The sequence below is a fragment of the Engystomops pustulosus genome, chromosome 5 (genome assembly GCF_040894005.1).
Source record: "Engystomops pustulosus chromosome 5, aEngPut4.maternal, whole genome shotgun sequence".
NCBI lineage: Eukaryota > Metazoa > Chordata > Amphibia > Anura > Leptodactylidae > Engystomops > Engystomops pustulosus.
In genome coordinates this window covers 58,337,317-58,466,737 of record NC_092415.1, presented here as the reverse complement: position 1 = coordinate 58,466,737, position 129,421 = coordinate 58,337,317, and the positions used below count along the sequence as shown (strand labels likewise).

Sequence of the window (129,421 nt, the reverse complement as noted above, 5' to 3'; positions counted from 1 at the left end):
TATTTAAGAAACTTATCTTCGTGGGAATACCCCTTTAAGGGGTTAAAACTTTTAAATGTACCCACTGCAAAATGGCAGTGGAATTTATCCAGTGATAATTCACTAGCCGTTTCACAAGCAAAAGAAATCAGCGGATTAGGCCAGTTTCTGAGGCGCTTTTAGGCCTTGTGCACACTGCCGTATTCATTTGTATGCGCGGCCCTATTCATTTGTATGCCCTGTTTAGGAACCAACTGTCTGGAACACCATATTCCTAACCATTTTTGAGGTTCGAGCATTCATTTTGCAATGATGACAGACGAGCCACAAACAAGGGACTAAAGAGGATCTGTCACCCCGAAAAACTGCACTAGGAGCTGCTTACTAAGCCCTCCCTATAATCCAGCCCTGGGATATACTAAATGTCACGGGTGCTTCTGCGACCCATCTCCCGGGTTGCAGGTGCACCCATGACCCTCTCTGTGCCCCACGCTCCCCCCGACTTCACTCACCTCTCCGCGTTCCTGCTCCCGACCTGGCTGCTTGGCACGTGTGCCTGCCTCCTAGGCCGTGCGCACCAGCGTTCGTAGATTTAAAGGGCCAGCGCACCGCATTTCCAGCATATGAATAAAAGCCGGCCTCTCCCAGCATTCCCCTCCGGATCTTTGTGCCTAGTGCCTCAAAGAAAGCAATTTACTGAGGCTTATTTACTAATGGGATTGTGTCGCACACGATCGGATTTTGGCGCTATCGCGTCGGCCTTCAGGCAACAGAAATCAGGGGGGCGGGCCGGTGGACGATCCGACGGATTCGGACTGAGCACGGGATTTAACTTTAAAATTGTGTCACAAGACAATGAACTTACATGCACCAGGAAGAAGAAGGTGAACTCCGAGGAACCTGAGCGGGGAAGCGACACATGCAGAAAATCGGGCGCATGATCTTAGTGAATCGCGCTGGAGTGCATGATCGTCGGACACTCTGTATTGCGGGAACTCTGTCAGCCGGGTAATTGATTCTCCGTTATTGATTCTGATCCCCTGCTGCCTGTCCTGGACCTTCCGCTATGTCCCTGACTCCGATCCTGTGCTGCCTTTCTTTTTTTTTTTCCTATTACATTTTTATTTAGTTTTCAGATAAAATTTTTACAAACAGTGCTCTACAGGAGTGTCTAGAAAACAAAAATAATCTAACAGTTACTACTGAGTTGAAACCCAGTAGCAGATATTTAACAGTAATAACAATGTCTTGGCTACCTCACAAATACAGGGTGAGGCGCACTCGTAACAATCGGTTTAACAAGATTGTGTAAGAAGAGGAAGAGAAGAATTAAAAAAAAAAAAGGGGTGGGGAGATAGAGAGAGGGAAGAGGGTTAGGTAAGACTAAAGAAAGAAAGGAGAGGCATGGGTCAGAGGGGGGGGGGGGGGAAGGCTAGGTCCCCCCATTCTCCCCAGCTCCGCAACCTTTTACGATCAGATCTCCTCAGACACCTCCGGGGCACCACGCATTAGAGCATTGTAGGCCGATGAGGATTTAAAGACAAACCAGTGTTGCCAAGTCTTCTGGTACCGTGTCGCGCCCTTAGGATCTGAGTTCAGCAGACTCTCCATCCGACTGATCTCCTCCACCCTCCCTAACCACTGGCAGACTGTAGGTGGTTCAGTAGATAACCAGCAGGCTGGTATACATGATTTAGTCGCGTTCAATAAATGTCGAACCAGCGAACGCCTATATGTGGCAAGGGAGACCTCGTTATGATGTAACAAGACCCAGGCGGGGTTGTTTTGTAATGCCTAGGACACTCCCAGAAAATATGTAGGAGTGTTCCCTCTTCCCCTCCACATCGCCAGCAACATAAGGGGGCCTCTGGATACATTTTGTCTGTGCTGCCTGTCTTGACTAGTTTGCCTTACGATTCTGTACTTCACCTTGGCCGCCACTGTGGACAAAGACGCGCCTGTGGAACAACCTCGTGGTACCACGCCGCAACAAGTCCAACCTGCTTTGCGGTGGGCTCTGGTGAAAACCGGGTACCAATTACACTCTGGTCTTGGTATTGGCCTACGTCATCGTCTGCGGTGGTACAGAGGATCCACAATCTCAGAATCCTGACACATAATTAGATAATTAGGACATGTTCACTCTTATATGTTGGCTATACTTCTTTAACATTAAATAATTAGAAATGCATGTGTCATTGCAGTCCTTGTGAATGATTATTAGATGTTGCAGTAATCTGTTTATGAGAATAAAACTTCATTTACAACAATATTACTGCTGTCCCTTTGATAAGGAATATTTAAGCATAACAAGCAGGTTTGCTCAATGCATTGCAAACTTCAAAAGAATTTACAATAAAGTAAGTAACCTCGTAAGACAAAATTAAGGCTTTGCTGGTCGCATTTCATGGAACGAACACTAGTTACATAGGATGCAGGGAGCTCTTGTATTCCAGTGGTATGGGTGGTGGGGGGCAACTGGGTCTTGGTCCCTGCTGGTGCTGTGTTGCAGCGGCAGCGGATACCATGTGATGCCGCACCTAATATCGCAAGGACTCACTGCAACACGGTCGCCATGAAGTGGTTAGTGGGATTATACAATTTTATCAAAATGTAACTAAGTACCTCAAGTTCATTTTGTAAATGTGGCCTAGCGGCAGTAGATCATTGTGTGATGTGTGGATGTGCGGTCCAGTTTGTTTCTCTCCCAATGTTGGTTTAGTACTAGAATAGGTATTTTTCAATTGTTGCTTAATTATTTTTTTTAAGTTCTGCCTTGTAGGGCCCATACTATTAGAAATCTTCAAACCTGAATTATTGAGAGTGTTATTATTGGATGCACATAAATCTCATGAAACACAGAATCTGAGAACTCCAGCATTTTTCATCTTTTATTCATTGCATGTACAGAAAGAGCTTTGTATGCGCTACACAGTGGGCATGAGAACCCAAGGGTCAATGAGACAAGTGGGTGTAACAGCAAGGTCAGTGCATTTAACAGTGCTTAAAATACATGGAATTTCTTAATAATACAAAAAACCTGTAAAATACGAACAAGCACATAATGAACGATGTTTAATGTCTGCTACGTGGAACTTAAATAAGTAGAACAGAATGTTATAAAGTATAAACCTTTCAAACTATTTTGTTAAAATTAAAAAATGATTGTATTTTTATTTGTCTATGATTCTGTCTATCCATGTAAAAATTAAAGGTATAAAATAGTTAAGATAAATGAGGAAGAGGTCATCCCAGGATCTTGTACGGTGCAGTAAAAAATGTTTTTTTGACCTGTAGATTGGGTTTTTCTCCTCCACATCTAACCCCCTTCTATTAACTAGATGCTAGATAGTGTCTTCTCCTTTGGTGAACCCTGTAAGACCATGAAAAAAAAAGATTTACATATTATAGAGTCCATTACCAAGGAAAAGCGAAAGTTCATATTAAACCAAAATTTTATTGATTTGCTTCTCCTAGTAGGTTTGTTTTTTGTGTAGCAGTAGTATACTGTATTTGGAAGGCAACGGGACCAAATGCAGTGACTGGAGTTATCCCTCTGGTTGGGAGACTTTGCCAATAAAGGTCACCTTGCAGGCCTGTGAAGACTTATAGCCCTTAACACACCACTTCAGGATTCCGGCAAATATGAAAATACATTTTCCAGGATGGAAAAAGAAAAACATTTCCTCTTTTGGCTAGTTGGGAATCTGTTCCAGATATATTTTTTTTTATATGTGTTCTAGGGAAAAGGGGCTGATTTGAATTTTTTGTTTTTTCTATATATTATTTAATTTATTTCATTTATAAAATATACTGCAATACAACTGTTACATGCTGCTTTTATATTACAGTCTCAGACAGACTGTAATACAGAAATAATATTGACAGCTACAGGAGCCTTTAATATCTTCCAAGCTATCACGGCACTGACTTCATGGAGGGCAAAGACTGGCATTTAAGGATGGCCGCATCCAGCAGCAAACTCTCTAGTTGCTCTGTTCGGGGTTGACCATGGCACCTAACAGGTTAACTGCTGCGAGCGGTGCAAGCACCTTGGGCAGCAGTTCCTGGTAGGTGTCAGCTGTGTAATACATGGACCGGGCCCTCTCCATACTCCATACCCCTTCACAACCAGCCAAAGGATTTTTATGTTGTGCGGTCGTGAAGTGGATAAAGGATGGGCACCTAAACTCCAAGACCCTGATGTATCTAATATTATCTTGAAGGAGTTGTGAGTTGCCTGACAGGTAGGCATTGACGAGAGGTTGAGGGAGACTTACTGTAATCTATGGGTCAAACATCCAACCCACTTCATCACCACCAGATTACTTGACAATGTACCCAAAGTGTGGAGAGAGCCTCCCAGATTTATGGCATGGAATTTGGACTTGCCTAAGTATCCATATAAACAGACACTGGCAGATGGATTTATCTGATCACCTGGAGGAATTCCTATTCCACTACATAGGCAGGAGAAACTTGATGACATTGAAGGGGAGGGGGAAGGGGTGGACAGTAAGGTTCCTCAGCGATTTAGACTTCCTCATGTATTCTTACTGCACCTCCTGAAAATATGTATTCTTTCCCATTGGTTGCAACCTCTTCCCCCGACCCAAACAGAACTAATAAACCAGTTAAAAAGTCTTCTCAACATTTCCAGGATTGACAGAGGGAGACACGAGGAGCGAAGACTTTTTCCAAAAGTTTTAGATTATTATTATAAAGCACCTAACTAGATAGGAAATTGTGAGCCGAATAACCCCATTTCTATTATATGACCCTATGGATTTACTCTAAACCTGGGGGTCATGGGCGTAGTCTTTTGGAAGTGTGATATAAGGGCCAACACACAGGCACGGGAGGAGGGGGGGAGTTTAAGAGTAAGTTTTTGCACTATTATTTGGTAAATTGTTGTGATGGGTATGGGAGGCATTCATACCCATTTCCTATATTCTAGAATTGGGATTGATGTTGTCCTCCTCTGTGATGTCATTGTTATGTCAAGATCAGGGGTAGTTGACCCACTGTACCACCGCGTACGATCGCGTAAGCCGACGCCTGGGAGCGGAGTCTAAGTGGTATCCGGTTTTCACCAGAGCCTGCTGCAAAGCGGGTTGGACTTTCTGTGGCGTGGTACCACCTTGTCGCTCCACAGGCGCAACTTTGTCCATGGTGGAGGCCAAGGCAAGGTGCAGAATCATAAGGCAGAGACGGAGTCGGGAACAGGCTGGTGGTCAGGAAGGGCAGCAGAGGAGCAAAGTCAGGAACGGAACCCAGGGTTCAGGATAAACGCACAGGGCATTTCTCAATGGGATGGAAGCACAAAGATCCGACAGGGGACACAGGAAGGGGCTGAGAATTTAACAGGAAGGGCAACCAGCCAGCGCCAATTTTCAGCGCACTGGCCCTTTAAATATCAGTATATCAATGAGGAGTCTGCCGGTGGAATGTGGACAGGTGTGTCAGGCTGCTGGGGAGAGGGAGCACAGGGAGACCCATGGGTGCGCCTGTGACCCGGGAGAGAGGTCGCAGGAGCACCTGTGACATGTTATCTATATTGACACATGCGTTGTTTTCCTGTTGTTCTCCAGTATGGAGCAGGATTCATAAATGTAAATAAATACATGCTCCCTGAGGCTGACCTAATGGGTTGTGATTAGAGATGAGCGAACATACTCGTCCGAGCTTGATGCTCGTTCGAGCATTAACGTACTCGAAACTGCTCGTTGCTCGGACGAATACTTCGCCCGCTCGAGAAAATGGCATCTCCCGCCGTTTTGCTTTTTGGCGGCCAGAAACAGAGCCAATCACAAGCCAGGAGACTCTGCACTCCACCCAGCATGACGTGGTACCCTTACACGTCGATAGCAGTGGTTGGCTGGCCAGATCAGGTGACCCTGGAATAGACTAGCCCCTGCCTGCGCTGCTCGGATCATTCTGTGTCTGGATGCCGCTAGGGAGAGAGCTGCTGCTGGTCAGGGAAAGCGCTAGGCTGTTCTATTAGAATAGTGTTAGGCAGGAGTGATTCAACAAGAACCCAACAGCCCTTCTTAGGGCTACAATAACGTTATACATTTTTTTTTTTATTTGCAGCTAGTACCATATTGTGAGGAATTTGCAGGGGGACTTGCTACCGTTGTGTTTAGCGCTTAGTGACACACATATCCACCTCAAACACCAAAGTGGGACAATTTATTAGGGGTTTGATTTCAATTAGGCACAGTCTGCCAGTTTCTTTTTATTTTACGTTTATTTTTTGATAACTCAGCGTCATCTCATCTGGCATAGCAGTGTGCTTTCATAGTTGGCTAGAAAATAGCCATAGGAGAATCCAAACGGCTTACTTAGGCCTACAATAGCGTTATATATTTTATTTCTGGTTGATCTGCTGGTGGCTGGCCTTGCTGTAGTGCATCTACTACCATATTGTGAGGAATTTGCAGTGAGACTTGCGACCGTTGTGTTTAGCGCTTAGTGACGCACATATCCATCGCAAAGACCGAAGTGGGACAATTTATTAGGGGTTGGATTTCAATTAGGCACAGTCTGCCATTTACTTTTTATTTTACGTTTATTTTTTCATAACTCAGCGTCATCTCATCAGTGTGCTTTCATACTTGGCTAGAAAATAGCCATAGGAGAATCCAAACGGCTTACTTAGGCCTACAATAGCGCTATATATTTTATTTCTGGTTGATCTGCTGGTGGCTGGCCTTGCTGTAGTGCATCTACTACCATATTGTGAGGAATTTGCAGTGAGACTTGCGACCGTTGTGTTTAGCGCTTAGTGACGCACATATCCATCGCAAAGACCGAAGTGGGACAATTTATTAGGGGTTGGATTTCAATTAGGCACAGTCTGCGATTTACTTTTTATTTTACGTTTATTTTTTCATAACTCAGCGTCATCTCATCTGGCATAGCAGTGTGCTTTCATACTTGGCTAAAAAATAGCCATAGGAGAATCCAAACGGCTTACTTAGGCCTACAATAGCGTTATATATTTTATTTCTGGTTGATCTGCTGGTGGCTGGCCTTGCTGTAGTGCATCTACTACCATATTGTGAGGAATTTGCAGTGAGACTTGCGACCGTTGTGTTTAGCGCTTAGTGACGCACATATCCATCGCAAAGACCGAAGTGGGACAATTTATTAGGGGTTGGATTTCAATTAGGCACATTCTGCCATTTACTTTTTATTTTACGTTTATTTTTTCATAACTTAGCGTCATCTCATCTGGCATAGCAGTGTGCTTTCATAGTTGGCTAGAAAATAGCCATAGCAATAGGATAGCATCGTTTGGTTTTAAAAACTAAAAAACACAAAAAAAAAAAACACAAAAAAAAAGTTAAAAAAAAATTAAAGTTATAACTTTCATTTTCAAAATGTTTAACCCGAGGGCTAGGGGTAGAGGACGAGGGCGGGGACGTGGGCGTCCAACTACTGCAGGGGTCAGAGGCCGTGGTCCTGGGCGGGGTGAGACACCACCTGCTGATGAGGGAGCAGGGGAACGCCGCAGAGCTACACTCCCTAGGTTCATGTCTGAAGTTACTGGGACTCGTGGTAGAGCACTGTTGAGGCCAGAACAGTGCGAACAGGTGATGTCGTGGATTACCGACAATGCTTCGAGCAATTTGTCCACCAGTCAGTCTTCCACGCAGTCCACCCATGTCACCGAAATCGGCACTCCTCCAGCTCCTGCACCTCAGCCTCCTCCCCCCCAGTCTGCCCCCTCCCAGGAAAATTTGGCATTTGAACCGGCATACTCTGAGGAACTGTTTTCTGGACCCTTCCCACAGTCACAAACCACTTGTCCAGTTGCTGCTGAGCAATTTTCCGATGCCCAGGTTTTCCACCAGTCGCAGTCTGTGGGTGATGATGACCTTCTTGACGTAGTGGAAGAAGTGTGTAAAGAGGTGTCCGACGATGAGGAGACACGGTTGTCAGACAGTGGTGAAGTTGTTGTCAGGGCAGGAAGTCCGAGGGGGGAGCAGACTGAGGGATCGGAGGATGATGAGGTGACAGACCCAAGCTGGGTTGAGAGGCCGGGTGAACACAGTGCTTCTGAGACGGAGGAGAGTCCTCGACCAGAACAGGTTGGAAGAGGCAGTGGTGGGGCCAGACGGAGAGGCAGGGCCAGAGCTGGTGCATCAGCGCCAAATGTGTCACGTAGTGAAGTTCCCGTGGTGAGGGCTCCCGCGGCGAGGGCTAGATTTTCAGAAGTCTGGAGGTTCTTTAAGGAAACACTGGATGACCGACGGACTGTGGTGTGCAACATTTGCCAAACCAGGATCAGCAGGGGTTCCACCACTACAAGCTTAACTACCACCAGTATGCGCAGGCATATGAATGCTAAACACCCCACTCAGTGGCACCAAGCCCGTTCACCTCCGGCCGTGCACACCACTGCTCCTTCCCCTGTGTCAGCTGATAGTCAGCCCCCTGCCCAGGACCCTGGCCCAAAAACCCCATCGTCGCCTCCACAGCATCCACCAGCGTTCAGCTCTCCATACCCCAGACGCTGGAGCGGAAAAGGAAATATAGTGCAACCCACCCGCACGCCCAAGCCCTTAATGTCCACATCTCCAGATTGCTTAGCCTGGAGATGCTGCCCTATAGGCTGGTAGAGACCGAGGCCTTTCGCAACCTCATGGCGGCGGCCGCCCCTCGGTATTCGGTCCCCAGCCGCCACTACTTTTCCCGATGTGCCGTCCCAGCCCTGCACCAGCATGTGTCAGACAACATCATCCGTGCCCTGACCAATGCCGTTTCTGACAAGGTCCACCTGACCACGGACACGTGGATGAGTGCTGCCGGGCAGGGCCACTATATATCGCTGACGGCCCATTGGGTTAACTTGGTGGAGGCTGGGACCGAGTCTGACCCAGCGGCTGGTCATATACTGCCGACGCCGAGGATTGCGGGGCCTACCTCGGTCCAGGTCTTTCAGGCCTACTATGCCTCCTCCTCCTCCCACCCCTCCTCCACCTCCTCCTCCGAACTACCATCCGTGGGCATGGCGCCATGAGTCGCTTGCTCTAGGCACAGCAGCAGTGCCGTCGCTAAGCGACAGCAGGCGGTGCTCAAACTGCTGAGCCTAGGCGATAAAAGGCACACCGCCCAAGAACTATTACAGGGCATCACGCAGACTGATCTGTGGCTGGCACCGCTGAACCTGAAGCCAGGCATGGTTGTGTGTGACAACGGCCGTAACCTGGTGGCGGCTCTGCAACTCGGCAGACTGACACATGTGCCATGCCTGGCCCATGTGTTAAATCTGATAGTTCAGCGTTTCCTCAAGACATACCCCAATCTGTCTGATTTGCTCACGAAGGTGCGCCGCATCTGTGCGCATTTCAGGAAGTCCAGCACAGATGCTGCCACTCTCAGGGCAGCGCAGCGCCGCCTCCAACTGCCCGCTCACCGACTGTTGTGCGACGTGCCCACGAGGTGGAATTCAACATTAACCATGTTATCCAGAGTTTACCAGCAGCGCAGAGTGATTGTAGACTGCCAGATGTCAACTTCCACCAGAACTGGTAGTCAGGTCAGTCAGCTTCCTCAAGTCTACAATGAGGAGTGGACATGGATGTCTGATATCTGTCAGGTGCTGAGTAACTTCGAGGAGTCAACACAGATGGTCAGTGGCGATGCCGCCATCATCAGCCTCACCATCCCGCTGCTTGGCCTGTTGAAAAACTCTCTGATCAGCATGAAGTCGGAAGCTTTGCGCTCGTCACAAGAGACGGGGGAAGAAGATTCCCTTGTTGATAGCCAAAGAACCCTCAGGTCTGTTTCTCAGCGCATATCGGAGGAGGTGGAGGAGGATGAGGAGGAAGAGGAGGAGAATGTTGGCGAGACACAAGAGGGGACCATTGTTGAGTCCTTCACTGTTCAGCGTGTATGGGCAGAAGAAGAGGAGTTGGAGGAGTTGGAGGAGGAGGAAATGGACAGTCAGGCCAGTGAGGGGAGTGAATTCTTGCGCGTTGGTACTCTGGCGCATATGGCAGATTTCATGCTAGGCTGCCTATCCCGTGACCCTCGCGTTCAAAGAATTTATTCCAGCACCGATTACTGGGTATTCACTCTCCTGGACCACGGTACAAGCAAAATCTTTCCACTCTCATCCCTGGAGAGGAAAGGAGTGTGAGAATGCATGAATACCAGCAGGCCCTGGTGCACAAGCTGAAACAGTATTTCCCTTCTGACAGCGCTAGCGGCAGAGTGCGTAGTTCTGCGGGACAAGTAGCGAGGGAGAGTAGGCGAGCAGGCATCTTGTCCAGCACTGGCAAGGGTACGCTTTACAAGGCTTTTGCCAGCTTTATGTCACCCCAGCAAGACACTGTCACCTGTCCCCAGTCTCGGCAGAGTAGGGCTGATCTTTACAGAAAGATGGTGAGGGAGTACGTAGCTGACCATACCATCGTCCTAAATGATCACACAACTCCCTACAACTACTGGGTTTCAAAGCTGGACATGTGGCACGAACTGGCGCTGTACGCCTTGGAGGTTCTTGCCTGCCCTACCGCTAGCGTGTTGTCCGAGCGGGTTTTCAGTGCAGCTGGTGGCATCATCACCGATAAGCGTATACGCCTGTCGACTGACAGCGCTGACAGGCTGACGCTATGCATTTAATTTTTCTGGAGGGCCAGCTACCTGCTCCTCTGGTTTGAAAACTTTTTTGGACTGCCACATACAGGCACTATCCAAATTAAATTGTCTCCATAGCAGCCTCCACACGTTGTCTCCATTGCTACCTCCAAAAGTCGTCCATATAGCTGCCTCCATACATCGTCCCCTTATCAAACGAGGTGTGTCAGGCAGAAATTTGGGTTGTTTTCATGGATTCCACATCAAAGTTGTTAACTTTGTCGCCACCCTGCTGTGTTATCCACAAAATATACTGGCAAACTTTTACGATTAACCGATATTATTTCAGCGCTTCTTGCGCATCTGTTGATTACACTGCTGTGTAATCCACAAAATATACTGCCAAACTTTTACCATTTACGGATATTATTTCAGCGCTTCTTGCGCATCTGTTTACATTCCCCTCACCCGCCATATCCCAAACTTATAAGAACGCTACTACACTTAACTTGGTGGAGGCTGGGACCGAGTCTGACCCTGGGGCTGGTCATATACTGCCAACGCCGAGGATTGCGGGGCCTACCTCGGTCCAGGTCTCAAAGGCCTACTATACCTCCTCCTCCTCCCACCCCTCCTCCACCTCCTCCTCCTCCGAATTACCATCCGTGGGCATGGTGCCATCAGTCGGTAGCTCTAGGCACAGCAGCAGTGCCATCGCTAAGCGACAGCAGTCGGTGCTCAAACTGCTGAGCCTAGGCGATAAAAGGCACACCGCCCAAGAGCTATTACAGGGCATTCCACATCAAACTTGTTAACTTTGTCGCCACCCTGCTGTGTAATCCACAAAATATACTGGCAAACTTTTATCATTTACCGATATTATTTCAGCGCTTCTTGCGCATCTGTTTACATTCCCCTCACCCGCCATATCCCAAACTTATAAGAACGCTACTACACTTGATCTTATACAAAAGGTTCTTAGAAGTGCTGTTTGGGGAGTAGCCTAGAGACAGGGGCTTGGATTGGCGAAAGCTCGCCTGGCAGCGGAGCGCCAGCTCCATTCCAAGATCCAACTAACATAGTTTTAACTGCAGCACCTTTAATCTACTACTAGTTCACTGCCCCAATACATCGTCCCCTTATCAAACGAGCTGTGTCAGGCAGAATTTTCAGGTGTTTCACCAGATACATAGTGGAACTCAGCGCGTCTGTCGCCGCCATGCTGGAGACCTGCAGTTGCAATCATAGAAGCGCAATATGGATGCCCCATACTGTCGCTCTTAATCATGGAAGTCCTCTCCATGGCTGCCTCCAAATGTCGTCCCCTTATCAAACGAGCTGTGTCAGGCTCATTTTTCGGGTGTTTCACCAGATACGTTATGGAACTTGGTCACTATGTCGCCACCATGCTGTGTTATCGACTAAATATACCGTCAACCTTTTGTTCACAGAGGAAATCATTTCAGCGTTTCTTGCTCACCTCCTTTGGTTCCTCTCTGCCACCCATTGGTTTGAAGCCTGAGTCCATTTAGGGTATGTCGCCATGCCACTCTCTAGCCTGCCGCTGCTGCCGCTGCCTCTGCTTGCCGTCCCCTATAGTGTCAGGGTCAATTATTGGATGTTTTAGATGCTATCTAGCTTCATTCTGTCACTCTGTCATGGCCATGCTGTTGCCCATAATTTTGGCATAATGGTGCGTTTAAGCAGCCTCAGAGGCATCCATGCATGCTGCCCCTGCTGTTTCCTGTCCATTTCCGTGGTGTTTCCATCCTTTTCTGAGGTTTCCAGTTGTTTGGCCAAGCTTCCCTGTGCAGAGCCTTGGTCCCCTTGAAAAATGCTCGAGTCTCCCATTGACTTCAGTGGGGCTCGTTATTCGAGACAAGCACTCGAGCATCGGGAAAAGTTTGTCTCGAATAACGAGTACCCGAGCATTTTAGTGCTCGCTCATCTCTAGTTGTGATTGTTCACAAATGTCTATGAAAAATCTTATGGCTGGACCGCTTAGAATTGTTGAGTTGTCTTACTGGGTTTTCAATGTAGATTTTCTCTGATTTCTCAGGAACAATGTTGTAGAAATGTAGAAATGTTTTTCCACTAACGAAAAGTAAATAGAAAAAGCAGGGCGGGGATTAATGACCATTACATATAAAAACTGGTCAGTGCCAGTATGTAGGGCATGTTAAAAAATAAAGCAGTGTTCTCAATGGTTACTACAATATATAATTAAAAAGAAATATAAATATATAAATATATAAAAACAGTCACTAATGGCGGTTAATCCTGTAACGGAAAAATGTGTCCAAATGTCCAAATCTCCACTTTCTTGCCTGTTTTGCAACATAAAAATTTTTATAAAAAGTGATCAAACGGTTGCACAGTTCCCAAAATGTATACACTAACCAAATATTGCAAAACTAGAGGAAAACACATATACCCTATCTCATAAAAAATAAATGTTTTATTTGGAAAGGTTAAAAATTACAATTCATAAAAAACCAAGATGACTGACCACATAAATAGACGCTCACAGTGATATTGTAAAATTTAAGCAAGTCAGTCACTATGCTTAGACTAAATATATATAGAACTAAAATATCAAAACTTACATATGTTGTATCAAAGCTAAATAGCAAATGTGCTATCAATACATCCCGTAGGTCTCACAAAGTTCATGAATCACAGTCTAAAGTATGCACCCACATCTTCATAACAATATGAGATAAGACAATGGGGTCTGCATACCACACCATCACTACAATTTACCACTTAATAATAGATATTACAATATATCACAATGCACTGTGAAATGATGTTTACCAGTTCTGTGGATACATGGGGAGGGATCACTTCTGAAGCCCCCGTTTTCGGTTCTATAGTAACTAGAAACATGCCACACAGATCACATCAGGCTTATGAGCTACAGCACCGGATATACAGGCAGCTAAAACATAGTTGAAAATACAAGCTGAGATCTAAACAAAGAGGGCAAATTCTTGACATTCCACATCTTGACAGTCACCAGAGTACACCTAGCTAAAAAATGGAAATCTATCTCCCCCTTTTACTTAGGGAGATTGTGCAGGGTATACAATTCAGCGCAACTATGGAAAAACTTATTGCAACCAGAACGAGCTCATTACCTACATACACTGGTACATGGGCCGAATGGCATGCATACTACACATCCAACCCTCCTAGGTAGATGAGACTTTAAGCTTCACAAACCTCACTTAACGTGTTCTCTTATGTACTTTGGTGCTACACATATGCTATTTATTGAATCATACCCCATGACAGACTCATCAATGAGTCCAACAGCGGCATAGCTAATGGGTGGAAGCATACAGGAACATGTTACTGTTATGGTTATTGTTAACTGTTAATATTGTGGTTATTGCTATTGTTACCCCCTCTTCTGATATGTACACTCTTCTCCTACCTCTTCCTGTCCCCCTTTTCCCTCCCTTTTCCTTCCCTCCCCTTCCACTTGAGATTTGTATTACTGCATTATTATTTGCACCGATGCAATCCGGTTACCCCGTGGGTTCACTGGGATTTTTTACTCCCTGTACTGTATAATTGTGTTTAAAAAAAAACAATAAAAACATTATTTTAATGCGTGACGTCACCTCGTTCTCCCATGTTTCTAGCATGGAAGAGGGAGGTGCAGGCAGGGCAGATTCCAGCCTTTTTGTTGCCTGAGGTGAAAAATGTAATGCTGCCCCCCCGCCCGCACTCTATACCCTGATCCCCTTAATATTCAGCCCATTTAATTTATAGACACAAAAGGAAAATGCTTCTCTGCAGTCCCATAGAGTTTGTAGAAAAATGTTTTTATAAAAATTGGCTGGACCATTATACCAGGTCTTATACCTCTTTTGTCACCCCCACCCCATCTTTATAGACTGTAAGCTCTTGCGAGCAATCCTATTGTATTATATGACTGTTGTTACTCTGTAATGTCTTATTTTATTTGTATATGTTCACAGCAATTTGTAAAGCGCTACGAAACCTGATAACGCTATATAAATAAAGATTATTATTATCTACAAACTTATCAGAATATGTGGATAACCCACACAGTGCCAGGGGCTCACTGATGCTGACGCTGTCTCACACACTCTGAGTAGTCACTTATAGTATAGTGTCACATGGATAACAACTGACCACCACATATAACGTCCCGTATATGTGACATATATAGTCCCATGATCAAATTATGGTACATATATAGGAACCCCAGTTTATTAAATATATTGGACTACCCTTAACTGATTACATGCAGCAACCCTAATTAACCCCTAATTAATTATAAAAGAGGCTTTTATATTCTGTTTTAAAACCCAGTGCAAATGCATCAGGAGAAACGCATCACCAAATGCATACATATGTAAGTTCTTTATATAAATTTCAACATGTGTCTTGGCCTTCAACATTAGTAATAATTATTAACAATGCAAGACACATTACCATACTTTTTACAAAACTAATATGCATTTGGTAATGTGTTTTGTCTGATGTGTTCGCAATGTATTTTAAAACACATGGTGGCAGATTTATCAATTGTCTGAAAGTCAGAATATTTCCAGTTGCCCATGGAAACCAATCACAGCTCAGCTTTCATTTCACCAGTGCTCATGAATATTTTAAAGGGGAGCTGTGATTGGTTGCCATGGGCAACTGGAAATATTCTGACTTTCAGATACCTGATAAATCTGCCCCACGATGTGAGCAGCCTCATTAATATACTGGGGCAGATTTACTTACCTGGTCCTGTCGCGATCCAGCGGCGCGTTCTCCGTCGAGGATTCGGTTTCAGCCGGGATTCACTAAGATAGTGCGCCCGATGTCCACCAGGTGTCACTGCTGCGCTGGAGTTCACCAAGCTATCCTGGGTGCCGGTAAGCGCGTGTCAAGCGACACTTTTTTAAAAAAATATGGCGTTTTTTCCGAATCCATCGGGTTTTTCCGACGGCCAAGCCCCCGATGCATGCATGCCGGCGCCGATGCGACACAATCCGATCGCGTGCACCTAAAACCCGGGGCAATTCAGGGAAAAACGGCACGAATAGGTAACATTCGCGAGACCCGATGAAAAATAGCAACTCGGGCCCTTAGTAAATGACCCCCATTGTGTCTTCTTATTATTTTATACCACCCCTTTTATATACAGTTCCACTATTTTATATATACAGCCCCCTTAAAATATATATATATGTATTTACAGCCCCTCTAATTTATTTATATACTACCCCCTCTAGTTGACTTATTGTCCACCATAGCAGTAATAGAAATAGCCCCCACACTAGTAATATATATATATATATATATATATATATATATATATATACACTCACCGGCCACTTTATTAGGTACACCATGCTAGTAACGGGTTGGACCCCCTTTTGCCTTCAGAACTGCCTCAATTCTTAGTGGCATAGATTTAACAAGGTGCTAGAAGCATTCCTCAGAGATTTTGGTCCATATTGACATTGCAACACCCTCGCCGATGCAATGGCGAAGGAGTGTTTGCGAATACGTCCCACCTGCATGTAACCACATTACACTACATGGGCCTGATAGGACATAGGGGATATTGCAGTGGTGAATCCTGCCTGGCAAGGCAGAAGTTAAGTATTTTGTATGATGCAAGATGCTATTATCCAATGATCTGTGTTACATCCTGTCCTCTGTAAGCTGAGATGTGATTGGAGGAGCAGCCACCACCTGACCAGAGGGGAAGTAATAAAACCCCTGGCCAGGAATGTTCTAGAGAGAATTCTCTCAAGAGGGAGAGAAGAGAGAATTCTAGTATGTCTTTCTAGGAGCTTAGAAGCCAGGAAGAGCTTAGAATCCTAGAGATTCAGTAAGTGAGTGAGTGAGCAATTTCTGTCTAGCCCATACCAGAGCAGGAGGAGCCTAGCCCCTGCCTCTGAAGAGTGGAGCAAGAAGACTAGAGTTAGTATAGTGAGGAAAGGGGTATCATCTTACCTTTAAAGGTGATACCTGAAGCCCTACAGGACAAGCTGAAGCTTCCTACCAGGACACAGCTGCCTCCCAGCCTGCCCTCTACATCCAGGCTGGTGAACTATCTCCTGAGGCTCCCTCCAAAAGCATCTCAGCACTCCATCTACCTGTTAAAGGCACGTTGCTGCGGTTCCTGTCGGTTCAAATAAAGAACTGTAATTTGTTTTCTTCAACTTCTGTCTCCGTCTGGTCCCTGCTAATACAGCTGCCATCATCACAGGCACCCTGTCCACCACACAGAGACTAATACTCTAGACACCAAAGGGTTGTCCCAGGGAGATCCGCTATAGCAGCCTCTCCCTCATCATTTCTTGCCAACACCACCCTGCTGGAGACCTGCCAGGCTGTAGGACAGCCCTCCGGTTCCCCCATAACAAGCACCGTGACACAAGCGTGCTTAGGCCGCAACCGCCAGCCACTCAGGTACTGCGGGCCCCGGCTGACTCCAGGCCCCGAGAACAGGCTAGGCCCCGGTGGGGATGTTGCAAGTGGCGTCACGAACAGGATTGATACTTCTGTGCCTTATTACGGCATTAAAGACTTTCCTTTATTAAAAAGACTGTGCTGCCTAACCCTGCTGCCATTCGGGTTTAGGCCCAAACATTGAACTGTGTTACTGCTGCCACGTGCTGTCGAGCACCGCTCCAGCACTCAGGAGGTTAATCTCTGCAAAGACTGTGTCCGCTCTGCTACATCCGGCGCAGCCGCGCCTGAAGATTTACCTCGGAGGCATGTGGCGCAGCAAGTATTTCCAGCCCGCCAAATCCTCACTGGCGGGAACTCCAGAGGCGTCATTAGGCTCCTCCCCCTGCGCGAGTGGCGCGAAGCACCGTGGAGGAGGAGCTGGAGCGTGTGCGGCCGGCAACGAAGAGGGTTAATCGGCCATCTTGGATTTTGGCGCAGGCCGCGCCTGAAGCCTGCCAGCAGTGTGCGCCTCATCCGGAGTTCCGGCGCATGTGTCCTGCGACTGGAGAACACCGCTGAGCATCACTGAGCCCTGCTGCCTGCCGGACATCGGGAACGGAGACCTTCGTGCACCGGAGCTGTCCTGTCACCGCGGCTGATCCTGAGTGAGTACCACTGGGGAAGTTAAAGGGGGGTAGAAATTGTTTCCGACGCTAGGTTATCGGCTCACCTCCCAGGGAATAGTGACTGTGTCTTAAAGTGCCCACGTCCCATTCTAGCCATCGCCCATAGCAACGGACATTGTGTAACCCTGCAGACTTCCCTCAGCTAGGCCAGTCATGTCCGCCCAGGACGAAGATACGGGACTGGAGCAAGTCCCGTCTCCTGGTCCCTCTTCAGGGTACCGGAGCATGTTAAGTCCTCCAGAGAGTCCCTTCAACCCTGCTACAGCTAGTGTCCCTGGGACTCCCACCATGATGCCTCTGACTATGCCCTACTATCTGGGGGCCCCCTGGTTACCCTACTACGAGGGAGAATCACATACTCTCCCTGAATTCAGGGACAAGTTGTTAGCCTTGCTCCCGTTCACAGAGGAACAGAAAGTGGGCATCCTCATCGGGCAGTTGAAAGGACCCGCTCTCCGGGAAGTCAAGTCTTGGCCCCGAGAACAGTGTCAGAATGTGGTCCAAATTCTTGATAGGCTACGCAACACCTTTGACAAGTGTACCGTCTCCGAGTTGAAGCAGAAATTCTTCGGGAAAAGACAGAAGCCCCAAGAGTCCCTCCGAGACTTTGCCCTCTCCCTACAGGAGACATGGAAGGCCATCACCTGCCTTGAGCCCAAAGACGCTGAAACCTCTGATCAAACCTTAAGGGAACAATTTATTAATGGACTTGTTGATAGAAATCAAAGGTGTCAACTAAAGATCATCTCTTCTCAACATGCCCAGGCCTCTTTCCTTGAGTTTAAGGAAATTGCCATTGACATATTAGGAGACCGACCACCTACTGGACCGCAGAAAGAGCCTGAATCCGTGGAAATGGAAGAATCTGCTCTCGCTTGCCATCCCACGCAGTCAGCATCACCTACTCCTGCGGCTACGGAAGTTACTGGCATAACAGGACCGGTCCCTAATCTGGCGGACGCCCTGCATCAAATCCTCGATCGGTTGACCCAGTTGGAAGTAACTGTCTCCGCTATGAGGAGGAAACCTCCAGAGAACCCGGTACGGTCAGCTACTTCTCGTGAATCTCCGACTAAACAACGCCCAAAAGAAGCGAAGTCGTTAAGCACCTGGAGTCAGAAGAAACCCCGCCAGCGGTGCAGCTACTGCCATAAATATGGGCATGAAGAGAATGGTTGTCGTCAGTTAAACGACAAACCCTTGGAGCTAAGGGACGACCTCCAAGGGAAGAACTTGTAAGTCCCCGAGATGCTAACTGGATGCCCAGGTTCGTGGGGACTCGCCCCATGGTTCATGTAACCATCAATGGAGTTACCCTACCAGCCTTAATTGATACCGGCTCTCAAGTGACCACCCTCCGGAGTGCTGCCTTCGAGAAATGCCGAGGAGGAGCATCCTTAGTCCAGCCTCCAAAGGCTTACTTGAACATTATTGCTACGAACGGGAAACCCGTACCCATCCGCGGCTACTAGGAGCCCACGCTAACCATTGGAGACACTGAGTTAACCAGACAGGGCGTAGTGGTGACACGAGTGCCCGAAAACGGTAACTTCTCCCTGGTACTGGGTACCAATGTCCTCCGCAACTGCTACCCTGAAGTGCTGAAGGCTCTCCACGACTCCCTGCCAACAGTGCCCAACGGTTCCCGGAAGGTAATTCAGGAGACTATGCAGGTTCTAGCGGCGCAACAGAAGTTTGCTGGCCCTAATGGTGAAATCTGCAGAGCCCGGATCAAGGATCCCCAACCTGTCCGCCTTCAACCTGGGACTGAGACGCTAGTATGGTGTCGAGCCTGCATGGGCATCCAAGGTCAAGACTACCAGACGATAGTAGAACCTCTACCAGCTGATGAAGACCTGCCCATTCTAGCCGCCAGGAGCCTAGTCACTGTATCCCGAGGACAAGTACCCATTCGATTACTAAATGTGGGAGACTCCCCAGTGGATCTGAGAAAGTACCAAGCCGTAGCCACTCTCTTCAGTGTCCATCCTGAAGACTTGGTGGAAACCTCTCTGTCTGCCTCCCAACAGTTGGAACTGAAGCAAAGTGCTGAAGGTGAGCCTGCCGAGCAATCCTGGTGGCTTGAGCTCAATATTGGAGACGACGATTTTACTCCTGCAGACCAAGTACAAGGTGTCCTGGATGTCGTCATGAAGCACCACCGGGCCTTCAGCAAACACCCACTGGATTTTGGGCAGACTACTCTGATCCAACACACCATCCCTACTGGCTCTCATCCTCCTATCAAGGAACGATACCGGCCCATACCTCCAGCCCGCTACCAAGAGGTGAAGAAGCTGGTACAAGAGATGAAGACAGCCAAGGTTATCCGGGAGAGTCACAGCCCATGGGCTGCCCCGCTGGTCCTTGTGAAGAAGAAGGATGGAACCCTTCGATTCTGTGTTGACTATAGGAAGATCAACAATATCACCCACAAGGACGCCTATCCTCTGCCTCGAATCGAGGAATCCCTCGCAGCCCTATGGTCAGCTGCCTACTTCTCTACCCTGGACCTGACCAGTGGCTACTGGCAAGTGGCCATGGCACCAGAAGACAGAGAGAAGATGGCCTTCACCACCCCAATGGGCCTGTTCGAGTTCAACAACATGCCATTCGGGCTATGCAATGCCCCAGGCACATTTCAATGGCTGATGGAGAGATGTTTGGGTCATCGCAACTTCGAGACCGTCCTGCTATATTTGGACGACATCATCATCTACTCCAAGACTTATGAAGACCACCTCCACCATCTGGCTGAAGTCTTCCAAATCCTGACCCAACATGGGTTGAAGGTCAAGCCATCCAAGTGCCACCTGCTACAACCTAGCATCAAGTACCTGGGACATGTGGTGAGCGCTCATGGAATTGAGCCAGATCCAGAGAAGATTGCAGCTGTCCACGACTGGCCTACCCCATCAACCGTACGGGACATCAAAAGCTTCCTGGGATTTGCCAGTTACTACAGGCGTTTCATCCCGAAGTTTGCCCAGCTGGCGGCTCCCCTGCAAGAACTCCTAAGGGGCCTGCCAAAAGAGAGCCAACGTTCCCGAGTATCCATTGAGTGGACGGCCGAACGAGAAGCTGCCTTCCAGATGCTCAAGCAACGGTTGACTGAGCCTCCGGTGTTGGGATATCCAGACTATAGTCTGCCTTTCACCCTATACACTGATGCCAGCAAGCAAGGTCTAGGGGCGGTATTATCCCAGCTCCAAAACGGAACTGAAAGGGTCATAGCCAGCCGTTCCCTCCGAGAACCGGAGCAAAACGACCAGAACTATAGTTCCTTCAAGTTGGAGTTTCTGGCGTTAGTCTGGGCTGTGACCGAAAAGTTCAAGGACTACCTGGCTGCATCATTCTTCACTGTCTTCACAGACAATAATCCCTTGGCGCATCTGAACACCGCTCGTCTTGGAGCATTGGAACAACGGTGGGCCTCCAGACTTGCCAACTTCAACTTTACCATCAAGTACCGGGCTGGTAAGACCAATGACAACGCCGACGCTCTGTCACGTCTCCCTGACCAGTGGGAGGGACCCTCCACGGATGCTCAGTGGGAAGATGTGGAGATGCCAGCGTTCTATGCCCGGTTTGTGCGTCAAGATGCCCAGAGAGTTTATTCCCTACCGACAGAGGCAGCGCCAGCTACTCCTCAAGAAGAGTCAGAGCCCCCTGCGGAAAAGGACCTCTGGATGAGTCTTCAGGCTGATAGCCGTGCCATAGGAGAAGTAACGGACTATCTCTCTAGTGGGCGAGTGCCTGAAAGAATCCGGCGCAGAAGAGCTGATGGAGAACTGTCTCAATTGTGGCGCCAGAGAAAGACTCTGAGCATGCACCAGGGTCTGCTAAAGAGAAGAACTCTGGACCCTATCACTTATGATCGGATATACCAGATTCTGATTCCCAGGAGGGACGCCAAGATAGTACTGGAAATGTACCATGACCAGTCCGGACACTTTGGCGCTCAGAAAACTGAAGCCACCCTCCGAAGGCGATTCTACTGGGTCAATATGAAGTCCGACATTGAAGCCTGGTGTCGAGAATGCCCAGCCTGCGCCATCGCTCGAGGAGAGCGACACAATCAAAGGGCCCCTCTACGTCCCATTGTGAGCCAACGGCCCTTGGAGATCCTGGCATTGGACCACGTGAAGTTGGAGCCCAGCAGATCCGGGCACAGTTATGCTCTTACGATCATCGACCACTATACCAAATTTGTGGTTGCAGTACCTGTCAGAGATCTGTCTGCAAGGACCACCGCAGCGGCCCTGTGGAAGAGCTTCATCCTCCCCTATGGCTGTCCGGACCAGATCCTTACAGACCAAGGAACAGCATTTGAGTTCCAAGTCTTCCAGGAGCTGTGCACTCTATATGGCTGCAAAAAGCTGAGGACCACAGCCTATCACCCCAAGGCAACGGGCTTTGCGAAAAGATGAATCAGACTCTAATCAACATGCTGAGGACTCTGACCCCTGCAAAAAGGGCTGACTGGCCAAAACTGTTGCCCGAATTAGTGTACCTGTACAACAATACCACTCATTGCTCCACAGGATACACCCCGTATTATCTGATGTTCGAGAGACACGGCCATCTCCCTGCTGATATGACCTGGGACATGGAGTCCCCTGATTCCCAGTCTTTACTCCCCCAGACTGACTGGGTTCACGAACACCAGAGGCGCCTGGCGGATGCCAGAGAAGTGGTGGATCTGCGGTTGGAAGAGGCCCGAGAGAAACAAAAAAGGGACTTCGATCGTAATGCCTGTGCTGAGCCTCTTGCCCCAGGAGGTCGAGTGTGGCTGCGCAACAACCATCCTACCAGTAAGCTAGATGGGCGTTGGGAGCGTGAGCCATACTTAGGGACAGTCTCTCCCCTGAAGTCTACGAGATTTCAAGAGGAGACCGTCCACCACTCCGGGTACATAGGAACCGGCTGAAGAGATGTCTTCGTCCTTTTGCCCCTATGTCCACACCTCTCACCTCGACCCCCAACTTACAGACCTCCTTGTGTTCGCCTACCCCCAGTTTCTTGGAACTTGTGACTGTGCCTCAATTCTGTTTTGTTTCCACTCCAGTAAGAGGTACCTCGGAGAGACCATCATCCCCACCGCAGTCTCCAATACTGCTGCCTGTGGAGGATGATCCGGCTCCACGGTCTGCAACCCCTGAAACATCAGAGCCAGCTGAGACTCCGACTCCAGCGCCTGAATCAGAGGAGGACGATGAGGAGATTGTTATCTTCTCCCAGCCGGAACTGCGGAGGTCTCAAAGGGAGACCAAAGGTAAAGCTCCTGCGTACCTGCAGGAGTATCAGCTGGTGTCACACAGAAGGAGGAGGCAGGTACGTTTTTCTGACACCGAAGTACTTACCACCGAAGAAGATACTGAGTAACCCCTGAAGGGCTGTAGCCCACTTAAGGTACTGTACCATGTGTATATATGTGTATCTATTCCTCTTTTCCCTAAAGAGCCAGAGACTTTCCTGAGACTCTCACCCTTATTTATCTCAGTCAAGAGACATACCTTGAACTGATTATTGTCCTGTGCTATGATAGCACCCCTTCCTCTGCCACAGCAGAGAATTTCTTCAAAGGACTCTGTCCCTCTACACTAGAGGAGACCCTTTGCTTCTTAGTGCACTTTTCCCCACCTCAAGGGCTGTACCCAGAAGATGGACTTTGTCATTAAAGACCTTCTGTGAGACTTTTGCCAACTCCAAGGAAAAGTTGCTACTTCATTGACTTATTATCATTTTGCACTTAATGCCTTCCTTCTAGGTATGGACATTCTGCTTGCACTCTTTATGCCTTTTCTTTGCAGGAAAAGAGACATTTACTATCTTGCTACTCTGAGTAGCCTATCTACCTCTGTAACGTTTGTAACGTTTTAAGATGTGTACCCATTGGGCTCCTAAGCCAATGTGATTTTACCAAATGTTTGCACACTGTCATATATGCCAGTAGTTTGCATTAACCCTTTCATAGGCTTTTCAGGTTGTAGTGTGGCTGTGTCGGACCGTCTTTTTTGTAAAACACTGACCGCTACCTGATCCCTCAAACCGAGGTTTGCACGTGGGGGTAGTCCGTAAACTGCGGGTCCTTAGGGGACCGGGGGTGTTACACAGTTCGCACCTGGATGCCACCCATACATGGGTAAGGATGCCAGTCTGCTGAAAGTAGCCATCAGATGTTGGGTACATTGTGGTCATAAAGGGATGGACATGGTCAGCAACAATGCAGGTAGGCTGTGGCGTTGCAACAATGCTCCATTGGTACCAAGGGGCCCAAAGAGTGCCAAGAAAATATTCCCCACACCATGACACCACCACCACCAGCCTGAACCGTTGATACAAGGCAGGATGGATCCATGCTTTCATATTGTTGACGCCAAATTCTGACCCTACCATCCGAATGTCGCAGCAGAAATTGAGACTCATCAGACCAGGCAATGTTTTTCCAATCTTGTACTGTCCAATTTTGATGAGCTTGTGCAAATTGTAGCCTCAGTTTCCTGTTCTTAGCTGAAAGGAGTGGCACCCGGTGTGGTCTTCTGCTGCTGTAGCCCATCTGCCTCAAAGTTCGACGTACTGTGCGTTCAGAGATGCTCTTCTGCCTACTTTGGTTGTAACGGGTGGTGATTTGAGTCACTGTTTCCTTTCTATCAGCTCGAACCAGTTTGCCCATTCTCCTCTGACCCCTGGCATCAACAAGGCATTTCCGCCCACAGAACTGCCGCTCACTGGATGTTTTTTCTTTTTCGGACCATTCTCTGTAAACCCTTAGAGATGGTTGTGCGTGAAAATCCCAGTAGATCAGCAGTTTCTGAAATACTCAGACCAGCCCTTCTGGCACCAACAACCATGCCACGTTCAAAGGCACTCAAATCACCTTTCTTCCCCATACTGATGCTCGGTTTGAACTTCAGGTGATTGTCTTGACCATGTCTACATGCCTAAATGCACTGAGTTGCCGCCATGTGATTGGCTGATTACAAATTAAGTGTTAACGAGCAGTTGGACAGGTGTACCTAATAAAGTGGCCGGTGAGTGTGTATATATATATATATATATATATATATATATATATATATATATATATATAGTCCCCATAGCAGTTATGTATAATCCCCTATAGCATTAATATTTATTAGCAGTAATAAAGTCCCCTATAGCAGTAATATATATAGTCCTCCATAGCAGTTATATATAGTCCTTAAAAGCAGTAATATATTTAGTCGCCCATAGCAGTAATATACTGCCTCCATAGTCTAATCTATAGCCTGAGTTTTATGAATATATATCCCCCCAGGGTTTAACAAATATACTGCCTCCTCCATGATTTTAGTACTGTATATAGTAAGCCACATTGAAAATAATAAAAGTAATACTCACGTCTGCTCTCCCTCGCCTCTGCTCTCCTCTTCTCCCGGCAGCCGCACAGCATCTTGATTGCAGAGACGCTCCGTCGCTTTGTATGACGTCACGACGAGTTAGTTATACAGAGTGACAGATCGGCGCTGACTGAAGCACGGGCTTCATGTACTTCAGGCAATCCACCGCTCTCTCAGGTGTGCATAATTAGCAGCACGGAGCACCGGACATCATGTCCCCGTACTTTGTGCTTGTAGTTATAACTTTCATTTCTAGGGGATCCTAGAGTGTCAAGACTAATGAAGGACAGCGCCAGGATCAAGAAGAGAATTTTTAAGGTTTTTTTCCTTTAACCCTAAACAGTTCTGCAGTCAATCCTCAGGTCATGATGGCCCTGGAATCAGGCTTTGCACTAACAGTAGCTGCAAATGCTGCATTCAGTGAACATACAGTATGTGTATAGATAAGCTATCATGAACCTCTGCACAGAAGTCAATATATTTTGTCCCGTTGGACTTCAAAGGTTGATTTGTATTGCTTGTCAGCAACATTATATGCATTTATGTCTGCCCTGCTAAGGTCATTTCATACTTACATCATGACCAAAGTACATCTGTACAGTACATTTTTAACAAGCAAAGAGAAAGATGGCACCTAGCAACATAAAGTCTTCTTCATCATAGGACAAGACAGCGGATTGACAGGAGCACTCTGTATATTTTTGTTTATGTTCTTTATGTATAGCATGTTATAATTTAATGTCAATAAATCCTATGAACATATTATGGCTTTTTTGTAACTTTAGTGATTTTACCAAATTATTAAGTGTGATTCTTTATGCTACTTTATGCCTACTTTATGCTGCTCACCCTTTTCTTTCCAAAGTTATGGCATTTTCTGTTCTGAAAGTGTTTGACAGAAATCTTTCTCACCAGAGGTAAAGTGGGTGGTGACTAATGTCTGTCAGTCTATGCCCTCAGGCTGAGGCCAGTAAGTTGTTTTACATCCCAAGAGCTATTTACAGTTACTCTTTATTTCTGCTGCCCTCTTCCATTTCTGCTATCACATTATTTTACTTCTTGTGGTCCAAAAGCTGTAACTTTATTTTCTTTTAGATGAATTTTACTTTCTAGGGGCGCACTGTTATATAATCTGTATAATGTACAGGAAGTCCCCCGGTTACATACAATATAGCTTCTGTAGGTTTGTTCTTAAGTTGAATTTGTATGTAAGTCGGAACTGTATATTTTATAATTGTAGCTCCAGAGAAATTTTTTTGGTCTCTGTGACAATTGGATTTTAAAAATGTTGGATTGTCATAAGAACCAGGATTATCAAAAGAGCTTAACTGCAGACACCTTTATAACTGTTACAGCTGTTTATTGTAGCCTAGTGCTAAAGTACAGTAAATTACCAACATCCAAAGGTCCGTTTGTAACTAGGGGTCGTCTGTAAGTCGGGTGTTCTTAAGTAGGAGACCGCCTGTACTAGGAAGTAGGAAAAGACTCTAAATGCCTTGGAATTAGGGATGAAATGGAGTTGTGTTTTAAGAGGAGTAGTGGTCAAAGTTTTTTTAACCCCTTAACGACTTTTTGCACCTTCCATTTTTTGAAATCTGCCATGTGTCACTGGTTATAACTTTGGAATACGTTCTCATATCCTGATAATTTCGAGACTGTTTTCTCGCGACAATGAGTGCACTTGGTGTTAGTTTAAAAAACTTGGTGATGGGTTTTGGGTTTATTTATGAAAAAACGTGGATACAATACTTGGTGAAAATTTGGAAAATTTTTCAAAATTCTAAATTCTATACCTTTCCCACACTAGGTCATTACACCAAAATAACTTGATAAATAACATCTGTTTGCTTTATGATATTTTTGAGCGTCCTCTTATTTTTGCAGGATGTTAGGAGGCTTAGACGTTTAGGTGCGATTTTTCACATTTTCGTTTAAAACACAAAATCATACTTTTGAGGGACCGTGGCATTAACCTTAGTACCTTAGCATTAATAGTAGAAGCTTCTGGGCCTCACAGACATCTTTTGTGGTGCTGAGTGCCAAAGCAATAATGTATGAGCTTGTAGCAATCCAAAAGAAACAGCTTTATTCAACTTTAAAACAATTATAGGAATAAAAATTACAAACAGCTTAGCCCCTACTTAAGGCACTCCTTCACTTCTTGAACCTAAGCTGCCTTCTGTGGTCAAGAAACACTGCTAAGGTTCCTCCTCAGCTCTCTGGATCTCAGTGATCAATCAATGTCCTTATAGGATTCCAATCCTCTTGGGATAGACCACCTGTCTGTTTACAACTGGTCCAAGTCCTTCTGCAGACTGCAGGACACACAGCATTGCCTTGTAGTGAGATCTCCCTCTGGAGTTGGCCAGGGATGGGAGTTGTCAAGGTCTTTTTCAACCATGGTTTTAGGTAGCTCTCTAGCGCCATCTAGGTTCACACTCTTACGTGACCAACTTGGGTTCCAAGTAACTTGAAACAACACCCCTCAACATATGTAAAACAACTTTTATTAACCATTTAAGTGTTTCATAGGGGTTAAAATAAAATGGAGAAACACAGCAAAGTAATAAATATGTCCTCGATCAAGAAACCTCCAATAATCAATAAATGCAGCATGTATAGGGGACAATAATAGAGGATTAAAGTGCTAAAATATAACTTTTATTTGGAAAAACGATAAGAATTTAACACTCCGGTGCAAAAGTCAATATATATGTACACAAAAAGAGAACCAAAAAAGTCTATGGATTGGTTACTTAGCAGAAATGTATGTCTACAGTAACAAAAAGAGCATAGACGTCAATCAAAACTGGATATAAGACATCAAAATGAATGGTCATCTCCTACCATGATTCAGGCGTCTCCAGCTCAATAGGGTGGGTTACAGGGGCACCCGGAACTATCCTGTCCCTAAGAGAACCCCTTTGACTCCCACCCTCACAAGGGCAGTCCACATCTGTCCTTATCACAAAACTGTCGCATGCCCCCTGTCAGCGCCACCTTCCCTGACGCGTTTCGTAACCTGACTCTTCAGAAAGACAAATGCTGATAATCGCCGTCCTTTGACCTGGATTGGCGTTCATAGGGCATAAAATGGCATGCAGTGGTTGTGAAGCATGTTGTGTACAATGCTTCCGAGGTAACTGCACATCTCATGTCCTGGTGGTGGACTCGGAGATTCGGTGTGCAGGCTGGCAAGTGTTAGCGCCAAGAGACAGGCACTTCCACCATAAAAGATCACTGGCCCCGCTTCCGTTATACCGTGATTGGGTGCACCTCCAAGGGCTCGACGTTCCTATAGGTGGATGCTGCGGTTCGCCACAGGAGTGCGACGGACCGCGGTGTAACTATCTGTTGGGGCAGACCTGAGTGAAAGCGGTCGGCCAGGAACTGAGCAGAGGCGCGCATGTGCGGATAAAGCGGGGATGATCACGTGGACGCGTCTCCATGGAGATGCATGATGCGTCCAGCCCCTAGTGGACGCAATGTACCATTGTGTAATATAGCAGTGTCAGAGCGGCAGGTAAAAAGCTAGACAAACAGACACATTACCGTTTAAGGAGTGCCGGTAAACGCGTGTCAAAACTTGGGAAATAGGTGTATCAGCCATGGTCAAAAGGACGCTAGAATGCGTGGTGGGAGGCACTAGGATAAATAAGTGAATGACATGGCCAGCGTCAGCGCAATAGCGTTGTGTAGCATATGTGTGAAAACACTACAATATAATGCACCTAAGAAAATCTAAGTATCAGTAACATAATAGGCCCACAAGTGATAATCATAAGTATTATGTACGACCATAATGGAACCTAATCAACGGTAATCATTAGAAGTGTCAGCTCCTTTCTATAACACTCTCAATCAGGCGATGACTCAACCGGTTTTTGTGGCACTCTCTGTGTTAATCTACCTGACACTTCTAATGATTACCGTTATGGTCGTACATAATACTTATCATTATCACTTGTGGGCCTATTATGTTACTGATACTTAGATTTTTGCTTGATCCTACTATATACTGCCATACTACAATGTGGCAGTATTGTGATTTTACTGATAATTTATTACAATGTGCCACTGGGACATTATAACAAATGAGCAGAAACATACAGGCTCATGTCTTACAAAGATATATTGCGACAGATCATCACTCCCTGATGCTGCCGGAAAAGCTGCAAAGATGAAAGGGTTAACATCCATGATTGCTGCTAGCACCAACCACGGGTGTTACAAGTGGCTGTTTGTTGCAGGGGGAACCTTATTGAATCTTGCTTTTCTGAAAAGATTTTCGGGGGGTTAAAAAGTTGTCTTATACACCAGAAAGTTTGGAACCTCTTAATTCCCCTATAGAGACTTAAAAGTGAAATCATACACAGAGCACTTCACAAATATACAGAATTTTACTTTAAAACAATAGGCTTTATTTCCTGATTCTGGAAAGTCAGCCTAACCACCATGATACTTTCTTTGCAGCTAGTTAGTATGAATATTTCTGCAGTACTCTACTGTCACCTACTGACATCCAGTGGAAGTACAAGCTATTAATTTTTAAAATTTTAAAGAGAACTGTTCAGGCAAATTAACCCTCTAAACTAAATATATTTTCATAAACTGCCATTAGAGAGCATTGCCTCTATCCCTTTATTGTCCCTCCACATGCCTGTAAACTTAAGCAATCAAGCAGAACATGTCAGCAGATAAAGCACAGACACTAGCAATGCTTTACTATACATTACAATGCAAAAACGAGAGGACCTTATGTGTCGGCAGGGATTCAAAACTCAATAATATTTACAAATTTGCCACTGGCAAACTAGATTACCCATATCCAGACACACTATTGTGTATTTAAAACGTAACTTTTATTTTTGTATCTTTTAATATGGCCAAAATTGTTGGCAAATCAAAATGCTTGGTGCTCAAACTACTGTGATTATTAAAAACACAGTGTCAAACATACTCCTAGTTAGATATAGCCAGGCTGAGTTAGCTAATATTATGTCCATTGAAGTACAGTCAAGAGTTATGTCTGAGTAAGTTGTGTGCTGATTGTACTTATGGCCGTACAGAATGAATCAACACAGAGTATCCCTTTGCGATTATTGTCACTCACTGCTGTGTCAGTATAAGTACCATATAGGTATCCACAGTCAGAGTCGGACTGGCCCACCGGAGGACCGGTGGATCCTCCTGTGGGCCCCGTTACCTCCTCTATGGCAGGGGCCTCCATCCCGATCTGAGGGCCCTGCCAGCAAGGTCGCACGGGTCCAAAGTGGGCTCCCGATATCTCCGCTATGGCAGGGGCCTCCATCCGGGGCCCCTGCCAGTGAGTGACAGCACTGGTACTCGATGCGGCCGTAAGTGGCCACTCGAGTACCATCTCTGCTGTAATGGCCGTTTTTATTCCCGGCACGCGTCGCACAGTGACCCCTGTTGCGCGGCAGCGTGATGATGCGCTTACGCGCATCGGGGGTCACAGTGTGACTGGTGCCGGGAATAGAAACGGCCGCGTCGCACGAACACTCTGCAATGCCATTACATTGTGAGTTCCACTATCGCAGGGAGAAGAGAAGCGGAGGACGCGGGAGCGCTGCGACAGGTACGTGAGGTTTATTATTTTCATCTAATAGTCTAACTAGTAAGGGGCTACATCAAATAAGGGACTCCATTGCAGGGATAAATGTTAAAGGGGCCACTACAAGACTAAATGTAATAATGGGACCGGTTGCAAGAATATATAATTAATGGCCACTAGAGTAGCAGTACTGTGCCCATGTATACAGGATAGGGGGTAGTAGTACTGTGCTGTGCCCATATATACAGGATAGGAGTAGTAGTACTGTGCTGTGCCCATATATACAGGATAGGAGTAGTAGTACTGTGCTGTGCCCATATATACAGGATAGGGGTAATTGTACTGTGCTGTGCCCATGTATACAGGATAGGAGTAGTAGTACTGTGCTGTGCCCATATATACAGGATAGGGGTAGTAGTACTGTGCTGTGCCCATATATACAGGATAGGGGTACTTGTACTGTGCTCTGCCCATGTATACTGGATAGGAGTAGTAGTACTGTGCTGTGCCCATATATACAGGATAGGAGTAGTAGTACTGTGCTGTGCCCATATATACAGGATAGTAGTAGTAGTACTGTGCAGTGCCCATATATAAAGAATAGGAGTAGTAGTACTGTGCTGTGCCCATATATACAGGATAGGAGTACTAGTACTGTGCTGTGCTCATTTATACAGGATAGGAGTAGTAGTACTGTGCTGTTCCCATATATACAGGATAGGGGTAGTAGTACTGTGCTGTGCCCATATATATAGGATAGGGGTAGTAGTACTGTGCTGTGCCCATATATACCGAATAGGAGTATTTATTAGGACTTTTATATAAAATATTTGATAAGAGGAGCGGTAAATATAAGAATAATAATTAAGGAGAGCATTATATATATAGAAAACATAATTTATTAGTAGTATCACTGCAAGACTTTATAGATGAAATGATTAATTGGAAATGATATATTATGAAATTAAAGGGAACAATGTAAAATTTTGTGTGGTCAGTTGTGTGGTGAGTGGTAAATATTATTTAGGAGCACAGTGTGGGACATTATTATCCAGGTGACAAGATACTGTAGTGACTGTGATATTTTTAGTTGCACAGTGTGGAGATGTGCCTCACAGATATGAAGGTATCAGGTGAAAATTCTCCAGTGATAAGAAAAAAAAAAGGGAGAAGTCGTCCTGCAGTTGAGTATCCAAAGGAGAAGACGTGTAACATGTAAGGTACTGAATCCCACTTCTGAGTCTGATAACTGTAATTACTGACCAACTATCTAGACTATAATGTAATTGCCTAGTCTTCTGATGTGGTGCAGAGAACATACGAAGGAGGTGAAGGGTTATAGTTAGTTATTCTTATTGTTAAGTTAGTGCTAAACATAATGCAGCCGCCGTGAACTCCTGTGAAATAACGAATATTTCTAGGCAGCGGTATGGTGGGCCCCCAGAATCAATTTCTCTGGTGGGCCCTAGGCACCCCAGTCCGACCCTGTCCACAGTCACATGGATTTAGTTAAAACACTGGCTGACAAGAGAGCGATGCACTGCTAGTTAAAATACTGAATTAGCCCCCCTAATTCAGTTTAACTAGCAGTGCATTGCTCTCTAGTCAGCCAGTGCTCTAACTAAATCCATTGATCCTAATCGGGACCTGTGTGTGAATGTGTGCAACAGAGTTAGTGATATCTAATAATGTGAGCTGTGATAGGGGCTGCAAAGTGTGCTACACCTGAGATCTGGGATCAGACAGTGCTATCCTGACCTTCCTATTTTAGGACTACCGTGTGAATGATGTGACATCTAGAAACAGTCTGCAGCTGTGATTCTAAGCACGATAGTAGCATAGCACCAGGAGTAGCCCTTAGGCCGGCGCCACACGTAGCGCTTTGTCTGCCCTTGCAAATGCAAATGCAGACAAAGTCGCGCCCACCGGTGTTTTGCGTTAATTTAACGCGAAACACCGGCGCCTCGTTCCCGAACGCAGGCGTTTCCATAGAAACGCCGATGCGATCGGGCCGAGGCCCGCCCCGGTGGGCGCGACTTTGTCTGCATTTGCATTTGCAAGGGCAGACAAAGCGCTACGTGTGGCGCCGGCCTTAGGGTGAAGACGCATGCGTTTTTGTCCGGTTTTCAGAATTTGTGCAATTAAAAACGGACAAAAACGCACGCGTTTTAAAAAACCGCATGCGTTTCTAAAAACGGATGCGTTTTTTAACGATCTGAAAAACTAAAACTAAAGCCTCCCCCAGCAGTACACATTCTCCCCCAGCAGTACACAGCCTCCCCCAGTAGTATATATACAACCTCCCCCAGTAGTACATAACCTCCCCAGTAGTATATATAAAACCTCCCCCAGTAGTACACAAGCTCCTCCAGTAGTATATATACAGCCTCCCCCTAGTAGTACGCAACCTCCCCCAGTAGAACACAGCCTTCCACAGTAGTACACAGCCTCCTACAGTAGTACACTAGTAGTGCATATTAAACCTCCCCCAGTAGTATATATAGCCTCCCCCAGTAGTAAATATACACTCACCGGCCACTTTATTAGGTACACCATGCTAGTAACGGGTTGGACCCCCTTTTGCCTTCAGAACTGCCTCAATTCTTCGTGGCATAGATTCAACAAGGTGCTGGAAGCATTCCTCAGAGATTTTGGTCCATATTGACATGATGGCATCACACAGTTGCCGCAGATTTGTTGGCTGCACATCCATGATGCGAATCTCCCGTTCCACCACATCCCAAAGATGCTCTATTGCAGTGATGGCGAAGCTTTTAGAGCCCAAGTGCCCAAACTTCAACCAAAAGCCACTTATTTATTGCAAAGTGCCAGCGCAGCACTTTAAGCAGTAATGTATTTCTCCTTATTCAATGACAACTTTCAATCCTTCAGCCTCCCAAGGACACCAACGCAGTTGAAAGGAGGAGGGCAAATTCATCTATCATTGTAGGAAGGTTCTCCAGGCAGATTCTTTGAGTTCTATCTGGTGAACTTCATTCTGGGGTGATGGTCTGAGTGCCCACAGAAAGGGCTCAGAGTACCGCCTCTGGCACCAGTGCCATAGGTTCGCCACCACTGCTCTATTGGATTGAGATCTGGTGACTGTGGAGGCCATTTGAGTACAATGAACTCATTGTCATGTTCAAGAAACCAGTCTGAGATGATTCCAGCTTTATGACATGGCGCATTATCCTGCTGAAAGTAGCCATCAGATGTTGGGTACATTGTGGTCATAAAGGGGCCCAAGGGGCCCAAAGAGTGCCAAGAAAATATTCTCCACACCATGACACCACCACCACCCGCCTGAACCGTTGATACAAGGCAGGATGGATCCATGCTTTCATGTTGTTGACGCCAAATTCTGACCCTACCATCCGAATGTCGCAGCAGAAATCGAGACTCATCAGACCAGGCAACATTTTTCCAGTCTTCTACTGTCCAATTTCGATGAGCTTGTGCAAATTGTAGCCTCAGTTTTCTGTTCTTAGCTGAAAGGAGTGGCACCCAGTGTGGTCTTCTGCTGCTGTAGCCCATCTGCCTCAAAGTTCGACCTACTGTGCGTTCAGAGATGCTCTTCTGCCTACCTTGGTTGTAACGGGTGGCGATTTGAGTCACAGTTGCCTTTCTATCAGCTCGAACCAGTCTGCCCATTCTCCTCTGACCTCTGGCATCAAAAAGGCATTTCCGCCCACAGAACTGCCGCTCACTGGATGTTTTTTCTTTTTCGGACCATTCTCTGTAAACCCTAGAGATGGTTGTGCATGAAAATCCCAGTAGATCAGCAGTTTCTGAAATACTCAGACCAGCCCTTCTGGCACCAACAACCATGCCACATTCAAAGGCACTCAAATCACCTTTCTTCCCCATACTGATGCTCGGTTTGAACTGCAGGAGATTGTCTTGACCATGTCTACATGCCCCAGTAGTACACAAACTCCTCAAGTAGTATATATACAGCCTTCTCCCAGTAGTGCGCAGTCTCCCTAGTAATAGACAGCCTCCCGCAGTTGTACATATATCGCCTCCACCAGAAGTATATACACAGCCTTCACCCCAAAGAAATAATAAACCTTGCAGCCCACTGGCGCCGGCAACCACGTTCTGTGTAGTGACGGCGTACCCAGGCACGCTTTGCTGCACCGCTCTGTCTATCAATTACAATGTAATTGATTTTTCAGGGAGTATGTACTACAGGCGCCGATTTTCTGCCCCTAAAAGAGTCTGCAATCTGCCGCCTAAGGTGTGAACTTCATCCTTCCTCAGAGCACATGTGGCCCTGCTTTGAAGTAGGACTGAGCCCTCTTCATACAGAGGTGGGTTTGCAGCATATTCCAGTGCTAGCACCAAGCACAGGTATTAACCCTGCCAATGCCGGCAACATTTAAAAGATGGCAGGGCGTGGACGCCGCTATTTTTTTCCAATCGTCGCTGATGACTTAAGGGGGTGGCAATCGGTTGCCGTGACAGCCTCAGGTCTTCATCAGATCTAGGCTGTCTGGTTTCTGCAGTTTCGTAACAAAGAGCCAGTGGCTCATTGTAATTAATACTGTGTAAAAATGCCACCGTAGTATTGAAGTATGTGGTAGGAACGATCTGACCTTCTAGGGTTAATGTACCCTGGAGGGTCTAGAAATAGTAAAAAGAAAAAGTTTCATAATTTAAAAAAAAAATAATTAAAAAATGTAAAAAACCTAAAAATTCAATTCACCCCATTTTCCCTAAAAGGTAATAAACAGTAAAAATCACCAACACATTAGGAATCACCACGTCCCAAAATGCCCGATCTATCAAAATATAAAAATGGTTAGAAAATTTCCGAAACGCTATTTTTACACCATTTTACATCACATAAAAAATGTAATTAAAATGATCAAAAGGTCGCACAATCCTAAAAATGGAAGCAATGAAAACTTCAGCTCATTTTGCAAAACAATGACATATCACACAGCTCCGTACACCATAGTATGAAAAAAGTATTTGCGCGAGAAAATGGCAAAAATTTTTTTTAACACATTCATTGATTTTTATAATTGTATTAAAACGGCATAAAACCTATGGAAATGTGGTCTTCCCGTGATCGTAACTGAACCAAAGAATAAAATAGAGGTGTTATTTCGAGCGCCAGGTGAAAGTCGTGAAAACTGAGCCCACAAGAAAGTGCCACAAATGCCTTTTTTTTGCCAATTTCACCGCATTTGGAATTTTTTTCCAACTTCCCCGTACACGGCATGGAATGATAAATAATGTCACTTAAAAGTAAAAAATCTGAAAATAAGCCACAAGTGAGCTCTGTACACAGAAAAATGAAAAAGTTATGGATTTTTGAAGGTGGAGAGCGAGAAATAAGCCAAAAAACAGCGTCCTTAAATGGGTTAAACTAAAGGGATTTAAAAAAATGTAATCATTGTTATCATTAGGCTGCATGTGGTACAGTGCGGCCCGGGCACTGGGGGGCGCTATTGTACGGACAGGAGCCACTGTGAGGAAGCGCTGCTCCCGGGGATGGAGCGTCACAGTGATGCGCGCCCCCGCCGACCCTCCTCTCTCTCGCGCGCGCCCCCGCCCCTCCGCGCAGCCTCCGTAGGGCTCGGGTGCAGCTCTGGCCTTGTCCTAATTCAGTGTCTGAGGGAAACTTTCCTCCGGTGTCTCCGCCGCCTGCTGCAGGGACCCCGCGCTTTCTGCCTGCAGCTCCGGTGCCTGCTGGGTGCGGGGCCGGCCACAGACTAGAAGGAAAGTGAGGCAGCCGGGCCCCGGGTGTCTGAATCCCTCCCGGGGGATGAGCGGCTCCCGCAATAACCGGGTGATGGTGGAGGGGGTCGGGGCCCGTGTGGCGAGAGGCCCGGACTGGAAATGGGGGAAGCAGGACGGAGGAGAGGGCCATGTGGGCACCGTGCGTAGCTTCGAGAGCCCGGAAGAGGTGGTGGTGGTCTGGGACAACGGAACCGCCGCCAACTACCGCTGCTCCGGGGCCTACGACCTGCGGATCCTGGACAGTGCCCCCACAGGTAAGAGGGGCACATGCACACTATATGCGTGTCATCATACGTGTATCATGCGTGTGCTGTGCACAGACTGTCATGTGTTTATGTTATGTAGGCGCTCATCATATGTGTCCTGTAAACAGTGACCCTGTGTATTGTGTGTCATGTATGCAGTGACTCTGTGTATTGTGTGTCATGTAAGCAGTTACCCTATGTAGTGTGTGTGTGTGTGTCATGTATGCAGTGATCATATGTTTACAGCATTGATCATGCATGTACATAACCTTGTGTGTGTCATGTAAGCAGTAACCCTGTGTATTGTGTGTCATGTAAACACTGATCATGTGACCTGTAAAAAGTGATGATATTCTTATAACATTGGTCCTGCATGTCCACAGTCCTGTGTGAGCCATAGTAGCAATGCCCCATGTATGCCTCATGTAAAAGGTGAACATCTGTGTATAGGAAGTGGTATGTAAACAGCAGCTGTGTGGCCTGTAAGCAGTGATCTTATTTCATGTGTATGTCTTGCAAGTAGTCAATTTGTCATTAATATCACGTGTACATCATGTAGTGCTGAAGTGGGTCTAATGCGTATTCAGTTTCCTACGGGGATTACATGTTACATGTGTATCTGCATGTAAACAGCATTATGTGCAGCACATGTGCAGTGATTTTATGAGTTCTTTGTTGTGTAAATGATACGTATGATCTACAGTCTTTTACTAATACTGCTACTAGATTGTGACTTCATTCACAGATCTTTTCATAAGTCTGGACTGTGTGATATATTGTGACAATCCTCTTATATAGGTGAATGCACCGTCTGCAATAGTATTGCTATAAGACATCCTTCACGTGGAATATCCATACACAAGGTCATTTATACCATCACAAAGCAATAGGGATAGTTGTACTGGACGTGGGCTGTGTATGTATGACCCTGGAAGTAATGGTGGCCTGGACTAGACACTGATGTCATTATAGGTGACATGACTGACCAGCCTCACATGTACTTCAGTAGTTATCATGTGGGTCTCTCATGGCTCGTGCCCCTGAATAATACTTGTGTTTTTTGAGGGAGAATGTGAACAGGAGAAATGTCACAACAGAGAAGTTACTGGTCTGCCAATATGTGGGGCTTATACACATGAATGTATTCAGCCTGTGAAATATGGACCGTGTCATTTTGTATTTTCCAGATGAAACATAGTGCAGGAAGCAGGACTTCCACCATCATAAGTATCTATAGTCATTGACTAGCTGCAGGACTACTCTTGATGCTGAAGTCGTGTTCCCTGCACTGTGTTTGGTCCAGGATATACGTCTTGCACGTGGTCCGTATTTCAGACTGAATATGTTCCTGTACATAAGAGGTAATCCATTTAAAGTGCACTTTCTGGTGTGTAAACTAAGAACCCCTAAACCGCAGAGACTTGCTTGGTGATCAGAATAACCTAGTAGCGAGGAGATAACTATTGTGGGCGCATAATTCACTACTCTATGGTTACTGTATTAGATTCTGTGTTGTATCTAGTTTGTCTTCTCTGTAGATTTCCCCTTTAGAAATGATTGAGAATCTAATTAATCCTGGGCCTGGCCTATAGTTCTCATTCACTGTACAAATCCCCAGGATTAATGACGTTTATGGATGCAGTCTTGTGGCTTTTCCCTCCATGCTGTGGATATTAACAGCTGGCCGCTACTTTATAGGGAACAATGGCTTCAGTTTGAATTGTAATGACCAATCGCGTGTCAGAAGCTGGGGACGCCAGCGAGGAGGTCACCTTTTGTCCTGCTAATAGCAAGGTTTTGGGGGGGAGGGGTCTGCCAGAACGGGGGCTGAATATATCATGATTATGGGTTAAAATAGGTATGAATGGAGATGTGGTGTTAGAGACAGTGAGACACATGGATGGCTTATGTGGAGGGGGAAATTATACACATGAATGGCAATGAAGATAGTTGTGTGTAGGAAACATGTTATGGCTGTGTATAGCAGTCAAGATCACTACTGCACAAATTGCACAATAACCTAATAAATATTTTTATTCCTAAGGGTGGACTCACATTGGCATTTTCTTCACATCAGTGATTTTTCCCTGTACCCATTTTGGCTTATGGACACCTACAAATTGGTTTTCTCTTCCTGGCTTCAGTAATTTTTTTTTCTTTTTTTAAATGGACTTTTTACACTTTTTTACAGTTTTTGTCCGTAAACACAAGAAGAATAGGTTCTAAATTGACCACTGATTGTGCAAACTGAAAGCCCATTGAAAATAATGGTGTAGTACTCCCTGTAGTCTGCAATTGTTTTCCATATAATGTGCCAATGATGTTTGTGTACATCACTGGTGATGGGTTGGTCAGAGCCTCAGGAGTGTGGCTGTAGCTGCATTAAAGGCCAGGATCAGGGTAAAATCACATCCCGTTTTTTTTTAAGCCTTAGGGCCACGTTCACATGTTGCATTGGGGAGAAGTTGCTCCCAAATGTAGACACATTGAGACCTAAACGCTTGTGTTCTTGAACTATCAACACCTACTTTGTCTTGTCGACCGTTCAAATGTGTTGCTCATTCCCAAAAGCTGGTGTTTACATCGTTACGTTTGGGAGCAAATCCTCCTCCTCCGCATTTCAAAACTAAATTCAAGCACAGTGTGTGAACACAGCCTGAAGGTTAACAATCACTGCTGATCGTGGGTTGCTAGGCATTAACATCTACAAGATACAATCGTGTAGTGTGTGCAATGCATAACTGGTGATCAATGTTGATGATGAATTTACTTGGCATGCATATTAATAATTGTCATTTATAATAAACTTGTCTGTTATTACTGCTGGTCTCATCAATATGTAAAACCTGTTTTGACATGCGCTGCTATTGTTTATTCTCACTTGCAAGGTGTCAAACATGATGGGACCATGTGCGATACTTGTCGACAGCAGCCCATTATTGGAATCCGCTGGAAGTGTGCCGAGTGCACCAACTATGACCTGTGCACTGTCTGCTATCACGGGGATAAGCATCACTTAAGGCATCGCTTTTACAGAATTACTACTCCAGGAAGTGAGCGGTAAGATCCCTTCATGTCTCTGATAGTTGTTATTGTGACTTGTAAGTTATGCATACATATGTTGGTGCATTTACAGTGATGTCCTTAAATTTAATGTAAATATTGACTGTCAGTCAGTGTTTCATGGAGATGGGGGGGGGGGGGGGGGGTTATCCTCAGAGACCAATATCTGGGCTTCAACAGGGTTCCTATTGATGTCCTATCCTGAGGATAAACGTTCATTATATTACTCCAGTATAAACCTTACATTTTATTACAGGCAGTCCCCGACTTACGGCGACTGCATGCGCAGTCCACTTCCTGGTTTCTTAGCGCTGCTTGCCATGCTGCGCGTCCTCATTGGGTGGGCGGGTCCACCTCCTGGTTTTGTAGCGCTGCTTGACGTGCTGCGCGTTCTCATTGGGCGGGCGGGTGATGACGGGGTTCCTTGGGCGGAGCTAAAGACTGGCGCCGCCATGGAGGTGACGGGGAGCACAATGGAGGTGACGGGAATCCGCTGCCGATGTATGCAGTAAGTAATTGCCGGCAGTATCGCGGGGTACAGGTAACTAAGGAAGCATTAGCTGGTGCGATCTCACGCTTCCTTAGTTACCAGCCGGTGCACTTAAAGAACTGAAAGCCGGAGATTGCAGGTAACTAAGGAAGCGTGAGATCGCACCAGCTAATGCTTCCTTAGTTACCAGCCATCTGTGGGCTGTACTAAATTGTCCGGAGTTAGTGTACATCTACAAAATATACCAGTTCCGACTTACATACAAATTCAACTTAAGTACAACCCTCCAGTCCCTATCTTGTACGTAACCCGGGGACTGCCTGTATTGTTGTAAAGTGTTTATTTTCATGCTAAATGTAGCGCATTCATCCTACAAGTTTTTTTTTATTGTCAGGAGATGCATTATAATAATAAGAGGAGGATAAAAGGATCACCAGGATGAAGGATTGTAAACTAAGCACACTGACATACTGGTGTGTGCACCCTCTGGCAGGATCTTCTCTTCTTTTAGCTTCTCTTGGCCTGGTGTTTTTTTTTTTAATTTTAAGATGTAAATGTTTATTTAAAAAAATGCGTAAAAATTGACTTTGATGGGAAAAAATGTGCACAATTGTTTCACACATGCTAAATATAATAGATATACATGTGTAGAGTTCACAGATACCTCATAGTCATAATTTCATGCACATAAATCATTATAAAATCAGTTGAACTGAAATAAGCAAAAATCAGATTTTTTTTATGCAAGAAATAGTGAGACAGTCACAATCTGCAAAATATATAGCGATTTCATACATTTTTTTTTCTTTATTCAAATTTTCCATAAATGTTACAAAAATCAATAATCAAAAGCGAGGGATAGTTTTAACAATCACAAGATATCAACACAGTATTAATTATCAATAACTTTTTAGTACATTTGAAATATGCTATGTGTCTCCAATAATTCACTATATATTATTAATATCTGAGCATCTCAAGAATCTGAAATAACCATAACACTTTCACTTATACAGCTCACCTTAACTACAACAATAAATATTTGATGTCATAGTACTTTTCTTTATCCTCAGATTCCCTCTTACTTTTCCTTTCTTCCTAATCTATTCATTTCCCTCCCCACCCCACTCCTCCCAGTCAGCAGGAAAAGAGAAAATAAAAAAAATAATAATAATTCATCCTCACAATTAGTTCTCTGTATTATCATCTAGCCATCTTTTTTGCCACCTTTTCTCCTTTCCTAATTCTATATATTTAATTTTTTTCAAAAATTTTTATTCTATCTAGTCTCATATGCCATTCTACCATGGATGGTCTTTTAGGGGATATCCAATTGTAAATCAGTATACAGCGAGCCACCTGTAGTGCCATTCCCAACCATCTAACCTGATGTGAGGTACCCGCAATATCACACTCTTTGCTTGGTGTTTACAAAAAAATGCTATGTGTTAATGGAGCCTGGAGACCCCCAGGCTCATTTGCATGATTTTTTAAACTTATTTTTTTTCTTAAAAACAGGGGCATAGTAAGCTTAAAGATGAGCAGATGCTGCCAGAGGGGGCACACACCAGTATATTGGTGTGCTTAATTTACAATACTTCATCCTGGTGGTAGATGTTCTTTAAAAATGAGGCAAACTTTGTCCTTAAAGGGGTTGTCCGAGTTAAAAAAAAAATATATATATATATATATATGTGACCGGGAGGGCGCTGACTAAAATAATAAAGCTGTACTTATCTTCCGGTGCCCTCCCGTATCCAGCGCTGCATTCAGCTTCTGGCCGGCGGTGGCCGGGTACGCCTATCCGTCCCTATACACAGCATTGTGTATGGGGGCCGGAAGGTTGTCGTGTCCGGCCGGAAGCTGAATGCAGCGCTGCTCCGGCGGCCATGTTTGTTTACATGGCGCCCGGACCGGAGCGACTGCAGCACTGGATATGGGAGGGCACCGGGAGGTAAGTACTGCTTTATTGTTTTAGTCAGCCCGCTCCCGGCCACATATATTTTTTTATCAAAACTTGGACAACCCCTTTAAAGAAAGATGCACCATGTGAGTCCTGTTTCTTGATATTTGCCTGTTTTCAGGAACAAGGGAATGTTGCAACCCACACATAGTCAATACCTGTCAGATAAAAGCTTTTCATTTAGAATTTTGTAATCTTTAAATAAATGCTATTTTACGTGTTGTTTATAAGGGGATTTTTTGAAAAATAATAATCATTTATATAACGCCATCAAATTCTGTACACCATTTTAATACTGTTGGTGCTGTTTGAGAAATTTTTGCCACCTGATACATGCTACTAGCTCTGATAAACTGTTTGGCTTTTTCAGTGGCAGAGGTCTAGTAGTTACAAGTGCAGCAGCCATTTGGGTATCTGTTGTTAATCCTGCGTTTTACAGGTTTTATTTATGTAAGGCTGCGTAAGGAGATTTGCCTATTTACATTGTAACATTTGCATTTACAAAACATTCTGTTAACATTTCCTTTACAAACCGCTAATGTCAACATGTTAACACATATGTTGACATTACATTTTGTAAACACAAATGTTAACAAATTAATTAGGAAAATCTCCTCTCAGCTGTTGTATTGTGTTTCAAAGTGAACGTAGCCTAAGAGTTAAGAGCAGCATGCAGCCCAGACCTGTCTACATGGTGCACATACAGCGGGCACAATTGCCGTATTACTAACCATGTTGAATTACAATAGCATCTTTTGGGGAGTGAATTGTTCCCCCCCCCCCCCACGTTATCCATTGTTCTTGGCTTCAAAGTTATTAGAAATGCATGAATGTAGCATAAAAACTTTTGGGGGGTTTGTACAAAGAGGGGATTGTTTGTAAATTTTTGAGTTCTAGAAAAAAGAATTTGTGAGCAAAAAATAATTTAGTATTGTTTATTAAATCTTAGTGTCCTTTTGGAATCCCGACGGAAGTCAAAGAAGATAACAGCCCGAGGAATCTTTGCTGGCGCTAGAGTGGTGCGAGGAGTGGATTGGCAGTGGGAGGATCAAGATGGTGGCAATGGCAGAAGAGGCAAGGTAACCCTCATCCTGTTCATTCTTTCCCTGGGCATTAAAGGAAACCTACCACTTGTAGTGGCAGGTTTCCGATGGAAATACCGGGCACCAGCTCAGGGTGAGCTGGTGCCGGAGCTTATTTTAGTTAGTGTTTTAAACCGCGGTATCGCGGTTTAAAACACTTTTTAAACGTTATAGCCGGCGCAGGCAGGTACGCGCTCGGCGCTTACCATGCGTGCGACCGTGCACGCGGCTCTCATTCACTTCCTATGTAGCCGCGCGCACGGTAAGCGCCGAGCGCGTACCTGCCTGCGCCGGCTATAGAGTTTAAAAAGTGTTTTAAACCGCAATACCGCGGTTTAAAACACTAACTAAAATAAGCTCCGGCACCAGCTCACCCTGAGCTGGTGCCAGTATTGCCATCGGAAACCTGCCACTACAAGTGGTAGGTTTCCTTTAAAGGGTTTTTTTCTGGGATTGAAGAACTTTACTACTCTCTACATCTCACCTGGTTTGGGGGGGATGGGATCATACAGTTTCTGTGTGACTGCATTCACACCTGTTAGGTACAACTCGCTCTGTGACATTTGTTATTCAAATCTTGTTCAGATCAAGTATTGTAGAGTCTTGCTGAGAAGGGGAATTGCTCATGTGCTAGGAAATGGAATATCTTATGTGGATACTGTGACCAAAACCAAATTCTAGGGCAGGAGCTTTTTTTCAGGTTTTATAACAAATTTTCCAAGCAAGAATAATACTTGAGTTGTGTGTTTTAGAACTTGGCAGGACATTCTCATGTACTTATGTACTTTCTATCCCCAGACTTAATTGGAAACATTTGTTCATGTGCTTGGATAAGTCATTTCATTGATAACCATAAGGATATACTGCTGTCTTGTTACATTTCACTGCTTTTTGTGGTAGCCCAGAGAAAAAAGATGGGTGAACACAAAGGTTCAGCGTGGTCAACAATTGTACATGCCCTTAATGCAGCTCTGTCCCATTCAAGTGAATTCTGCACAACAGTGTCCTTGGACCAAAGGGAAGAGAATACAGCATTATGGCACTTTCAGACCACCGCGGTTAGTCTGTGAAACACGGACAGTTCAGTTGCCTGTTTCACAGACCGACCACAGTGCTCAGGAGGGAACTCCAAGCATTATAATGGCATGTGATCCAAGGAGTCCTGATTACCGTTCCTGATTGCTGTTTTGTGATGATACGTGACCATGGCCACACAAAAGACCTAAAGCAGACGATCACAGCCTTCACTGAATACTGTAGTGTCGTCTTTTTGGAAATCTTGCACGTCCCTTTTGATAGAATATATATTTTCTAGCCATGGCCCGGCACATGAAACCTTGATTAAAAAGTTTTTCCTCTGTTTCTGGTTTCCCGCTTTTTTAGATCCAGGTATATATAATAATTTCTTACTAGTTACGTGGCTTCTTCTAATCCTACAGTCAGTGCACTACATAATACAACTTTATCTGAAAGATTAGTAGATCAGGCTGATGTCAAACCGTGATGGACATGTCAATCACACCATAAGTAGATGGTGATGCTTCCCGTGATCAGTTTCATAGTTTATACCAGGGGTAGGGAACCTATGGCTCGGGAGCCAGATATGGCTCTTTTGTTGGCTGCATCTGGCTCTTAGACATCTTTAATAAATAGTGATGGCTGCTGTGTGTCTCTTAGACTGATCACTGGACACAGGCAGCAATGTCTATGTCCTTTGTACGACCCAGGCGTCTAAGCCTGGGTCAAAGATAAGAGTGTGGGAGCTATGAGGAGCTGGCTGCAGGGAGTGCAAGTAAGGGAATTTTTTTTTTGCTGTGACTACCTATCTACTGGGAGTATGTGCTGTGGCTACTTATCTACTGGAAGTATGTGCTGTGGCTACCTATCTACTGGAAGTATGTGCTGTGGCTACCTATCTACTGGAAGTATGTGCTGTGGTTACCTATGTACCTGGGGGCATGTGCTGTGGTTACCTATCTACCTGGGGGCATGTGCTGTGGCTACCTATCTACTGGAAGTATGTGCTGTGGCTACCTATATACTGGGAGTATATGCTGTGGCTACCTATGTACCTGGGGGAATGTGCTGTGGTTACCTATCTAACTGGGGGCATGTGCTGTGGCTACTTATCTACTGGAAGTATGTGCTGTAGCTACCTATATACTGGGAGTATTTGCTGGGGCTGCCTATCTACTGGGAGTATATGCTGTGGCTACCTATGTACCTGGGGGCATGTGCTGTGGTTACCTATCTACCTGGGGGCTTGTGCTGTGGCTACCTATCTACTGGGAGTATTTGCTGGGGCTACCTATCTACTGGAAGTATGTGCTGTGGCTACCTATCTACCTGGGGGGCATGTGCTGTGGTTACCTATGTACCTGGGGGCATGTGCTGTGGTTACCTATCTACCTGGGGGCATGTGCTGTGGCTACCTATCTACTGGGAGTATTTGCTGGGGCTACCTATCTACTGGAAGTATGTGCTGTGGCTACCTATCTACCTGGGGCATGTGCTGTGGCTACCTATCTACCTGGGGGGCATGTGCTGTGGCTACCTATCTACCTGGGGGGCATGTGCTGTGGCTACCTATCTACCTGGGGGGCATGTGCTGTGGCTACCTATCTACCTGGGGGGCATGTGCTGTGGCTACCTATCTACCTGGGGGGCATGTGCTGTGGCTACCTATCTACCTGGGGGCATGTGCTGTGGCTACCTATCTACTGGAAGTATGTGCTGTAGCTACCTATATACTGGGAGTATGTGCTGTGGCTACCTATCTACTTGGGGGCATGTGCTGTGGCTACCTATATACTGGGGGATATGTGCTACGGCTACCTATCTGGTAGCCGCCGGTCTTTATAGGAACCCGGGAAGTGGACAGTGCCAATCAACTGGCGAGTGCTGGTGCTCGCGCTGGCCAGCCGGGACGGGAGCCGGAAAGTGGTGGGTTGAGTGAGCTCAGAAAGGGGCGCCGCCAAGGAGAGGGGCATGGGTGTGCCTGTGATCCGAGACCTAGATCGCAGGGGCACCCGTGACACTGGGACTACCTATCTACTGGGGGGCATGTGCATATGGTACGGCCCTTACGGAATAACATTTTAAAATATGTGGCATTCATGGCTCTCTCAGCCAAAAAGGTTCCTGACCCCTGGTTTATACGGTTGAAAAAGACACTTGTCCATTAAGTTCAACCAAGGAAGGGTAGGGATTGGATGAGGAATGGAATTAGGGGAAACAATCCTATATAGCATAACAATCAATGTTATTTAGTTAAAATACATTTTGTTATTGTGATCTATTGTTTTATGAGGGTTAAGTTTTTTAGCAATGGGAACCATAGGAAGGGTCATTACTTGATGATGCATATGCAAGGACTTGTATTGGGTGGAGAAACTGGACATTAGTATGGATACTATATATGGATGGAAACTGGATATTAGTATATTAGTATGTACTTGAGATACACCAGGGATTTGTAAGCTCCCTCTGCATTAATTTCCAAGTGCTGAATCTGAACATAATAGAGCCACATCTCTTCCTATTCTATTTTTATTCATGAATTCTTCTTTTTTTTTTTTTTTTTTTATCTTGCTTCAGGTAACAGAGATCCAGGACTGGAGTGCTTCAAGCCCACATAGTGCGGCCTATGTCCTCTGGGACAATGGAGCTAAAAACCTTTACAGAGTTGGATTTGAAGGCATGGTGAGTAGCTAAGAAAAGGCGAATCCTAGAAAAACTGGGGCAGGGGTGGCAAGGTCAGGAGAGGGCCTTCTTTTTGGGAACTTTCTTTTCATTCTTTTGTTGCAGGCATGTGCAAGCCTGGGTGATTTAGTAAAGCTCTTTTGTGAGATGTCTGCACTCACAATAGGGAGGGATGAGTACACATTGGGGTATTCTGACCCCTCCAGCTGTTCCAGTGTTACTTTTGATCTAATTACAGCCGTCTCTTGTTTCTGCTGCATATTATATTTGCAGGAAAGCACGCTTCCTTTTAACGCTTCAGACCATCAATAGACTCTTCATTGTTACAGAGTTTTTTTTTCTGCTAGTTGTCGCCTGGTTGTATCTGATTGAGACTACAGTGACATGAAAGGGAATTTGCTTCCTTTTGTGGATTGCTGCATAATTGCATGTGTGTTTTTTAATAGTTAAAAATACTCTGTATGTATGTGTACATGTAATATCCCCAAGGGGAATTCAGCACCCACATCAATAATTTCTGTCTCATACTTAAATGGGTATTCCCACCAGGACAACATTCTTAAATCTACTGAGGATGGCAATATACCATTTTCTCTAATTCAATGTTATTAACACATGCACAGCATTTCACACATGTAATTCCACAGAAGAATCAAGAAGTGTCTGTTCAGTCTGTCAGTTCACACACACACACAATGTGGAATCTGACATTGAGCGGCTAATGCTGTGACAGGAGCAAAAGCTGCAAACAAAACTTTGCAAAGTAAGGGGTAAAAAGTTATCTTTATCATGTTAGCATCACTAGGGGGATTAAGATATGAGAACTTTTTTCATAGGCAAACCCCCCTTTATTTACTGGGTCCTACAACTCCATCATAGCCATCCGAAAGGGGAGGGTACTGGTTCCCCATGCTAGCAAATGGCGAAAGCTATAATGATTCATCTGTTGAATAAGTTAACCCCTTCACACACCTGGGCATAATAGTACATCTCCCCGGGAAGATACTTCCTGCATTAGGGCGTTCTATTACGCCCAGCTTCCGGGACTGGCTCACGAACGGAGCCGGTACCAGAAGCAGCGGGTGTCAGCTGTATATATTACAGCTGACACAGTGCTCTTCTCCTGCAATTGGAGCCGCCTCTGAGTGTGTTAAAGGGGTATTCCCACGAAGACAAGTTTCTTAAATGTACTCAGGATAACAAAATAATGAATTTTCTAATTCACTGTTATTAACAAAAATGCAGCATTTCAGTTATAAGTACAACCTGTCTCTATCAGTCCTGCTGTACACAATTTCAGTTACCCCTAGACACGACCCAGTAATTTCTGATTTGGGGTCGGGTGGCTGCCATCTTGGGTGATATTGTGGAGCTGAGATTACTGTCTGTCTCTGCTGTGTGTACTGTAGCCCCGCCCCCTGCACGGAGCTCAAACTGCTGCACACCGAGCAGAGAGAGAGGCTGCAAACAACAGACTACAAGGAGATAAGTGGCCTGGGGGAAGAAAGAGGTAGCAGTGTAATGGTCTATCAGCCTTTGTGTAATCATCTTATGCATCTGATCTGTCTCATCACTTTCTATGTGTCTGTGTACAATGTCAGAAGCCAGATGAAAGTGTATATACACCTGTACCCTGATAATCTAACCACATTGTCACCTCACAGAACTAGTTGGATAATACAGTACAGGTGGTCCCCTACTTAAGGACACCCGACTTACAGACAACCCATAGTTACAGACGGACCCCTCTGCCCACTGTGACCTCTGGTGAAGCTCTCTGGAAACTTTACTATAGTCCCAGACTGCAATGATCAGCTGTAAGGTGTCTGTAATGAAGCTTTATTGATAATTCTTGGTCCAATTACAGCAAAAATTTTGAAACTCCAATTGTCACTGGGGCAAAAGAAAAATTTTTGTCTAGAACTTCAATTATAAAATATACAGTTTCGACTTACATACAAATTCAACTTAAGAACAAACCTCCGGACCCCATCTTGTATGTAACCCGGGGACTGCCTGTAATGTGTCTGCTTAGAGAGTCCTCGCTCACAACCTGGGATTTTGCATTGAGCAGCCTAGTGAGTTATAGGAGCTAAAACGGCAATAACACAGAGTAATATTTTAAAGTAAGGAGTTAAAATGATCTTTAACATCACTAGGGAAATGTGTGAATTTTCTTTCGGGCGAAACCCCCCTTTAACTCCTTACACACCGCAGTCATGCTTGACAGTGGAGTGTTGGGGTGTTCCCCATAAGGATCAAATCTCCTGTGCCGCTTATCAGGGGATCATATCCTCTTCTGGGCAACCCAAGGTCTGCCAAGAGACCCGGGGCTGCCAAGCAGTCCTAAAGTCAGAACTTTGGGGTTTGAAATAAAAATTATGATTTTTTTTTTTTGCGCTTCTAACCAAACAAAAAAAAACATAAAAAGTGATCAAAAAGTCATACTTACTTCTGCACTATGCCAATAAAAAGTACAACCTCAACACGTAAAAAAAATAAGGCCTAAACCAGCTCTGTCAACCAAAAAATATTAAAGTTATATCTCTGAAAAGATGGTGATGCAAAAACAAATTAGATTTTCTTTTATATTAGTTTTTTCCAGTAAAATTGTAAAAATATAGAAAATACTATATAAATGAGGTATCACCGTAATCGTAGTGATCTGTAGAATAAAGATAATATAGTATTTTTAGTGTACAGTGAACAGCCCCAAAAAAATACAAAAAAGGGAAACCAAAATTGACAATTTCTTTTCCTCCATACATTCAAGAGTTAATAAAATCTCAACAAAAAGCTAATGACCTACTTTAATGAAGTATTTGTAAAGTGCATCTCGTGTCGCAAAAAATAAGCCCTTATATGTCCAAATTGCCAAAAAATAAAGATTGTATAGCCATTATAAAGTGACAATACATAATCTGCTCTGAATGGCGCAGCTCCCCCCTCAATGCCCTTGTGGTCTGCCCATACAGCAGGTTACCACCACATATGGGGTATTGTTATACACGGGAGGGATTGGGTATCAAATCTTGTGGAGCGTTTTGGTATTTTATCCACTTAGAACTTATACATTTTATGAAAAATATACGGTATTCTTTTAGCCAAAAAAATGTAAATTTCAAAATTGCATCTGATTTTGTTTTAACCGCTGTAAAACAATTAAAGGTTAACAAACTTCATAAAAGTTGTTTTACGTACGTTTATGGGGTTTTGCTTTTATTTAGGCCTCTCAAAGTGACTTAAAACCAGAAATAGCAGGATTTTGCGTTTTTAATGAAAATGTGGAAAATCGCACCTAACATTCAAAGCCCCAAAACATCCTACAAAAATGAGAGAATGCATAAAAAACCACTGAGGCATAAAGTAGACATTCGGTGACTGTTAGTTATTACGTTTTTTTGGTGTTATGACTATGTATGGAACATTTTGTATTTCGAAAATAGAGAATTTTTTCCAAATTTTCACCAAATATCTGATTTTCTCATAAATGCAAAACATAACACCAAAATTTTTCAACTATCATGAAATACAAAGTGCCACGAGAAAACAATTTCAAAATCGCTTGGATATGTTAAAGCGTTCCAAAGTTATAACCATTTATAGTCACACAGGGCAGATTTGAAAAAATGGACTGTGTCAGGAAGGTGAAAAGTGGCTTTGGTGTTAAGGGGTTAATGTGAAGTACAACATGTCATAAAAACAGTCTGGAACGGTTTATCTTACCAAAGTTATTTTCATAGTTATAACTGCATATCCTGACACAGAAAGATTTGAAAAATCGGGCTGTGTGCAAAGGGTGAAAATGAGCTTAGTCCTTAAAGGGTTAAAGGAACGCTCTGATGATGAGTTAGGCCCACAAACTGCTACCAACCTGTTACACAGGACAGTTACAGGACAATGATGATATGTATTCTGGGAGACCCAACTTTAGGCAAAGGAATGACTTGAATGTCTTTATTCAAATGACCCATAAGGAATATCAGCGTCCGAGAAGAGTCTTTCTAGGATGCCCTCTCCTGGCTTGTTTGCTGTCCCACCATCCAGGTACATCAACAACTGCTATAGATGTTTTAAGATTGTTCCTTTCCTATTGGGTATTATTCAATCAGGGAGAGGTCAGGCCAGGGTAACTCTTCTTCGCCCCTGTGACTCCTTCCAGGTCATTTCCTGCTGTCTGACCTTAGAGTATAAAAGGACATCATTGTGATCCTGTTATTCTCATACATTACTGTTTGGCCTAAATCCTCATGGCAGGTTCCCTTTAAATAATACAATTTATTCTGAATTTCTATTTGACATTTTTCTTAAATGCAGAAATGCTTGAATACTCTACAACTAGTGGTTGTAAGACACACTGGAGCAGATTTATCAAGCTGTCTAAAAGTCAGAATATTTCTAGTGGCCAATGGCAACCAATCACAGCTAAGCTTTCATTTTACCAGTGCTCATGAATATTTGAAAGGGGAGCTGTGATTGGTTGCCATGGGCAACTAGAAATATTCTGACTTTCAGACAGCTTGATAAATCTGCCCCGCTATATAGGGTCCTGTTCATTCAGATTTTCCCACAAGCTTGCATTTAGTAAGCAACCTTCATTTAGGACTGGGTTGTCTGTGCCTCTGCTGTTACACTGTCTGTATTGTTCTACTTTGCTTGTGTTTATACACAATACACCCTTGTTCTGTTGAGATGGGACAAATCCTTTGGAGGAACTGAAGATTCCTCTGTGTATGGTTTTTATGTCCGTATGTTTGGCGATGCTCACATCACTGACACTACATGTCTGTATGAAGTTGATTCCCTCTTGTTATCTCTGTTATGTAGTATATAAAAAAAATTACTTGGATGCAAATAAACTGAACATTTTATTGTTGTATTTTAGACTTTACAGGTGTTTACCTCTAGTATTCTATTTATTTTAGTCTGACCTGAAATGTGTGCAAGATGCCAAAGGAGGTTCCTTTTACAGAGACCATTGTCCTGTCCTGGGTGAGTTTTGTGACCCTTTGCCCTCACTTTTTTCCAGATATATTGCTGGTAATATTTATGAAATATTTAGGAAATTTGCAATGCCACTTTCCTTTGGATAAGATGTGCAGCTTTCTCTGCTGCCTGTAAATCAGAGAGAGGACTGGTTGATGCAGTTGCAGGCTCCATTACAGACTGTTACTATAGTTAGAAGCTATTCACATGCACAACCCAATAAGGACTGGCACAGGTTTACTTGTGACCTTGTATTTCAATATGACATAATGATACTTGCAATTTTGAATAGATTATCATCAAACATCCCGTGTTTACATGCTATTAATAGCCATTTTTCATGGCATTGGTATACAGCAATATAATTTAGCAGCCTTAATCTTTCTCCATCAAATTGTATTCAAATTAACATTGTATTGTGGTTGTTATACCTGTATCTCCATGGTAGAATGGATGGAGAAAATGCCAGTGCTCTCCTTCCACTTATGTGTAAGTCATGAAAACGGCGTGTGACCACATTGTCATGTACTGGATGCAGTACCCAGAGGCTGCCATATTAGTTGTGACGTGTCAAGGTGTCCCTGTTATACAGAGTGCTAACTAAATAAGTATTAAACATGTCACCGATGTAACGGTTTCTAACGGTGCTTTTGACATAAAATTCTCAAAAGATAACAAGCAATCCAAGCCACGCTGGCAAAGAAATCAAGCCATAGATGTCCATAAATTAAGTTATGTGCAACAATGATAAATGATGACACCACATTGAACGCATGAAGGAAAAGAGGTGGAAATCCATGAAATCTGTCAGTAATTAGAAAACGCTCTCACTGCTTTGTGAAATTGTTATCCGGTTTAACTGATGGCCTATAAAAAGGTGTATCATTACCAACGTGCCACACAAAACGCCTAAGGTCCCAAGACCTTTGCACGCTTATTGTTGTAAAACATGCTGATGCTCTGGGTTGCAGAAGAATTTTTAACCCCTTAACGACCTGGCCCTTTTTTTTGTTTTTTTTTTTCTTCATTACCATTTTTCACTCCCCATCTTCAAAAACCTATAACTTTTTTATTTTTCCATGTACAGAGCTTTGTGATGGCTTATTTTCTGCGTTACAAATTGCACTTCATAGTGATGGTATTGAATATTCCATGCCGTGTACTGGGAAGCGAGAAAAAAAATTCCAAATGTTGTGAAAATGGTGAAAACCGCATTTGCACCGTTTTCTTGTGGGCTTGGATTTTACGGCTTTCACCAGACGCGCACCGTACTATTGCGACGCACATTGGTAAGATGTTAAACTACTGAAGCTTACATTGAGCACACTTGCGGCCATGATTCAGAAGCGGAAAGAACATGCATAAACCATCCTCAACCATGTGCTCCATGCAAGATTTCAGACCGATGATTGAAAACAATTATCAGTAGAGTTGAGCAGGCACCAAGGACAACCTGTGGATACCTACAGAAAGACCTGCAATCATGTACAAGCGTGTTTGAAGTTTGCTCAATAACAGTCAACAAGCCTGTGACATACCTGAGAATATAGTCTAGAATTCACCACTTTGGATGAAACAGGAAGCCAGAAAGCACTGGATATCACCTCGTGCACACGACCGTATAAAAGTGGCTTTATATACGGCCGGAACACGACCCCATCCATGTACATGGCCCTTTTGGCCACCGTACCGTAAGCAAGCCATATAAAAATATAGAGCATGTCCTATTTTCCATCGTATCTCCGTTCCGTGTGGTTCATAGAAGTCAATGGGAATGTATAAAATATGGGCTAAATACGTGCTGCATCCGGCTGTGCACCATATGCTGCCGTATATAAGTGCAGTATCCAGAACCAGTGGGAGGTGCATTCTGTCAGCCAGCCAATAGTTAGCCATCAATCATCTGCCAGCCCACCTATTTTATACAGATACGGTGCAAAACATTGCCATACTGTTGCAATACTTCCTGTATTTATGGCCAGAATACAGCCTTATATACAGAGCAGAAAAGACCATACGGTTGTGTGCATAAGGCCTAACAGTGAAATTTGGAGGTGGGAACATCATGGTGTTGGGCTATTTTCCAGCATACGGCACTGGCAAACTTCATGTAATTGAAGGAAGGATGAATGGTCAAATGTATCAAGACATTCCTGACAATAATCCCAAACACACAGTCAATGAAACTGGCTAGACTATTTTATTTTCTTTCTCTAAAACCAATCTCCTGACATAAATCCTATAGAAAAATCTGCTGAAGAAACTAAAGCTAGAGTTCATAGAAGGAGCCCACCTTTAGGATTTGCATGGAATAATGGGCCCAAATCCCACCTGAGGAATGTATACAACTATTTTTCCAGGAGGTGTCTTGAAGGTGCCATCACCCACAAAGGCTTTTGTACAAAGTGTGGTCAATACTTACCCTTGTCTTATTTCTTATTATGGACGCCTTTGGTGTGATTTCTTTACCAGTGTGGATTGCATGGGTTGTTACCAGCATCTGGTGAGAATTGCATTACAGTAGCACCTTTAGAAATCGATTTACCTGGCATCAATTAAAGACAATGTGTTCAATAATATTCTGTATATATGTACAGATTTCAATAGTTCAACCTAATCCATTCTTTACTATACCATGATGGACCATTGTAAGAATTGTGTTAATATTTTTATTTAGGAGAGCAAAATGGTAACCGTAACCCTGGAGGGCTGCTTATTGGAGACCTGGTAAATATAGATTTGGAATTGGAGATTGTCCAGTCATTGCAGCATGGCCATGGTGGATGGACAGACGGCATGTTCGAAACACTAACAACCACAGGCACCGTCTGTGGCATTGATGAAGACCACGATATTGTTGTGCAGTATCCGAGTGGAAACAGGTGAGCGCAGCCATATTGAAACATCCTTGCTATAATGTCAGTAGCTGACTAACATCAAATTGGAAACTGGAGGAAATTGGACCTTACAGTAAAAAATAGGGCTTGCGTTTTATATATAGTATGTTAATTGACTCCTGTTGGGGCTTGTTTTTATTCCTGTCTGTATAGTTTATCCTTTATCAACAGTATTTACTTAACAATTCTGGGTTATATTACGTGCTATGCTGTGGTATTTTAAGCTAGAGCTTTGAGTTCCGGTGCAACCGCTTGTCTACATTATGCTTTGAGCACTGGACAGTCGGGCCCGAATGTTTAGTATAAAAGATTATTTGGATGCTGTGAATTCAGTTTAGTCAATCCAGAAAATGTGGATGTTATGACAGTCGTCAGTATTACTCTTTTATAAGGAATTTGCCAACATCATTCACTACCTGGTAACAGTCTGTCCTGAGAATGCAGTTTTTATACTGCAGTACCACAGTGGGGAACATTTTACTAAGGGTGATGACACACGTAGCGATCGGGCCGAGGCCCGGTGGGTGCGGCATTGTTTGTGTTTGCAAGCGCAGACAAAGCGCTACGTGTGACACCAGCCTAAGGGCCGTGCGCCAGTTTTCTGTCAGACTTTGCACATTCTTTTAGGTGCAAACTGCTTGCACAGGTATTTAAGAAGTGCCCGCACCACATTTGTGTCACACATGACCATTTTGTGTCATGCTTGCACTATTCTTCGTGCGACTCAAATTTTTGCACTGAAGGGGGCGTTCCATTGCTCAGTTGAACCGTGCGCCACATTTAACACACAAAGTCCGACAGAAATATTTTGCACGCCCTATGTTAAAGGTGCACCAAAAAAAGTAGAAAAAAAAATCATGAATCTGGCGCACCCTGCACTATACAAAGGCAAACAGTTTGCACTGATCTTAATAAACGTGCCCCAGTATTTTGTCCACTAGGTAGTCAGTCTGACCATTATAAACAGATTTCTCCAATTAGAGTTTAATCAACATTATTTTTTACAGGTAGGTCTATTCACAGTTCTCAATAAAAGGTACAGCGTGGTGCTTCTAGAGACCATTGTTATTCATCACCTGAGTTAACACGGTTTCTAGTCTCAGATTTTCCAACATTTCTTAAAGAGAATCCGTCAGGCAAATTAACCCCCACAAAACTAAATATATTTTAATAAACTGGCAGAAGGCATTAGAAGGCATTGCCCCTCTACATGCCAGCAAAGCTGCCGGCGGCTTCAAAAAGATGGGGCGCCCCGCTGTAGTATGGCAGTATATGATGGGATCGTACAGACACCCTTGGGTTAATGTACCGTAGGGAGTCTGAAAAATAGTAAAAATAAAAAAAAAAGTTAAAAAAAAATCATAATAAAAAACCCTGAACAGTAAAAATCATAAACACATTAGGCATCGCCGCGTCCGAAAATGCCCGATCTTTAAAATTATGATAACGGTTTTTCACTGCGTTTAACCCCTTAAATGAAAATTGCGCCCAAAGTCGAAAATGGGACTTTTTTGCCATTTAACAGCCTGTATAATAATGCGACACTCCGGGTTCTGACTGCTGCTATGTGCATCCTAGTGCTGGCAGGTGTAACAGCCTGACATCCTGGTACTCCTATACACTACTTGTGTGGCTGCTGTCTCTCTCAAAGGCAGCAGATAAATCACAGACACTAGCAATGCTCACACAGACATGAGCAGGGGGAGGAGAGGGGAGGGGTAACAGGGGTGACATCACTGCCTCTGACCATGTGACCAGCCTCATTTACATAATAAAGAAGAGATTTATTTTAAAATGATTAATGTATGATTTGGCTAGATAAAGGCTGGGATGGAATCTTTGTGAGCTGTGTAGGTGCTGGTGCAGAATAAGACTGTCTAGTCTAGCTTTGCACCGTCAAACCTTGGGACACTTTTTATAAATCTGCCCCATTATTTGCAAAATATGTACTTAAAGGACACCTATCACTAGTCCTGTCACCTCTACCTGTTGGAGCAGCTCACAAGGATCCATCCCAGCCTTTATCTAGTCAATTCATACATTAATCATTGTAAAATAATGTCTTCCTTAATATGTAAATGAGGCTGGTCACATGGTCAGAGGCAGTGATGTCACCGCTGTTACCCCTCCCCTCTGCTCCCCTTGCTCTTGTCTGTGTGTAATGTATAGTAAAGCATTGCTAATGTCTGCTTTATCTGTTGACATACTCCATTCTGCTATACACATGTGTGAGGCACAGACATCAGCTACACAAGTACCTGACATGTTCTACTATACAACTTCTCCAGGATGCAGCTATGTGTATCTCGTACACACACAGGCTGCAGGGGAAGAGGCCGCCAGGGCCAGAAGTGTCACCTCATTATACAGGCTGTCAGTCAAGCACTGTGGGTGTGGCTGTACCTCCTACTCCTGAATAAGCTGTACATCTGAATATGATAATAATTCATTGGACCTCTCTCAGGTCATTTGCATACAGCTTTATGGTGCATCCACACACACACGCAGTTTTTCAGATGCGGTTTTTGATGTTGCATCTGAAAAACTAAACGTGTGGCTGCACCCTCAGGGCCTGACTGTTTGAGTTTACAGGCATGTAGAGGGACAGTGTTCTCTAATGGCAGTGTATGAAAATATATTTAGTTGTGGCGGTAAATTTGCCTGACGGGTTCTCTTTAATGTGTTTCAGAATGAGTTTAATGTTGATTCTGAATTTCTTATTGCCACAAATTAATACCAACTTCTAAAAATGTATGAATCATTCCTTAGATGGACATTCAATCCGGCTGTTCTTACTAAAGCCAATGTGGTCCGTAGTGGAGATGCTGCCCAAGGTGCTGAAGGAGGAACGTCGCAGTTTCAAGTGGGGGATCTTGTACAGATTTGTTATGATCTAGAAAGAATAAAACTACTTCAAAGAGGTCATGGAGAATGGGCAGAGGCCATGCTTCCTGTAAGTTGTTTTACTAGTCAGTTTTGTCTTTTGTTTGTTATGTTTTTGCTTTTGTTCTAATTAGAAATCTAAAGGATAAAACTTTGCTGCCGAAAAACTTGTAGAGACTTGTAGCGTTAATGGTAATCCTCCAAGACCCATTACAGAAATATCGGTCCAGTGTGGATTTTGTTTCTGGTGTCTGGACTAATAAAAGTCATTGAGGTAGTTTTATTAATTCTCTTAGGTTAAACAGTGTACAAATAGTCTACATGGTATCATAGTGTGCCAGACTTATTACAGTGTTTTGTGTTGGGGTATAAATCTGTGCAAGTTTAAGGGAGTTTACCAGGAATTCCAGAAAACCCTGCATAGGCCTCCCACAATCGGCTATAGATGGCCTATTAGAAAGACAAGCATTGTTAATTCCTTAATTGGCCCCAAGCTGTGGTGCATTTGTGACATATCCAGGGAATATCCCTGTTTTGTGTATGTTTTATGTATTGCATGTAATATTCTGGTAGATAAGGCAGCTTGACATAAAAGGGAAGTAGTGTCTGCCATTGGTGAGGTGATGTCTCTATTACATGAAAACACAGCTTGGGACTATGTAAATAAATATGGTATTATTTACTGTATCATTCATTTAGTATCCTTTATGCTTCGTATTAAGACTCTAGGTAAAGTTGGAAGAGTTCAGCAGATTTATTCAGACAGTGACTTAAAAGTAGAAGTTTGTGGAACATCCTGGACATACAACCCTACAGCTGTTTCAAAGGTGGCTTCTGTAGGATCAGCAATAAGCAGCGCAACTGGAGGTAGGTTTTTGTGCTATCTTTATTCTAATGTTAGCGGTTTCCACCGTCAGATAAACAATTTACGGGGCTGTTTTTCTGAATTTGTGCTTGTTCGTTTTTATTTCTTCAAACTTCCACAAAACATAGAGGGAATAACACAAATAGGGGCACACAAAGAGAGCATTGAAAACCTATATCTCCCACGCGGAGCACAGGATTGGATTTAAAGTACATCTACCACTAGTTTACTGGTGGTAGGGTGTCCTAATTACACTGCTCGTTCAGTCTAGGGGATGGGGGGGCCAATTTTTAAATTTTTTTGTGGCATCCTAATTAATGAAATATGAACTGTGTAAAACGTCCGTATGCGCTCAGACTGAGCGCCGCTCGGCTTCGCCAGCTTTTAAATTATGCACGTCCCTGCTGCAAGCCTCCTCCTGCTCCCGGCCGGGGAATTACAATCCCGCCGGTAATATCAGAGCTGGGGCGTGTGCTCCCTCTTAGTTCCCTCGCCTGGGAGCAGGAGGCGACTTGCAGAGGGGACGTGCATAAATTAAAAACTGGGGAAGCTGAGAGGCGCTTTGGTGCCATCAGTCTGAGTGCATACGGCCGTTTTGCACAGTTCATATTTCATTAATTAAGATGCCACAAAACATGTTAAAATGGTATCCTGTTCCCCTAGAATGAATGAACAGTGTAATTAGGGGAAACTACCACCAGTAAACTAGTGGTAGATGTTCTTTAACCCCTTAACGCTCTGCGCCGTAGCTCTACGGCTCAGAGGTATAAGGGATGTATGAAGAGGGCTCACGGGCTGAGTCCTCTTCATACAAAGGTGGGGGTTTTTGCATTTTGCACAAAACCCCCACCGCTAATAACCGCGGTCGGTGCTTGCACCGATCGCGGCTATTAACCCTCTCAACGCGTGGGCGCCGCCATCTTTATTACGATCGCCGCACCCCCGAATCGGTTACCATGGTAGCCTTGGGTCTTCTTTTGACACGAGACTACATGGCTTATGCAGGTTCGTTACAATGAGCCAGTGGCTCATTGTAATGTATGACCTGCAAAAATGCCATATATTGCAATACTGTAGTATTACAGTATATGGTAGGAGCGATCTGACCATCTAGGGTACATTAACCCTAAAAAATAGTGAAAAAAAAAAGTTTAAAAAATAAAAAAAATTTATAAAATATTAAAAGTTCAAATCACCCCCCTTTCCCTAGAACGGATATAAAACATAATAAACAGTAAAAATCACGAACATATTAGGTATCGCCGCGTCCCAAAATGCCCGATCTATCAAAATATAAAAACGGTTACGGGGGCGGTGACCTCCGAGGCGGGAAATGGCGCCCAAATGTCCGAAATGCGACTTTTACACCTTTTTACATAACATAAAAAATGATCAAAATGTCGCACAGACTTCAAAATGGTAGCAATGAAACCGTCGCCTCATTTTGCAAAAAATGACCCCTCACACATCTCTGTGCGCCAAAGTATGAAAAAGTTATTAGCGTCAGAAGATGGCAAAAAATGTTTTTTCTTTTTTGTACACATTCGTTTAATTTTTGAAAATGTATTAAAACACAATAAAACCTATATAAATTTGGTATCACCGCGATCGCACTGAACCAAAGAATAAAGTAGGCGTGTTATTTGCCCTCACACAGGTCTGTACACGTAAAAATGAAAGTTATGGATTTTTGAAGTTGGAGAGCGAGAAATGAGCCGAAAAACCCTGCGTCCTTAAGGGGTTAATAAGATCCAGGCATATTATTTACAATCTATAGTGTTTCACAGGTCCACTGTGAGACCTGTTTATATTCATCTGGACCTAATTCTTATCATTTATTCCTTAAAGAGAGACTGTCACAACTCTTAAAGAAACTGTTTGAAACACAAGAGTCTGGAGATCTAAATGAGGAGCTAGTGAAAGCAGCTGCAAATGGAGACGTTGCTAAAGTAGAGGACTTGCTGAAGAGACCAGATGTTGATGTAAGAAAGCTCATTGTGAATGTTATACGCATGTTAAAATAATTCAAATTGTGATGGCAAGTTTATCAAGTGTTTCTGGCTCCTACAAGTTGATGCTTATGGGTGTATATCACTTAATTAAATTTGGTGTTCTAGAACAAAGTTGACAACACCGCAAACGGCTTAGATTTCTCGACTTTCCTTGGTTCTTTCCAACTTTTATACACAAAATCCCCATGTCTGCATTGTTGTTATAAATATAAGTGCGTGACCCCCTTTAACCCCTTACCGACATATGATGGGCTGAGCCCTCTCTATACAAGGTGATGAAGACGTGTCATTTGGGGCTCACAGTGAAAGTCGTATAATCTATACCCACAAGAAAATGGTGCAAATGCATTTTTTCACCATTTTCACTGCTTTTGGAATTTTCCTGAGCCGCCTCCAATAGCAGTAATGGCCTTGTTTATTTAAAAGTAACTAGCATAATAGATCATGATCTTGTCCAGCAGTATGATTACAATTACTGACCATCTACTTGATTTCTGTTGTTTTAGGTGAATGGACAGTGTGCTGGACACACAGCCATGCAAGCAGCCAGTCAGAATGGACATGTGGACATTTTGAAATTACTTCTAAAACACAATGTGGATGTAGAAGCAGAGGTAATTACTTATATGTATCTCCTAGTATCCATAATTAAATACAGGTCCTACAACCTTTTTGTGACCAGTAGGCATTGATGTCTGCATGTCCAGGTCAATTTTTGCTGTTCTGCACTTCTTTAAATGACGAAATGTTGTAACTCTTTACTAATGAAAACTATTTTTACTTAGTTTTTTCTAAAAACATTTGAGACTTCAACTTGATATGATGACTTTTTTTTTAAAATAAAAATAGCGGATAATTGTAAAAAAAATGTAAAAAAAATTAAGCTTTGTTTTAAATAAGTAGTAAAACAGAATACATTTTTTTCCAAAATGTGTTAAAAATATATACAGCCCCATTCTATAACTCTTACCCCAAGTTCAGCTACAGATGCAGAGGGTGCATGAACTTCTCCTATTCTGCAAACTGTTAGCTAATTATGTTCTGCAGCTCCTTCTACATTCTGCCTTCAGCTAACGGGCTGCAGGGGGGGGGGGCACAGTTGGCTATATTTCGTAAAGCACCTAGAAATGCAATTCTGGTGTCATTTTAAAGGACACCTGTCATCAGGTCTCTGCCACTAGTCCTGTCACCTCTACCTGTTGGAGCAGCTCACAAGGATCCCATCCCAGCCTTTATCTAGTTATTTCATACATTAATCATTGTAAAATCATCTATTTTTTATCATGTAAATGAGGCTGGTCACATGGTCAGAGGCAGTGATGTCACCCCTGTTACCCCTCCCCTCTCCTCCCCCTGCTCATGTCTGTGTGTGATGTATAGTAATGTATAGTTAGTGTGTGTGCTGCATCTGCTGACATGCTGCATCCTCCTAATATACAGAGACACAGACATCAGCTACACATGAATCTGACATGTTCTGCTGTAACATGGCTGCCTGGAGCTGTTGTATCTCTCCTATACACACACACACACACAGGCTGCAGGGGGCGTGGCCACCAGCACCAGGAAGCACATCATTATACAGCCTCACATCATTATACAGGCTGTCAGTCAAGCACTGGGGGTGTGGATGTGCCTCCCACTCATGAATAGAGTGGACAGCTTGAATATGCTAATGCTTCATTGGACATTTCACAGGTCATTTGCATACAGCTTTAGGACCTTATTGCTTAGGTTTACAGGCATGTAGAGGGAAAATAAAGGGATAGAGGCAATGCTCTCTAATGGCAGTGTATGAAAATATATTTAGTTTAGGGGGGTTATTTTGCATGACGGGTTCTCTTTAAACAGGAAAATAGATTGTTTATGGATGCTTCACAGAACCGAAGATCTCTACTCTTAAAGTTGTATTAAAAAAAAAAAAGATTTTTTTTTTATTATACAGCTTTCTATTTCTGAGATTTTTAATTGTAACTTTAAGATTGAATATCTCTGGTTCCATGAAGCATCCACACACATCCTGTTTAACATGTGTATGGATTGTGTTTGTAGGTGCCAGGGTTCTGGAGATATAGCCATTTGGAGTTGGCCACTGTCAAAGGATAAACATCCTTTATGAACGGAGCACGTGCAAATAGGACGTATATAATCGTATCTCAGGCGTGAAAACCACATATTACACTGCCTGAATGGAACACAAACAAGTGGGTACTGAGTTTGATGACAACAGAAGGCATATAGTTTGGAGATGTAATGAGAGTTGTGACAATCGCAAGAAAAGCATACAGGTGGGATATTTGTTTCCCCCCAAGACATGCACCATATATTTTATCAGTTTTTTTTTTTAAGGCTCCTTGCACACGACAAGCGCAGAATTACATGACTAAAACAACGTCCCTGTGAAACAATCAGTTTGACACATGAGGACTTGCTTACTAAGGGTCCGCGGATCGCATTTCCACCGAGGTTTCCGACATTTTCGGAGATCGCGCTGCTGGGACAGGTATTTAGAAGCGGCTCCGGCCTTCATGGACATAAATCGGGGGGCGGGCCATCGGACGTTCCGACTGATTCGGACTAAGCGCGGGATTTAACTTTAAAATTGTGTCGCAAGACATGCCCTTACATACACAAGGGAGGAAAATGGTGAACTACGGTGGACTTGATGGGGGAAGCAACACGTTCAGGAAATTGGACAATGCACTTTTGGGAACTCCGGGTAAGTAAATGTAATACCGGGTAAGTAAATGTGCCCCATGGTATGCTAAGAAGGGCAGGAGTAGAACCTCCAATATAATTTGCAGTTCGGCAGTCGGCTCATGCACAGATATATGGACTTGTGCGTGAGCCCATAGAGGTGACTGTGGACACGTGCTAGCTGTTGCCATTAGGGTTAGCACATTTCCCAAATTATGAAAATACCACGGTTAGCACGGAGAAGTCTCTCTCATATATGTATGTACGGTGGCTGTGTCTGATCACTAAAAAAAAAAATCTGCCTTTTAATTTTCTTAATTTGAATTTTTTTAAGTAATTAACTTTGTTTAAGAAAACATTCTATTTATTTTGTAGGACAAAGATGGAGACCGTGCAGTCCATCATGCAGCCTTTGGTGATGAAGGAGCTGTGATCGAGGTGTTACATAGAGGGGGTGCAGATTTAAATGCCCGAAATAAACGCAGACAGACACCACTACATATTGCGGTGAACAAAGGTCACCTGCAGGTTGTGAAAACGCTTCTGGATTTCGGTTGCCATCCAAGCCTGCAGGTAAATTCTTCATTATTTAATATTTTTAAGCACAAATTTTAAGCACAAGTAGATCAGTGTTTCAAACCCTGAACAAGTGAGAATTCTTAATAATTGTTTCTGGATTACGTGAAATCTTGTCAGACATTTGGGAATTTTTTTCTTTCTCCATATTGTATGGAAAATGATATGCATAAGTGGAGAGGCATGATAATACAAATCCTTGTCTCCTTCCACTTTACCGTGTGGCATCTATTCTATGTTATTAGTAATCAGTACTTCTGCACCATTTACATCCATGACAATTTTATGTTTCTATAATTTGGTCCGTGTATTCCGTGAGTGGTTGTGATCCAAAACCAAGAGATTTCCACTCAGTTGGTGTTTCCAATCCACTTCTAGTTTGGCTTTAAATTCGCTAAAAACTTTTAAAAGTTAGGCAGAAAAAAACTTCACTGACCAAGCACTTCCGTGGGCGGTAATTCTTGTATCATTTATCACTATGACGCCCATAGTACTGTGCTAAGCACTGGGAATAGTTTGAGAAATCTAGCCAGCGCAAGGTCTGTGATTGCCACACTGGCCACGGTCCTACCTATTACTTATCATTTCATATGTCTAAAAGTTGAACAGCCTGGCCTGTTGGAAAATTTGTCCCATAATGCGACCAGCTGAAAAAAACTTTATACTATGTTCACATGGTCAGTTTTGTTGTAGTATTTATTGTGGCTAATAATCGGTTCTTTTTTAACATTCAGGGTTCGGTCACACGTTGCGTTTAAAAACGCATTGCAGCAGCAGCTGAATTAAACAGCTTTTAATGCATGTGTTTGTAAACGCAACTGTTAATGTGATGTTAAACGTTAGTGTTAACAAACGCATTAATTAACGTGATGTTAAATGTTAGTGTTATGTAAACGTTATGATGTTTTGTAAAAGGAAGTGTTAACAGCTGTTTAATTGGGCAAATCTCTCCAGCTGTTGCAATGTGTTTTTATGCGCATGCATTAAACGCTACGTGTGACCGCACCCTGAATGTTTCCTTTGTATTTTTCTCTTAAATTTGTTAGTCATTGAATAGTTTTGAAGTTCTGCATTTTATTTTCTAGTACTATTTTCTTGTCACTTTTGAAATAATATGAGATAATTTAGTCTATGATCTATCTAGTTCATGTAATAAAAGAATGTTGTTTGATTAAAAGGATTCGGAAGGTGATACTCCTCTACATGATGCCATCAGCAAGAAACGTGATGATATTTTGGCTGTGTTGTTAGAAGCTGCTGCTGATGTCACCATTACAAACAACAATGGATTTAATGCCCTCCATCATGCGGCCTTGAGAGGAAATCCCAGGTAATGTACCATTTATTTTTTTTTTCAGTAGAATTCTTGAAAGGTAATCCACTTATGTTGAGATTTAATTTATACGCTGAAAAGGTGATTAACTGCAAGAAAAGTAACATACCTTGTTATAAGTATTGTGATATTGTTTGTAGTGATCTTATGTCATCTTCTATGTCTGAACAGAAGATATGTTAAATCAATTTACAAACTGCTGACACTGTTTGTATAATGTAATTGAGCTGTTGACATTTAGAAAGTTTTGCTGGTTTACTATTCAGTATAGTGGCTCATTGAGGATGCCTTAGGATGTATGAAGTTAATGGATTGTCCATTTCAATAGGGGTCCCAGAAGGGCAGGAATATTAGTTATCACTGTCTACCCCAAGCCCTGTACAGACTACTAACTCACATGTCTGACCAGGCTGGGGTTCATTCTGGCCCTGGAACCCCCCAGAGCAGGGCGACCCAGAACCCACAAGGTGAGTCTGGGTTTGCGCTCTGGGTTTTTTATTTAATTTATTTTTGGGGGTTGGCGGCATAATGCTTCAATTTTTTTTTTTTTTTTACTTTTTCTTTTTAATTATGACTTTTTTTTTTGCATTCCCTGCTTTTGTTATATATAGATCACAAATAACAGTGATCTATTGGTAACACCTTTTTGGATCACTGTTATCAGTGATCTGTAAACAAAGACCTTCAGGGAGGATGCACATATCGTCTTCCCAGCATGCCTCACTGTATGCAGGAGGTGGTGTGACAGGTGACTGATAATATTCGCTCCCTGTCATAGTAAAAGATTGGGCTGTTACATATACGGCTCGCTCCTGTTAATGGCTCTGTGTGCACACTGCCATGGGGATGGGCAGAGCTCCTCACCGCTCCAGCCTGTGGCTGCTGTAGAACATCATGTGACCTGTGCTCCGGTCACATGACCTTCTGTCGGAGCCAGACGCTGGCCTGGCGGAAGGAGGAGGGGTGGCTTTACATTACATGGCCGGGTGACGGCGCGCAGCAATCAGGATCACAGTGAGCATCGGCAGTGCTTGGAGCTGGCAGCCAGTTTTATAGGGTAGTAAATTAGCCTCTGCATTGTGCATAGACACTTGTAGAGGCATTCTCTGCTCGGGATGGGATTAAAAGTGAAGTCTGCAACACAGTTTTGTTACGGGGGGGTCAATCCTGCATGCATCTCATTTCTCCCCAATGCATTCCACACCAGGTCCTTCCTAGTGTAGAATTATGTTACTAGAATCTGTGCACTGATTATCCAGGAAACTTTATTTCCAGCAAGCCCCTCCATGCCCACTTTTAAAATAAGTGTCATGGAGGTGGCGAGAGCGGGAAAGAGAATTTCTGGAGAGGTTTTTGGTGCCCTATGTCACCGACTGGTGGTAAGTGCAATTGTTCAGGCTCATCCAGGTTCTCTGGCATCTCTGTGCCAATGATTTTATGCTGTGTAAGCAATTCGGTCATCCTACATTGTGTTTGTCTGCTGATCACTGATTGGGGATTGAGTATGTGAATGCACATGAACAGGGACTTTTACATTTTCAGCCATCAAGACTTGTGCCATGCAGTCTATGCCTCCAGCATGCATAGTCCTGAGTAGATGTGCTCTTGGGCCTATACAGCTATAGCCCACATCATTAATTCTGTGGTTTTTGTGTGTGGGATATCACAATCCATGTGCATGACGTTTCCATTACATTATAAAAACCTGCAATGTGGTCATTGTTCTGCTACATAAAATACCACTGATCAACTACAAATTTTCTGAGAATAGGGATTTATGCAGAGAAAGGTAAAATAATGAACAAATGCGAACATATCCAAATGCTCGATAGTCTGCAGGTGTCCAGTGAAGGTAGTAAGCAAGTGCTTTTGTTGCTCTCTTGATTTTTATATACATTTCTTCCTATAGGCTAGGTGTAACTTGCTTATAAATGTGATGAACCCTTTCTTTGTGGATTTGTAATGTATAGTTGTTTAGCATGGAGGTTGGCGAATCTAAAGTCTATGAACAATCAAGCAATCCAAGCAGAGATGAGATACGCACACTTCTGCTAGCAATGCTATAGAGCATTACGATATTTGTATATTATCACTTGTGATTCCCATTCTCCTATCTGACCTATGGCATTCTTGGGGAGGTAGTGATTTACTTTGTGCCCACAGACTACACGCAAGATGAATTGGTTTGTGTGTTTTTTAGTGCATTAGAATGACTTTAAATAATAACCTTCATTTCTGAAAGTCTGATGGCTGCAAGTGCCATTGGGTGCCACAGCCTGGCCTCATTTTACATGTCTAGTGAAAATCTGTGCTTATAGGCTCGTGCTTATTACGTGCTTATTATGCAACCTTTAGTTGCATTGTTTTTCATGACAGTGACATAACAGCACACTGAGGGAGATTTACTATGGTGTAGAAGGGATGTAACAAGCCCCTTTTAGACAGGTTTGTCAGAATTCTGCACGCCACTTTGGAAGTGTCATTCGGCGGGTGGTGGTGTAAACGTCCAGGCCTGCGCTATTTCAGGCAGACCTGGTCTAAAGTCATCTGATCTGGCATCAATTTATTCCAGAGCCTCTAAATAGATTCGGGCTGCTTGATCCATTTGTCTATTGATCTTTTCCTTCAGTTGTGACATCTGATTTGTATGACCAAGAGAAATGCTTAAAGAGAATGTATTGTCACTTTTTTCTGATCTGTTTATTCTTGTAAAATATTTTCTTTCTTTTTTCTGTCCATGAATATGGCGGCTGTGTCTTGCCCTGAGCTCCAGTGACTTCATTTGGTCGTATGCTTTACAGCTGTCACATGGCCATAGGCATCAATAGTTTGGAGCTGACTCATTGAGGTCTATGGGGAGTTTTCGGGGAATGATCTGTGTAGATAGGAGGCCTAAATATTAAGTGACATTGTACATAGTGGAAGCAGTGATTGCATTTTCTATAGCACAGTTATTTTCTTTTGTAATCCATTTAGTGGCCCTAGTGAAAAATGCAGGATATATTACTTTTTATCAAATGTAGATATTGCCATGGTGTGTTTTTCTATTAAAAAAAAATCAAAAATGTGATAGTGGACACCTAAAGTATTCAGGAGAGGAACACTGTGATAGACCAAATTGATAATTGTAGAATTGCACAGTCCATATGTATGTCCTGAATGTTACCGGAGCCACTCTCCACCCTTGTTGTTTTTAAGTAAGCATGTAATAATGGATGTCTAATGGGAGTACTTATTGCTTTATGGTGTTCAGCATTCAGTCTAGTGCACACACACACACACGATAAGGAGGTTATCAATTCATCTCATTTACTGTATTGTGGTAGTCACATGTTTTGTAATAACTTGGAATTTGATATTTCCAGTTGTTTTCTATGGCATTGTATTTTTTATTTTATATTTTCCTGTAACTTTTGTTTCATTCGGTGAATTGAATTGAATTCACTTGTATGGAATAGTGCTATGTATATCCGCAAAATATCTCCATATTTCAATTTATTGTGGTCAGACAGATGCTTAAAGGATGCTAGCCTGGTTAATGGCGACCGGCATAGCTATTTAACATATGCCCTGGGGGTTTCCCAGTGTAGGCAGTAAAGGTAATCTGCAGACACCATGTGAATAGAGCCTAAGTACATATGTGTTGCAAAGATAGTTTCATCCAGGAAATGTTTAGACCCAAGAAATGTCATTGTTTTACATTATTACTAACTATATAACCTATAAGCATTATATATTGTTCATTAATGTATGCAGAGATCAGAATTATAAGCACTAGAAATGAATGCACATAAGGTAAAATACACCAGTATTAATGCCTAGTGGCCCAGTTAAAATGCTGCTTACACCAGTTATACACACAAGTCCTCTCGTAGAAAAAATTTTTATCGATATCAAACCTTGTTAATAAATTGAAAAACATGGCTGCTGTATCATATTATTTATTTCAAGAATTTATTGCAAAAATCAGGCACCAGACATAATCCACACAGAAGTCAGACATTGCATTTAGATGGTAATAATAAGTCAAAAATAGCAAAACATAGCTCCACTGCAGCAATTTTTTCTAGGTGACAGCGTTTCTTGGTAGTTGTAGTTCTCAATGCAATCCTACAGCTGGTTGAAGGGGACCAAATCCATTGAAGAGGTGATTTGGTTCCATTTTACCAGCTTTAGCAAAGCATTGCAGCGGCGTGTGAGAGAAGCTACACGAGGCTTCATCTGGAGATGTACTGTACGTGCAGACACATATAGGCTTTGATGGTCGCGGCAGGGAAAAGAGAGAGACTCTATATATGCAGACTGCAGTATCCAGACGTAAAATGTATGTGCTGCGAGCCATCTCTGTAATAGAGCCGCGCTTGCTCCATCAGTAATAATACATAGACATAAGATACATCTATATTATACATATAGGCTTGAAGTACTGTATGCAGTATAATGGGTATAGTGCATGGGGTGTTACAGGCACTAGGTGTCTATATTACATAAAATGAGAATAGTGCATAAAGACTTGGCTTAAGGCATGGCATGTCTTCTGTAATAGGTGATATTGGATATCCCATCTATTTAGCATATGAAGCTGTGACTGTGACAATGTAAATGTCTATTTCATACTAGTCCTAATAGAAACACAGCAGGTGCTGCCTCTCCCCAAACTGAGCAATAAAGTCCCCACTAAAACCGGCAGCTATTTATACCAGTTATATGTGAACTCTTCTGCAGATCCAGCTGCTCAAGTGAGCTCTTGGATGGCAATTCATGTTCACGCATTTGCCATATCAGGGCAAGAAAGGGCCATGGAAAAAAAGCACTGCAGCATTTGATAATGTCAGCATCTGTTCTGCGTGTCAGTCAGGCGTCTGAAATGTTTGAGTTACGACCATGTCAGCACATGCTCCCGGTTCACACTGTACTGGGTATAAAAGGGAACAGCTGATGTCAGTGATGGATGTGACATTCTAGAATGACTCTCTGCTCCTCCAGCCCCAGGTCCTGTCAGTTCACTGGGCCGGACGTCTACATGCGGCACCTCATTGCCTGGACACGCATGTTACTCTCTGCCACCCCAATGTCTGCACTTTGTCCATTAACCCCACATTATGTAAAGACCCTGGTAGAAATACTATTCATTACACTTTTCAACATGTTTCTTTAAGAAACCTCGGCAAGGACTATTGAGAAGCTTTTATACCCCTTTTAAGGGAAACTTGAGTTTAATTTGTTTTACTCTAAGCTTAACAAAATAATTCTTTGTCAGACGTGCCCATCTGCGTTTCATCAAAGGTACATAATGTCCATTTATAGTTTTGCTTGTCTGAATACTATTGTTTTGATCTGTTTAACTCTCTGACTGCTGGATTAGGCCTGATATGTGTAGCTTACTGCTAGGATTGTAGTGTGAATTGTGCTGGTGGGTGTGATGCAGGCCTTCTAGTTTGTGTCACTGCTGCAGTTTACTGGGCTGGTCATATGCAGAGAGTATGTGTATATGAGAGTATCTGTATATACAAAATCTAAAGTGTATGTGCACATATATGAATGTATAGATAATATATTATGCAGCTGTGTAGTAGGTTTCTGTCTGTCTGTATTGCTTTGTATTTCTTACAATTCACATTTACACATATCTATAACTATATAGAAACATATATACACAATCTTTTTGATCATTCAACTATAATACAAATCTTAAAAATAATAATACAATCTTAAAATAAATATGTAAATATAAAAGCCGAAATATCAGACTGGTAAAGTACACTGTTGTAGATCAAATTGAATAATACTGATACATTTCACAAAACATAAACTTTTCCTTTCTGGAGTTATAAAATCAATTGTGACAGTAATGGAAGCTGGAAACATTACTAGATATTGTGATGGGATTTACCTGGCTGCAATGCTGTGAGTCGGATAAATATTGCAGCATAAGGAAGTCACTTTGTTGCTAGAGGAGTTTGCACCTGCTGAAAATACATACTTCTTTACATTCCATAGCATTGTACGTCCATATGGGTACATAAAGAAGTATGTACTCTGCACAGGCTTGTCACCAGAAGACACTGGAAAGGAAAAAGAACTTTTGCACAACTATACATTTACAGAAGAGTTACATGGGGCCTAATAGTGCTGCATTGCCATGTAATATCTGGCCTATGACACAATGCAGATTAGTATTGCTTAGTAAATAGTTAAAATGGGCACCTCATCTATGTAAAAATATCACATACTAAAATCTCTTTCAAAGACGCAATATTTAAGCATGCATTCAAAGCTATGGGGTTTACACCACAAGGACATTGCTTCTAAACTTCTATGTGTTAGTGATACAGTACAATACAAGGCCGGGTCCACACATGCAGCTGCTGATGCCAGCCCCGGCTCCTGGCATGATTATTAATTAGCCTTGTGACTCACCTCCACCTGCCTCCTCATAGCCGTCAGCAGTCCTTGCCATCTTTATTGATGGCTGCAATTGTTGTATGTTGTCACGCTCACCTAGACCCCCGGCTCGCATTCAGTAATCTCAGAGGCAATGAAATGACCGGAGTGATGTCACACTGCTGGTGAGCTCTCCTTTCATCTGGGTTTCGTGGAATTAGTGTATTTGCAATGCAGAGAAGAGGCTCCTATTTCTAAAGGGTTCTTGCTATTAGCAGCACTATTGGTTAAGGTGTCCCGAGAAAAGGAAAGATGAGCCAAAGTAAAATTCCTGCAGAGCCCTGACAAAGCTAGTGCATGCAGCTGATAGAGAGCAAATCAGAGAGTAGCTGGTGATATAGCACAGTAATACAAGGAAAAACAGCATTGCAGCATTACTATTACAGCATCCACGGTCAGGGTCTAAATAGTTAGCAAACTACACAGACTGCATGCTCTGCAGACACCATCCTGGCCATAAGTTAGCTCATTGTGGAAAAGGGAATTTATTCAGGATCATTGCTCTTTATGGGGGAAAGTCTGCATGCAGAACCTGACATTAGGGGGGGATGTAAAGGTTTGTGAATTGCATATATCACTTTTGTTAATTTCTGCTATAGCTACACATCACTTAAAGTGTTAATATTCCAGCATGCATTATGGTGTTAGTAATGATTAACTATCATTGCCATCTATGTCTAGAACGCCTGAAGCACAGGAGAAGCGTTAGCACATTTACATTAATAGCATAATATGTTATTACTCTGAGAAGTAGGTGGATGGCTGACACTTATTCAGTAGCAGGTTAAAAAGGGCATCGCACAAAAACTCACCTTCTTTAATTACCTATATATATAGCGGGTGCACTGCTGCATTAATTGCAAATGCTTTGCATTAAAACCAGACTATATGCAGGGTTTTCCCATGTGACAAAAAATACATGGGAAGCATAAATTAAAAAGGGGGAAAAAAAACAAGACATATCTTTCCTTGTGTGAAACAATGCGTCTGTCCTTGAGGATTTCTCTTTGTCGAGGATTCCAGATTGGACTGCAAAACACCTCTATTTCTCCTTCCTTAGGGTCAATAAAGCCCAATACGAGGTCTGGACTCCCACTTGCAATTATAGAGCCGAGTCATATCCCCCACTCAAAGGGCACAAGCTAAACTGTAAGAGCTTTATAGGCAGCTAAGCATTTGAAACATGCAATCCCAGGCAAGCGTTCCCTCTAGTGCCTCTCTCTTCCCTGACCATATTTAGTCAACCATAGCAAAAAATAGTCTCTCAGCTGTCGATGGTCGATCCCAGAGCTCTGGGAGCTCCTATCATGCTTTCTGCTTATTGATTGTTCATCCTGCGAGCCCCAACACTGCTTTGCCATTTGTTCGGCTATTTTTAGCCATGCCAAATAAAGCGGTCTCTCATGTTTCCACTTATATTAGCCATATTTTCACAGAACTAGCACTCCTGCTCCTGGAGGCTGTTGTGGCTGTCACTATACTTACACATTTTATAGAGAAACGTATAAGCCGGCACTTCTATGAAACCAAATAATCTGACACCAATAGCATTGTGTAATCTGCTTTATTTTTGTGTTGCAAGTCATTACTTTTATGTTACTCGTACTGTTAAAACATAGAAAATCTCTACCAATTTCTTTCTTTTATTTGCTAAATTGCTTGACCCTATTTTGTAGTCCTTGTAAAAAAAACAAAAACCTGTTTGCTCTGCCCCTCTCACCTCCCCCAGTGGTTGTTAATCATTATCTGATACTTTGTATGCTGGGGTGGAACAGATGGGATTCTTGTATAGTTATAGTAGTTTTCCTCTGTCCTTAAATTGTTCAATTAAAAAAAGCCATTTAAAAGGACAGCACCACCAAAATAAATATTTCTCTTTACACTTCCGTTACTTTTTTTTTTGGTAATTTGCGACTTAAATTGGTTGAGGTGTTCCTCTTATTAAAATAGCTATTTGAGACCCTGAGTAGTTGAAAGCTGCCCCCTTACTATTCCTGAGCATTTTATATTGTGAGCTGAAATGAAGGTGTAATAAGGACACTTTTTCTGAATGACTACAAGGAAATCCTTTTATATGGTTGTCTGGCATGTATGTCCTGTCTAATCTCCTGCCAGTATTGTGGCACATACCGGGTACTCGCTTCACTCTCCTGCCTTATCCTAATTTGACACACCGCAATATCCCATTAGACCAACCAATGGTTGAGGTAGGTCACCACTCAAGGCGGGAAGTGGCTGTTCATTTCCTTTATTGCCAGTGTAATATGGAAGTTAAGATTGGGGGAAGGTTGGGAATAAGTGTTAGAACAGGAGTGGAGGGTTTCCAACCCTTTCTGAGCCTCTTGTTGTCTCTGCTAGACAACCCCTATTAAAGGATAACTACAAGTAAGATGTAATCTGGTGCTGCAGCCATCTATTTAACCAATCAAGTTTGGCCCATACAGAAACTTCTATCCGCGCTACAGAAGATTGCCTTATTCCAGCCAGTGTTGGAAATGACCGCAGTAACTTGTGGCCTGCAGGCAGCTGCTTCTGTGACTTCACAGTTTTGCTGAAGTTAAACTAGTTACACATAATAAAATGCTTATATACCAAGATTTTCTAAGAGTAATATCTGCTGCTAGTTTTATTACTCCATCAGTAAGGCCTTATTCACACACACAATTTTTTTTTTTTATTATGCGTTCTGTTATTTACAAAGACAAAGAGTGACACGGAAGACGTGCCGCGTTCTGTGCTTAAAGCTGGATGCTGCACGGCTTCCGTGCCCCTGTTTATTTGCGTGGGGTACGGCACCGGAGAGATCGCAGCGCTGGACTCCGGGAGGGAACGCGGAGTTAAGTATATGTTAATTTTTTCAACTCACCCCATCCCGGGCTTCCAAGAGGTTTTTATGCCATTGGACAACCCCTTTAAGTCGGACTTATAGACTTCTGTTGTCGTCTGTGATCTACAAATGTGAAAAAATAAGGACAAGCTGCGACTCCAGACAAACGTATTCAAACGTTTTTCTGGGATTGCACAGCATGGTGACGTGTGTGCTCAATGTGCCCTGCACAATGCACTTATATGGAGGCCGTATGCTAGCGGCCATTTGTATGGCTAGCATGGGGTCGCCATATACTTTTGTGTGAAAGGGGCCTTATGGAATATCAAATCTGTGTCTTTACTCAGTACAAATAATATCAATACATGTAAATACTAATGCATCAGTCCTGATCTAATGCTCCTATATCCCCCCCCCCCCCACACTCCTATGGGCTATAAGAATATGTGATTCCACAGCTTTTCCACAACCCTCTGGTTTCTGACGTGTTTTATGCTGTGATTTAGCAGCTGCTGGGCTGCAGCTCATTCTTAGCTTTACAATGGTTGAGTTACGTGCAGGGATAAGGATTTCCTCTGCAGTTTTTTTTCCTGCAGTGTGAATAAGGGGCTTGTATAATTGCCATATTCCTACACTGCTACTGTATTGCACTGCAGACTTTCCACACGTAACCTATGTGGATGCCCTAATGGAAAAACTGGACAACACATACACATGTTAAAAGGAACAGATATGTGAATAGCACAGTGGATTATTATCATTGTAATAATAAGCGCTGTAATACAGAGGGGGAATTTTCTTGTCTTTAACTAGTAGAGATCTGACAGACTCACAAGTTCATTTTTTCTGTTTTCCCCTTTTTTATGGTTGTACATTTTTATGCTCCCCCCCCCCCCCCTAACAAAATTTCCCTGAAAAGCCTATGTTTCTGTAATATCCCAGCCTGCTGTGCTGCACACTAGCAAGGAGGGGGTTAATGGGCACATGGGTGAGATAACTTGTGTATATTTGTCCCTGTCTCATTAGTGTAGGACATGGTGCAGCAGACTGGGGGCTATAAATAGGTTTTAAGCAACTCCTCTTTTCATTGCACTTAATGTGAACGCTTTAGTTAGCAAGGTCCTGGTGTCACTCTGAACATCTGTCATGCGCTATATAAGTGTATTCTAGGTTGTGGGGTTTTTCTACATACTGTATTGTAATGAGAGCTATAGGCATAGTTGCAAGATGTGCACATGACTTCTCTCCTATGTGAATTTATTGCATTTGTGGAATCATTTTTCTAAAAGGTTTTGTACACATGTATGCTCAAGAATTAGCCCTAGGTTACTACTTAACCCCTTTGTGTCTAAGCCATTTTAGACCTTTAGGACCAGGCCTGAGTTTTAAAATTTGCCCTGTGTTCATTATAGGTGGTTATAACTTTGTGATGCTTTAACTTAACCAGGGGATTTTGAGATTGTTTTACCATCACACATTGTACTTCAAAGTAATAGAAAAATTTTGATGAAATCTTTTGTGTTTAGTTATGAACAAAATTTAAATTTGGCAAAAATTTCTTAAAATTATTCATTTTCAAAGTTAAAAATTTTCTGCTTTTCAGCCAGATAGTCCTAGCACCGAACTAACATTTCCCAAATGTCTGCTTTATATCGGCGCAGGGTTTTATGCATCCTCTCTCTTTTCTAGGTTGTTAGGAGGTTCAAAATTTTGGGTGCAATTTTTCTCATTTTTATGAAAATTGCCAAAACCCTTATTTAGAGGCACCTGCTCAGCTTTAAGTGACTTTAAGAGGCCTAAATAGCAGTAAAACCCCATATATCATGCCATTTTAGAAACTACACCCCTCAATGTGTAAAAAATCTACTTTAAGAAGTGTGTTAACCCTTTAGATGCTTCACAGGGGTTAAAACAATATGGAGGTGTAATTTACAAGCTGTAATTTTTTTTAGACAATATATTAATTTTGGCCAAAAATTAAATAGTTACAAAGTATTAAATGACAAAAACTCCACAAAGTTTGATACCCAATTTCTCCCGGGTATAAGGATGCCCCATATGTGGTGGTGACTGCTATATGGGCGCACGGCCGGGCATAGAAGGGAAGGAGCCATTCAGAGCAGATCTGCAATGTCACATTTTACAGGCTATAAAATGTTTATTTTTTGTAATTTGGACATATGGGAGATTATTTTTTTTGTGGATGAGATCCACTTTTCAGGTACATAATTTACGGGGGGGGGGATGCTCAATAGCTAATAATCAGATTTTATTAACTCTTTCTTGGTGGTGGTTAAAAAAATCATTAACTCTTGTTTATGGTCTTTAGCATTTTTTCCGCCGGATGTTCACCATACCATAAAAATAACGTGTTATCTTTATTCTATGGGTCATCACGATTACGGCGATACCCCATTTATATGGCTTTTTTATGGTTAACTTGATTTGCTGAATATAGAGATACCGTATATACTCATGTATAAGCCGACCCGAGTATAAGCCGAGACCCCTAATTTTACCACCAAAAACTGGGAAAACATATTGACTCGAGTATAAGCCGAGTGTGGGAAATGCATTGGTCACAGACCCCCCCCCCCCCAGTATATAGCCAACCAGCCCCCTATAGTATACAGCCAGTCCAGCCTGCCCCCAGTAGTATACAGCCAGCCCAGCCTGCCCCCAGTAGTATACAGCCAGCCCAGCCTGCCCCCAGTAGTATACAGCCAGCCCAGCCTGCCCCCAGTAGTATACAGCCAGCCCAGCCTGCCCCCAGTAGTATACAGCCAGCCCAGCCTGCCCCCAGTAGTATACAGCCAGCCCAGCCTGCCCCCAGTAGTATACAGCCAGCCCAGCCTGCCCCCAGTAGTATACAGCCAGCCCAGCCTGCCCCCAGTAGTATACAGCCAGCCCAGCCTGCCCCCAGTAGTATACAGCCAGCCCAGCCTGCCCCCAGTAGTATACAGCCAGCCCAGCCTGCCCCCAGTAGTATACAGCCAGCCCAGCCTGCCCCCAGTAGTATACAGCCAGCCCAGCCTGCCCCCAGTAGTATACAGCCAGCCCAGCCTGCCCCCAGTAGTATACAGCCAGCCCAGCCTGCCCCCAGTAGTATACAGCCAGCCCAGCCTGCCCCCAGTAGTATACAGCCAGCCCAGCCTGCCCCCAGTAGTATACAGCCAGCCCAGCCTGCCCCCAGTAGTATACAGCCAGCCCAGCCTGCCCCCAGTAGTATACAGCCAGCCCAGCCTGCCCCCAGTAGTATACAGCCAGCCCAGCCTGCCCCCAGTAGTATACAGCCAGCCCAGCCTGCCCCCAGTAGTATACAGCCAGCCCAGCCTGCCCCCAGTAGTATACAGCCAGCGCAGCACTGCCCCCAGTAGTATGCAGCACTGCCCCCAGTAGTATGCAGCACTGCCCCCAGTAGTATGCAGCACTGCCCCCAGTAGTATGCAGCACTGCCCCCAGTAGTATGCAGCACTGCCCCCAGTAGTATGCAGCACTGCCCCCAGTAGTATGCAGCACTGCCCCCAGTAGTATGCAGCACTGCCCCCAGTAGTATGCAGCACTGCCCCCAGTAGTATGCAGCACTGCCCCCAGTAGTATGCAGCACTGCCCCCAGTAGTATGCAGCACTGCCCCCAGTAGTATGCAGCCTAGCCCAGCCTTCCCCCGGTATTATACGCCTGCCCCCAGTAGTATGCAGCACCCTAGCCTGCCCCGTGTGGTATACAGCCCAGCCTTCCCCCGGTATTATAGGCCTGCCCCCAGTAGTATACAGCTTGCCCCAGCATTAAAAAAAAATAATAAACGTATATACTCACCCTCCGGTGGCCCCGATGTGCAGCGCTGCTCCCCCGATGTCCGCACGGCTCGTCTTCAGGCTTCCGCGCCCATCTTCTTTCTTCTGCCGGACGCCGCCATTGCTCACTCTCTCGGCCGGCGCCTAGTATGACGCGCCGCTGCTGACGTCATACTAGGCGCCGCCCGGAGAAGAACAATGGCGGCGCCCTGCAGAAGAAAGAAGACGGGCGCAGAAGCCTGAAGACGGGCCGTGCGGACATCGGGGGAGCAGCGCTGCACATCGGGGCCACCGGAGGGTGAGTATATACGTTTATTATTTTTTAAGTATTGTTAAGTTCCTATATGACTCGTGTATAAGCCGAGGGGACGTTTTTCAGCACATTTTTTGTGCTGAAAAACTCGGCTTATACACGAGTATATACGGTATATTGTGAGAAATGTGCTTGTTTTTGTATCGCCATGTAACAATGGGCAGAACATTTTATATTTTTTTGTTTACAGAGCTGGTTTAGAGCTTATTTTTTGCGGGACAAGCTGCACTTTTTCTTGATATCATGTCGTGGTAAATGTTACTTTTTGATTACTTTTTATGCACTTTTTATGAGGTCAGATGTGAACATTTCATAATATTTGCAAGTTTTGTTTTTGTTTTGTGTTTTTTTTACGCCGTTCACCGTACGGGTTCAGTGACAATTTTATTTTATTGTACGGGTTGTAACGGATGTTGTGATGCCCAGTTTTATTGTATTATTTCATGGGATGGGACTTCAAGGGATTTTTATTCTTGTTTAATCTTTTTTTTTTTTACTTTTTTTTTACTGTTTTATTTTGTCCCAGGGTGGGACATGAACAAGTGATCATTTGATCACTTGTTCATTTTAATATTAGCTTAGCATTAGCATAATAATAGCATATTACATAGTCAGCCTATGCATTTTGAATAGGCTGACATCAGCACTGTTAGATTGTGCTGTAAGCACGATCCTAACAGGCTTCTAGTGAAGGCAACCCTGGGGTTCTTATCGGGCTTCAGGGTTGCCATGGCAACGATCGGAGGGTGCCAATCGTTGCGGCGATTCACCATAGACGCTGCGGTCACAATGACCGCGGCGTCTATAGGGTTAAACAGTCGGGATCTCGATAGTTGCTTCTGAGCCCGGGCGATCGCCTTGTCGTGATACTACGTCAAGGTGTGGGAGCGACCCGAATCCTATGACGTAGTATCACGTCAAGGTGCAGAAAGGGGTTAAGAGTCAACTGGACTCCAAACTTGTAGTTGTTGTATTTACCCAATTTAAAAAAAAAAAAAAAAAAAACCCTAATCTACCAGTAGCTTCAGTGTATATAGGAGTGGTAACTGCTCTTTCCTATTGTATTTGGGAGTAATGGACTAATCAAAACCAATGGATACATTGCCACTTATCTACCTGTGGACATATTGCCAAATTTATGTAAATGGTAAAACTCTGGGCTTTTCTAGAAAATGATGTCCTCCATAGCAAACCTAAGAACAAGTCCTCAGTCTAGAAATGTACATGCAGAGACCTGCACCTGCAGGGATGGGACGATGGGTAATGGGCACGTGCAAATGTTCTTGTTTAATTATTCACAACAACATTACTTTACACTGTAAACTAGGAGATATTCACAAAAATAAAAAATATTTTGTTTTGAATTTTCAAGTGCCATGCGAGTGTTACTTTCAAAGTTGCCCCGACCATGGATCGTGGATGAGAAGAAGGATGATGGGTACACAGCATTGCATCTGGCAGCTCTGAACAATCATGTGGAAGTTGCAGAACTGCTTGTTCACCAGGTATGGCTTCATAATGGCTGGATCACATCTGTTTTATTCCACATTGTCAAACCTCTCTTGGGTGATGCATTATGATTTAATTACCTTTTCTCTTGTGGAAAGGAACACAAATTATTCAGTGGGTGGTATTTGTCATGCCTTTTTACACCAGATTTCCACTGTGCAAGACATGAAAAAGTCAGAATATTGCGTGAGGAACAGGAGGCAAATTTACTATAGCGCTATAGAGTTATAGCTTATTTCTACGTCAAGAAGGACCTGACCATCATGTGCAGGATTCTAAGGGGTTGGGACCAGGTTTGGTAAATTCCCCCCATTATTTATTTTGACTATACAAGCTTTTGATTTTTAGCTACACAGCAGCTTTTTTTTTTTTCCGCCTGTCTCAAATTTTGTGGTTGTTTCTGTAACCAGTTGTTAATGGAGCTCCGAATTTTAGTGAGATTGTGACAACTGCTCTGACACCTTACTGTTACCTTTCAGGGCAGCGCAAACTTGGACATCCAAAATGTAAACCAGCAGACCGCACTGCATCTGGCTGTGGAGCGTCAACATACACAGATTGTTAGGGTAAGCTAATATTGATGTTTCCCCGTTTCATACCTTTACTTAAAGAGAATATATTACCAGGTTTTACCCCACTAAACTACCATCCCCCTTGGGAAGGGTAATAAATGCCTTTAGTATTCCGTCTTGTGCAAAATCTCACCTATTTACCTATAAAAAGAAATCTTCCCCAGAGTAATGACTCTCCTTGCCACATTTTTACATGAGATGAGTTTAGTTTATTGGTTGTAGCCTCTTTTCAGAAGCCACTGTCTTCTCTTCTATAGTACCTAAATGCTTTATGTGTAATATTAAAAATATTGATCTTCTCTTTCAGATCATATAAGGTGTATGGCTTTGGGAGCAATAGAACCAGAGATACAGGCAGTGAAAGACATATTGGAAATGGAAGCTGCAAATGTAGATCCTGTTCCCAGCTATTTTTTGACTGCCTGTATTTCCAGTTCTGTAGCTCACAGAGCCATTCGCTTGATTGGATGGATCTGAATGATGAGATTCTTATCTTTAAATATGACACAAAGCATGTTTCTATTTACTTTAGAATAGAACACAGGAGGGTCTGGAGTGACACTATGCCTGCAACCACTAAACTTGACTCATCTCATGTGAAATGGGAAGAGAAGAGTCACAGTTGCTGACAAGTGAGATTTCAAATAAAAGAGGGAATTTAGTAAGGACGTTTTGTATTTAAGTCGTGTAAAACCTGGTGACGGGTTCCCATTTAAATGCTTTTTGTGACACCGCAGCAAAGCTTTTACTTTTTACTTCTGTGCTCCTTGGATGTCTGAGAAAATGATCACTGCCTGTTGTATGGCCAGCCATAATCCCAGGTGGTCAATTGTCCAAGTAGTTAAAGGATTAAAGGTATATCATTTTATTATCAGGGCAGAGCATTATCTTTGTAGTTAACTTGTGTATTAGTGGGAATTTTTTTAAATTTTAACTTGCAACAGCGGAGAAGGTAGAAATGTTTTTTACTGTGAACTATGTGACCTTTCTTATGTAATGTCACTTAATTTGCATAGACCTAGATCAAAGACCTCTTGCCTAGCCAGCCAGGATAAGAATCCCCAAATCTTCTGGTTTGGCTAAGATATGTCCATGTCCATAAGCCATGTTACGATGCCTGTTAAAAGGTCGGACATGGACTTACATGGTATCCGCAGATAATGTGATATCCTAAAGGTCAGCTTTCTTTCTCCTTTATTGATAGTTGTGTGTACAGAGAGTAACTTCCAGATTAAAATCGTGTGTGTATTTCTGAAATTTTCTGCACTTCCGTGATTCTGTGTCAAGATCCTTTTCAGTGAGGGTAATGAAACAAAATTATATTTATTTCTCCATAGTTGTTAGTCCGTGCCGAGGCCAAGCTGGATATTCAAGACAAAGACGGTGACACCCCTCTTCATGAAGCACTCAGGCACCATACGTTGTCTCAGCTGCGCCAGCTACAAGACATGCAGGACGTAGGCAAAGTCGACACTACATGGGAACCATCAAAGAACACTGTAAGTATCTCTAGAATAGACTATTTCTCTCTGGAACTAGTAGTACAATTATTTTACTTCTATGCTTCAGTCACATCACTGTGGACGTGTGTTGCTTAGATGTTGTGTATCGTAGAAACATGAATGTGCTTTTTGGGTGTAGTGCTTCACTCTTAACTTTAACCCTCTTGGAGCTAAAACAACGGTCCAGGACTGATCCAGAAGTCCCAATGTTAAAATATAAAGAGATAGAAATAAAAATATATAGATTTCTTATCTGACCGGAGCTCCAGACGTTCACAGAGGTTTTCACTCCAAACCTTCACAATAATTGTTGTCGTTTGTCCTCCGTTCTGCTCACAGCACAAATCCACAGATTCCCCAGATAAGAGCAGCCCACTGTTCAGACCCGCGTGGATGCAGTTTTCGTTGCTCCTATTGTTACCACCGTTCACCACAGCGAACCACTAGAAGAAACACGCACTCCAATCGTGTAGAATGTCTTCATAAAATGCTTTAATAAAATTAAATACTACTCACAAACGTTTAGTAAAAATGCACATATCTATAGAAAGGACACCAACCTCACACGACTGCAATGTGCTTTATTTAATTCTTTTAAACCAAGTCAATTCTTATTCTTAAAGGACATCTACCACCAGGATCAGGGATTGTAAACCTCTGTCAGGATCTGCTCTTCTTTTAGGTTCTTAAGCCCTTGCTTTAAAAAAAAAAAAAAAAAGTTTTAAATTTATGCAAATGAGCGTGTGGGGCTCCAGACTTAATACATGTCAGTGGCGCCTGGAGCCCCTCAAGCTTTTTTTCATAATTTAAGATATTAAAAAAAAATAAATAAAAAAAAACCAGGGGCTTAAGAAGATAAAAGAGCAGATCCCGCCACATGTAAATGTGCTGGGTTTACAATCCTTCATCCTGGTGGTAGATGTTCTTTAACGATTCTTCAAATAATGTTTATATTATATTTCAGCTTATCATGGGACTTGGAACTCAGGGTGGAGAGAAGAAGAGTGCAGCTTCCATCGCTTGCTTCCTTGCTGCTAATGGAGCTGATCTCACCATTCGCAATAAGAAAGGCCAGTCTCCCCTCGATCTGTGTCCTGATCCCAGCCTGTGCAAAGCCCTCGCTAAATGCCACAAAGAGAAATCCAGGTAAATGCCAGTTTATTGAGCGTTGGATGACTTAATGCAATCAATGAATGTAATATGATTTTACATTCTTTCAAACAATTCTATAAACATTGTTCTCCTAGATGAGTGTCTGCAGTGTGTACTTTGCACTGTTCATATTTTAGACAAAGTAAGGAAATTGCTGCATCTCCATAGAGAAGACAACTTGCTTTAAAGGGGTTATGAAGCTCAAGCTTAGCTAACCTCTCTATTCCAAGGATGGTGGCCCATGCCCAGCTCCTGCCGCTTCACTTACACTATCCACTTGGGAAATAGATCTAATAAACGACACACATGTAGGCTTGCTGAAACGCAAAAGGATTATTAGTAAATACAGTAGATTTTGTAAAGGGCTATTTCCTATCTTTTTCTCTTGTCTAGTGGTCAAGTAGGATCTCACAGTCCATCTATGATTAATAATGACTCTGAGACTTTGGAAGAATGCATGGTGTGTTCAGATTTGAAGAGAGATACACTATTTGGTCCATGTGGCCATGTAGCAACCTGTTCATTGTGTTCTCCTCGTGTGAAGAAATGTCTCATTTGTAAAGAGCAAGTACAGTCCAGAACAAAGGTAAGAAGGGGGGGGGGGGGAAGGAAAATGCCTCTATTATTTTATAATGCTGTGTCCCTATGTCATGAAAACCTCACTAGTCTCTGGTTCATTGGTTACATGAACTCACATGTTCCTTCTGTTACCATAAAAGCAGCTGCTATGTATTCATAGGCTATTTATGTTCTCATGATCAATAGGAATCTCAATACAAGAATGTATTTAGCCCAATGTTATCCTTATACGTTCATCATTATATTACAGGATCTAAATATTTATGGGTATATAACATTTTGGGGTTTTCCATGATACTTTTCACAATATTTTTGTGTTGCTGCTTTGAAATTTATATAGATTTTTTAACTGTATAAATGAAGTTGACACATTTTAGAATCTTTGTTTTTAAAAATGTATCTTGTGTATCTGGTTTTCATATCTCTGGTCCCCCTCCCCTTTGCTGATCCTGACTTTGTTTTCCAAGACACACTGTAAGCTGACTTAATTTCAAATTACAAGTGCTCTTAGCAGTCTATGAAGAGGGGATGGGGGAAATAGAGGTGGATCCCCAATACTTCAGACCTATCATTGCTGTTCCCTTTTTCTCTAGAATGGCCACAATGCGCATTCTGAGTGAGTCTGAATTGGGCAGTAAATATTTTGTGTTGTCTCTGGCATACAAGATTGCAGCTAACCTCCACCCCCTAACTCAGGAAAAACAAAGATCTATAGCTGTTATTATTCATGGCAGCGTGTGCTGAAAAGTCACCAGAAAGAATCGTGATGCCATAAGTGATTTTCTATTACCTAGAATAAAAATAAATAAATATATATATCTTTTCTATTTTCCTTCTATATGTAATTCATTTTATGGTTTTCTATATCTTATATCTATATATGCCATTTTATTTCACAATTCTACAGATAGAAGAATGTGTTGTGTGCTCCGACAAAAAAGCTGCTGTACTCTTCCAGCCGTGTGGACATATGTGTGCCTGTGAAAGTAAGTCTGATAATTGTGCAGATGGTAATATTGCTTAATTTAAAGTGGTATTCTCAGTTCGGCTCTTTACAGCAGAGATGGGAATACTTGTTACTCTGCTGCAGACAGAGGTTGGATTACGGAAACAGCCGGGCTGTCTGCAACTCCCATGGAAGTGAAGGAAAGAATATAGCAAAGTGTTTGCATATTTACATTGTTCTCTAAAGTTATGGAAAGATGATGACTGTATTGTATCTTTAATTCCCATACATAAACAATTTACAGAACCAATTTACTATTCCAGACCACCTTCAGCCTTCTGTAATCCAGACAGTCTATTGTTAGTCATAAAAGGGAAAACCGGGATATGCCTTTTATGAATACTTTTATTTGTGTCTCATTGCAATTAACAGATTTCCTGATTGAATTGTAGCTATATTTATTATGATGTAATAAATAACAGGCTTCCTGAAAGCTGGATATGCATTAAGCTAATGTTTATACCAGCAGTGGATGTACTTGCATATCCAATTTTAGGTTGCTGACATATGTGTTCACACTAGTCAAGTTCTCTGTGACCTTGGTAATGCATTACTAAAATACTACCCGCTCCACAACATAAACCCTTTCCCCAAATGACACATGAAACTGCTGTGTAGTAAGGGTGAGCCATAAACAATAAAACCACCACCAACCCATCATCTCCTTACAGTGGCACTTGTGAAAAGGCAGGAAATATTACACAAGGAATGAATAAGATATGTCACAAGAGGAGGCACTATGGGAAGAGTAAGAACTGTTCTGCCTAATCCCTGATGCTATTGCTGTCGTGTAGATGTAGCACATGCCTACACATTGGTGTGGACCCGTACTATTCTTCCTGGCAATTGTATTCCTTGGTATTAAAAGTTCAGTCCCCTGGTTTTCCTCTGTTTATTTCTTCTTTTCAGGAAAACTTTGCTTGGTTAGTATTAAAGGGAATTCATCTCTGCGATTTACCTACCCTAATGTCTACATTACATAGGGATATGGCCATAAAGGCCAAACAGGCCGTTGTTTCTATTGTCCAGTTCATCCTTTCATGCCAAAACATTACCTTAGAAATATCCTATGGCTATGGGTGGCATGTGTGGGCAAAGCAGTACATAACATAGCTACTAGTTCAGGAAGGTAAATAATGTTGCCGCATTCCCTATAATGTGCAGTAGTTTTAAGTGTGCAGTTGTATGTGGCGTTTAACGCATGCTTTTTACAACTCCATGCCACAGCTTAATAAAGATTTGCCTAATTAACATTTGTGTTTACAAAACACAGTTAACAGGATGTTAACACATGGTTGTGTTTTGTAAATGCAAATGTTAACAGCAAGTTATTTAAATTTCTCTTCAGCTGTGGCATTGCATTTTAAGTTTTTCATTAGCTGCAGCTGTCACCAACCTATAATGGTCCTTCCGGTGTGAAGTAAAAATATAGAACAGCCAGTGTTTGTTGGGCTGGAAGAGATTAGTTTTCTTGTTTCTGGTTTATATTATTGCAGCATTGGGCTTTGACCGCCCCTTTAACGTCTTGGCGGGAGGCTGTATATTGAATCACACATCACAATTTTAACTGTGCTATTGTAGCAATGCTTGTTCATTTAACAGAGGTGTAATCTAATTATCTTTTCTTTTCTAGACTGTGCAAGTCTTATGAAGAAGTGTGTCCAGTGTCGAGCTCTGGTTGAAAGAAGAGTGCCGTTTGTCATATGTTGCAGCGGGAAGGGAGCAGAAGATGTCACAGATGACATTGGTAAGAAGAAGGGGTACACAAGCACCATTTTGTTTATTCAGATTTACATACTAAAATATTGATTTCTGATACAGAGTTTAATAACTGTAGTTAAGATTGGGGCTCTTTTCAATCTGTTCCAGCTTTTATGTTGATGGTATTTGCCAGGAATGTATCCAGACTTTTCCCTCATGGAGGGCTCTTATCTTACCTGGTTAAAAACAATAACTAATGATGTCATTACAGCTTTCCAGACTAAAACACATTAGTGATGTCACACACGTACCTGCCTGATACACTCCTGTGATGCTACAGCAGCTTACCTGCCTGATGCATGCTTGTGGTGCCACAGCAGCTTACCTGCCTGATGCACGCTTGTGGTGCCACAGCAGCTTACCTGCCTGATGCACGCTTGTGGTGCCACAGCAGCTTACCTGCCTGATGCACGCTTGTGGTGCCACAGCAGCTTACCTGCCTGATGCACGCTTGTGGTGCCACAGCAGCTTACCTGCCTGATGCACGCTTGTGGTGCCACAGCAGCTTACCTGCCTGATGCACGCTTGTGGTGCCACAGCAGCTTACCTGCCTGATGCACGCTTGTGGTGCCACAGCAGCTTACCTGCCTGATGCACGCTTGTGGTGCCACAGCAGCTTACCTGCCCGATGCACGCTTGTGGTGCCACAGCAGCTTACCTGCCCGATGCACGCTTGTGGTGCCACAGCAGCTTACCTGCCCGATGCACGCTTGTGGTGCCACAGCAGCTTACCTGCCCGATGCACGCTTGTGGTGCCACAGCAGCTTACCTGCCCGATGCACGCTTGTGGTGCCACAGCAGCTTACCTGCCCGATGCACGCTTGTGGTGCCACAGCAGCTTACCTGCCCGATGCACGCTTGTGGTGCCACAGCAGCTTACCTGCCCGATGCACGCTTGTGGTGCCACAGCAGCTTACCTGCCCGATGCACGCTTGTGGTGCCACAGCAGCTTACCTGCCCGATGCACGCTTGTGGTGCCACAGCAGCTTACCTGCCCGATGCACGCTTGTGGTGCCACAGCAGCTTACCTGCCCGATGCACGCTTGTGGTGCCACAGCAGCTTACCTGCCCGATGCACGCTTGTGGTGCCACAGCAGCTTACCTGCCCGATGCACGCTTGTGGTGCCACAGCAGCTTACCTGCCCGATGCACGCTTGTGGTGCCACAGCAGCTTACCTGCCCGATGCACGCTTGTGGTGCCACAGCAGCTTACCTGCCCGATGCACGCTTGTGGTGCCACAGCAGCTTACCTGCCCCGATGCACGCTTGTGGTGCCACAGCAGCTTACCTGCCCCGATGCACGCATGTGGTGCCACAGCAGCTTACCTGCCCGATGCACGCTTGTGGTGCCACAGCAGCTTACCTGCCCGATGCACGCTTGTGGTGCCACAGCAGCTTACCTGCCCGATGCACGCTTGTGGTGCCACAGCAGCTTACCTGCCCGATGCACGCTTGTGGTGCCACAGCAGCTTACCTGCCCGATGCACGCTTGTGGTGCCACAGCAGCTTACCTGCCCGATGCACGCTTGTGGTGCCACAGCAGCTTACCTGCCCGATGCACGCTTGTGGTGCCACAGCAGCTTACCTGCCCGATGCACGCTTGTGGTGCCACAGCAGCTTACCTACCCGATGCACGCTTGTGGTGCCACAGCAATTTAACTGACTGAAACTCATACACATATGATGTCATAGAAGCTTTATTATGATTCTGTGTGGTTCTTAGTACATGAATAATCTGGCAAGTGTTGCATTATGATATTTACACAGTAGTTTTCTGTTTTATTTTGCAGCAGGGGGGAACATTCCAGCTCTACAAAAGGATAAGGACAATACCAATGTCAATGCCGACGTCCAGAAACTGCAGCAACAGTTACAGGATATAAAAGAACAGGTAAAGAATGAGAATCAACCTCTTTAAAACATGTTCAGTACTAATGTTAGTCCTTCAATGCACAAATGTACGGGGTAGAAAGTGTTTATAGGAGTAACATAGTTGTTTTGTCCTGCGCTTTAATAAAAACATATACACAGATCAACTAAGAGGACAGTAGGTATAAGTGGCTCTTCACCTTTTGAGCAACTAGTGTTATAGAGGTAAATTTACTTGAATCAAACCCTGTTTCCCTTATTGATGGACATAACGGGATCTTGAAATAGGAAATATTGGCATGAAATCTGGTTCATTACACCTAATAAATGTCTCTAGTTTTACTCTATCTTATGAGTAAATCTAGCCACAAGTGCTTACAGCCTCTATATATGAAGAGAACTCAATTTTGCATATTGCACTGCATTTTTTGTATATAGAAGAACTTCTCGATAAATACATATAATAATATATAGTAAATGATCCATTTATCCAGTAGACATTTGAGATTTTAGCTTGCAGGATTTGCTTTGGGTAGATACTAAAAGAAAATGCAAACACATTGTTAGTGTAGACATTCACATTGTTGAAACTATTTTTAAGGTGTCAAATACTTCTACCGCACGTATTAGGCTTTATTATATGATAAGAATATAGGCATATCAATAATGTATAAAACTAGACTGCTTGTGACTAGCCATGAAAAAATTAGTTGGCTGAGCATCATCATCTAACAATCACTCAACGTATGGGATTCTAGTGTCAGACTTACTACATAGCAGGATTCCAGCTCTTCCCGTAGTAAAGGGGAGAGTGTACAGAAACACATAAGACTGTATTTCGCTATGCAGCAGGAGCGATCGAGCCTTTTAGCTACTCAGCTACCCTTACCAATTATGTGTCACCGCCTCTTCCTGGATGCCACTACTTAGCTCTTTCAATCCAATTCCCATCCATTTTATTGTTGCTTTTCCTCAATCTACACTGGCTTGTGAGCTGTGCACTTAATTTATTATGTATTTAAGACAATCTTGCCTCCCCCCACTAAGGTTTATTGGGGAAGAAAAGGAGAGGTGCAGCTTAAAGGGAACCTGTTGACAGATTTTTTTCTTTCTTTCATCCAATTAATGCCATTTTCTTTAACTGTCACAGAACCAATAGCCTTATATGATAAGATGAGATTAATTAAGGGGGGTAGTAGTTTAATGGGTTAAATTTGGTAAATCTTTAAGACAGTATGCAGCAAAACTTTGGTGCTAGATAAGCCAGCTGGTAGTATAAACTTAGGTTCTGTGCATGCAACTGTATGGGGGCCAGTGATACGGCCGCATTATTTGTGGCCACATCACAGCCCCTGTAGGGGTCAGTGGCACCTGGTCATGATGCAGTGACCCCAACTTTCTTTGGAGAGGAGCACTCCTTTCTCCACTTGCCGTATGCTATGCCCGGGTAAGCATACAGCCATGTGTAAGGGGCCTTATACTGGAAAGCCCCAGGGGGAGATACTCAGGTCAGTAGATATCACATGATGTATCCTCCTCATCCTGCAGCACGTAGGCATGGCAGCTTTCAATAACAGGGGCAAGAAAGCGAGGAAGCTGCAGTGGCATAAGTCTATCCCAATGTGATAAAACGGACTACCTTGAGCTTCCAGATAGGTTCATAAACTAATTGTTACTTATGAAATCCTTTATTTTTATTTTTTTTACTTTAGACCATGTGTCCTGTTTGCCTGGATAGGCTGAAGAACATGATCTTCATGTGTGGACATGGAACCTGTCAGCTCTGCGGTGATCGGATGAGCGAATGCCCTATTTGTCGGAAGGCCATTGAACGAAGAATCCTATTGTACTAGTCTCACAATTGCTTGTTTTTGTAGTATTTGCTTTCTGTACATATATATATTTTTTAAATACTCTGGGTCTATTAGTGCACATTAGGCTCTCGATTGAATGAATTGCTGGAAAATTGTATGCTTGATCTTGCCACGCTAAATCCTTTGCAGTTTTAATGTACTGTGTTCTATCTGCACTATTTAATACTGGAAAGAGTCTCTAAAACCACACTGCTGTAGTGTGCTTAATAGAAAAGCGGTGGCCGGAGCAGTTATACATGTTGAAATTCAAAGAATTCAGAAATATTTTTTGGTCACTTGTGTGCACAATTGTCGGACACTGTCCCTCACATGCCTGAGAAGTGATCTGCTTAGTAGTAGGCCTGCTGGTAGTCCTTGGACTGGAGATTGTATTTGCTGCATTAGAGCTTTATTTTCATGAAACGAAGTAATAGAATTTCTTTTATTCATTTACAGATTCAGTATGTCATGTTAGGAGAGAAAATCTAAGAGATTGTGCTCCCAAAGGCAGAACAAAGAAGCTAACTTGATGTCTTTTCTGATTCTGAGTAATGAATGTAAGCCTTACAAGTGCCCAAAACTACAGTGCTCAGTTTTCTGATCATCCCTACACTGCCAGTGCTGGATTGTGGTCACTGGACATTTCGTTCTGACACCATTTCTCCATTCATCATTTTGTTTTTAGATTTGTTAAAATGTATTTATGTTAAATTATCCATAAAAATCATCTGCATTCAGGAGGAGAAAAAAAATAGATACATCTCCACAACTTTCTTTATATGCACTTTGTGTATGTATTGTGAAGATTTGCCTGTGCGGGTACCTGGGTCATCCATTATACAGAGCCAAGCATATCTAATGGTGCTACCTCCGCATTCTGTGGATGAGACACATACTGGTCAGCACAAGACAAACTGGACTGTTCTGTCTCATTGTTTGTTTCTTCATAGGCTTTAATCATCACTCTGGACCAATACTTCTAATGGTGTATGTATGTTTAGCAGAGGAGAGAGCTAATGCTGTTGGAGAAGTACATTGTGATGTATTGTCATTAAAATCAATTCTGGGTAGTTCAGTTATCACTTGGAGTGATTGGATCATCCTACCAAAATCGGTGGCTTTATCCAACATTAGTCTTGCGTATATCAGCTTAAGTCTTCACTGCAGAAATATCACTTAGGGAGTAGACCCCACTCCAGGGTCTCCCCCGGGATTTAATCTTTTCCCTGTATGGGCACTCCACATGCTTAACCCTGGGCGCCACGCGTGGACGAAGTTTACGGCACAATAAAAACCTTGCTCTTTTTATCTTATTTGTCTTCTGAACCTAGTATGACATTAATATAAGCACAAGGGCAGTCTATGTTGCCAACTCATAGATCAGAGAAGGCAACAATCATCATGTGATCACTCCTGACATTAGATCAGTATAGATTTACAATATTTATTTGCTTCAGTTACAGTTTTGTAGATATTTCGTATTGCTATACAGAGTCATATGTCACAACAATCAAATAAACAACTTAAAAAGTGGCACACAGGCATGTTTTTTTTTGAGAAATCTTTTTTCAAAGATGAAAGAAAGAGTGAATAGAGAGATGATTGTCCTGTTCCAGTGTTATATGTATTGTTCCCTTAGCTTTGTGCCTTCTTGATATTTAATTGCAAGTAACACAATGAGATTACATGACTGGAGGAACACAGATAAACTGTTCATAGTTTACTTCACCCATTTTTATTTCTTGACATAGTATGTATTTACATTCCTCACTTAGTAACAATTCTGGAACATCCTTTATTATGTTGTTCCTTTGTTATTCCTCCTGGAAATGAATACATTTTGTAACTGGGCTTTGTCATTCCTGGTCAATAGAGTGTGTCCTTACACAGTGTGACATTTTACGTACTACTTGGACAGTACCAGGCAATGCACTGACACCCTCCCCCTCCAAAGCTTAACGCCCAGCTGTCAATGCATTCATGGGAATAACAGAGCAGCAAGACAGTACAGTTTCTGATGCCCCATTCATAGGAATACAAGTGTTTGCTAAAAAGTCCTCTTCAAGTTTAGTAGATTATTTCATCAAAACGGATTATGTATATTGGTGTGTATCTGAAATATATGTTTAGGGGGACGGACTGACATTTCTGGAAAAAAAAATAATAAAATAATTCTAAGCTTGTTAGTGAATGGATCCTTGTATCTTATAATTCTATAGGATACTCTGTTTAGCTGCTCATATTATTTTTATATGACTTGATATGTTAAAAAAGTTAACTTTGTAGAAATTTTCTTTTGTTTTCATTGTTTATATCAGCTTTTGTGTCGAAGCTAAAATTTGCCTAAACCGCTTTATTAATTAATGTTATCAGTAAATAATACAACTGGTGTTCAGTGGCCTATGCTGGACTATTTTTGTAACGTTTGTGTTGATACTACAACTTCTAGGTAACCTTTTTGGTTCTTCTCAACTGAATGAAGGTGTGATTTTGGCCAGCACATAATTAGCTTCATTTAATAGAACAGATAAGCATTTTGAGATGAGATACATTATAATATATATCTGTTTTTTTTAAGACAAAAATATTCTGTGGATTTTTGTCTTTTTCTTGTAAGCATTACTCATGGTTTTGGCTGAAAACAACTGCATCAAGATATTGTCGAGTGCTCAGTCTGTGAGTAAAGGGAGACTGAACATGGCCAACGTTGTGAGTCATTGTCATGGTGGTTCTGGAGTCTCCAGGAGTAAGGGGAGCTCTGGCTCCCCATTTCTGCACCAGGGCCTTGAGTTTTTTAGTGTACACTCAAAGCTGGGGGTCTTGTGACCTGCAGACCTATAAGCAAGAACAGTGACATTTAGCAGTGATGTCATTATTCCTGCGTCTGTGATCGTCAGGACATGGGGTGAACTGTGTGGATCTAGACATCTTGGGGTATATTAACACAGATTTGCATTACATTTGGAAAATCCCTAAAATCTGCCACTTTTTTTTTTTTTTTAATATTTCTCACAAAAACGTTGAGAAAAGCCCTGTCTGTTTCACACTGAAATCACGAAGGATAGCAACACACTGATACGCCCTATTAAAAGGGTGTAATGAGTGTGCTGACCCCCACCTGCTCCAAGGCATTATACATGTTGCAGTTTATTTTCAGACGCATATTATTGCCATGTGAACACTCTGTTTTACTGCAATGATCTGTTAATGATTCCTTTTATCTGGCTTTGTTATATGTTTTGGATATTCAGTGTAGAATGTTTTTTGTTTTTGTTCTCTGTTCTGGAAATGAAATAACTGTCAGGACTTGGAAATATTTTGTACACAACTGGAGAATCTCCATTGCTTGTTGTATTACAGCATGGCTTCTGCTTTAATAAACACTAACATTTTACACCTGGTGAGGATTGTATAGAGTGGTAAATGGTATGTGTGTGACAAATGCATCCCAGCAGAAAAGGCTATGCTGGCAGCACTTCTTCACCGTCCAAGACTGAACGCAGGTTTCTGTCAGAACCCAAATGCCTCCCTTTAAAGGGATCATTTAAAGGAAACCTACCACTTAAAAGTGGTAGTTCTAACCACAAATACACGGCACCATCTCAGGGTGAGCTGGTTCCGGAGCATATTTTCATTAATGCAAGAGACCCCCGATTGCTGTTTTATACCTTCTATTACAACCCGTTTCGGTGCACCAGATTACGGCCCGGCGCACCACACGCGCGGTCGTGTGCGGCTGATTTGGAAGTGCCTGAGAGCTGGTGACGTCACTGAGCTCTCAGACACACTCGCGTCTGCGCAACTCCGCACAGGGAAACAGGCCGTGCGCAGGCGCGAGTGTACCCGAGAGCTTGGTGACGTCACCGGCTCCCAGGCACTTCGGAATCGGCCGCATGCACGGTCGCGGCATGGTGCACCGTGCCGAAACGGGTTGTAATGTAAGGTATAATACAGCAATCGGGGGGGTCTCTTGCATTAATGAAAATATGCTCCGGCACCAGCTCACCCTGAGCTGGTGCCATGTATTTGTGGGTTAGAACTACCACTTTTAAGTGGCAGGTTTCCGTTAATCAGATTTTCAGTAATAAACCTTAGAGCAAGTTTGTACTTTGTAAGCCTACCTGCTACCTTGCCAGAAGGAGCAGAGAGAACCAGGGGCATGCAAAGCAATGTGTCTCTCAGCTCCTTTCTGCCAGCATCTCCCTTTCCCCCCTCCCTTAGGCAGAGTGAAAGCATGTGTTCCTGACAGCTGCAATCCTACAACAGGCAACAGTGGCAATTCTAGTCAGCTGAAAGTTATAAGGTCAAAGAGCTAATGACTCAAGTCTGTTCGGGGACCCAATAGAATTGGAGAGATCCACTGTTAATGGGAACCAGTCATCAGCAATTGGCCTATTAAGGTCAACATCTGCAAAGAGTTTGTATGTTCTCTCCGTGTTTGGGTTGGTTTCCTCCCATATTCCAAAATAGGGAAAAGATAACACAGCGCAGGTAGTATGACTCCGGTAGTGAGTGGGCATTCTCACATTTCATAAACAAGCATAACACAATGCATAACAGACACAAAATAATGTATGTGCAAATAACAGCAAGGCAATTAGATAGGAGTAATGATGAGCTGCAGAAGACAACCTAATATCCGGAACTCAAATTAGTGACGGATTGTAGTATAAGAAAGAAAATAATACCCTGATATTGCGCTGCAGGGATTCAGCGCAATGAACAGGGGACATTGATGGACAAAGCGTATTGGGGTCGGACCTGATGAAGGGAGTGGTACACCCCCAAAACGCGTTTTTCATCATTGTACCCTGTTGACAAAAAAAACGTTGTGAATCGCAAGCAGCGAAATATCAGCCTATTTTTTTTTCTTCATTCTCCTTATCACACACTCCAACACATACTGGTAGGTTGATTAGATTGTGAGCCCCATGAGGGCAGGGACTGATTTGGCAAACTCTTTGAAAAATAATCTGTGTGCGCTATATAAATAAAGGGATTATTATTATTATGTTTGTTATATAGTTTTAGTCTTTTCATGGCCCAGCTTGGTGGCGGCATCCTGAAAATCAACTTTGAAGTGAGCTGTAAATTGGTTGTATAACGTCATAGGAGAGTTTAACACTGAAGCCAAGTTGGGGAGCACTGAACGCCACCTCCTCTGCGATTGACATCATGTACAGTGAATGGGCTTTCTGAGGAAGGGAGAGCTTGACTTCAGTCTTAAAATCTCTGCCTCCTTGACTTTATACAACCAACTTGCATCTCACTTCAAAGTAGATTTTCTGGATACTGCCAGCACATTGGGTCATGAAAGAAACATGTTCTGGAAGGTGGTGTGCTGCTTGACAACAAACAGGTCATGGTTTATTAGTTCAATTTCTGCTGACAGGTTCCTTTTAAAGTTAGTAGGGAATTGAGATCTATATTTAAAAGGCACATTACTTTAAAGGACACCTGTCATCAGTTCTCTGTCACTATTTCTGTCACTACTACCTGTTGGAGCAGCTCACAAGGATCCATCCCAGCCTTTATCTAGTCAATTCATACATTAATCATTGAAAAATCATCATTTCTTTATTATGTAAATGAGGCTGGTCACATGGTCAGAGGCAGTGATGTCACCCCTGTTACCCCTCCCCTCTCCTCCCCCTGCTCTGGTCTGTGTGTAATGTATAGTAAAGCATTGATGGTGTGTTTGCTGTATCTGCTGACATGCTGCATCCTCCTAATACACAGGTGAGAGACACAGACATCAGCTGCAAGTACCTGACATGTTCTGCTATAACATGGCTGCCTGGAGCTGTTGTATCTTTCTCATACACACACACAGGCTGCAGGGGGCATGGAGCATCCATTATTCAGGCTGTCAGTCAAGCACTGGGGGTGTGGCTGTGCCTCCCACTCATGAATAAGGTGGACAGCTTGAATATGCTAATGACTCATTGGACAATTCACAGGTCATTTGCATACAGCTTTAGGACCTCACTGCTTAGGTTTACAGGCATGTAGAGGGACAATGAAGGGATAGAAGCAATGCTTTCTAATGGCAGCCTATGAAAATATATTTAGTTTAGGGGGGTTATTTTGCCTTACGGGTTCTCTTTTCATAGATATCTCTGGTTCTGTTTCACGTTGAAACACAATCCTGATTTTAAATTAAAGGGGAGATTCTCCTCTTTAATAGGACACCGGGCATGCATCCCTTTGTCTATTACATGCAGTCTCCGGTAACGGCCCTCTAGACAGAGGGAAAGTTTAACTGGTAGGTAAGACTACGCCTCAGTGTGTAAAACCGGAGCTGGTCTTATTAAAGGTAGATGATAGACCCTAGATAAACCTAGCAGATTTTGGCATAGTGATTAAAGTTAGAAACTTTGTAGTAGATGAACTCCTGCATGAGGCCTGCATCCTTCTATTCAAAACGCAGCGCTGATGACAGAGTGGTCCTAAGGTAAATTATTTTATTAGGGGTCTATATAACTATTATACTATAGGGACGCCCACACGGGATGTTTTATTATGGTGGCTCATTATATTAATAACATATTACAAATTATATCTATTTTCCCCATAATGTCAATACAAACAGAATGAACTTTTTCAAGCGTTTGTTAATGTTGATGATTATGGCTAACACCCAGCAAACTCACCTGTGACATACGGCAAACTCGCCTGATCTTAAAGGGAACCTGCCACCAGGAGACCCATATTTATCACCCCAGTCCCTGCAGAGCATAGTACATACACTGCCAAAGAGTTTTTGTATAAAAAAAAAAAAAAAAAATAGGTTTTACACAAAATATATTTTATGTACCTTTCAATGACGTGCTCTGTGACTAGGCACAGTGTTTTATTTAGTGTTTTCCAAACACATCTCCTCATGTCCAGGCAATGGAATTCTTCTTCCTTAGCTTACTGGACTTGGGTGCAGAACAGAAGGATAGCAGTGTTATTGTTTGTTGGTAGTATTTAGGTATTGGTTCAAATGGGTCTTTTGTTAATGCAGCTAGAATTGTGGATAGATCCCTAGCAGGAACTGTCAGACGTACATGGACATATTCTTTCAGACGCCTTTATAAATCTTCTGATCCATGGGTTTTCTGCTAGTCAAATGTCCAAGAAACCACTGAGAGCCGCCACTTGCCCCTAGAGGGTGCTTGTACATAACCCCTTATCCAGGCCTTTTTGCAGAAAGTCCAGAATAGCAGCAATATTTAGTTGGTACTTGCCTGTTCTGATCAAAAAGTTTGATCATTGGAGTTCCCCATTTCTTTCGCAAAGAGAAACACTTCTGATGACAGTCCACTCTCCTTACACTGACCTTGCTGAGATTATCCGCTTTGATATTCAGTGCCCCTTTCAGGAGAACCACAGACAGAGAGAGGATTTTCAAGTACAACCATTTGAAGATCTGGTCCAATACTTTCCTTAGGTCCCAACTCCTCCCTGAAGCGGCATTTCCTGTCATGACTTTTGCATGTTTCCCTTGAATTTTGGGAGGGCTTCTTTTATTGAGGATAGCTCTCAGATATTGGACAAAGCTGTGGATCCAAGTGTCCATATGGGCTCCCCAACCTCTGTGGCTGGCGTCTGTGAGGATTACTACTTATGGCGTTGGAATTCACAGTATTCCTCTTTCCAGGTCCTTTCTTAGAAACCACCAAATATTTTCTTATTTTCTCTGGAATCCAGAGATGTCTGGTCCTTTTCCCATACTGAAAGGAGAAATACCTGTTATGGTCTTCAATGAGCTTGGGCCCACAGGACAGAAGGGAGTGTGGATATTATCAAACCTAGGACTTTTAAGATGTCCCAAATGGACACCAGTTTTCTCCTTATTATATATATTATTCTTCTGGTTATAGGCGATGTTTTCTCTTCTGGTAGAAAGGACCTCTATCTTTGAATGTCCAACTCAGCAATCATTTTTTCTGGCTGTGAATGAGGTTTGACTTCTCCTTGTGTATTAACCATCCTGGATGAGAAAATGTTGTAGGCTAAACTGCAGAACAGTAGGGATGGCGATTTGGCAGCTAACAGGATGTTGTCCAGGTACGGAATTACCTGTATGCTGTTCTGGGTACCATCCATGTACGTAGCTAATTTGGGGAACTGAGATGTTCATGATAAGACATGATGATACGTGTCCTCTGGGTCCACTGTAATAATAAAGTCACCCTTTTTCAGAAAGTGGGTTGCTAATTTGACCGACTCCATCTTGAATCTTTTGTATAAAAGATAGAAATGTAGTTATTTCATGTACTGTACATGGGAAAGTTAAACCCTTGCCTTTGAGTCCTCGGTACCCTTATAATTGTTTGGCTAGAAGCTTTTTTAATTCCTCTGATAGAATTGTTAGTTCTGTTGGGGGCAGACAAATGATCAGAAAATCATCTGCTGGAGGTTGACCCCGGAATTCCAGTTGGTAGCCGTTACTAGCTTTGCAGCGCTGGGACCAGGTAGGCCATGCTCCTGCACAACAGCAATCCACATATCCTAAGGAACAGGAAACGACTTGGATCAAGGGGAGCGGTATCCCTCCTGTCATTGCCGTTGTGGAGGGGCTAGGAAATATCTACCACCAAACTCAATTTTGATAAACCAGGGGCACTTACTCATAGATCCAGACACTGATTGTGGTAATCGTCTTATATTTTTTAGCACTGGCCTCCTTCCTTTTAAAATAAACTTTTAATGTGAAGCTAATGAGCTTGAAGGGTCCTTGTGGCATTACCAAAGCCCTTTAGTGCTGCAGATTCACAGGCTGTTACAATGAGCAGCACATTTTTTTACCCAAACCCCTGCTCTCTCCCTCCTCCCTCTGTGTGGTCTACCAGCAGAAGGTAATACAGGGGGAGGAGAAATCTGCTCTGCCCATTGTAACAGAATGTGAAGATACATCACTCAGGGGCTCTGGATACACACACCAGAGCCCCTCAGGCTTATAAAAATGATTTTTAGATGGAAGGAGGCCATGGATAACAAGTATAAGAAAATTACCAGTTACAGTGCCTGGGTCTAGGAGTAAGGCCCCTTCCACACTGGCGGTTTTCACGCGCGAGTTCTGCGCGTGCATTTGACGCGCAGAACTTGCATTGCACTCTGTCCCATTGTATTCAATGGGTCTTTCTTCATTAGCGTTGGTTTTCACGCGCGTGCTTGCGTTCGTTTTCACGCGCGTCAAAATCGCAGCATGCTCTACTTTTGCATGTCACGCGCGTTTTTCCCGCCCCATTCAAGTCTATGGAGATGCATCAAGAACGCATTGCACTCGCAATCATTGCAAGTGCAATGCGAGTGCAATGCGTTTTAAACGTAAGGGTTGCTAGGTGACCAGAATAACAGTATTTCCCCTGCTCGCGATCGAGCATTTAATTAAAAAAACACAATGAAGAACAGTGAAGAATAGAATAAAAACATTGAACACAGTGACCACAGGATCATTTAAGAGAAAAACACAGTGCAGAATAGATTACAGATGTTCGGCACATCTGCTTACTTGTCGGGAGATACGCGCGGAACGGTGCGCCCAAAATAGCATGTGAAGAACAATATATATGTGTGAAGAACACATTGCAGATGTATTTAAACATCTGCAATGTGTTCTTCACACACACATATATATTGTTCTTCACATGCTATTTTGGGCGCACCGTTCCGTGCGCATCTCCCGACAAGTAAGCAGATGTGCCGAACATCTGTAATCTATTCTGCACTGTGTTCTGCACTGTGTTTTTCTCTTAAATGATCCTGTGGTCACTGTGTTCAATGTTTTTATTCTATTCTTCACTGTTCTTCACATCTGCTAACTTGTCGGGAGATAATATACATGGGGAACAGTGCAGAATAGATCGCAGATGTTTGCAACTTATCAGAAGACATTCTTTTTCAATTAAATAACACATTTTAATCCCAAACCATGGTCCCTTTGAAAAATGCTTGAGTCTCCCATTGAATCGCGCGTGAAAAACGCGCCGAAAACGCAAAAAAACGCTAACAACGTGCGTGAAAAATGCAAAAACGCTAATTACTCCAAGGAAAAATGGAACAAAAACGCAGCCAAAAACTTCAGTTTTTCACGCATTGCACCCTGACGTGAAACGCAACGCTAGTGTGGAAGGGGCCTAAGTGTCCCTGGTTTATCATGATGGATTTTGTTAGTAGATTTCCTTTAACCAGTGAACAACCTGGCACTCCTTGTTTTTCAGTCTCCATTTTCCCCCACCTTCTAAAGGCCTTAAGTTTTTTTTACTTTCAATGTACAGAATTCTGTATGATGGCTTATGTGGGGGAAAAATTGTACCTGACTGGGCAGACTGGGCATTTTGGGATGCAGAAATACCTATAACTTGTTGATCATTATATTTCTTTATTTTTATTTACATTCTAGTGAATGAAGATGATTTGAGCTTTTTGATTTTTTTTTTTTTTTAATTTGTTTCTTATTTTTTCAAACTTTTTTTTTATTTTTTAGACCCAGTAGGGTACTTGATTTGTTACAGTGCCGCATAAAAGTTTGATACATATAATAAGACTTCTGGGACTAGGGGAAAATCTGTGTATTTGGGTAAGTAATTGGCTTAGTGATAGAAAACAGAGGGTCGTCATTAATGGCACATTCTCAGATTGGGTTGACATTACCACTGGAGTGCCACAGGGGTCAGTTTTGGGGCCATTTCTTTTTAATATTTTTTTTTATAAATGACCTTGTAGTGGGTTTACACAGTCAAATTTCAATATTTGTGGATGATACTAAGTTGTGTAAAATAATTAATACTGAGGTCGATAGTTTAGCATTACGGAGGGATTTGTGGAAGCTGGAGAAATGGGCAGAGAAAGGGCTGTTGAAGTTTAATGTAGATAAATGTAAAGTTATGCACTTGGGCCAAGAAACCAAAAAGTACAATTATGTTCTAAACAGTCAATTACTTGGTAAAACTGCAGCTGAAAAAGACTTGGGAGTATTGGTGGATGGTAAACTTAATTTAAAGGGAACCTACCACCACGATTCTATCTATAAAGGTAAATATGTAATATGTAAATTTACTTATGCGGCTACTGGGGCGTGGAGTAGCCGGGCACGAGGCTACACAGTGCGGCTACTCCACGCCCCAGTAGCCACGTTACTCCTCCTACCCTGTGTGTGCGGCGCGCAGCATCCGACAAGCTGGAGTTCTGTGCATGCGCAGTATCTCCGGCCTCGGAGCTGTGGCTGCTCAGCCGCGGACCTGCGTTCTGCACACGCAGAACACACAGTATAGGAGGAGTAACGTGGCTACTGGGGCGTGGAGTAGCCACGCTATGTAGCCTCGTGCCCGGCAACTCCACGCCCCAGTAGCCACATAAGTAAATTTACATATTAGGGGAATAAAGTTTATTAAAAGTTAGCGGGGACGTGAGGATTAGCTCTAAAAAGAGCTCTCCTCACGTCCCTTACATCCACCTACCACCCGATCTACCTTTATAGGTAGAATCGTGGTGGTAGGTGCCCTTTAAGTGACGAGAGCCAGGCGGCTGGTGCTAAGCCAATAAAGTTATGGGATGTATCAGGAGAGGAAAAGATTTGTCCTTATACAAATCACTGGTCAGACCATGCATGGCATATTGGGGGTCATTTACTAAGGGCCCGATTCGCGGTTTCCCGACGTGTTACCCAAATATTTCCGATTTGCGGCGATTTTTCCCTGAATTGCCCCGGGATTTTGACGCACGTGATCGGATAGTGGCGCATCGGCGCTGGCATGCACGCGACGGAAATGGGGGGGCGTGGCCGAATGAAAACTCGCCGGATTCGGAAAAACCACCGCATTTAAAACAATAAAAGTGTCGCTTGGGATGCGCTTACCTTCACTTAGTCCGGCCCGGTGAACTCGAGTGCGTTCAGATGCTTTTCAGCGCAGCAGCGCCACCTGGTGGACGGCGGAGGAACTACCTTGATGAATCCCGGCCGGACCCGAATCCACCGCAGAGAACGCACCGCTGGATCGCGAACGGACCCGGTAAGTAAATCTGCCCCATTGTGTACAGTTTTGGCTACCATTGTATAAAAACATCCCTCTCACATCACGGAGGGGGCAGAATTAGGTAAAGATTTCAAAAGAGTATGTCCACATTTACTCAGTTTTGGGAAATCAATCTTCACTAGTGGCTGCCTGAATCATATTTGCTGAGTTCTCCAGCCGAATAATTCTCACTATTCCATGGTAAGGTTATTTAGTTTTTTAAATTCATTTTAATTTTAACACATTTTGTATGCGTTCTATGTATTTTGTTTTATAACCTTTTTGTTCCATGACGAGCGTATATGTTATGTGTGCACTGTACTTTTTGTATAAATTTAAAAACTTTAATTCTCTAAGGCTACAAGCAGAGAATTTAAATGCGTAAAATATAAAATTCATAAATTCATATTTATGAATATAAAATACAATTTTTTATATAAAATATAAACGCATGTATGTTTTCTTTAAACCCCTATTATCCCCCCCTTCGCTACCATTTCTCCCTCTTAGTACAATAATGCTGTGTGTCATACCGGCACCTCGTGTCATATGTAGTACTGCGCCCGAACATAACCTACTTGCTCTGACCCCTCCCTGCTGCCAGCCAGGTCCGCCTACCTTTGGGCTGTTGCCCACCTCTTGGCGGTCCCCCGGGCGAGGCGCCTGCGCACTATGCAAGCAGCACCACAGGGCCAACACACGTTGGTGACGTGTGTGTGGGGGGGCAGGCTCCGACATCACGGCGCATATTTTAAACCTTTTAAACCCTGGAACAGTGAGATCCCACTGGTGTGTACGGCTGACACAGGGAGTTTACCACACACTCCCTCAGCCTCAGTTTGCCTGGCTAGCACACCTGACCCCCTTGTTGTCCTCCACGGGGATAAGTTAGACTACATTTGTCCATCTATATATTATACATTAATTATCTGCAATACAGAAGGGTTAATATGGTACAAACTCCCTGTTTCTAGTAGGGCGTTTTTTGATGAGCCCAATATGGAGAAACAAGCCTTGTCGGGATTTGGTATTCATACCTCATCTGTGACATACTTTTTATGACACGGGAGTTGGAATTTACACCCTATCTGGGACATTCCATGGTTCAAAAAGGACTAAAACCTGACTATACCTGCTGAATAGATCTGTAACAGGGCCAGTTATTGCAGGGTCAGGTTCCAGTCGGGACTGTGATTAAATAGGACCACAGTTCCCGAAACTAGTCTAATAGGGTGTGATAGTCTGTGTCCCAAATCAGGGCTACTGTAGGGATTTTCTATGACTAATGAGTCAGTAAGACCCAAGCCCACACGGACAAATATCTATCACTCTTCCCTTTGCTATGTACTCTATATGGACTTTCTATCTAACCCCACCTATACTATAATTGACTTCTCAGACAGAAACACATATTGGGGTAAACAATTCCTGACATTTTCCCAAGGAGCTACATAGATGGCCCACCTGTGATTCTTGAGACGTACAAACAACTTACTAGGTGAGTCCTCTTTATAACGATTTACCAAACATATGAAGACAACTTAAGTAGGTTCTCATACGCTCACCTATCTTTTTCATTTATAGACTGGCCACCAGTGCTGAGGAATCGAACACGTCAAAAAGACTCCGTAATACACTTTATTGTAAATATCTGTAAATAAAGAAGCAAGCTTATATAACAAGTTGTATTTTCTCCTGTATACTCTTAAGTGATTTTCGGGCTACCTCAGGAGAGTTTCTGAGAGATCCCATTTTTTGTTTTTATGTATGTTAATATAAACAACATATTATATGTATCTTCTATATACTGCTCTCTATCTACATCTATCATACGTCTACTATTGTATTCTTACTGTTGTATTTTCTTTAATACGGTATTGTCACGGGTGCTCCATATCTCGGGTCGCAGACTCACCCGTGCTCCGGTGTACACGCCAGCACAGCGCTCGCGCTGTTTACCGCTCCTGATTCCTGTCCTCAGACCGTGCGAGCGCGTCCCCGTCTCCTAGGTCGTGCGGCGGCTTCAGAAAATTTAATGTGCCAGCGCAACCTTAATTGGCGCTGGCCATTTCCCAGAATTCTAAATAAACCTGCCTCCCCTGCACACCCTGTCGGATCTTCGTGCCTTATGCCCTAGAGAAAGCTGTGTTCCATGCCCTTTGCTGGATTTGTGATTTCCCGTTATGACCCTGGTTCCGTTCCTGACTACACTCCTCCACTGCCTGCCTTGACCTATTCCTACGTCCCTGACTCTGTTCCCGTGCTGCCCCTCCTGACCTCCTGCCTGTTCTGCTTAACGTCTTTGTACCTCGCCTTGGCTGCAGACAAAGTCGCACCTGTGGAACAACCTGGTGGCTCCACACCACAGCAGACTAACCCGCTTTGTGGCGGGCTCTGTTGAAAACCGGTCCCAGATGTTGGCTTACGTCATTGTCCGCATTAGTCCAGTGGGTCCACTACCCCAGAAGCCTCACAGGTATCATATCAATATTATCTAAATATTAGTAACTTGCCAGCTGGGTGTTGGAGGAGTGTCACTACATGTTCTGATACCGGTCAATGCTGATCTGACATTGTTAGACCCAACTAGGATAACCCAGTTGGCAAAGGAAATTGCACTGCATAGAATTATGAGAAAGTTATGATGAGCATAGAATTACTTGTCCACATACACAGTGTTACATTGTTTTCTTTACTTATTTTGTATAGTAGAGTATTTTTTTCAGTGTGTAAGCTAAAACTTTAAAAACTTTTGAGAATATATTTGTAGTAATATTTTTACAGGCCACAAGATGGCATCATCCGCTGTACGCAGATACCACACTTTTACAAGCTCTGCCTTTGCTGCTGTTCCCTGAATGATGGAATTCAAATGTTTCCTTGTGCAGAGAAAAGCAGATGTATAAAGAATGGGCGGCTTAGACATGGTAACAATTGTATGTTTGGTCTACATTATAAGTCATATGTTTATTAAAGGGGTATTTCTAGTTTTCATTTCTGGTTAAATTAGAGAGTAAGATATAAACATCTATTTTAATATACAGTAGCATTTAAATTTTGCTTTATAATCATTAATACATTGGTGCAATAATATCAATAACATTATAATAACTGACTCAAAAGTTATTCATGCGAAATGCATCCATGGGAGAGTTGATACTGATTAAACATGGCATCAATTGTGTAACCATCAACAATGTCATGTGACCTATGGTATATTGGTAGGTGCCCCTATGTCCATTGTGTGTTAAATTGATTTTTGTTTTATATTTTACTGTCACCTTTTTCTACCAGCATGACATCATCTTCTAGTCCGATTGCTCTAGACCATAGTTACATTCCACAGATGATTACCATTCTGCTATACAGACGGGTCAAACTCACAGAAAGCTTAGAAACATCTAAAAATAACTTTTATTTATTCCCTTTAAAAATAAGGGACACTTTTTCCCCACATCAATTCTAGCAAAGTGTTTTTGCAGTGTCTTGAAGTAATGTTATTCAGGCCTCTAACTCAAAGACACTGTCCACTATAAAAAAAAACAACAAACCAATATTATACTTAATATGATTATAAAATGTACATAGACCCATTAACCCACGTGTTTCGCCCTTGGGGTATGACGGCTCCTCAATGGTCACACTGTGGGGAAACGCAAAGCAAACACGATATTTATAAACAATAGTAATGATAGTGTATTAGAAAAATTACTGTTAGATAACCCTGGATAGCTTTATAAAGTGGACGGTAATCACATATTATATCTACCTACAAAGTCAAGAGAGTGTGAAAGGTTCAGCCACACCACTGTGCATTTCTAATCACAGAATAGTGTCATACACACTCACACACATCAGACTGTAGGGGAGTAAGGTACATATTTCTGTATTCCCAGCTACCTATGTTCCAGGCGTCCAGTTCGTGCATACACACAGAAGCTAAGTACCCCATTATTTGTATCTTCTCAGTTTATTTTTTTGCACAAAATGCCCCTACGCTCCTATATGTACTAAGCTGCTGCTAGAGGCCAAGGGATACATGCAATATGATGGAATCCAGTAGGATATTATTTATATATATTAGATGCAATATTTTGTGCATGTGTGGATTTCCTAATCTCCCATATGTGTATATACCTATGAAATGAAATCCCCCCCCCCTTTATGAAATTAATGCATATCTACTAAGGTGCCAAGTGGAGGATTAGTCTTGGATACTATATAAAAATAATAGTTATTGGCAGTATATTCAATGAACTATGAGGGGGCAAAGTGCAATATTTTTGAATGGGGGACTCCTTAAAGAGAACCCGTCAGGCAAAATAACCCCCCTAAACTAAATATATTTTCATAAACTTCCCTTAGAGAGCATTGCCTCTATCCCTTCATTGTCCCTCTACATGCCTGTAAACCTAAGCAATGAGGTCCTAAAGCTGTATGCAAATGACCTGTGAAATGTCCAATGAGTCATTAGCATATTCACGCTGTCCAGCTTATTCATGAGTGGGAGGCACAGCCACACCCCCAGTGCATGACTGACAGCCTGTATAATGATGTGAGGCTGTATAGTGATGTGCTTCCTGCTGCTGCCGGCCACGCCCCCTGCAGCCTGTGTGTGTATAGAGAGATACAACCGCTCCAGGCTGCAGCCATGTTATAGCAGAACATGTCAGGTACTTGTGTAGCTGATGTCTGTGTCTCTGTGTATTAGGAGGATGCAGCATGTCAGCAGATGCAGCACACACTAGCCATGCTTTACTATACATTACACACAGACATGAGCAGCGGGAGGAGAGGGGAGGGGTAACAGGTGTGACATCACTGCCTCTGACCATGTGACCAGCCTCATTTACATAATAAAGAATAGATGATTTTGTAATGATTAATGTATGAAATAACTAGATAAAGGCTGGGATGGGATCCTTGTGAGCTGCTCCAACAGGTAGCAGTGACAGAAATAGTGACAGAGACCTGATGACAGGTGTCCTTTAAGCTTCTTTTTGTATTTTGATAACATGAATTGACTTGGGGTTCATTGCATTGTACATTTTATCTTATTTTTTTTAATCATATTACATATAATATTAGTCTATTTGGTTTGTTGTTGTTTGGAGTTGACAGTGTCTTGAGTTAGAGGCCTGAATAACATTACTTCAAGACACTGTAAAAACACTTTGCTATAATTGATATGGGACAAAAGTGTCCCTTATTTTAAAGGTGTTTTTTTTTTTTTTAGATGTTTCTAAGCTTTCTGTGAGTTTGCTGATATAATTTTTTTTGGAAACTAATATATTTTGCCTTGCTGGTGGGCTAAATTTCAGGCTCTGTGAATTTTTTTTACAGAAAGAATGTGAGCAATGTTATGTACAGGCGGTCCCCTACTTTAGAACACCCCACTTACAGGGGATGTTGGTAATTTACTGTCCTTTAGCCTTAGGCTACAATAAACAGCTATAACAGTTATTAAAGTTGTCTGCAATTAAGCTTTATTGTTAATCCTGGCTGTTAATCCAACATTTTTAAAATCCAATTGTAACAGAGACCAAAAATAATTTGGCTGGGGTTGCAACTATAAAATCTACAGTTCCGACTTGCATACAAATTCAACTTAAGGACAAACCCACAGAACCGATCCTGACGTATTCCGGGGAGTGCCTGTAAATGAATATTGGTATTACTCTTCTATAAACAAAAAGATAAAACTAGAATACTTCAATATTTTCCCCAGAAGTCTGTTTACTTGTTGCACTCCCTCCTAGAAATGATTGTGCCAAACATAATCATTATGGGACACTTGAAAGTGACTCTTTAAAGGAAAAAGCACTATAGTGGATTCACACTGCCGTTGCCCGCTGTACTGTGGCACCGCAGGCACACGACAGCACGTGGGGAGAGGAGGAGGAGGTGAGCGCTGCTCAGCCCCGCCCCTCTCCATAGGGATACATGGTCACAGGACCGTATGCCGTGAAAAGATAGTACGGAGTGGTACGGTGCCGCAGTGTGGTAAATACATTTTTTGGTGTATCAATATAGAACCACCACATGTAGGTATGGAATAGAATTGTATGTTTTATATAGTGTATACCCACCTCGCTTAAAATATGACTTTTTAAAGGGGTTGGCCACTTTACCTCTTTTTTTTTTTTTTTTAATTAATTTGCATGTATGTGTGGGGGCAGGATATTAGGTAATTTACCAATATACATCTAATAAAAGTTCTGCACTGAAATGTGAAGTAAAGCCCCCTGGATCATCCGATGCCATTCCTTTCCATAAAAGGTCCTTACAGGACCTTAAACTTGTATTCATGAATCATAAGATCCTAGAAGGTAAATTGGTCATGGACAGTTAGAGATCACATGAGGTAAAGGGCATTTCTGAACCAAAGTCTTTACAACACGCACGCACACACGCACTGGGACATGGTGATGAGTGGGAATGCCAGGTGGCCGGAAGCAGTCGGAGTGGAGGTGCCGTGACCCTGCAAACTCATCCTTACCTGTATACACTCATATGTACACATTTATGCACGAATATATAAATTTATACACACCCACAGTATGTACATATCCATACATTTATACACACATACAGTATATACACATAATCTACACAATACAGTATATACACGTATGTACACATACTGTATAGTATCTACACATTGGGGGTTATCATACCCACAAGCTATCATATGTTAGCCTTGCTGACCCTCTGGCGCAGGCAGATAGATCAAGAGGCTAAGGTCTCCTCTTCTACCTGGAGTAGAAATAGGCGCAACGAGTGCGCCAGTGCAGGGACAGCAACGCCCTCAAACTCGCCTACTCCCCCACCACCTGTGGCTCATCCTACAGGAACTTAGGTGCATAGATGCGATGAAAATAGTAAGAATGTGACTTCTTTATTTTACTCACATCCGCTAAGACCTATCGAAGACCTTTTTGGTATAAGCAACAATTGCCTTCCGTAAATTCTTCTATTAGTTATAATTGTGCTGGACACATAGTACAGTACATATAGTACAAGATTTTTATTATTACAGTACATCAGTCACTAATGTGTGTTGCACAGCAGGGGGCACTAGAAACCTTTACTGCACACTAAGAGACACTGAACTGCAGGATATTAAGAAAGGAGTAATTATACAGGGAAACCGCTGACAATGCTGTCCATGGGCCTTGTGTCTCTCATAGTACTGTAACATGCAATTATTGATGAGGGCAAAGTTCCAGCCATTAGAGCAAAATCTGCCAACTTGTAGAAGCGCTGTTGTGTTAATCTAATCTAAATTTAGTGTACACTTAGAACACGGCATCAATACTACATGAATGACTAGTTTCTGACCCTAATCTTATCGAGGTTAATTTTTTGTTTATCTAAGCTGATTTAGTCTTTCTTATATCATCAATGTGATATGGGCATTGAATATGTAAGAGATGCTTCCTTCACTATTACTACAGATTTATTACTATATTGCAGTTACTGTTACTACAGGCCAAACAGCAGATAGAAGCAGTCCCCGGGTTACATACAAGATGGGTTCTAAAGGTTTGTTCTTAAATTGATTTGGATGTAAGTCAGAAAAGGTATATTTAGTAAATATAACCCCAGCCAAATTATTCTTTTGGTCCTGTGACAACTAGATTTAAAAAAAAATTTGGGTTGACAACAAGGACTAACAATAAAACTTCATTGCAGACACCTAGCAGTTGATTATTGCAGCCTTGGACTAAAGTTCAGTAAAAGACCAGCATCCAGAGAGCATCACCTGAGGTCACAAGGGCAGAGAGATCCGTTTATAACTACCGATCGTCTGTAGCGATAGAAGCGTCCAAATTAGATAAAATGTGGTCTCTAAGACAGCCCAACATGTGATACATTTTAAAAGGACACCAGGATGAAGGTTTGTAAACCAAGTACGCTGACATTCTGGTGTGTTCCCACTCTGGCAGGATTTGGTCTTCTTTTAGCTTCTTAGGACCTTGTTCTTATGAAAATAAAGGTTTTAAAAATTATGCAAATGGACCTGAGGGGTTCCAGGCTCAATAGATGTCAATCGAGACTGGAGCCCCTCAGGCTCATTTGCATAATTTTTAAATCCTTTATATATTAAAAACAAGGGCATAAGAAGCTAAAAGATAAGCAGATCCTGTCAGAGGGGGCACACACCAGTATGTCAGTGTACTTGTTTTACAAACCTTCATCCTGGTGGTAGATGTCCTTTAAGTAAAATAAGTCAGTAATTTGACAAGAACAGGTTTAAGGTGTTAACAACCCACAATTAATAAATATAATGAATGATCATTGATGTGTTTTAGAGATATATCACAAACAACAGTGGTGGAAAAATGTCTCCCACTTCAGATAACATGCTCTTTATTTGGCCTTGTGGTTGGCATGGTATTTCAGTATTATAGCAGAAATGAGCCATACATGCAATTATAGATATAGTCCAAGTAGAAAAGAAAGTTGATCAATTATGGAAATTTGCATAGGTTGCCAACCTCATTTATTTCCATGTTATACAAAATACCTTTACACGGTGCAGTTGTACCAATGGCGCTCTTTCAGCAGAGAAGATAATATTATACCTACAGCTGTTAGTCGGTTACTATGCTTCACCATTTTAGGTAAACACATAGGGTAACAAAAGGGGCTAAAAACCTGTTAAGCAGGAAAAAAGTGATTTTAATGTTCTATAAAGATGGCTTAGGTGTCACAGCAGTTTTTATGGGTTAGGAGGTATTCTAGTAAAATCAAAGCTAGGAAGAAAACATATTTATTTTCTCAGCACTGAATGTGTCTTAGAAATCATTCAAGAGCCTGGAAGCAGGAAAGACCATAAAAGGACACTATTCAAATATACAGGAAACCATAAGAAGCCTGGCACACATCTGTCACACACAGCCTAAGCCAACATCAGATTTGGTACATGGGAGAGGGGATCTAAGTGAAGGCAAACCTAGATGCCAAGTGCCCCAACAACAACCAAAACCCACATATTTTTCGCTGATGCGACAATTTAAGCTTGGATTATCATTGTAGCTTCCTTCTAGGGTCCTGGGCTGCCTGGGACTGCAAGAGACCTTGAGTCCTATCTGGTGAACTCTGCGCTGGGGTGATGGCATGGGTGCCCAGAGAGGGCTCCACCTCTGGCACCCGTGCCATAGATTCACCACCACTGATCTAAGGAATACTTCTCCTCATGTTTTTTGCTATAGTAGAACAAGTGGCCAATGAGATATATTACCATCTTTTGTTAGGATCTAAGAACAGCAGCGGCTCCAGTTCCAAGATATAAGTATACAAGTTGGTGGGGGTCTCACTGATGGATTCCCCACCTGAAAAATAGGTTCTGTACCCCTTCTGTGAATGGAGAGGCAAATTGTGCATTAACATCTTTGCACCATTCATTCTCCTGCGGAACTTGGAAGGGTTGTCCAGTCTGAAAAAAATATTACTTATCATGTCATATATCCTTTTGGCATAGTATACAGTATACATATTTTTTCTACGCCCTTTCAAGGGCCCTGACATTCCAGTGTAAAATATATTTAACATCACACTACAAGACAGATATTGCATTACAGAAAACCTCAAGATGAAAGCAAAATTGGCAGTAAGTCCTAACAAACCACAACCGGTTCTATGGAACGTATTAAATGTATGATATCCCTACAAAAACATTACAACTTCATGGCTTCTATCTTATGTTTGTAGGGGATGCATGCAATGTTGGGCATGCCAAATTAATCAGGGGTATAATCAAAACTTGTAATGGGATTTGCTCTCAAATCATTACAAGGTTAAAGGGGTATTCCCACAAAGACAAGTTTCTTAAATGTACTCAGGATAACTGTTTCACTGTTATTAACAAAAATACAGCATTTCACAGATATAATTCCATCCTGTCTCTATCAGTTTTGGTGTACACAATTTCAGTTGCCAAGATATGACCGTAAATCAGTAGTCTAGGGTTGGGCAGGACAGATCCTTCTCCTGTCTGATGCTGCACTGAGCTCCTCTCTGCTTCCAGCCCCCACATCACCGCAGCCTCCCCCCCCCCCCCCCCCCGCACATTACAAGATGAATTCACACACACAGACACTTCTTGCCGGCAAATAACAGTGTGCGGAGACATAGGGTACATTCACACAATGTATGCTTGCCCTGGCCGTAGCCCAAGTGGAAGTATAGTGGCACGCTGGAGAGGAGGAGGTCATGGTCATGGTGCAGTAAGACAGCAAGTGCTCACCACAAATGGTGTTGCTGCATAGCGGTCCCCATTGTGTTCGTGTGAATGAGCCCTTACTCTACAAGCTACAGACAGGTAAGGTCTTTATCCATAGGAGGGAGGCACAGCAGAACTGATAGTGTATGTTATGACAGAGATAGCAGAGCTGAGAATGTCATTGTGTGAAATGCATCTACTGGATCTTATCATCTCTCATCTCTGTGTCAGATACTAGTAAATGTTTGCAAGCTAAATAAAAGTGTATATAAGCCCTGTACCCTGATAATCTTACCACATTGTCACCACACAGCATCTCACAGCACTTGAGGGATCATGATATCTGCTTAGAGATTCCACACACACACTGGCCTGTCTAGGGAGCTAAAACAGCAATAAAACTGAGTAAAAACCTCTTGAACAAAGTTTTCTTGGTTAAAAATAATCAGATTGATAGCAACGCCACAGGAAGGTCTCCTGCAGTTTATATAATGGGAAGCTGACAGCTCAGTGTATTAACCTGGTCTGACCAGCATTAACCGGGTCTGACCACTGCACTAGGGTTGGAGATTTCTGCTTCCTGTTCCATTCCCTATTGGTCAGTCACCTCCCATTTGAGGAGAGTGCCTTAATTCCTAGGAATGTGTATTAAGTGGCAGGCGATTTTGGAACAATTGGTGTATATTGTAGTCATCATGTCTTCAGGCCTTCAGAGAGAGGTATTCAAAGAGGTATTGCAGCCATCAGATTTGTTCACTTTCTCATTGTAATTTCCAAGCTCTGTTCCCTTTTTGTAGACTGTAACTGTGTAACACCGTGTAACAAGTGTTGTACCTGACTGTGCATGCAACCACCAAGACTTTTTTCTTAACTTGTACAATAACTGATCAGTCTTAAAGGTAACCTATCGCAAGCAAACCCCCCCCCCCTCACGTTTGGATTAGAGCCACCATTCTTGCTAGTTATGGAGGAGGTGGAGCTTCTGCATACTACTCCTACTCCTAACTGATGCTGACACTATTAACCCAGTCGCCTTCAGGAATGAGGGAGTTAAGACAAAAGTTGTGTGTGTGTGTGACTCGCTGAAGAGAATTCCTGAGGGAAGGGGGAATGAGGGAGCTGATTTCTCTTCATGGTTTCATGATCCATGATAATAGCCATGGAATATTTTTGTGCTATTGGCCTAGATATGCACCAGATCTGTCCTTCTAATGGGAACTTAAATAAAATGGTTCTCCTGGTTTAACATCTTTCACCTTTAACAATTGTTTATATTAAGATATACAAGGGAAATTGTTTATGTGATGTGCTGCATCTAATAAGGGGATTCTGCTCTTCTCATAGCGAGGGCTGAATCCACTGTATACCTTATCTTGTGGATGACAGGTTAAACAGGGCTTATCACTGTGCAGTCAATCAAAGTTTATGAGGAATGATAACAATGTCAGCTCGCTTCTTTGTGGATTCATTACAGAAATAAGCAGCTGAGTGTCATATAAATAAGTGTGATTTCTATTACTGAAAAGTACAGAAATACATGATTACCAATAGTAGACCCCACCCCCGCTCAGGGCTATACATTCTGATTGGCCCGACTGTCTTATCATTATTGTTTATTTAATAATTCTATAAATGGTTCTTGACTTTGCTTCATATGACAGTAAAACAGATTATGTTTTCTCCGATAAGGATGGAACAGAAAGCTACGGTTGTGATGTGGGAGCTTGTGGTTCTTTCCTTATTAATAAACTAGAATGTTTTTTTATTTGAATCCATCTTCCTCTGCTTCTTATTATTATGGAATATGGTAAAGTAGTTGCACTTTCCCCACTTGTTTGTATACCCCATATACCCCAGACCTGAAAAGATATCTACATATAGTATATGCATACAATGCTTGGGACATGCTGTTTCCTAGAGAGATCTTTCAAAAGCCACTTATTTATTACAAAGTGGCAACAAGAAAATTTAAGCGATAACTTATTGTTCCCTGTCTATTGACGTCCTGTGGCACCAATACCATTGTAATACCTTGACTAGGAAGAACCATGGAGCCTCTAGAAGGAGCTCCCATAATAATTCAACCCTGTCCACACCTTATCGGTCCTCCCGTGGTCCCAATACCTACACAATGGGCAAATTTACTTACCTGGCCATGTCGCCATCCCCGATTCGGACGGTCCGACAAGGATGAAGTCCGGGGCGATTCATGAAGATTGTGCGCCCGAATTCATGCATCCGTCGCTTCCCTGCCTTGGTCCGCCGGATTTCACCTGCTTCTTCCCGGTGCATGTAAGTGCGTGTCTTGCGACACAATTCTAAATGTTAAATCTTGCGCGTTGTCCGAATCCGTCAGGTTGTCCGACGGCCCCCAATTTCTGTTGCGTGCAAGCTGGCACCGATGCACCAAAATCCGATAGCATGCCCCAAAATCCCCCTGGAAACAGAAAACGAAAATGCGCTCCGTCGACCCTTAGTAAATGAGCCCAAATACGTCACTTTAAAATACCTCTAAGTGCAGCACATCTTGAACTGTCTGGGTACATAGGAGGAGGCCTAGAGGTACGCTATCTCTGACCTAGACCTTATATCAAACCTGTGTGCCTGGACCTTTTATATCAACACCTACAGAATAACTCCAAAATACAGCATCTGATGCTGCACCTTCAAACCCTTGACTGGTATCAGAGGGAGCAACACATAGCCACCACTGAAAGTATGGGACAGTGTAAAAGGGACTAAATACTGCCCTTCAAACAGATAATTGTCTATGATGTAAAAAGTTAGACCCTCCCCGTGTATTACTGTTTCTTTATCCTAAGGATAGTTCATCCAGTTACAGAACTGGCAGACTCCTTTTCCAGGCAAACTGGATATTATGAGAGCAATCTCTGTGTTGTATATGCTTTCAGGGCAGTTTTAACCCCTTACTACACACTTGTTTTTCACATTAAAAGGTGTTTCCCCACGAAAGAAAGTTCTCAAATGTGAATCCCCTAGTCATGTTTACACAATAAAGATCATTTTAATACTAATTCTTTATTTATATAGCGCACACAGATTACGCAGCGCTGCACAAAGCTTGTCCCCATGGGGCTCACAATCTAAACAACCTAACAGTATGTATTTGGAGTGTCGGAGGAAACCGGAATACCCACGCAAACAAGGAGAGAACATATAAACTCTTTGCAGATGTTGATCTAGGTGAGATTCGAACCCAGGACCCCAGCCCTGCAAGGCAGAAGTGTTACCCACCGTGCTGCCCTATTTTTAACCCCTTAATTTACAATTTTACTCAGTTATATTGATCCTATAACTCAGTGATGGTGAAATTCCGGAGTGTGTGCGGGGACTCTCTAAACAGACACGACACTTCATGATCCCTCTGTGCTATGAGATGCTGTGTACTGACATTGTGCTTAGATTATCAGGGTACAGGGTTTAGATATACTTCTATTTAGCTTCTGAACATTCTACTAGTATCTGTCACATAAAAAAGAGATGAGACAGATGAGAGATGATGAGATCCATGAGATGCATAATCTGTGTGTGCTATATAAATAAAGAATTATTATTATTATTATTATTATTATTTTGAGATGCATATAGCACACAATGACACACTTCATCTGAGCTATAACAAACGGTGTCAGCACTGCTACATCTGAGCTATAACACACACACACAGTTCCCCAGCTGGATAAAGACGTTATCTTGCCTGTAGCTTGCAGAGTAGGTCCGTGCACTCCATGCTTGATGCTTGCCATCAGGAAGTGTCTTTGTGTAATCTTTTCTTGTAATGAAGGGGGGAGGGGGAGCATAGATCACACTGCATCCTGCAAACTATTCATGAGAAGAATATGCCCTGTCCGTCCATAATCAAAAGATTTACGGTTGGATCCAGGGGCAACCAAAATTGTATGCAGCAGGACTAATGGAGACAGGTCGGAATTATATCTGTGAAAAGCTGTATTTTTGTTAATAGCAGTGAATTAGAGAATGTGTTAATTTGTTATCCTGAAGTACATTTAAGATACCTCCGGAGCCTCCTGCGGTATCCAGCAGTGCCAAAAGGGTGGGGACTTCATTGTACACAGGCGTATGATAAATCCCCCAGGCATTTTATTACAAATAATGAAAAAAAATTTTTTTGTGTTGACAAACAAACAATGTCCCATATAGAACACTTTGTGACCTTAGTATTGATTGAGTTAAATTCATTGCTAATTCAGTAAAATAAACATGTTAACTATTAACTTTATTAGAGGTCACTGGTGTATTTCTCACCAGCAATATGAAAAGGTTCCACAAATCCTGGACCCTGGAGTATTGATTTTTCCATTCTTTTAACTAAAGATAAATGATCTGAACATTTTCTCTAATGTATTTCCTCTGGTCGTCCACTATGCAGGTGATTTGCCTCTACTTGGAGAAAGCTTGGAAACATTTCTAGGGTCTAAACTTAGAATACTATTAAACAAATGGATAGATGCGAGATATTGAAGTGTGTAGAATGTAACTTGTACAGGGACCCTAGACCAGTGATTTTCAATCAGTGTGCCGTGACACATGGTCGGGTGTGCCGCGGGGAAAGTTCCCGAAACTATGGTGCCCCCTGTGTTTTGTTTCCCGGCAATGCGCAGCGATGCGCAGTCACGGCTTCTTACAATGTAGGAGACGTGTACAATAAAACATGCGCAAGCTTTGAACCTCGCGCGACAAAATGACGTTACCGAGGCCGACGCATCATCCTGAGAGCGGAGAGACTCTCGCATTTGCCCACCGCCAAGGTAATGCCCACCAATAATGCTGACTATATGAGCTTTTTCCTAAGTATATAAACTGTTGGAAGAATACTCAGCATATGAGCTGGTACTTTTAGTACTCCAGCAGTATACTGCATATAACAATGAGAAATACTATAGCCATGAGGCTGGAGTACTACAAGTACCAGCTCATATGCTGAGTATATGAGCTGGCACTTGTACTCTGGCCTCATGGCCATAGCACTGCTCATTGTACCCCTTTATATTGCAGTATATGAGCCACATAATAATCAGCACCATATACTAAAAACAGGGAGAAACTGAGAACTGTTGAGGAAGAGCTTTGTGTGTGTCTTTCCACCATTTCTGCCAAGATATCCCTTTTGTGTTAATCGAAACAGGCCCAGGTTTCACACTCACTCACTGAGTGAGTAAAATAAATTTAGAATCTGTATTATTAGCTATATGTATAATATGACTGTTTTATAAAAAGTGTGCCGCGGCTCAAAAAAGGTTGAAAATCACTGCCCTAGACCACGATCCACAGCATTCAGGAATCAGACTTGTCAGGACGCCAAGGTCCGATAGGTAACAGCCGCTCGTAGCGCTTTGTCTAACCTCAGATGCCAGCTGCGCCATATTTGAGAAAAGAATTACAACTTGAAATTAAAAAGTCAGAATAATTTCCTGAGTCAATATCAAGCACCCAATCTAGTTCTAGCAGATGCCTTTAGATTTTCTGAGGGTCATACTATCTTTCCACTTAGAGTAGAGGATGCCCCCTTGTCATGGTTTCAGAGCTAGGTATGAAGAGATCAGCTATTCCTCTATGGAAAAATTACCTTTACATTTTTAATATAACAAAATATCTATACAGGATGTAAAACTGCAAAAATCATAAAAATATCCCATTATGCTTTCTTAAAATAAATACACTACTTCTACCTTAGGTTACATGAAATGGCTCTAAAAGTTATCAAGGTGTCTGCAGTTAAGCCTTATTGTTAATCCTGGTTCTGATGACAATCCAACATTTTTAAAATCCAATTGTCACAGAGACCCCAAAAAATTTGTCTGGGGTTACAATTATAAAATCTGACTTACATACAAATTCAACTTAAGAAAAAACCTACAGAACCTATCTCGTACGTAACCCAAGGACTGCCTGTGTGTACCTTTCACTCTACTATCGGAAGTCTAATGATCTGATGGAGATGGAGTTAATCTTTTCTCAATGAACACCTTTATTAATATGTCCTGGCCAAGATGGCGCATTGTCATGACAATGACAGCATTCACATCTAATATTTTAATGGTAAGCCGACATGTGAGCGAGTTAAGTCTCACCTGTTGTGTTAGGTTAGGTGAAAGAGGCTGCTAAGCTCTTCTTTCACTCTAGTAATACAGGCACAGGATCCAGAAGCCTCCATTGCCAAGTCGTTGCTCTAACATTCATGTTGGTCTAACAATAAAGCCAGTGTGCTAGGTGCTGAGAGGCTTAATTTATATCCTTGTGTATAAATAAAATCTGTTTAACCGCTGTCACACCTAATAACTTTCAATAACAAAACCGCAGGTGACAAGTCTTTTGTAATGAATCCCAGTCCAGCGCTATGCCAGAGCATCTCTCCGCTTCCTGTGCTAGATTTCTGCTTGCGTTGGCTGGGAGTTTGGCTCCAGGCCAGCTATTGTGTTGCAAGGTCCATTATCTGTCTATAAAACTGTGACACGACTTGTTTCTATGTCAGTCATTTTTATAGGACAGCGAACACATTCTACCCCAACTCCATTTCTGCATGTAGTAGGCAAACTGGCCTTACCAGAGTATAGAGTAAAATGGACCCAGAGGTGCATGGATGTGCATCACAATTACATCACAATTTATTACCAAACAATTGTAATAGCTGTTTCTACAAATCACGGTTTATCTATGATATCTATGTCCAACTTACTCACATGGTAGAGTCTGTGTTTTTATAGGATCACACCAATACTGCCAAATATTTGATTATTCTTTAACATAAATCTGTTAATTTCCAAGCAATTAATGTTAAATTATTACAAACCAACAACAGGACACCATTTGCAAGGCTACCACCATAGATAACATTTTAACATTGGACATTGAACATAAGTAGTTTCAGTATTTGGTAGTCCATCCGTGGGTCAAGCTGTGGGGTAGTGATGCCACCAGGTTACATATCCCAGAAGCTGGTCTTCAAGGCGGGGGAGATTGGCACACTGAACCATGACATTTTTGGGGCCTGGGCAGTCATTTCCTATAGACATCGGTGGGGTGAGCGGTACTCACCTGTCAGTGTCAAATGGGCCTGAAGTAGGGGATCTCTCCTACCCGCAGCTCACAAAATGCACATGCTCATCTGAGGCCTTACTCTTGCATGATGCAATACAAATCACAGTCACACCAAAATCCCTTAATGTAGAAAATCAGGCAATCAGAGTATACAACACTAGAGCCACTATGTATCTATTATCTTTGCACCAATATAATAATTATGTATAGTAAATGATGTACTCTCAGGACTATATAAATAATAGTAATATAATATTCTTACTACCAAGTATTTTAACTACAATGCCGGATGGAAGATCAAAAGTAAACTCTGCCCCTGATCTTCCTGCCGCTCCCTAACCTCCCCCGAACTCTGCACGCTAATAATAATACTAATAATGATGCAGAGATGTCACGTCGAAGTACAACGTCCAATGGCCTCCATTAGTGTTTTAGCTCTCACGCTATTGCCCTGTGATTATGGGTTTGTTTTCTGATCTACTTGAGTACATGGTCCACATCTTTCACTCTGCTTGTATTAACATTATGGACACTGTTACCAGTCAGCAATCATGAACTGTCACTATAGTCACTGGAAAAGGTGACAGTGATGAATGGAAACACTGATTCTGAGGAGCCATATCACTGAGAGCACAATAAAGTTTATTTAGGCACAAAGTAGATAATGGCTCCTCCACTCTCAGATGGGATGTAGCAAACATTCCATGACAGGGCGGCCTTTCTGCTCCGAGCCTGGCTTAGTGGTATGATAAGAAACAAACACAAACTACCTCTTTTAATATCGAACCAGGCCATGGATATTTGCACTTTTTACATAATAATCTTCTAGTACCAGTGATGCATTGTGTCTGTTGTCTACCTGTGGTTATAGATTAATTTCACAGCTGCTTCTGAGGTAATGATTGAGGGACGTTTCACCTTGATAACATTTATGAAGCTGTTCTATACAGAAACGCACAGGCTTCTTGGTAAATTGGATGTCAGTGAGGGTCCAGGTTGTCCACATTGGAGCCAAGATTTACATATTTTCATCGTACAAAAATGGAAAATTGGTAGTTAACCAATTTAAAAAAAACAATCTGATTAAGAATAAAGAAAATTGTCGGTGTCAATTTTGTCTACATGAAAAAATTCGGAGGTAGCAATACTGGTAAAATTTTGTATAAAATGGAGATATAGATTTTCACCCGAAACACTTGTTGCTGAGGAATAAGATGTTTGTGATCTGCCCAGTCATATAAAAACGTTACATCCAGGGGTAGGCCGGTCGGGGTGTGCGCACCAGGAGGGGGTGCCAGCTGTGGTTCCTACAAGCTTCATTGTCTTGATCAGTCCAGGGGTAGGCCGGTCGGGGTGTGCGCACCAGGAGGGGGTGCCAGCTGTGGTTCCTACAAGCCTCATTGTCTTGATCAGGCCAGGGGTAGGCCGGTCAGGGTGTGCGCACCAGGAGGGGGTGCCAGCTGTGGTTCCTACAAGCTTCATTGTCTTGATCAGTCCAGGGGTAGGCTGGTCGGCATGTGCTCAACAGGAGGGGGTGCCAGCTGTGGTTCCTACAAGCTTCATTGTCTTGATCAGTGATAAGAGAGAGAACTCAAGGTAACCACAAACAACACAACTGTTGGCTAAACATTCATTTGACTAACATCTGAAGTGGTCAACCTCTGCTCAAGCAATAATCAGAGAGACTGATGCCACCACCCAGAAAATTATATATTCATAGAAAATCCCAGTTGCACATTTATCAATACATCTAAAGGATCAGAACTTAAATTCTACTTAATGTCCTACTATTGAGAGCCTCAATATGTGAGATACATTGGCCACCCACTTAGTAGTAAAATCTGCTTCTCTTTGGCTGCACCTATGTATCAGGGCCTACCCCTGATGTTTTTCTCCTACCCCTACTACTATAATGCTTCACAAACAACAAGTATAAGGGGAAAAAATTATATAATATTTTACTATACCCTTCCTCAACCCAGTATCATAGGCATATAACTATGAGTTAGAAGTTACATACATTAAATAAAAGAATAATATAAGGTGCATGGGTAGCAGTGCTTTTCAGGTATACATCTGTATTATGGGACATTGTGGATTAAGCTAGAAGTGGCTCTTCTTTTATTTTGCCAACAAATGTTCCTTAAGTTTATTGTAAAAGTCAGGTTTTCAGCTCCTTCTCTTTTTATTGCATGTCTAAACCATGCTGTAATCGGTGCTGGGCCATTAAAAGGTTGCCAGAAGGAGAAAGTAAACAGCCCACATACCAGCCGAAGGCATTATAAAGCTGTGTGCTTTATGGAGGTTATATTGTATGTGAGACCTGGCAAACACAACTAAACCCAACACACTTTTAATCTTCGGCTGGCGACTAGGATAGAGGGGACATAAAGGTTAGAGATGAAAACTTTGGGTCGGAGCCTTGAGGCTGAAGATAAACAAATGTGCCTGGTGAGAGTGACCAGCAGTAGGTCAAGCGAAGGGTTATTCAGAGGTCAGGTTGACCTGGAGAAAATGCACCCGGTATATCCTCAGAGTACAGGTAGGGGGCAGTGTAAGACTCTCTTCACTCTGCACTGAATTAGTAGGATGGTATACACAGTAGTTTTTGTGTGTGTAAGAATATTGTACATTAATAAAGCTTGATACATATCACAATGTGACACCTTCTATCACAACAAGCAATAATTTGTATTTCCTCTACAACTGACTGTATCTTCAATACATTGATTGTAAAAGAGGCATTGGGAGGGATTTCACTTATTAGTAGCTTCTTCAATTACAATTAATGAGTGTTACATATACTGTTACATATACGGCCAAGTAAAAAACAAGTGAGGTCATAAAATATTTTTACATATATTTAAGGAATTGGATACATATGAGTAATGAGTGGACCAAAAATAAAACAAAGATAAAAAGTGGCTGTGCAAATTAAATAGCCAACAAAGAGGCAAGGGAGTAGGTTATACAATCCAAGTTAAATACATTTAAGAGCACAAGGAAGGCATGAGAAACATAATAAACATGAACCAGTGTGACACATATAAACGGGTTGTACTGATACCATACCAGGGATGCACGCCACAAACCCCGACACGTGTTTCGCCGCTTAGGCTTTCTCAAGGGGAGTGCTAGTTGTTTGTGGGTGTCTAGAATATAAAGGACTGGACTAGACACCCACAAACAACTAGCACTCCCCTTGAGAAAGCCTAAGCGGCGAAACACGTGTCGGGGTTTGTGGCGTGCATCCCTGGTATGGTATCAGTACAACCCGTTTATATGTGTCACACTGGTTCATGTTTATTATGTTTCTCATGCCTTCCTTGTGCTCTTAAATGTATTTAACTTGGATTGTATAACCTACTCCCTTGCCTTTTTGTTGGCTATTTAATTTGCACAGCCACTTTTTATCTTTGTTTTATTTTTGGTCCACTCATTACTCATATGTATCCAATTTTTGTTATTTTTTGCTACTAATAAAATATAAATTTAATATATAAACTTAGTGATTGTTATTGTTTTGTTCAAATTTTTGGTGTTCTATGCATACTGCCCGCAGTGGATGGCCCCCACTGCTGGCTCTTCTTTTTGTGTATATATTTAAGGAATATTTAAAACCATAAAAACTATTACAATTTTATTTATTTATTTATTTAAACTTATTTACTACTACAATATACCGAATAATAGTGAGTATGGTTACATTGTGTTTGGACCCCAACAAGAACTGACAGTTGTTAGAAATTCAATTTGTAACTAGCAGCCCAACATTTGTGAATTAAAATCACAAAAGTAACAATTATGTATAATAATAACCTTTATATAGCACCATGAAATTTCTTAGCGCTTTACAGATTCTGGGGAACATATGCAAATAAAATAAGACATTACAGAGTAATAAGATAATCGTATGAAACAATAGGAGTGAGGGCCCTGCTTGCTATAGCTTACAGTCTATGAGGATGAGGGGGTGACACAAGAGCTTACAGTCTATGAGGATAAAGGGGTGACACAAGAGCTTACAGTCTATGAAGATGAGGGTGTGACACAAGATCTTACAGTCTATAAGGATGAGGGAGTGACAAAAGAGCCTACAGTCTATGAGGATGAGGGGGTGACACAAGAGCTTACAGTCTATGAGGATGAGGGAGTGACACAAGAGCTTACAGTCTATGAGGATGAGGGAGTGACACAAGAGCCTACAGTCTATGAGGATGAGGGAGTGACACAAGAGCTTACAGTATATGAGGATGAGGGAGTGACACAAGAGCTTACAGTCTATGAGGATGAGGGGGTGACACAAGAGCTTACAGTCTATGAGGATGAGGGGGTGACACAAGAGCTTACAGTCTATGAGGATGTGGGGGTGACACAAGAGCTTACAGTCTATGAGGATGAGGGGGTGACACAAGAGCTTACAGTCTATGAGGATGAGGGGGTGACACAAGATCTTACAGTCTATAAGGATGAGGGAGTGACACAAGAGCCTACAGTCTATGAGGATGAGGGGGTGACACAAGAGCTTACAGTCTATGAGGATGAGGGAGTGACACAAGAGCTTACAGTCTATGAGGATGAGGGAGTGACACAAGAGCCTACAGTCTATGAGGATGAGGGGGTGACACAAGAGCTTACAGTATATGAGGATGAGGGAGTGACACAAGAGCTTACAGTCTATGAGGATGAGGGGGTGACACAAGAGCTTACAGTCTATGAGGATGTGGGGGTGACACAAGAGCTTACAGTCTATGAGGATGAGGGGGTGACACAAGAGCTTACAGTCTATGAGGATGAGGGGGTGACACAAGATCTTACAGTCTATAAGGATGAGGGAGTGACACAAGAGCCTACAGTCTATGAGGATGAGGGGGTGACACAAGAGGTTACAGTCTATGAGGATGAGGGGGTGACACAAGAGGTTACAGTCTATGAGGATGAGGGGGTGACACAAGAGCTTACAGTCTATGAGGATGAGGGGGTAACACAAGAGCTTACAGTCTATGAGGATGAGGGGGTGACCCAAGAGATTACAGTCTGTGAGGATGAAGGGATGACACAAGAGCTTACAGTCTATGAGGATGAGTGGGTGACACTAGAGCTAGCAGTCTATGAGGATGAAGGGATGACACAAGAGCTTACAGTCTATGAGGATGAGGGGGTGACACAAGAGCTTACAGTCTATGAGGATGAGGGGGTGACCCAAGAGATTACAGTCTGTGAGGATGAAGGGATGACACAAGAGCTTACAGTCTATGAGGATGAGTGGGTGACACTAGAGCTAGCAGTCTATGAGGATGAAGGGATGACACAAGAGCTTACAGTCTATGAGGATGAGGGGGTGACACAAGAGCTTACAGTCTATGAGGACGAGGGGGTGACACAAGAGCTTACAGTCTATGAGGATGAGGGAGTGACACAAGAGCTTACAGTCTATGAGGATGAAGGGGGTGACACAAGAGCTTACAGTCTATGAGGATAAAGGGGTGACACAAGAGCTTACAGTCTATGAGGATGAGGGGTGACACAAGAGCTTACAGTCTATGAGGATGAAGGGATGTGCAACATCCCCCACCGGGGCCTAGCCTTAAAGGTGGGGCCTGGAGACAGCCGGGGCCCGCGGTACCGGAGTGGCTGGCGGTTGCGGCCTAAGCACGCTATTGTCACGGTGCTTGGTACGGGGGAACCGGAGGGCTGTCCTACAGCCTGGCAGGTCTCCAGCAGGGTGGTGTTGGCAAGAAATGATGAGGGAGAGGCTGCTATAGCGGATCTCCCTGGGGCAACCCCTTAATGTCCCGAGTGTGAGTCTCTGTGTGGTGGACAGGGTGCCGGTGATGATGGGAGTTGTAGTAGCAGGGACCAGACGGAGGCAGAGGTTGAAGAAAACAACTTACAGTTCTTTATTGGAACCGCAGGAACTTCAGCAAACGTGCCTTTAACAGGTGGATGGAGTACTGGAGAGGTATTTGGAGGGAGCCGCAGGATGTAGGTCACCAGCCTGGATGCAAGGGCAGGCTGGGAGGCAGCTGTGTCCTTAGAGGAGGCTTCAGCTCGGTCCTGGATCTCTTCAGGTATCACCCTTGAAGGTAGGATGATACCCCTTTTCCTCACTACACTAGCTCTAGTCTTATTGTTCCACTTCAGGCAGGGGCTAGGCTCTTCCTGCACTGGTCTGGTTTGCTAGAGTCTCTGAGCTGCTGCTCAGCTAACTACTCTCTGCTTGTGTCCTACAGACCCAGAGGGCCTGACTAGGACCGGTCTCTCTCCCTTCTGGGAGAGACTGCTCTCTTCTCTCTCTGGGGAGAGACTTCTCTAGAACATTCCTGGCCAGAGGTTTTATTACCTTCCCTTGGTCAGGTGGTGGCTTCTCCTCCAATTACCTCTCAGTGCACAGAGACAGGATGCAACACATATCATTGGATAATAGAAATTACATCACATATTAACATCTGCCTTGCCAGGCAGGATTAACCACTGCAATTTCCCCTTGATCCTATAAGGACCATGTAGTGTAATGTGGTGTTACCTACAGGTGAGACGTATTCGCAAGCACTACCTCGCCATTGCATCGGCGAGGGTGTTGCAGATGGCACAAGAGGTTACAGTCCATGAGGATGAGGGCAAGATACAAGAGGTTACAGTCTATGAGGATGAGGGTGTGACACAAGAGCTTACAGTCTATGAGGATGAAGGGATGGCACAAGAGGTTACAGTCCATGAGGATGAGGGCAAGATACAAGAGGTTACAGTCTATGAGGATGAAGGGATGGCACAAGAGCTTACAGTCTATGAGGATGAGGGCAAGATACAAGAGGTTACTGTCTATGAGGATGAAGGGGTGACACAAGAGCTTACAGTCTATGAGGATGAGGGGTGACACAAGAGGTTACAGTCCATGAGGATGAAGGGGTGACACAAGAGGTTACAGTCCATGAGGATGAGGGGATGATACAAGACTTCGTATAATGGTCCAGCCATTTTTATAAGGGAATGGAATAAAAATAAATTATATAAATAAAAATGCTGCTGCTTGAACCAGCCATCAGTCGCCATCTTAAATACAAATCCAAAGGAACCATAACTGGTTTAATGAGCCATTTGCGGCTTCACCTTAAAGAATAGTACTAGAACCAGAGGAAGCGCTCAGCCCAAGTGCGAAAGCGTTGTTCACCACTCCTTATCAAGATTTTAATTAAGTTTTATATTACATTTGTTATTTTAATACCAATTTTAATACCAATTAAAATTTTAAAAAATATCAAGTCCTCCAGCGCCTCTATTGAACGCTCACCATCGACAGAAACCAAGCATTAAAAGTAATCCAAAGTTAGTGGCACGGCCGAGAAGCATTTTTGGATAACAGACAGGGGGAGTACCCAGAATTGGTTAATAGAGTTAAAGTTGCTTGCAGTTAGCAGTATATATACAGACAGTATGGGCAGTATTCAGACTAGTTTAATTTTTTCAATCTGTTTATTGCAGTTAATTGGTAAGATCAAAAAAGTTCTTTTTTGCTCATTAATGTACACTCTGCTCCCCATCATGACAAAAAAACAGATAGATATTTTTGCTAATTTATTAAACAAGTAAAATATCACAATGTCATAAAATTCTGACTCTTTGACACTCATATTTAGACCTCAGACTGGGCCGAAGGTTCACCTTCCAACAAAACAATGACCCTAAGCGCACACCTAAAATAACAAAGCAGAGGCTTCAGAACAACTCTCATTCTTGACTCGTCCAGCCACAGTCCTGCCGTAAACCCAATTGATCATCTCTGGAGAGACTTGAAAACAATTGTCTACCAAGGTTTACCTTCCAACCTGAGCAGACTGGAAAGGATTTGCAAGGAAGAGGCAGATGAACCCCAAATCCAGGTGTGAAAAACTTGTTGCATCATTCCCAAGAAGACTCATGGTTGTACTAGCTCCAAAGGTGCTGCTACTCAATACTGAGCAAAGGGGCTGAATATTTATGGCCATGTTATATTTCAGTTTTTCTTGTTTCTTGTTAAGTCCTAGTGTAAAATTATTAAGCTGCCCACGTCACATCCCATGAGTGACATCATGCGTGTGCTTTCTCCACCCCCTCTAATTTCCTTGGTTTCTGTTTTTTTCCGCCCATTTGGACTTATGTGGGACCTTCTGAGTATATGAATACTTTGTTTCTTTCACTTTATATTACACTCATACTTTATTACATAGAGTAGAAGTATTGGGTTTCTGCAGGAGCTAGGTTTTAGTACTGGCATTTATTATGTATTGTGTTACTATGTGATATTTATTTTTGTCGACCAGGGACCATTGTTGATGTTTTTGGGAAGTTGTTGCAGGGTGTTTATACTAGTTTCCCCCTCTAGTCAGTATTGTATATTGCTATATATGGTTGTAGTGGTTTTTATTGTTTGTCTGGCATGTTCTATCTATGCTTGCATGTTAATAAAGATTCACATTTTCTGTACCTATGATAGGTCTCTTTGCGAGGATATTCTTTTTCTTTGTGTTGTTATTTCAATCCATATTCTTAGGCTCTTGATAATAATACAATTGGTTGTTTTGCAGACCCCAAATTGTCTATTGTCTTAAGTATCCATGGTTTCTCATGCTTGATTTTGATGGTAGATTTTCTTTAAATTTGTCAAATGATGATTGGTATCATACTCACCCTATCAATCTGTAATATGTCAGTTATTTCCATAAAGTGTCCAATTAATATACCAATTGAAGTCACAACCCCTGGCATATATTGTGCAATTAATGTTACTGTACGCTATAAAGGTAACATCACCATTAAATATGTATTTATTTCCACTCTAAGCTCATGTATCCCTATAGAGCTTAGGTAATGCAGATAGAACACAGCATTTACAACCCGTTCACATGACTGTTGGGGGAACGCATGTACAGGCACAAGCTTGCAGCCGTACACATGTCCCCCATAGACAGCTATGGAGCATGGGCTCAGTACGGTGAGCGCAACAAGCCTGCTCCATCTTTGGCTGTATCTTTGGCCATGCGACTACTGTTTTCTATGGAGAGGGAAAGTAGCAAAAACAAAAAACGACAGCGCTCATAGGGTAGTAGTCCAAGATCCGGTGTGTGGTGTTATTGGTTGGTGCTCACCTGCTGGAGTTGTGCACGGCTTAAGGCACAACTCTAGTTAAAGCGCATGGGTTTATTGGTCAGAGGTGCAGCCGGTGTCCCTGAGATCTCCAGGCTCGGGATGCTATCCCGGTCGGAGTTAGGCAGTAGGTTCAGGGGGGTCGAGGAAAGGAGGTGCACAACAAGACAAAAATATTTTTTATTAGTATAAAATGGATCGTAAGGAACACAAAGCGTTTCGGGGATCAAAAAGTCCCCTTTATCAAGTGGAATTGAGGATCCTAACCTGGGCGATATGTAAGGAGTTGGTCCCAGGAATGGAGAGGGGCGGGGTGCTCACCCCCTCCTCCTCTCCTGAGCGCCGACGTGTTACGCTACGGCATGGCGGGCACACATTAGTGTGTAGTATTTTCAATTTATAATCACATTAAACAGCCATATTAAACCAAGATAGTATTGCCATATGATGGAGACATAATACCAGCATATTCTTTTAGGGAGATCTGTTCTTTTCCCAGCTTACTGACGCTATAATGCTTTTAGCAACCTGACTAAACTCTACCCTTGATTCAATATCACCTTCATTTTAAACCAACATATTACTATGTGCACTATAGTCCGGTAGGCAGTAAA

The 129,421-nt window shown here is 42.9% G+C and overlaps 1 protein-coding gene across 3 annotated transcripts; it reads left to right on the top strand.

Annotated features, from left to right (window-relative positions):
• The first annotated feature begins 31,756 nt into the window (after positions 1–31,756).
• Positions 31,757–93,772, top strand: MIB1 (MIB E3 ubiquitin protein ligase 1). Of its 3 annotated transcripts, none has more exons than XM_072152089.1 (22): positions 31,757–31,864; positions 39,529–39,700; positions 43,106–43,235; positions 46,836–46,940; positions 51,866–51,932; positions 54,604–54,808; positions 57,593–57,776; positions 58,429–58,573; positions 60,420–60,553; positions 61,090–61,197; positions 63,656–63,853; positions 65,035–65,186; positions 79,941–80,073; positions 80,557–80,643; positions 81,987–82,148; positions 83,116–83,297; positions 83,697–83,889; positions 84,790–84,868; positions 86,522–86,635; positions 88,440–88,540; positions 90,231–90,364; positions 90,828–93,772. In XM_072152089.1, the coding sequence occupies exons 2-22, from the start codon at positions 39,549–39,551 to the stop codon at positions 90,844–90,846; spliced, it is 2,784 nt and encodes a 927-aa protein (XP_072008190.1). In that variant the 5' UTR covers positions 31,757–31,864; positions 39,529–39,548; the 3' UTR covers positions 90,847–93,772. The 3 variants fall into 3 exon arrangements, with proteins under 3 accessions (XP_072008190.1, XP_072008188.1, XP_072008189.1); XM_072152087.1 differs by lacking the exon at positions 31,757–31,864 and adding an exon at positions 36,178–36,649; XM_072152088.1 differs by lacking the exon at positions 31,757–31,864 and adding an exon at positions 36,178–36,649 and having other exon boundaries at positions 90,231–93,772.
• Positions 93,773–129,421: the final 35,649 nt, after the last annotated feature.

Bases quoted from the DNA above. Each gene is read 5' to 3' on its own strand.
- MIB1 (XM_072152087.1), top strand. From the start codon at position 36,421: ATGAGCGGCTCCCGCAATAACCGGGTGATGGTGGAGGGGGTCGGGGCC. The intron at 65,187-79,940 runs GTAATGTACCAT...TGAATTTTCAAG, and splicing joins GCCTTGAGAGGAAATCCCAG to TGCCATGCGAGTGTTACTTT. The intron at 88,541-90,230 runs GTAAAGAATGAG...TTTTTACTTTAG, and splicing joins TACAGGATATAAAAGAACAG to ACCATGTGTCCTGTTTGCCT.